The 144179-nt window shown below is 41.9% G+C and overlaps 5 protein-coding genes and 1 long non-coding RNA gene across 7 annotated transcripts in view; 2 read left to right on the top strand and 4 right to left on the bottom strand.

Annotated features, from left to right (window-relative positions):
• Positions 1–12543, bottom strand: part of mtrex (Mtr4 exosome RNA helicase) — a 27353-nt gene extending 14810 nt beyond the window's left edge. The window contains exons 1-13 of the mRNA XM_085793143.1: positions 12418–12543; positions 11134–11274; positions 10802–10868; positions 10651–10713; positions 10047–10159; positions 9755–9929; positions 8759–8849; positions 8512–8636; positions 7276–7374; positions 6955–7075; positions 6076–6207; positions 2279–2358; positions 1019–1129 (exon numbers count right to left, since the gene is read on the bottom strand). Of these exons, the coding sequence (XP_085649269.1) occupies positions 1019–1129; positions 2279–2358; positions 6076–6207; positions 6955–7075; positions 7276–7374; positions 8512–8636; positions 8759–8849; positions 9755–9929; positions 10047–10159; positions 10651–10713; positions 10802–10868; positions 11134–11274; positions 12418–12518 (1419 nt within the window). The 5' untranslated portion in view covers positions 12519–12543. The remainder of the gene's footprint in view (positions 1–1018; positions 1130–2278; positions 2359–6075; positions 6208–6954; positions 7076–7275; positions 7375–8511; positions 8637–8758; positions 8850–9754; positions 9930–10046; positions 10160–10650; positions 10714–10801; positions 10869–11133; positions 11275–12417) is intronic.
• A 276-nt stretch (positions 12544–12819) lies between these two features.
• dhx29 (DEAH (Asp-Glu-Ala-His) box polypeptide 29) lies at positions 12820–31188 on the top strand. The gene is made up of 28 exons (XM_085793141.1): positions 12820–13192; positions 13816–13889; positions 14570–14683; positions 14785–14914; positions 15905–16044; positions 16141–16284; positions 16393–16519; positions 17289–17447; positions 17560–17728; positions 18671–18791; positions 18889–19281; positions 20397–20663; positions 21431–21574; positions 22154–22330; positions 23192–23332; positions 24134–24278; positions 24380–24500; positions 24617–24701; positions 24890–24978; positions 25519–25647; positions 25756–25831; positions 27023–27247; positions 27355–27491; positions 27988–28078; positions 28184–28480; positions 29670–29801; positions 29965–30061; positions 30740–31188. Exons 1-28 carry the CDS (start codon positions 13006–13008, stop codon positions 30793–30795), a joined length of 4167 nt encoding a protein of 1388 aa, XP_085649267.1. The 5' UTR covers positions 12820–13005; the 3' UTR covers positions 30796–31188.
• A 936-nt stretch (positions 31189–32124) lies between these two features.
• On the bottom strand, positions 32125–41039 carry pstpip2 (proline-serine-threonine phosphatase interacting protein 2). Its single transcript, XM_085793142.1, has 14 exons — positions 40926–41039; positions 39654–39754; positions 37021–37095; positions 36111–36145; positions 35906–36012; positions 35754–35816; positions 35062–35160; positions 34622–34667; positions 34249–34328; positions 34060–34158; positions 33234–33330; positions 33033–33117; positions 32902–32939; positions 32125–32311 (listed from the first exon to the last, which is right to left on the bottom strand). Exons 1-14 carry the CDS (start codon positions 40956–40958, stop codon positions 32256–32258), a joined length of 1014 nt encoding a protein of 337 aa, XP_085649268.1. The 5' UTR covers positions 40959–41039; the 3' UTR covers positions 32125–32255.
• Positions 41040–47707: 6668 nt separating this feature from the next.
• LOC146977161 (uncharacterized) lies at positions 47708–48622 on the top strand. Its single transcript, XR_015037200.1, has 2 exons — positions 47708–47848; positions 47968–48622. It is a non-coding gene; the product is annotated as an uncharacterized LOC146977161 (long non-coding RNA).
• Positions 48623–49597: 975 nt separating this feature from the next.
• On the bottom strand, positions 49598–58331 carry LOC146977160 (Golgi phosphoprotein 3-like). The gene is made up of 5 exons (XM_085793140.1): positions 57831–58331; positions 57157–57288; positions 54984–55098; positions 54288–54448; positions 49598–52122 (listed from the first exon to the last, which is right to left on the bottom strand). The coding sequence occupies exons 1-5, from the start codon at positions 58053–58055 to the stop codon at positions 51859–51861; spliced, it is 897 nt and encodes a 298-aa protein (XP_085649266.1). The 5' UTR covers positions 58056–58331; the 3' UTR covers positions 49598–51858.
• A 38950-nt stretch (positions 58332–97281) lies between these two features.
• LOC146977159 (zinc finger SWIM domain-containing protein 6-like) lies at positions 97282–143723 on the bottom strand. 2 transcript variants are annotated; one of them, XM_085793139.1, is made up of 15 exons: positions 142901–143375; positions 142751–142864; positions 115525–115881; positions 114065–114213; positions 113800–113950; positions 112092–112271; positions 110803–110979; positions 110511–110657; positions 109316–109462; positions 107270–107533; positions 104963–105098; positions 102443–102600; positions 101761–101924; positions 101266–101347; positions 97951–99623 (listed from the first exon to the last, which is right to left on the bottom strand). In XM_085793139.1, the coding sequence occupies exons 1-15, from the start codon at positions 143238–143240 to the stop codon at positions 98761–98763; spliced, it is 3429 nt and encodes a 1142-aa protein (XP_085649265.1). In that variant the 5' UTR covers positions 143241–143375; the 3' UTR covers positions 97951–98760. The 2 variants fall into 2 exon arrangements, with proteins under 2 accessions (XP_085649264.1, XP_085649265.1); XM_085793138.1 differs by having other exon boundaries at positions 97282–99623; positions 142751–143723.
• Between the last annotated feature and the right edge of the window lie 456 nt (positions 143724–144179).

Here is a 144179-nt window from a genome sequence, read left to right as displayed (position 1 = left end):
AGAAAAACGTTTCCCTGAGGAGATTTGTCTTGTAAAGTTATGTTTGCGTTCTGCCGCTCTCACCAGAAAGCTTTGTGTGTTCGTCCTTGAGGTCTAATAAACTCTCTGAATGTGTTTCATTCCACATAAAACATCTGCAAAGCCAATTTGTCCGACATGATAAGTGGTGAGCTCAGACGGTAAATCTCAACACCCGCAACAAAGAAGTGTCGGCGCTTTCATAGAATTTATTAAAAGGGTTGATATCTTCAAAATGTGCAAAATGTGCCTTCACACGGGAGAGCAAGAGAGTGGGAAGCTTTAATAAAAAGCCTTTATTATCAAAACTCTGCATGTGATTGCTCCTCAATACCCAAGTGACCGCAGTTTCTATTCTGAAGTATTTTGAAAGCCGCATTGTATCCAGAATAAACCTGTCTCACCCTATGCTGCAACATTTTTTACTCTTTCTTTTATATTTCTTGACTACTTTGCTCTTTGATAGATAGATAGATAGATAGATAGATAGATAGATAGATAGATAGATAGATAGATAGATAGATAGATAGATAGATAGATAGATAGATAGATAGATAGATAGATAGATAGATAGATAGATAGATAGATAGATAGATAGATAGATAGAGATAATCTTTTATTACGGACTCAGGTCCATTATAAGGAGACAATACAAAGACACATACAATACAAGATAAAAAGTTGGAGATGTTATTGTAACAAAAAGAAATTTCCCCTTGGGTATCAATAAAGTATCCCGATTCTGATTCTGATTTTGCTTGTAAATGATCCTTTTAACTCTTCTAGTTTCATTCCAACTGGATTATTTCACTGTTACCTACAAGACCAGATCACACCAGCCCCCTGTACTGATTTAAGGTCTGAATGAACTGCACAAGAGTGGGATAACCTGAAAGTGGCAGTGCCAGAGTGAACCAGAACTCCACAGGGTTGCCTTTAGGTGCTTGTGGGAATGTGTTTGTTTGTGTATATGAGCATCTTGATGCAGGGACAGTGGCACCTTGATCAGGCCTTCAGAGAACAGGATCTCTATGGTCTCTTTCAGGATGGGCAGCAGGCCTCCGTGATGGATCCCTATTCCCCTCTTCAACAGCGGCAGCACGTGTTCCACCTGAGAAACACAAACAGGAGGGAGGAGGTGAGTGTTTGTTGTTTATTTGTTGATACACTTTTAGTGACAGTACAAAGTTCACCAGTTCATAGAAATCGCAGCGATCGTCAACAGAGAGCAGGAAAAAAAAAAAAGCTTCCAAAACCTCATAGTGGAAAAAAGAGCGACACATTGTTGTCGCTGCTCCTACCGTAGCGGTCTAACCACTAACAACTATTACCTCAGCGCGGCTGCTTCTCATAATGCGCCTGCACACAGCAGGGTCGGGTAACAGAAGCGCAGTGTTGGGAGCCTGTGTTGACGTTATGTGTGCGGCTATTTACGTTCAGACTTGTCTAAACTGTCTCGATCCTGGTAGAGAAAAAGACGACGGGGCTTTTTCTTTCTGTGGCTTTATAATAAGGTATCAAAAACAAGAAAGGACATGATGTTACACGATGCATTGTTGAAAATACTTGGATATAAGATTCCAATGTCTTGTACGGTATTATATTTGTGTAACCTATGTGAAGAAAATATAAGAACGAAGGACAGATACCTGGTAAAAATATTACTAACAGCAGCTAAGAAAGCTATCACGAAGAAATGGGGAAGGGAAGACATCCCTACACACGAACAATGGACTCACCTGGTAGAGGAAATCTACACAATGGAAAAAATGATACACCGCTTAAGGCTACAGGAAGCTCAGTTCAAAGAGAAATGGACGAGATGGACAATATTTATGACTGAACAACGACAAAACAAAAAACTTGATTGAGGAAAAGAAAATGGAATATGGACAGATTGCTTTGAAAGTGACTCCCATGTGTTTTTTATGTGTTTTTTTTTTTGTTTTTTTTACTTGTTTTAGTATTATTTTGATTGAGTTGTTGCACCTTTGTAAAGGAAAAATTCTCAATAAAAATTAAAGTGAAAAAAAAAACAAAAAAAAAAACAAGAAAGGACTCGCAACACTGTAGGAGCTCCCAAATATACAAAAATGTATTAGAGGACTATAAAAAGGACAACGTTTCGAGCGGTGCGCTCTTCGTCAGGTCAGTTTATAATAAGGTGACAGTGCTGCGTTGGAAAAAAAAAACAGGAGGCACAGTGTGGATGTTTACACAAAACATGACGGGAGCTGTGAGAGAGTCCAGCCCTCCTCACCTGAGGGAGTTTCTTGTCTTCGTCAGAGAGACAGTCCACCGCGTTGTTGAACACTTCCTCCACGAGACGTTTCTCATCATCTGGAACAAAGAGAGGAAAGAAAAAAAAAACAAAAAAAACATTAACGTCTTCTGATAGCCGAGCGCAAATCTATTTCTTCTACCCTGGATATATGCGTTTCGATGACTCAACGTTCGCTCGCACACAAACACAGACTCTTGGGTGATTTCAGAACGTTTCACATATAATTTCTGTTGACACGAGAAGTTCATGAGAGACGGCGGGTGGGGGGAAGAGGAGGAGGAGGAGGAGGAAGGGGGGTCTTATGTTTTTTAAAGAATAGCTTGCAGGAAAACTCCAACCACCCAGAGACTGAGCAAACACACGATGCTGCTATCGTCACTACGAATCTGTGCTGACTCTAGATTTTATCTCAGTTCGCTGTTTGTAAGAAAATCTACCGTAATTACACAAATCAGACAAACATTCATATTGTTCCACTGATTGCTGGTTTTTGAGGCCTCTGGTTTTCTAACTAAAACAAACACTACCTGGAAAACGGCTGCCTGCTGCTGCCGCATTTAAACCCACTAATCTATTAATAAAATCTGCTAAATATGAAATGTTCCAACTGTGCCACTGCCACCACCAGTGTCTTGTTGTTGTTATAACGTTACATTGTTTGTTGCTGGCCGTCTCTTTCCGTGTGGAAACTTAGTCACAGTCATTTATGAAACATTCTGGGAAATCTTCCTCCTCATGTGCCCGTGTTAGTCAGAAACTTGGACTTGCATGAAGTCTGTGTGCCTCTCTGTTTATTGTTAATGCCAAATGACTTCACTGTCAATAGAGGAGTTTTTTTTTTTTAATGGTTCAATAACAAAGCAATGCCACGGATAAACACACACTGAGAGCCGGCGTAAAAAAGCAAGTTGGCTCCACGGCTCCATGAAAAGAAATGTCACAGCCAGGACGCAGAGTTTATATGAAGATCACAGGGAAATGTTCATCTCATCAGTTAGTTAAAGCAGAAGTAAACGATATTTTTGTGTTAATATAAGTCTTAAATAGTTATATCTTCCGACAGCAATCACTTACATAGAGTGTTTGGACCGAAACACGGGTCTGTCAGTCACTCTGCTCTGCTCTGAGTCGAGGAGAAAACTTTTCTCGTATCCTACAAGTTTTATCCAATGAGGAGAGAGAACGGCATGCAGGGCTGTGTGTGCAGCCAAGGGATGCGCCTGAATGTGGTGACGTAAGGACGAGGACCAATAGATCCATGACGAGGGCGGGGGCTGCTAACTCCATCACAAGACGGTGCGTTCAGGGCAACCCGTAACTCGTGTTTTTCCGACCTGTGAAGTCGTACCAGTTCGATCTGGTACGAGTTCACGGGTCAGAAGTTACGAGTGGCCGTTATAGTGACTTTCACAGGTAAAACAGGTCGGAAAAACACGAGTGTGTTGCCTGGAACGCTACAAAGTCGCAAGTCGTGACTTGAAGCTGTGATTTACGGTTTCAAAAGCCTGCCTGGAACGCAGCATTACCCAAAACGGCCGGATCGCTTACTTCTGCTTTAACTCCTTGATCATCCAAACTACAAGCTGTGCACAAGTCATGCAACCACTATTAGTCTAAATATGTGGCTCTGGACCAAACTGATGGATGCAGATGCACTCTATCAACCTCAGGCTCTGCCGTTAGGGGAATAAACAAGTACAAGAGGAGAACATGGGAACAGATCTGCAGTCGGTCAGTCGTTGTGCGTCTCGGCACCAGTCGGTCCCCTGACTCCAATGTGGCTCTGCCACTGCACATACACTGCCCAGAAACTATGTGTCACAGCAGCACACAGGGGGGGGAGGGAAGGAGAGAGGAAGAGAAGGAGAGACAGAGAGAGAGAGGAGGGGGGTATTTTGTCTTTTTAGTATCAAAAAAGTGAGATGAAGATGGAAGGAAGAAAGCACAAGAAGAAAAGGTAGAAGAGAGGGAAACTACGTGGCTCCCTGTCGTCATCATAACCCACCTACACACACACAGACACACAAACAGAAGGACTCTGTAACACCAACAACCTGCCTACACGCAGCTCAGCCTGCTTCTAAACAATCTGGCTTCTCAATTGTTGGGTTCAGAGAGCTGGTTGGTGCCTGCCGGGGTTTTAAATGACAAAAAAAGAGAGAAAAACTTTCCCGATGGAAATTTCAGAGCAGCAAATGGTTATTTCAGACGTATCATGACATGTACTTTCTCCAGAGCAATCAAAAAGCACATCAATCATATTTCATGAAGGCTACTCTGTGGTTTATATAATTCTATAAAACTGAATATATGACTACTTTTACAAATGAGATTTATCACCGATTTTATTTCGACATTTTTCCTCATTCTAGAGAAATTTTCTGCAATCATATGAAATTATCCGGCTGTTATTACTGGACACAATCTGCCTCATTTCCTAAGAAAGGCAGTTCAGTTTGTTCAAGAAGATTCTCACAACACACGAGAACTGCTGGAAATTAGGAGTTATTTTTGGCAGCAGTTTTTCTGTTCGTTTTTTTTTTTTTTTTTTTGTGCAATTTTGATGAAAAAGTTGGCAGCGTTGACAAGAAGAAAAGGTTTTCAGTGTTGGACGAGCTCTGCATTAAAACAAACCTCCTCATTTATAAGAATGTCACGATGCAGGGAAAACAAACCGACGAGGGAGGAAAATGTTTCTGTGAGTAAGACTTCATAAGCATGTTTTATTTCATGAAAAAAAAAAAGCCCAGAGCAGGTGGAGAGGAGCCAAGACCCATCTACTGCTGGATCATCTCCCATGGTGCAGAGATTTGTCCTCATGAAGCAACTTCACTTATCCACTGGACCAAACAGCAGGACTGGCTGTGCTCGCACAATAAGCCATATTCATGGCTCTCGCTCAGTGGGGAGGATTCATTCAGCCCCTGCTCGCCAACTATTTCGCATTTTGGTGACTGGTTTTCTCTTGCCTAATTTCAACTCCCTCCCAAAAAATGTCTCAGCAATTTGTCACAAAAAATGTATCTGCTTTGACATTTCTGTGAGCAAAGACAGACTGCAAAAAGACTCCACACTTAACTGGAAATGTTCTCACACTGTCTAATCGTTTTGTTCCTTAGAAGAAGTGACAAACATAGTGGAAATACAGCTCACAATAAATAAAGCTGTACAGTTAAAAACAGGTTCATTATGCCAGGTTGACATTTGAGCGTTTGCTGCTGGCTGACTAAGCAGAAACCGCTGGAGTAACAGATGCCCGAGTAGAAAATGTCATTAGATCATGAGGCGTAAAATAAGTGAGCTATGAATCATGAGTCAAATCTGAAAAGAGTGTTTTCTCTCCATCGCATGTCGATCTGCAGTATTTACCCTCAGTAAACACACCAGGCCCAATCTGCTCAACACACAGTTTGACCTCATTCAGAAACGCCAACAACACATCACCTGCCATTAATTTCCTGGTTGGAGGGTGTGACGTGATCCTTTCACTATGCGTGTACAACCTCCGGGTCTTTGACATACAACACAACACAACACAACACACCCACTCACACTCAACAAGTGCAGCAGCAGGAGCATAATTTAGTACGTTCATGTCAGTTTGGGCTCGAGCAGCTGATTTACTGCTCGTGTTGTAAATCTTTCCAAAGTGACAGGCCAAGTCCACGTTTGCAAAGGAAATAAAACACACACACACACAAACACACGCTCGTTCAAGTCGTAATCAAAGCACGGTTTTCTGCTGCATCACATCCTGAGTTCACAACACGTACCTCTGTTGAAGTCCAGTTTGGCCACCTGCAGAGCGTAGGCCTCGCACTCTTTCTTGCTGAAGCTGAAGATGATGACAGGCTGGAAGTTCCTCTCCATGATCATCTTCACGATCTTAAACACACTGGATGGACCTGAGGAAGGACCACAAACAGGAAGAGTGATGTACATTTATCAACGCAAGGCATTTTAAAGGGACTATGAGAAGTTTTTTCACACTACGTTCCCCATGAGCCTCCGCGCGCACGGTGACATTCTTGGACCGGTTCAAGACGGACCAATGCGAAAACATTTGCCAAGAATGTTTTCATTGATCAAGAATGAAAGTCGTAGGTTCATAGATGATCAGATACATCGTAGTTCCGACCATAAACGATGCCAACTAGCAATCTGGCGGCGTTATTCCCATGACCCGCCGGGCAGCATCCGGGAAACCAGGAAACTAGGAAATGCTGGGCGAGTCGACCACTAAATAATAATATCAAAAATAACTATAAAGACAAAACGATATATTTATCGAAAATGGACCCATTAACAAGTGTGGGTAACGTAGATTCATCCACATTAATACGAGACTCTTTTATAACCAAAAGCAAACTCCTCTGGGTCTCTTTAAGGATTTTAACTTGTCAAACAGTCTTGTGCGCACCGAAGCGCTCTTCAGCAGGTGCGTAGGTGGAGCAGACGGCATCAGAAAAAGGAGGACAAACACCAACACACTGTCTCTATACTAAACAATGTTTTGATCTTGGACCTTCCTCAGGATTTTAACTTTGAAAGTGGACACACACACACACACACACACACACACACACACACACACACACACACACACACACACACACACACACACACACACACACACACACACACACACACACCTTTAGTGCCTCCTTTGCGTCCTCTCGGGTCCCACTTGCCACCTCCGCTGCTGCCCCCAGAATCCCCTGCGTCTCTCAGCACCTGCATAGCTGTGTTGAAATTGTCCTCTCTGAAGTCTCCCTGAAGAAAACAATGGATATAAAGGTATTAGAGGAGACTTGGCTGTCATAGGTGTCTAGGTCCTAGAAAATGCATCAAGAATAAGGAGAGAGACCGACAATCATCTTGGTTTAATGTCACACCACACACATTCAACTCATTTATCACCAATGAGCAAACTCTCATAACTCTCTATAAGTCCAGTCTGTGGATGTACTTACGTTCTCGTCAACCACCAGGTGGAGCCCGTCGCCCCCTGCTGGAAAGATGTAGTGCTGCAGCGGAGTGGGACGGTAGTCTGTGTACACCACATGGCACGGCTGCAGGAGACAAAACAGAAACACTTCATTATGTAAAACAGCACAGAAAGACACAGTGAAGTAGTACCTTGGTCTCTTTGTATAGACACACAGACACATGAGGCCTCTAACTGTTTATGCAGGAATACGCAAACTCTACTTTACTAGATTGCATTAGATCAACAAAAACTTTTCTCCCCACCTTTGTTTACACTTTGGCAAAGTGGCATCGCCATTAAAACGACATTATGTCAAATGAGCTGTTCTGTGTCTCTGCATCTGGATGTACCGACAACAATCAGTGGATTATTTAGAAACATGCCAATTCAGAGGAGTTCTGTTGTTTGCAGGTTATCAAAAAATCTATTTATGGATATTTCTTCTTATTGTCATGAAGTCCAAGTCACACTGAAACTAAAAATATGTTTATTATGCCTCTGTGTTCAGAATTAAACCAGTTATGCCTCAGAGATAATGACTTTGGTGATAAAAAGAGACAAATGAATGGTCAAAACTTCAAATCCAACTTCCAGCTGTTAAAGCAGAAGTAAGTGATATATTTGTGTTAATATAAGTCTTAAATAGTTATATCTTCCGACAGCAATCACTTACATAGAGTGTTTGGATCGAAACACGGGTCTGTCAGTCACTCTGCTCTGAGCCGAGGAGAAAACTTTTCTCGTATCCTACAAGTTTTATCCAATGAGGAGAGAGAACGGCATAAAGGGCTGTGTGTGCAGCCAAGGGATGCGCCTGAATGTGGTGACGTAGGGACGAGGACTGTTATGGTGCGTTCAAGGCAACCCGTAACTCGTGTTTTTCCGACCTGTGAAGTTGTACCAGTTAGATCTGGTACGAGTTCACGGGTCAGAAGTTACGAGTGGCCGTTATAGTGACTTTCACAGGTAAAACAGGTCGGAAAAACACGAGTGGGTTGCCTGGAACGCTACAAAGTCGTAAGTTGTGACATGAAGCTGTAATTTACGGTTTCAAAAGCCTGCCTGAAACGCAGCATTAGCCAAAACGACCGGATCGCTTACTTCTGCTTTAATCAACATCTGCTTGAACTTGTCTCTTTCACCTCACATCTCTCCTTCGGTGTCTACACTATGAAAACCCCATGCAGGAGTAGACTGTTCAGTATGTGCAACATCTCACCTGCTTGTGCAGGTGACAAATCCACTCTGCAAACTGTCTGGCGTTGGGGATGGTGGCCGACAGGAAGACATAATGTACGTTGTCGGGCAGCAGAATGATGGTCTCCTCCCACACCACGCCACGCTCTGAAAAGGAAACGACAAATTAGGTTGCATCGGGTCTCTACGCTCAGAAAGCAAAATCATATTAGCTTTCCTGTGAACAGGGAGTTTGTCATTAGTTTGTCTGTGCTGTTTGTGTCACACACCTGAGTCTCTCATGTAATGGATCTCATCAAAAACGACCCACGCCACTTCCCTCATGATCTCGGAGCCTCGGTACAGCATGCTCCTCAGGATCTGGGGGGAAATAAGTTTATTGTGTCAAGACAGCGGCGACATATAAAAGGGGATATCTGACACGTCTAATAAAACCGCCACTGGTTTTGGGACTGACTGTGGCCTTGTCCACACGAACACGGGTATTTTTGAAACCAAACTTTTATGGACCCCGGTTAAAAAAAAAATCCGTGTCCACACCACCGGTGTGATAAAAAATAACTCCATCCACATGAAACCGCAAATCCGTCTCAAACAAAGCAGTAGGTGGCGATATCACTCCTAACAGGAAAGCAGCTGTAACTTGTACAGAGAGAGTGGAGGCTCAAACAGCTCAAACTGACCGGCACCGCGAGACGAGTCCGCGCTACTAACACACCCCGCCCGTAATCTCTTGTTTATGACAGATACGAAAATACACAAATACACACATCGTAACGATAATCCATCGATCCACTGATTGATTCTGAAAAGCTTCATTGAAAACAAATGTACAGGACGGGAGGATGCAAAACAGTGGGGAAGTGACCGCAATTTACAATTTGATAAAAGCCTGTTTTCGCCATATCAGCATTATGTTTACATAGGGTGACCATGCGATTTTGTATTAGTGTCCGCATGTTTAGTGATTAGCCTATTGATATTTAGCGTCTGAGTGGTCAGCGCATGGTCAGCGTCGAGAACTTGACGTGCTAGCAACAGTAACTAGGGAGGGCGGAGATTTATGAAAAATGTGCGGTTTTCCTGTCCACACATGAAGCTGAAACCGGAGTTTTCGAAAAAGTTCACCCTGGACTCCGGTTACAAAAAACTCCGGTTTCAGGAGCCGACGACTGCGGTTACGTGTGGACGAAAGGCCAAACCGTGTAGAGAAACACACGGTTTCAAAAATACCCGGGTTCGTGTGGACGGGGCCTGTGTCTCACCTCTGTTGTCATGACGAGGCAGGAGGCGGTGGGGTTTATGGTGACATCTCCAGTCATCAGGCCCACGTCCTGAAACTCCTCGTACATCTCTCTGTATTTCTGATTGGAAAGAGCTTTGATGGGGCTGGTGAAGATCACTCTCTGCTTCTCTCTGAGGGCCAGAGCTATGGCATATCTACAGGGAGGGGGATACCAGAGAAAACCAGGTTAGATCCGTTAGATACCGTTGTTTGGCTTCACCTGAAGGATGTCGTTGCAGTAAAACTGGATGGAGATGATTGGGAACACTCACTCAGCACAGACAGTCTTGCCGGCAGAGGTGTGTGCAGACACAAGCACGGACTCATTGTTGTCGATACATAAGATGGCCTCACGCTGGAAAGGGTCAAGAACGAAAGGGTACTCCTGCAAGAAAAGCAATAGCAAAAACAAAGGGATTAAGCATCTCACAGCAAATCTCGCGCATGTGAACAAACATCAACAGAGCCACTGGGAGCTACTACTACTACTACAACAAGGCTTTTTTCCCAAACAACTTTTTCATGTGGCGGCTTCAGGACACTTGGGTCAGTACAGACGAGCAGTATGGAGGTATTTGGATGTTTCATAGTGTGTGTTTTGGACGATTCAAACGTGAGCTCTATCCGCCGCCATTATATGAAAATCCATTGCCAGCCGGACTGTTTTGATGACTCCGAAAGTTCTCCAAACCCTTCCTTGGCATGACGGTGAGTAGACAGTTGGTGAATTCTTGATTTTGGGTGAAGTATCCCTTTAACTTTTTTTTTTTTTTGTCATGCATACTGAATAAAAAAGCTACTTCAATTTTTGTATTCAGACATTTTGAACAAATTAAGTCGCACAAATAGAAAGACACAGTTAAACGCTCATCTTACCTTGGCTGCTTTCCCCACTCTCGGTTTCAATGGTTTATAATCATCGCTGGCGGGCAGAGCGACCTGTTGGGGAAAGACAAAAGCTTCAGCAAATTCAGGTTTGAGGAATTACAACAGAAGAAACACAACAGCTCTGATTTGCTTCTATTACCTCATGTGAGCATCCTTCCACAGTTTCAACTTGCTCCACCTTCACCTGGGGCATAAATTCTGCAAGACTGAAGCAAACAAAGGTTGTGTTACTTACACAGCAGCAACTCTGAAAGCATTTTCTGTAGCATCTAAAATGAATTTTACAACCAGCACCACTCAAAATCATTACTTCATGTTGTAATCTGCACATGGGTACAATTGCATTTTGTGTTTTAGTAAATAAATACTTCATATCTGGTAACCTAAATGTATATTATTGACATAGATATGTAATAGCAGCATCTATGCAACATGTACAGGCCTACAGTATTTAGCTGTAACTCATCTCACTTGAGGTCATTAGCAGAGGCCGCCTCCTGCCGGGGTTTCTTCGTAAACACCATCTCCTCTCCACCGTCACTGTCTGCCTCCCTCTTGACCCGAGCAGCCGGAGCAGCATCCTTTTCCGTGACATCTTTACCTAAAGGTTTCCTGGAAAAAAGAGGACAAACAACAAATGTTGTCAGACAAAAAGAAAGTGCAGAGTGCTCAGAAGGTTCATCTAATAATGTGACGAAGATGCTCTTAGGTGGGAATATAGACTATAGATAGATTTCCCTTTTTTTGACGATGAAACGCGTGGGCCGCCTGTAACCCACTTTCATTATGTTTTTATCTTTTCTATATGAAATAGCCATTTTTGAATAAAGGCTTTTTACACATCTAAGTTTGTTTTAAAAATCAAATGTTGTAAGCTGAAACTGTGGGTGTCACAATAACAACAACAACCAGCATGACACTCGTTACTTTGATATTCCCAGTCTCACAGAAAACGGTAGTGCAAAGTAACCAAGTATATTCAGGGCTCCAGACTGCCCCTAAATGGAGATATTTTGCTAAACTTTGAGACAGTGCAGGTACATTTTTCATCTTGCACATGTGCAACCAGTAAATTTACTGTTTTTTGTTCGGTTGTTTGTTTTTAACGCACAAAGAATCTGAAATCTGTCATTACAGGTGGCAGGTGTGTGTAAGATGTATGAAGACCATGAATGAAAAGAAAATGTGAATAATATTTGCTGTCGACTATTTGCAAGTCGATTTGTGCCCCTAAATGTTCTGTTTACGCCCCTAAAATTTTAGGTTAGGGGTCACTGTGCTCCTAGTAAAATAAGTTAGTCTGGAGCTCTGACATTTACTCAAGAACCGCACTTACGTCAAATTTATTTCCATTTCTGTTACTTCGTTCTTACACTTCTGATCAAAAATAATGCACGTTTTACTACAGTTACAATAATTTATAATGGTCAAAGCTCCTAGCTACCTGGGGTATTCATAGGTTTCTATTCGAGTATTTTTACTTGAGTACCGGCTCTACCACTTCCACCAATGCATAGAAACAATCTAAACATAATACAATCAAATCATAATAATACTGTCAGTCGCTGTTTATCAGGAATATAGTTTATATAGCGTTTTTATAACCAATTAACGAAGCTAACTAACTAGTCGTCTTACGTTAGGACCGTTTCACTATCACGGGCGCACATGATGCTGCGTTCAGGTTCCCTGTACGACCGACCCTTTGACTTCAAACACTAAAATATTGACATGCTAAAAGCCCCAAAACTTTACCCTGTAGCCGGCGGCACGGGGGCAGGTATCTTTTTGCTCGTGGTTGATTGTTGTTCATCATCAAACACGCTGAACAAGCCGTCTCCAAAAGCGTCAGCCATGATTGCTGGGGGCACCGCTTCCCACAATTCAACACGAGGTTGCGTCGCGTTCAGGACATCGCGTCAAATCAAATACGCTACCTTTCCTTTCGCCAGCAGTTATGATGGAAATATAATTTGAACACTATTATTTATGAAGCCAATCTTATATGAGATATACAATACTTGTCTATATCTAGATTCATTTGGCAACAATATGGTTCAAACACAAAAGGTAAATAATCGTTAGCTGTTTTTGTTTAGCTGTCGGTTGTTGTTTTTTTTCCTATGCTTCCCATTCTCCTTGAACGCAGCATCATACGTCCACTACGGCAGCCGGGTGGTCAGCGGTTCAACGCGTCAGGAATACGCAAGAGATGGGAAACGCACACTAGCGTAATTTTTGTTCTCTAAAACACATCCACCGGTTTCTTAGCACCTCGCCGATGACTCAGCCTTCCTTAGCCGAGATAAAGGAGCCACATTCGGGTTGTGTTTCGGTGAATTAATGGGCGGAAAGAAGAAGAAATCGGCTGCTCCGGTGGCCCCGGCGGCGGCGGCGGCGGCGGTGGCAGCGGCAGCGGCGGCGGCCAGGAGCGGCACCGCTGCAGCGGGGAACAGCGTGGCGGAGGAGGCGAAGAAACAGCCAGCCAACAACAAACCGGCTAAACCGACCAAAGAGAGCAAACCAAAAGGTGATAGTAAACCGCAGATCCTGTCCAGACTTTATTTGGCTTCACGTCGTACATTACTCATGCACCCACACTGCGACCTGCACTATTTACAAGCTCAAATGAAATCGTGTTCATAGGGTCAGTTCACAGCCTGATAATATAACATCTGTAAGTGTTTTCTACTATTGTGCATCTCCCTGCATACAGTGGCCTAACCATACTTGTATTTAAGCTGTGTTTGTCGATACATTTGCTGTCTGAACGCCAGGCTGTGCACACTCACTGCCATAACTTTTGGCACATGGGGCCTTCTTGCTGTCAGTGCTTTGACACGCAAAGATTGATCATGAACCTCTTCAGACCACACCTTCATGAAATCCATTCTGCTTCAGTGTGTTGCTCGTTCATCAGACTGGTAATCATGTAAACACAACAACAACAGTCTATAACTTGTTGTGAATCCATCAATACTGTACATTCCTTATTAACTATTCACTGTTCAGAAGAATGGCCATAATACATGACAATATGTGTCAGTATCACAAATCTGTGATTGTGCGATCTAAAAATATTTTTATTATGTGTTATGTATGTAACTGAGCACATAATAAATATCCCCCTGCTCTGCTGTGTCCTTACTCCAGCTCCAAAGACCTACAGTCTTGCCAACACCGCCCAGGTCGACACAGGAGGCGTCTCAGACAAGTCCATTCTTAAAGTAAGATTTGCCATGCAACACATTAGATGACTGACATTATCAGCTGCAAATCTCAACTGTTTTGTCTTGACATAAACATTAGAACTGTTGTTATTAAAGGGATACTAGCATTTTTTTAAAAGTGGGGTTGTATGATCTACAAATAGCCCCGAAGTACTTTAATTGCAGTAGAAGACTCTCTGCACTCCTCCCGTTAGCAACGCCAGCCCATAATAGCCCTGCCCAGAGATTTACAACATACAGTGTTGTGAACAGACCCAAAGAAACAGCCTATTTTAAAAAACACAGTTTTTATTTGGACCTAACCAACTGCTGATCGGTGGGCGCTAACCCTGGGCGGAGGGATACGTGAGTTGGTTAGGTCCAAATAAAAACTGTGTTTTTCCTGCACTTTGAGGGGCTGGAGAAAATTATATTATAGCAAACAATGGAACTGTGTATTTTTTTTCCAGGTAAAACCTCTTTTAGGCCGTGAAAATAGGCCGTTTCTTTGGGTCCATTCACAACAATGTATGTTGTAAATCTCTGGGCAGGGCTATTATGGGCTGGCGTTGCTAACGGGAGGAGTGCAGAGAGTCTTCTACTGCAATTAAAGTACTTCGGGGCTATTTGTAGATCATACAACCCCACTTTTAAAAAATGCTACTATCCCTTTAATGTGATTTGATGCATTTACACAGGTTGGTATCCAAGCGGACCTGGAGAAGAAGATCATCAAGCTGATCAATGACTTCAGACAGGAGAATGGAGACAAAGGGCCCATATCAGGCCGACTTACAAACAAGAAGCTGCTGGTGACGACAAAACCCCCCCTCTGCTTCTTGTTTTCAAATCTTAATGCACATATAGATTTGTTCTTCTGACAGGTTTTTGTGTTTATTTGGTCTGTTTGCAGGACTTGTACACAGCTCTGCAGAAGTTCAACTTCAAGAGAGAGCACATTGAGGAGGCGATGAAGAGCAGCGTGCTCTACGGAGGAGATCTGCACTCCGCCCTCGACTGGCTCTGCCTGAACCTTAGAGACGGTAACAGAGCATCAGCGGTCATTTAGATATATATAATGTACACACACTGTACACAGTTCGTTGTAATGATCTTAAAGGGATAGGGATTCACCCAAAATTCAAATTGCACTCATTATCTCCTCCCCCTCATGTGGACTAAGGGCTGGGAGAAGTTTCAGAGTCCTCCGTGGCTTCTCTGAGTTACAGGGGGTCTCGGTGTAGCAGTGCATGTCCATATAACGGTTGCAAATGGATACCAACTGTCTTCGTAACAAAAAGACACACCAAAAAACATCCAAATACCTCCATGCTGCTCGTATGTAATGCCCGTCTTGTATTGAAGCCCCGACATGCGAAATTGTTCCGAAAAAAATTAAATACAGGGTTCTTACGGATCCTTAAAAAGTCTTAAAAGGCATTGAATTCATTAATCTAAAAACAAGGCCTTAATTGGCATTAAAATGTCTCAAATCAGTTTTTCAAATGTCTTAAAAATGTTAACACTTGTTAAGTGGTATTTTATGATTGTAATTAGTCTCAAATCTCAAAATAATTGGTAACATTCCGACTAAATGTCTCACCGCCACCAGCTCCCGAGTCAGTGTTTTTTTCCCCCAGACTTTTTATGCATTTATTTTTAAAGGACAGCTGGAAAGAGACAGCGGCCGTTCTCTACCAAGTGACCCTAACCCTAACCCATCGTTCATGTAGTAGTCACTTTTTTGTGCGTTTGTTGTGAAATCGGTCTTAAATTTCATTTCAAGTGGCTTTAAAAATGTCTTAAAAAGTCTTAAATTTAACTTGGCTTACGCTGTAGGAACCCTGTAAATAAGTCTATATTTCAAGCTTGTTTGTAGGGGAAGCTCCTCTTCCTGGTCCGTCCAAATCTCGCGCGATTTGTGCCGGCATCAGTAATCGCACCGACGCCGGCGCAAATCGCGCGAGATTTGGACGGACAATTTGAATTTTGGGTGAACTATCCTTTTAATTTCTTCTTGTCTGTTTTACCAGATGAGCTACCAGAAGGTTTTACCCAGCAGATGCAGGAGGAGAGTCAGAGGAGCCGGCCCAGGTACCAGCCTCCTGCTCAGCAGAAACCGGCCGCCCCGAGCCCCAAAGCAGCCAACAACACCCGCAAAGAGCCCACTAAGGTTTGTATTGCTCATGTGACTGTAGCACACCGGCCACATACAGTAGATGTGATGATATCATAGCTTATAGGTGTATGTGTGTGTGGTTTCTGCCAGGCGACAGAGAAGGATGAAGCTGCGAGCATGAAGGACTGGATCCTGAGATATGCAGAGCAGAGCAGTGATGAAGAGGAGGAGGAGGAGGAAGAGGAAGGAGGGAAGAAAGCGCGCAATCCTGAACTGGATGAAAAGTTTGACCCAGTAATGGAAATAATAATAATAAGATTTATTATAAAAGTTCAAATAGTAAGTACACTATATGTCATGATGTAGTTGTTGTAATGTTGTGTCTTATTTCCTGTTGTATAGAACGACCGGTATTTGGTCCTCACGGCTCAGCTGTATGACGCTAAAGAAATGGCCGCTGCTGCCAAGACCAAAGGAGACAAGGGGGGTCAGAGGATGGCACAGGACAGGATACGCATCATACAGCAAGGTGTGAATGTGTGTGTGTGTGTGTGTGTATATGCTTTTACTCTTTTTTGCTGAAATAAACAAAACTCCCTTAAAGGGATAGTTCAACATTTTGGCAAATTGGCCCATTGCCATAATCCCTATAGTCATAGCAGTAGGTTTGTTACCTTTAATTGTCGGTGCAAGCTATTTTTAGAGCGGCGGAGCAGAGCCGCAAGCTGCTCAGAGCTACGCTACGGAGGCTAACGGAATTTCTTGGTTTCCCTCATCAAACTCATCAAATACAAAATCCCAAAAGCTTTCGTGGACAAGTTGTGACCTGCACATTCACCACGCTATGAGATAATAACACAACGTTACCAGACAGAGTTGTTTTAGAGGTAAATTCATGCAAAACCACTGATGTGCGCTGCGTTCAGGGACAGTTTTTCAGCAAGCAGACTCTGTATTTACTTTGAAAACGGCTCCGTTTCGTAACGTTCTGCTATTATCTCATAGCGTGGTGAATGTGCAGGTCACAACTTGTCCACCAGAGCGTTGTGGAGTTGTTGGATTTTGTATTTGATGAGTTTGATGAGGGAAACCAAGAAATCCCATGAGCCTCCGTAGCGTAGCTCTGAGCAGCTTGCCGCTCCGCTCCGCCGTTCTAAAAATAGCTTACACCGACAAATAAAGGTAACGAACCTACTGCTATGACTATAGAGATTATGGCAATGGGCCAATTTGCCAAAATGTTGAACTATCCCTTTAAGACTTACTGCACTTCAAATCTGTTTCTTTTTTGTTTCTAGAAATGAAGCAGCTGGAGTCTCACCCCGTGTTCAACCCGGCTATCAAAGTGGCGGATGAGCCTAAGAAGGAGAAGAAAGTCGTTTCTGTCAGTGAGGACAAAGACGGCATCACCTTCAGCTTATTCGAGCAGGCTGAGAAGGAACCTCCTCCAGAGAAAGGTTCACAAAACACTAAGTTAAAGTTTAAAACACACAACTCACAACTATTATGTTCTGGCTTCAGTCACCTCTGATTTTGTCGCTGATCGTTTTGTTTCCCTTTTCCTCACAGTTGTGAAGAAGAATGAGCCGAAGGACGTTCGTAATTTTGACTACACGGCTCGGAGCTGGACGGGAAAGTCACCCAAACAGTTCCTCATCGACTGGGTCAGAAAGAACCTGCCCAAGAGCCCGGCGCCGGCTTTTCACAAGGTTGCTGCCGGTAGATACTGGAGATGCAAGTAAGTATGAGTTTGTGCTCCCACACAGAGGGAGAATGTCATAAGACAGTATGTTACACTATCAGAGATTCTTCAACCCTGTTGTTTTTAATAGTTCAGAAATATATTGTATTAAAATAATATATTTTTGTTCTTGTTTTTTTAGACATATTTATTGTTTTTTGTATCTATACATTAACATCCATCACTTTGAACATAATGGCAGTAATGAAAATAATAATGATAATATTAATAATGCTGAAAAGGACTAAAAAAAAAAAAAAAAATGAAACCCCACTAGATAGTCAATAGATTACTGCACAATAACTGTATTCTAGGGATGTCACAATTACTTGTTTTCACAATTAATCGTGGTTTTAAACACCACAATTAATTGATTGTAAAGATTCCTAAATTTCCTAGATTATGTTGGAACCATATCGGCAGATGTGGCGCCAAAGTAAAGGAAGATGCACAGATACTGGTAACGTAACACTGAATTGGTGGGAATTTAAACATTTGGTATAGATGGCAATTAATGACTTAAATATTTCAAACACTTCCCCCGGGGAATTAATAACTGTCCTATTTTTAGAGATTAGTAATGTAATTATATTTTGACTATATTTGATTTTATAGTGTTGGGAAATTTATGGATGCATAACAATCGTGATAATCGTAATACCGTATTTCTCTGACAATAATCGTACCAAGAAAATCTATAATCGTGACATCCCTACCGTATTCTTAGTGTAGGTTAGAACGTACATTCCCCACAGTGAATATATTAATATAATATATATATTAATATATTCCCATTACCTCACTCTCCCAATGCTTCCTCAATATCTCTATTTCTAATCAGTTCCAGAAACATCTTGCAAATGTTATTAAATTCAGAAGTCCTCTTTCTAACAATATATTATGTCAGTTTCTCTAATATGATGGTTTTTTTTACATCAGGGTGTGCGTTCAGAGGCCAGACGATGTCCTGGAGGTTTGTCCCACCATCGTGACGGAGGACAGCATGCAGGCTCAACATCTGGCTGCCACGCTGGCTCTCTACACGCTGGTTAAAGGACAGGTGCTGCTGCATGTATTGTTAAACACAGCACAGTCCCACTCTTCTTTAATCCTGCAGTGCTTACAGTGAATTCTCTCCCTCTCTGTCTCTGTCTCAGTCAGTGCACCAGCTCCTTCCTCCGACCTACAGAGACGTGTGGCTGGAGTGGAGGGACAGCGACCAGCAGCGGCAGGAGGAGAGCCGCACCGCTGCCAACAAACCTCGAGACCAGTTCATCTCCCGCCTCCTGACCAGGCTCAAACAGCAGCAGAACCAGAGCCAAGGGCAGGGGTCCGGACCTCAGAGCCAGGACGGGCTGGGCCAGGACGGGGACGAGGAGCCCGAGGAGTCCTGGGAGAACCTGGCCGGTCTTGATATCGGAGACGGAGGAGAGGAAGTGGAGGACAAGAATGATAAAAGAGGAGGGAGGAAGGAAGGAGCAGGAGCGCTGCAGGCTTCCAGAGAACTTCTACTAAAGCTGAGGAAATCCTCACTCGCCCACAAACTGCAGGTAAAATACACTCTGACATTCCCACATAGTACAGTTTTCTTTAAATAAAACCCAATCATTCAACATGTCTCCTCACTAGGGATGTCACGATTACTTGTTTTCACAATTAATCATGGTATTAAACGCCACAATTATTTAATCGTAAAGATTCCTAAATACCGTTACTTTCACAAAAATTTGATGTTGGAACCTTATTGGCAGATGTGCGCAAAAATAAAGGTAAATGCACAGATACTGGTCGATTGAACTAACTTAGAGCAGAAGTAAGCGATCCGGTCGTTTTGGCTAATGCTGCGTTCCAGGCAGGCTTTTGAAACCGTAAATTACAGCTTCAAGTCACGACTTACGACTTTGTAGCGTTCCAGGCAACCCACTCGTGTTTTTCCGACCTGTTTTACCTGTGAAAGTCACTATAACGGCCACTCGTAACTTCCGACCCGTGAACTCGTACCAGCAGCCCCCGCCCTCGTCATGGATCTATTGGTCCTCGTCCCCTACGTCACCACATTCAGGCGCATCCCTTGGCTGCACACACAGCCCTTCATGCCGTTCTCTCTCCTCATTGGATAAAACTTGTAGGATACAAGAAAAGTTTTCTCCTCGGCTCAGAGCAGAGCAGAGTGACGGAGAGACCCGTGTTTCAGTCCAAACACTCTATGTAAGTGATTGCTGTCAGAAGATATAACTATTTAAGACTTATATTAACACAAAAATATTGCTTACTTCTGCTTTAACATTGAATTGGTAGGAATTTAAATGTTAGCATGTCATTTTTAATTTTAAAAAAAAGCAAAACAAAACAAAAAACGATTAAAATAAACGCAAACATTTGGTATAGATAACAATTCATGACCTGAATATTTCAAACATTTCCCCTGGGGATGAAGAATTGGTCATATATTATAGATACTTGAAATATTTTGTGTAAACAATGAGTAATGTAGTTATATTTTGACTGTATTTGATTTTACACATTCATAGTGTTTGTCATAGTGTGTTGAAATGAATTAATGCATAATAATCGTGATTTTCGTATTAGTACCGTGATTATTTCTCTGACAATAATTGTACCAAGAAAATGTATAATGGTGACATCCCTACTCCTCACCTTTAAGGCGGAGCGAGAGCAGCTTCCTGTCTTCCAACACCGGCACCGAGTCCTGGAGGCTCTGAAGCGCCACCCGGTGGTGGTGGTGGCGGGCGAGACGGGCAGCGGGAAGAGCACCCAGATCCCCCAGTTCCTGCTGGAGGAGCTGCTGACCGGCGGCAAGGCGGCGCAGCCCTGCAACATCGTGGTGACGCAGCCCCGCAGGATATCTGCCATGAGCCTGGCCAGCAGAGTCAGTCAGGAGCTGGGATGTGAGGACGGACCAGGGTCAAAGGTGAAAATGTGTTACTGTAATTTATTTATTCACTTATTTTTCCTCTCTTTTGTTTTCTGTTCAGTAATTATGTTACTTTTCATTTTTTTCTGCAAATATATTCAATATATTTATGGCTGTAAATTAGAATCTGTAACAGTTTTTTCTTCTTCCCACCTGTGCATCTTTCTTTAATAAATAAACTGGATAGTTCGACATTTTTGCAAATTCGCCTATTGCCATAATCCCTATAGCCATAGAGGTGGGTTCATTACCTTTAATTGTCGGTGCATGTTGTTTTGAGATCTGCGGGGCAGAGACGTGAGCTGCTCGGTGAACACAGTTGAGATGAACGGTACAGGTCCCCCGTCCCTCATCAAACTCATCAAATACACAATCCAACAACTCCAAAACGCTCCAGTGGAGAAGTTGTGACCTGCACATTCACCACGCTATGAAATAATCATGTAATATTATGAGACAGAGTTGTTTTTGAGGCAAATGCAGCAGGAACTACAGTCCAGACACGGCTGCTGGACGGATTGATTTCAAAAGCGCAAGTAGTCTAGAGTATTTGCTTCGTGGGGCGTAATGTTACATAATTATACATGACTATTTCATAGCGTGGTGAATGTGCAGGTCACAACTTGTCCACAAGTTGGTGATGGGTTTGATGAGGGAAGAGGACTATGTACTATAGGGATTATGGCAATAGGCGAATATGCCAAAATGTTGTACTTTCCCTTCAACTAAACTTAACTAATGATCTCTTTGAAATTATGTTTTAGTCGTCGCTGTGCGGATACCAGATCAGGATGGAGAATCAGTCGGGGGAGTGGACCCGTCTGCTGTACTGCACCACCGGGGTTCTGCTCAGGAAACTCCAGCATGACCGACACCTCGGCTCCCTGACGCACATCATCGTAGACGAGGTACCGACACTTTCTCTGTACGTGTGTGTTGCAAGGGGGCAGTTGTCGGTCTGAGAAGTGAAGCTCACTTCCGCGTTCAAAAAACTGCAATCCCCCCGGCTTCCTCTGGGGGCTGGTGTCAGAAGGGAGCATTCCCCATAGACCCCCATGTTAAAATCGCTGACTTTACATGCTCAATAAACATGTTAAAAGCCTGGTGTCAGAACGTTTTTTCGTCTCAATCGATAGTTTCTACCCCCGCACACACTCTGAGGGGGGTGAATTTTTTTTAAACTCTACTGTTTTACAGTTAATAGGTTAAAATTCTGGCCAATTAGGGCGCGGAAACGTTGAGTGACAGGTCCGAGCAGCTCCGTGGACAGCTGCTTCGAGGCCAGTGGGCGGGTTCTCGGCCGGCCAATCCAACATGGCGCTGTTCAGGCCGCCATATTTGAGTCACAAAAACGACTCCCCAAAACCAATGGGTGACGTCACGGATGCTACGTCCATTCTTTTTACAGTCTATGATGTGTTGCCATTTTAAGAAGAATCCTATTCACTCTTTAGGTTAATTTTTATTTCCCACCTCCATCCCGTCAGGTCCACGAGCGCAGCGTCCAGTCCGACTTCCTGCTCACCATCCTAAAAGACGTGGTCATGAGGAGATCGGACCTGCAGCTGGTCCTCATGAGCGCCACCGTGGACTGTGACAAGTTCTCCAACTACTTCAACCGCTGCCCAGTGATCTCCATCCCTGGCAGGACTTTCCCAGTGGAGGTGAGAGGAGAGGATCTGTTTTACTCAATCTCACTCAGTACGTTTACATGACACTTGAAAAAACCGAATTATTGCCTTAATCCGACTATAACTGGACAACTGAAGTGCATGTAAACACCTTAGTCCGACTGAAATCGGAGTTGAGAACTCCGATTAAGACACCCAGATAATGCGATTGGAATTCGATTTTCTCCGTCATGTATACACCTTAGTCAGAGTATAACTAGACAATGCACGTGCGCATGCTCCACAACCGTAGAGACGGCACAAAGTGGAGCAGAGAAGCCGCCCAAACCCGGCAAAGTAAAGAAAAAAACCCAACATCAGCGCCGATTCAATGCATTTCACACAGCGCAACCAGCAAGAGTGTTTTATTAAAAAAAAAAAAAAAAGAGAGAGAGAGCGAGAGAGAGAGAGAGGAAGCCCGTATCCTGTTCTCAGCGCGCATCCAGCCCAGGCTGGCGCGTCTGGTCGGGAACTGCAGTTGAGAATTTATTATTAAGCTTATAAATTGTTTATATTCAGTCTTTTACGAGTCAACAGGACAGGAGGTGAAACAACGGGTGACACCGCATGAGGGGGCGGACTCCGCGGACCCCGTCAGTTATTCGGTTTTCTCAGTTGCATGTATATTGAGACAAGGACAGAAGTCCGACTTGACGCCAAAATCGAATTTTGAGCATAGCTGGATTAAGCTCTGCATGTAAACGTACTGACTGTCTGTTGTATTTGCTTTGGAAGTTGGAGCTGCATCTGTTTTTAGCATTTAGCCGTATGATAAGTGCATTTTTGACATTGAACCAAAACCTGAACAGAAAGCAGGACGTCATGTCGCTGAGCCCCTGTGGTTCTGTGCTGCAGGTGTATCACTTAGAAGACATAGTGGAGCAGACGGGCTACGTCCTGGAGAAGGACTCGGAGTACAGCCAGAAAATCCTTGAAGAAGAGGAAGAAGTCAGCATCACCGTCACCCAAAAAGGCGGCAAGATGTTACAACACCAGGTGATGACGACGCTGGCCCTCCACGTGTGTGAGAGTGGCGTTTTATTTTGTGTGTGTGTGTCTTGTTTATTGATTTTCTCCAGCAGTGAACCCACAGTCTGAGCAGCACTAGAGGAACTATGAAAACATGGCCTCAGATCTTGATTACATTAGATATTGATAATTAAATATATAATAATGAAAACATTAGTTTGAAGAAGAAGAAAAATACTGGGAAATTGTTTTGACTTCAGCAGATTATTTTGCATCCATGTAAGAGCACGTGATTCATGGTGCGAAATTAATGAGGAAACAGGTTTAAATGCTTAATTACAGGGCATGTTGCTTAGCAGCGATTGTTATATATTAATCCTGATTAGTGGACGGTGTCTCAGACCAATAAATTAATGTCAGAGATAGAGTGGATCATTATTCTGTTGTGATCTGTAAGATACTGTAATATACAGAACCATTATAGGATGGAACACATAACCTAATAACATCAAAAATATTAACTCAAAACAAATGTTTAAAAAGGTAGTAATAGACTATTTAAATAAATTATAAATCCAATGAATAAAAAATATATAACGCAGAATAATTCACTGTAGGAATTATTTGTGAGTTGTACTGTTCTGGTAATGTAATGTGATGTTTGATGTGTTCTTTGTACCTAATAATGTATTTTAGTCACTAGACCGTTCATTGCATTGGGGACCCCAGGAAAAATAACTACAGTAATGTCATGACATCAGCTAATGGAAATCCTAGAAATAAACTAAAAAACTCTCTAATAAGTAAAGACGTCTCTGTTTGTTCCAGGAGGTGATAGTGAGGGACTCGTCCTCGGGCTGGGACCTGGGTCCGGACCTCGACCACTTCAGCAGCCGGACCCGGCAGGTGCTGCAGTACATGAACCCCAATAAGATCAACATGGACCTGCTGGTCGACCTGGTGGATTATCTAGGTAGTAAACAAACATCATCTTGCTCATTTGAGACCGTATTCATACGTGTTCTGGTCTTTTCATGGGTGTTAAATCTGCATTTTTTTTTTCTTTCTGCTCAGATAAATCTCCACAGTTTGCATGTTTGGACGGAGCTGTACTCGTCTTCCTGCCTGGTCTGGCTCACATCCAGCAGCTGTACGACCTGCTCTCCTCCGACAAGAGGTTCAGGGAAAAAAACAGGTGTGACACACATACACACACACACACGGACACACTAATCTAACCCAGTACACACTCACCACAGGAGCAGCAGCACATGAAAGCGTCACACTGTGAGTTTTGTCTCTTACTTTTAGGTACAGGATCGTTGCCCTGCACTCCACTCTGTCATCGAAAGACCAGGCTGCTGCCTTCACAGTGCCCCCTGCTGGAGTGAGGAAGGTACTGTGCAATGTGTTACACTAAAATAAAGCACTGAGAAATGAGAATACACAGTCAATTCTGTGTAATAATACTTTTTTTCACACCACCACCTGATATTACCTCATGTTTTAAATATTCCTCTTACATTAATGATTTAAAAGAGTAACTGAACTCATCCCGTCTGCTCTGCTCTGCCTCTTCTTCAGATTGTGTTGTCAACCAACATCGCTGAGACAGGTGTGACTATTCCTGACGTTGTGTTTGTCATTGACACTGGAAAGACTAAAGAAAACAAGTATGTACCCATTAACAAGGTCAGAGAAGCCTTTAATGTGATACATCTGTTACCGGTAATATATATTGTGTGTATCCTGTTCCAACATGTTGCTGAACCCAAACACTAAATTATTTAAGGTTTCATGGCTTCAAAAATATCTTATTATTATTATTTAATATATATTAATTGTGTCTGTGAATCAAGACTGTAAACAGTCATGTAAACACATTAATCAGAACATGCTCTCAATGACAGTGCAGCTTTGCAGGTAATTTGTCATTAACTAAAGTAGTAGACACATTAACACATGTGAACACAGATTAAGTAGCTGGATAAGAAGTTAAGTCATCAAAAAGTTATTTTAGTTTATTTCATGCAAAACCATCTTATAGTTGTTTACACATCTTAGTTGAAACTACAGATGTCAGCCTCATGGTGGCACCAGAGGAAAACCAGAGCGTCACCAAGATCAGTAGGATTCATTATCTGGCAGCCACGAGTGTCTCAACAAAACAAAACAAAACATCACACTTGACTCTGTTGTGTTGTGTCCATCAGGTACCACGAGAGCAGCCAGATGAGTTCTCTGGTGGAAACGTTCGTCTCCAAAGCCAGCGCCTTCCAGAGGCAGGGCAGAGCAGGACGAGTCCGAAACGGCTTCTGCTTCAGGCTTTACCCCAAATTCAGGCAAGGAGCTCATCACTCACTTTATACAGAAGAAGTAGGACATAATTATTCCTGTTTGTTTGGTCGTGTGTTGATCTGTTTTGTTGTTCCTCAAACATCTGACCTCAGGTTTGATGCCTTCATGGATTACTCCATACCGGAGATACTGCGTGTCCCGCTAGAGGAGCTCTGCCTTCACATCATGGTAAATGAAATAAACCATAGTCAAAAAATCACTTCTACCTCACATGGGAACATTATTGAAGCCTCTGTTTAAAGGGATAGTTCAACATTTTGGCAAATTGGTCCATTGCCATAATCCCTATGGTCATAGCAGTAGATTTGTCACCTTTAAAGACCCCCTCCCATGAAAATCGTGTTTTTGGTGCTTTTCACATGTTCCTGTGGCATTTTTCTTGTGTTAGAGCACATATCAGCAGAAAAGGAAGTGCAAAATCGCATTTCTGAGTTTTTCTGCCTTCAAATTGCTGTGAACCAATGGCAGACGCAAACTGGCAGTTTCAGGGAGACTGGAGCTGACGTGTCACAGCTCCAGGGGAGGGCACTAGTGCTACAAGCTCCCGCCCCGCTCTGCATCTGGCTCAGAGGTGAAAGGCTTGACAGCTCTGTGTAGCTGTCAAGGTATAACAGGTATAGCTCACCCGGTTGAGCAGCTTGCAACGTGAGCAAGGAATATGTTCCTGTCTGGGATCGAATCCCAGTGTGGAGTTTTACGCTAAACGCGCTGAATCTGTAACTGTACAATGTCCAGCTGTCAGCAAGCGGGGGGTGGGGTGCGAGGAGGTGGCTGGGCGGGTGCAGAGCAGCGCAGTCTCCGCCCACCCTCCAGAGGCGCATTGCTAATGTGCATGGCTAATGAGCTGGTTTTAAAATGACCAAAAAGGGTCGTGGGAGGGGGACTTTAATTGTCGGTGCAAGCTGTTTTTACAATGGCGCGATGATGAGATAACAACGAACTGTTACGAGAGAGTTGTTTTTCAAGGTAAATTCATGCAAAACTGCTGATGCGCGTTCTTGTCAGGGGCAGTTTTTCAGCAAGCAGTCTCTGCATTTGCCTCTAAAACAACTCCGTCTTGTAACGTTACATTATTATCTCATAGCGTGGTGAATGTGCAGGTCACAACTTGTCCATGAGAGCATTTTGGAGTTGTTGGATTGTGTATTTGATGAGGGAAACCAAGAAATCCCATGAGCCTCTGTAGCGTAGCTCTGAGCAGCTCACGGCTCTGCTCCGCCGTTCTAAAAACAGCTTGCACCGACAATTAGAGGTAAGGAACCTACTGCTATGACTATAGGGATTATGGCAATGGGCCAATTTGACAAAATGTTGAACTATCCCTTTAAGTGTCCCAACCGCTTCCCTCCCCTCTGGTAGAAATGTCAGTACGGCTCCCCGGAGGACTTCCTGAGCCGCGCCCTGGACCCCCCCCAGCCCCAGTCGGTCAGTAACGCCGTCAACCTGCTGAGGAAGATCGGCGCGTGTCAACCCACCGAGCACACCCTCACCCCTCTGGGACACCACCTGGCCAGTCTGCCCGTCAACGTGAAGATCGGCAAGATGCTGATCTACGGCGCCATCCTCGGCTGCCTGGAGCCCATAGTATGTTTGTTTTATAATTATATAGTATCTCACTACTGTTAACTTACCACCACATTATGTCATAGTTACACATTTTAAAATCCTGACTGCTTTAATTTTTGTTTCAGGCAACGATCGCAGCAGCCATCACCGAGAAGTCTCCGTTCTCCACACCAATGAATAGAAAGGACGAAGCTAATTTGGCCAAAGCTGCACTGGCATTGGCCAACTCTGATCACATCACCATATACAATGCATATCTGGGGTATGGACTCATTGAAGGCTGTGTATCATCCTAAAAGGGGATGTTTGGCAGCCTCTCCCATTGATCACACACTGATATGGATTTTATGTCACAGAGATGCTTTTAAGAAACGTCTGAGCTGTGATTCTAGTCGGACTGCAGGGAGAAGACAAATTACAAGTCATTTTTTGAAGGGTTTAGAAAACAAACTATGAGACAAACCTTCTTAGACAGTAACATAAGTTACAACAAATGTTTCTACGGGGTTACCATCTGTCAGGTGGCATTATATATCAACCAAAAGAGACTGATGTAACGATATTTTAGTGGATTTTGAGTCTGCATCCTCAGACAAAGTGGATCATCTCCTCTATATCATCTCCATCCATCAGTTTTCTTCATTATAGTAGCAGAAATTAATGTGATGTAAAGTTTGGAGCATGCCTTTGTGGCCATAAAGATCCTAAACACTGCAATCCCTAAATCTTTGATGATGTGTCTGAACTGTTTTCTCTAGGTGGAAGAACTCGCAGACAGAGGGACAGAGATCCGAGATGTCCTACTGTCGGAAACACTTCCTCAATCGAACGGCTCTCATTACTATAGAGGTATACACACACACACAAACAAACACACTGTTCAATTATTTTAACACAAATAATTTCTCTTCCTTCACCTGTCCAACAATATGTTTTTCCACGTCTTCCACCCAGGATGTGAAGTACGAGCTGATGAAGATGATGGAGCAGGCGGGTTTCTGGTCGTCTCGCTCCTCCTCTCACTCCAAGCTGCAGACGTCCTCGCTGTCCAAGCAGCAGATCTCCATCCTGAACGCGGTGCTGGTCGCTGGGCTCTACGACAGCGTGGCCCGGGTCCTGTGCACGCCGTCTGTGGATGTGTTGGAGCGGATCGCCTGCACCGTGGAGACGCCTCAGGGCAGAGCGCAGGTCCACCCCTCGTCGGTTAACCGCAACCTGCAGACACACGGCTGGCTGCTCTACCAGGAGAAGGTATGGATGAAGAGTGTGTGTATATATACACTACTCACAAAAATTTAGGGATATTTGACAAGAATATCCCTATAAAAGGTCCCTGTTACAGTGATATTCTATTATGAAAGCCTTTTAAGCAGAAGGATGCAATGGTAATTTCTTTATCTCAAACAAAAGCTAACAGCAGTGGTGGCTATACAGTAGCACAACAAAAATCTCAATGTCTCAATAACTTGATCAATTTGATCAAAGCGTTGTCTTGGTCTCATGATGTCAAAATTTGAACATCGGAGAGAGAAGAGGACTGTATACAAATTGTCATTGAACCAGAACATTTAGTGGTTCAGTGACAATTGAAACACTAAGTCAGACGGTGCTTGTGATTTTTGTGGTTAATTACCTTGTTAGAGAATAGCATGTTATTCAATAAGCACTGAAACATTGAACAATTGGACATGTGCATTCAAAAGTTTAGAGAAGGTTAAATTAAAGCAGAAGTAAGCGATATTTTTGTGTTAATATAAGTCTTAAATAGTTATATCTTCCGGCAGCAATCACTTACATAGAGTGTTTGGACCGAAACACGGGTCTGTCAGTCCCTCTGCTCTGCTCTGAGCCGAGGAGAAAACTTTTCTCGTATCCTACAAGTTTTATCCAATGAGGAGAGAGAACGGCATAAAGGGCTGTGTGTGCAGCCAAGGGATGCGCCTGAATGTGGTGACGTAGGGACGAGGACCAATAGATCCATGACGAGGGCGGGGGCTGCTAACTCCATCGGCTGACAAGACGTTATGGTGCGTTCAGGGCAGCCCGTTACTCGTGTTTTTCCGACCTGTGAAGTCGTACCAGTTCGATCTGGTACGAGTTCACGGGTCAGAAGTTACGAGTGGCCGTTATAGTGACTTTCACAGGTAAAACAGGTCGGAAAAACACGAGTGGGTTGCCTGGAACGCTACTAAGTCGTGACTTGAAGCTGTAATTTACGGTTTCAAAAGCCTGCCTGGAACGCAGCATTAGCCAAAACGACCAGATCGCTTACTTCTGCTTTAAGTTCACCTGTAAAGGTTATAGTGCATTTTAGGTGCATTCTGACATTTAATCCAAAAGCCAAACATCCCTAACTTTTTGTGAGCAGTGTATATACTGTATGTGTGTTATCTGTTTATCTCTAAGTCTCATTTGTGCCAATATGTGTGCTCATTCACAGGTGAAATACACTAAGATCTACCTGCGAGACACCACTCTGATATCTCCTTTCCCCATGCTGCTGTTTGGAGGCGACATTGACATTCAGCACAGAGAGAGACTCATCACACTCGACGGATGGATACACTTTCAGGTCAGACGTCTGTCTCTTCCTGAAGCAGCTGCAGCACCTGGGTCTTTGCAAACTTGACTTTGTCTGCCCAAAAATAAGACACTCAGAGCCGCCGTGTCTGCAACACCTAATGTGTCAGAGTGCTGCTGTATTTATTTAATTTAATCTCTGTTCCCCTTTAAAGGCTCCTGTGAGGATTGGAGTGATCTTCAAACACCTGAGGAAGCTGATGGACTCTTTGCTCGAAAAGAAACTGGAGAATCCTAGGATGAGTCTGGAAGGTAAACCCACAAATCAATTTTTTGATCTTTCTTGGATAGAGTTGAAAGCATTTCCATAGTGTTACATGGCTGCACTGAAAAATGTCCTGTTCAGACTTTATTGAGATTAATTTATAGATAGATAGGAGCTCCCTAAAGCAGGCTAAGCAGTGACTTAGAGCATCAGTGGTGATACAACCAAATCCAATACAGATTTGATGCCTACAATAATAACAAATTGTGTAGATTTAGATTTATTTTTAGGCCTCTGTGCTGTAAAGTTCAGTCTCTGTTGAGAACATCTCAGTGATTCATCATCCTTCATCATAAACACAGGCACTGTAATCTATCTTGAGTCAGTCCCACACAAACTATTTGCTGCTGTAAATAGATACCGCTGAAAACAGGAACCTCCAAGTCAGTGAGCTGAACGCCTGAAAGAGAGACTAATGCATTGTGGGTGAAGTTGTGTCACGGATTTGTTGCAGGTTGCTAAAATCTTTCAGAAAGTTGTTCCTTATAATGATCTTTTTTTAGGAGGAATTACTGAAATGAAAAATCTTTCCATCATCCATTTCTATTTTTAAAACAAACACTTTGGTTCAATATGGAACATTTTTGTATTGTAATGTACAAACATACAGATGATACACTTAATATATAGATAGATCTGATCCAGTTTCTCTCTGTCTGTTGCAGGTGAGAAGACGATCCAGATGATTCTGGATCTGATTCGATCGGAGCACGCTGCCTGATCTCAGACCAGCACGGGTGATATTTGCTACAGAAGAACCTGTAAACCAGAACCTTTTCATACACGATCAACAGGCTCTTTTGATGTCCAGCTGCCCTGCTGGCAAAGTGCTTCCCACTTCAGCTCTGTGATTCAGGATTAACGCAGCGCCCACTGGACAGACGTGGGGTGAACTCTTACTCACATTGAGGAGGACCTGTATAATATGAAATGCGAAAGGACATCCTGAAATTATGAGTCAATAATAAATCAATAATGAGATAAGAATAATAATGTTGCCAAATGTGGTGGAAATAAAGCTGTATTGGTTTTCATTTGAGCAATTCATTGCATCAGGGTTGATCGTGTGAATGTTTAAAGGTCAGCAGGTATCGTGGGGGCAGAATTAAAAGATCAAAACACCATGTGAGCTTCACAGTCAATGCAATTTAATCCCTCTTTACTGATGCAGTTTCTGTTACAACAACAATCGCACTACAAATGTCGCGTTATTTACATATTTTAAGCTAAAAGTGCAAAAAATTCCAAAGATCTCCAGAATCGAGAACATATTTCACATCCTCATCACACTGTATGCGGATTTCATTTGCTTGAATGTCAAAGCAGAACATTTAACAGTAACTTTCTTACATTGGAAACAAGCCTACTGTTCAGGACTGAATAGGTTGCAGTTAGGATGAAGGGTAAGTGACAAAGTGCTAGATCTTAAACTGTGAAACAGATGCAAAACAGGATCTGCAGGCAGTGGCGTGCAAAGACCTTTTGAAGGGCAGGGGTGAAAAGAAAAAAAGGGCACATACAGCGCGTCCTCACCACTGAAAAGGGCCCTTTAGTGCGTGTTTTGGCTCCTAAGAGGGCACTTTAGCATGTGTTTTTCAACAATTGGGCCACGAGGGGGTGCGACCACCACCCCTCCCCTCTGTGCACACCATTGTCTGCAGGAATCCATGTAGGCTACTGCAAACTAGATACAGTTATTTTAGGTGGTTCATAAAATCGCTGTCAGCTGACACTGTCTTCTCACATAAGAGGAAATGAAAATCAGTGAGCAGATGACACGCTGCCTTATTATTTCCGTTTTTAGAATCTGAAAAGTACAAAAATAAATTGAGGATAAAGTAAATTGCAACTGCTGCTACCTGGACAATAAAGAGATAAGTTAGCCATCACTGGATTATGTGGCTTTTTTTAATCAGCTCCTTACCCGATAGTAAAGGCACACAGATAAGATAAAATAATAAATGTTATGTTGATGCACTGTTTATAACACAGTGGTATGCTGTATGCTCAAAATACCATGTAAAAATACCCGCTCTACACTTTGCAAATACACAGTTATGACACTCATTTTATATATAATATGACCACATCTTTACAGAAGAACACAAAGAAACAAGTCATGAGATGTAAGTAAATCTCATGTCCATTACAAAGCTCCAGCACCGCTCCAGTCGACGTGTGTTAGTACTGGATAACACTGTAGCCTGCGTCCTGCACTGTGGAGTACACTACGTCACCTATAATCAAAGTGGAGATCAAAAACACTGTGGTTAGATATGAAAGGAGGAAGCAAACAGCAATCCCGTGGTAGATAATAAAGCCACAACCTCCACTCCCTCTACTAAGAAAGCCTTTTACATCCACTACACCACTAGTGGACTGAAGGGAAAATGTGACGATTACAGGTCCTTTCATTTACATTTTTCCTGTGTTTTATTTAATGTGTTGATATGATATCCATTTGGTTTCAGGAGCCAAAAACCATCTGAATGTAGTTTTACATGGTCTTCTCATGTTTTTCTCTGGCACTCTCATAATGACAGATTAGTGAGCCAATCAGAAGCGAGGAGCCTCTGATCCTCTGCTCTGATTGGCTTCAAAAAGAAGTGAAGTGGATTTGAGGTTAACACGCAAAGAAACCAAAACTTGCAAGACTAATAGGCAGAGTTTTGCTTTCTAACCCCTAACCTTAACCCTAACCCTTTTGATACTTTCATAGTATAAATATAGAACCTGGGCCTCTTTATATAGCATTTATAACACTCACTTTATATAACATGGGACCTTTAAATGGCACAACATATATATAAGAAAAAAGAAAACATACTTTGACTGTTGTGTGCTGGATCAGGTAATGCCCCCCTCCTGTGAACACATAAAACAAGGTACACAATAAGCACTGATAGTTAGTGAATAACTGCAAATAAATGACTAAACAGACAGGAGTCTCTTCTCTACCGGATGATTGGTGGAGGCTGGCGAGGGGGCGGACCAGTGGTTGGAGACTTCTGACCATTGTAGAAGTTTTCATACAAAACTGGAGCTGTTGGGAGAAAGAGAGAGAGAGAGCCTCACTGTTAGGAACTGATGTGTTGCCTGACAAGAACTACCATTGTTCACTAGTTAAAGTCAATGACTCATCTTTCATTCATACAGTACCTGGTGGTTTATCACCGGTTCGCCTGAGGTTTACAAAGTGCTCGATATCTTCCTGGACGTCACACTGTTCCAGTGATTTTCTCACTTCCTCGTACAGCTATGCACCCGCCCACAAGCAGACAAACAATGAAAACAAGGTCAGAGTCCAGTTAAAACACACACCTTTATAGACACACAAACACTTGCAATATGTTTGTCCAGCAAACTAATGAAAAAATAATGATAGTAATGATAGATTTATATGACAGTGTTGCTGGTACTGATTTCGTGTGTGTGTGTGTGTGTGATAATATGTAGTCGTGGAGACGCGAACAGAAGCAGGAACCACCACGGAGGCGGTTCTGTGAACTGTGGCAGGTGGTTTTTTTTGTTTATCTCAGATTTCAATAGCACAAATTCAGTGTACGTAAAACTTTATGGGCGTTCAAAGTTTGCAGATGGGTGTGTTCATGAATCATGAGGAGTCATGTTGATGGGCAATATACAGTAGCTTGTGCAGTGGGTGGCAAAATAAAGCTTTAACCACAATGCTAATACATTGTTACTCTAGTTTTCTATTCAAACATGCATCAGCATTAATTTGATTGTCTACGTCCAATATTTACTCTCAGTTTAGTCTCAACCTATCCACTCTTTACTATGTACACTGGTTAGTGTTTTTGGGGCTGGATTGTGGATTTATCAGGTGTATCAAGTTAAAGTATTCTCTGTAGAGCTGAGACAATGAGTGTGACCTTTTCACATTATGCACACTTGTTTGATCCATCGCTGATAAGAAATCATTGACTGCAGCAACTTTAACATTGATGTAAGTGTGGGTTTTTACCTCATCGCTGGTCACACACTGCTGGGAAAGCTGGTTTAAGTGGGTCCAGACTGTGTTTCTCAGGACGTTGATCCGCTCCACTGACTGTTTTTCAAACATCTATAACAGAAAACAATTCAGATTATTCACACGACGGTCGCCTTATTTAAACTAAAGAAGACTCTTAATGACGGGTTGGTATAGTCTTACCTCACAGGCCTTGACATGCTCCTTCAGCCACTCGTCTCTGATTTTTCCCATTGTGGTCACATTCTGGTGATATAACCTGTCTGCCATTCAAACACATACAGTGCATCAGTATAAATATCAAATAAATACCCAAACAGATCATTACAAATATACTATTTTCTTTTAAAATCAGCCAGGTTTTGTCTGTCAGAATCTGAGAGAGACCATTACACCTGATGGTGCCAGAAAGAAAGATCAGAAGGATTCATCCTCTGGGGAATATGAATTTTTTTTACATGTGAAAGTTATTTCACCCTGGACTGCCCGATAAATGCTTTGTGTCTTTGTGCAGGACATCAAAACCCCATTTTAGCAGAGTAGGTTGGAAACGTACCTGCTTCCTCTGCGTTCTGTTTTGCTTGCTGTGCTTTTGAGTAGAGCTGAAAGATGGGCAAAACAAAAATAACCCATGAGTTTATAAGTCTTCCTTAGTGGGTCAAAGGCAAAGTGGTGTTAAAAACTGGTGTTGTTATCAGCGTTGTCGATCTGGCACCTCCTCCCACATATAGCTCAGCTAGTCCGCCGCACAGCAGACAAAGGAAGAGATAACACTCATATATTTACTGACACCAATGTTCTCACAGGGGCGTCACACCACAAGACACTACCGTTACAGACACAATTTTACACCAGTGCTTCAAATGTTACATGGGAAATGAGCAAATTCTCAACCTGTGAATATACTATAATATAATTTTGCTGCTTATTTGTTGTTCCATCAGCTAAAAGAACTGATTTTAAATGTTTGCTGATTAAAAACACGCTCCTCTGTACCTTCTCCATGTGCTTGGTGTTGTTGGTGTTGGCGTTTCGGTTCACGTTCTGATCCGCCTCCTCTTTATCTCGACACTTCTGGTCATAAGTCTTCTTTGACTGGGAACAGCACCACATGAGAAGCTTTTTAATGCAACATCATCATCATCATCATCATCATCATCATTAGGGGTTGGATTGCTGTCCTGTAGTTGCCTCAGCCAGACTCTGTATCTATTTGAACACTTCTTCTTTTGAGTCAGGGTTTTCGTTGTGCTACATGATACATGCCTGTGGTTTACTTCCCAGACCGGTCGACACAACTTCCCCCCCGCCAAAGAGGAAGAACAGGGGGGTTGCTATCAGACTGGTATTTCACTATGGTCAAAACACAACTGAAACTCATCTGACACAAAATCTCAAGTGTCCTGTGCCGCTGTGTTTCAAACACTTCTGGTTTTCTCTGAACGCAGAGGTGGCACAGCACCAGGAAAAGCACAAGCTTGGCTCGACCATGTCTACAGAGTCATTTCACTCTGGTTTTCAGGTCAATCACTATGTATCATTAACTCTGAATGCGAGTGTGTCAGTCAGTCAGCTCAGCTTATCAATTCAGGACACATAACCATTAAAAAAGTGAGTGATGGTTTGAAAGCACCATTGTAAACATTTATTTCACACTGACTTTTAATAATTAACTTTCCTTTACTTACATCCATCGTCTTTTTGAAGTGCGTGGACCTCTGTTTGTGGAGAGCATCCATCTGCTGTTCGAGCTGAAATTGCAAAGTTACATCTAGTCACCAAACTTCTTCCGTGCAGCCCCAAAAATGCATCGGTCACCTCAGTGCACCACAGTACCGACCTTCTTCCTCACTTCCTTTTGCTTTTCTCTGAATTCTTCCAGTTTCTTGGCCTCTTCTCTCATGCTCTGAGCCAGATGTAAGTGTGACAGACTCACATGTTCCATCTCTGCAGAGAAATCAGTTGAATCATGATCTACACAGATTAAATGAACCGACGCCGTACAAGTAAATAATGCTGGTGACAGATATTCAACAAGCACTTACGTAATTTGAACACGTCCAGGGATCTTTTTAATGTGCTTAGAGAGCAAAGGGAAAATATATTATATAGAGATTCCATACATTACATAATAATCATAAAACGGGCATCTTCAATACATTAGTAAGCCCTTTTAATTCCCACTAAACCACATTCAAATAGAAGATATTAAAGGTACCCTGTGGAGTTTTTGACAAGCAATTATGCAACTTACACCTGCCACGTTAGAATGAAGAGTATAAAAAAGGGCATACAGGTATGAGGAAAAACCAGTGGGAGCTACAAGGCCTAGAAGTGTAAACAATTGTATAGTTTTCTTCCCATTTTTGTTTTTTATACCTCAGAAATATACTGTATCATGAATTCCAGTGCAGCAAAAACTATTCAAGACTTTTCAGACCTGCAGATACTTTTCCCAAGAATTCACACAATGTCTCTTGTAGCTTTTGTTTCTTTAAAAACAAAACAAACCAAAACAAAAACTCCACTAGGCACCTTTAACATAAGTTATGATTAAAGGGTCACTATGATTCATGATCAGTGCAGCCTGTCCCACCCTCCTGCAACAAATCTTCTGTCTCTCTGACAGAATCAGCAGTAACAAAGTCACAGTGACCACGTGACCATGAAAAGAATGGGAACTAGACAGAAGACCATGTCAACACTCACACATAAAAACTGGAACAACATTATATAGAAATGGTAAACTGCAAATTAATGCTGGCACATCAGTTTGCAGTTCCACATTTTAACAGTCAGGATTATCCCATGCATGGCTCTCTCTCCCTCTCTCTCACTTTCTCTGCATTGTTCTTGAATCCAAACTTAAAGGCACTATGTCAGCTCTAAGGGAGACGGATTCATTCATTAATTTCACTGGTCAGACACATAAAAACTCAGAGGTTGCTTCCTTACTTCATCTCGTTGTGTCCACACACCTTCTTGGACAAACCGAGGAGATCCTTTGCATACTTCTCTTCAATTGAGGCCCTAAAAAAACAGGGGGGAAAAAAAACAAAAGTGCATTCAGCATGTCAGCACAAAGAACACAAGGGAACAAACAACACAACCCTTTGGCTGATAAACTGAAAGGGATTTGAATGGAAAACTGCACTGATGTTGGTGATATGTAACTACTTTCCATATGCACCCAACTTGGTCTTTACTATCAGCCAGTGGACAAGATGAACATCATACATTTGTGTCGATTAGCATGTTAACTGATTATAAAAAGATATTTGGTCATGACATACATGATGCTATTAATGGAGTGTGCGTGGCTCTCTCCAGACACACTGGCTATGTTAAGTTCCACGATAGTCTCTCCCACAACACCATCAATATCTGTTTTACACCAAACTCCTGTTGAAATGATGGTAGTAAAAGTGGACTAAATATCATAATCTTTAAGCAATGCATGCATTTGTTAATAACTCTAACTCTTTTCATGTGTACCACCAAGTGAAAGCTGGTGAATCAACATATCATTCATGCCAGTGTTGTAAAACACAGCTGAACCAAAAGGTTCCCAAAGGAAAAATTACAACTGTTGATAAAACTGTAGGTTAAGAAACACTTTATCTATAATATGTTTATTTATAGGTCTTAAATGTTATCATATAGGCTTGCATTGAGCAGTTCTCACAGAGTGGAGGTCCTAATCTAGATGTACACACCATGACCCTTCTCATTGTGATCTACAATGCAGCATGTTGAACACCATGCATGCATGTATAGGAGAGTTTGAGGGCAACGAACCAGGAAGTAACTACTTGGACTAATTTTAATCTTAATGGCCTGACTTCCTCATCACTTTATTGAGTCTCCACAGAGGGAACAAGGTGGAATTCACTCAACACAGATGAAGTTTATATCCCTGGCAACTGGACTTGTGTGTTTGTGTGTTGGATAATGTGGCGGCAGAGCTAGGGCTTAATAATTATCATATGAGGAAGGAGGAATGAAAATGTCAGACACTATGTGAATGAAGGTTGATTAGTTATTTGATACAGTAGGACAGGCTCAGAGCTGCAGCACTGTGGGCTTAACACTCATTTTCTGTTCCTTTTCTGAGGAGAAGTCATTTCTGCTGGTCTAACATGATGCAGCAGCCTGCAAGGTACAGTAAACACTCACTTACCTGCACATTAAAGGCACAAGTTACATTTGTTTTTTAACACATCACATTGTTTTTTAGCATTTGCGGTGTGCATGTTGGAATTTTTTCTGTCATTTAATTGCAGCAGTATTGGTGGACTGCAGGCCAATGCTAGCAAAGCATTTCATCTTTATGCTGCTAATGTTTAAAGATGGCTTTTGGTAAACATGATGAAATAATTATTGACCCACCAAACACAACAAATAGGCTACATCAGACATGTTACATACAGTATCTGAGAAGTTTCCAGTTGAAATGAACTCATTCAACCTCATCTGATATCCAGCCGTCAACATGACACACGCTGCTTCTTGTTATGTCATATGTAGGGATGCCACGATCACTTGCTTTCACAATTAATCGTGGTATTAACCGCCACAATTACTTCATCGTAAAGATTCCTAAATACCGTCACTTTCCAAAAAAGATTATGTCGGAACCATCTTGACAAATGTGCGCCAAAGTAAAGGTAAATGCACAGATACTGGTCCATTTATCTAATGTGACATTGAATTAGTAGGAATTTAAAAGTTTGCATGTCATTTGTAATTAAAACAAACAAAAAAAAAACATTAAAATAAACTTAAACATTTGGTAAATATGACAATGAATTCCCCTGGGGAACATAACTGGTCCTTTATTAATACATACTTAAAATATTTTGTGTAAATAATTAGCTTTGTAATTATTTAGACTATATTTGATTTTACACATACATAGTGTTGGGAAATTAATTAATGCATAATAATCGTGATAATCGTAACACCGTGATTATTTCTCTGACAATAATCGTACCAAGAAAATCTATAATCGTGACATCCCTAGTTATATGTAAACTTCATCATTTCTGTGTGTGTGTGTGTGTGTGTGTGTGTGTGTGTGTGTGTGTGTGTGTGTGTGTGTGTGTGTGTGTGTGTGCACAAACCTCAGTGTTGCAAGGAGGATTGTACTTTTACTTCTTACGTCTTATTCATCTGCTCCACTTATCTCACAGTCAGACCTCGACTGCAACTTCCCACAAACACGAGAGTCTACAATTCAAGTTCCTCCTGCTTCTCGTCTTTCATTTTCACCTTCCTCTCTTCACAATGACTCTTTTGCCTCAATGATTGTCCACTCACACTGCCAGAATATTCAAATATAATATGAAAAGTTTCCGAGATAAAACGCAAATGATTATTTTTTACTGTCTGTTTTGAAGTCATCGAGCTACAACCAGACCCATCACGCTGTCTCGGTATGTTTCTGTATGCAGCAGACTCATGTTAGACCGTCATATCCATCGTCTCACAGCCGGTTATGTAACCACAGTGGTTGATACAGTTTAGAGCCAGTCAATGAGAAGGGAATATCATCCATCACTCACTCCACATGTAGATCACGGTGTTACCTTGCTTTCATGAAATCCTCCACCTCCTTGCACGTCCTCTTTCCATCATTGAGGTACTGGATGATGGCGTCATAACCGCCAGTGCAGGTCAGGTCAGAGTTCTGTCAACAAGAAGCCGAAAAGTTTTTATTCTCTTCATCCTCTTTGGTTATAGAAACCGAATTACAGCTGAGGTTTGTTGGTTTGTTTTAACACTCTATATCTAGTTCATAAGTTCACACACACACACACACTCACACACACACACACACACACAGACGTTACATTATTATTTCAAAACAGGTTCCTTTTCCATACAACTACCTCTAATATCACTTCACCTTTACAGTAAGACAGGCAGACAACACTACATACACACAGACACAAGTCAAACACTTTAGCACTAGGAGCTTTCATAGAGAGTGTCAATTGATGTTTTGAACTGCACGTCTCCATAATTTAGGTCTTAAGCTCAGTCTAACAGAACTATAATCATCTCTTTCTACTCTATAAGCCATTTGCAGACCATGTGTAACTGTGTTGCCAGTTTAATCATACAAAAGTCTATGAGGAAATTTACTTTTTTACTGTAATGTAGCCTAACGGTGCTACAGTAATTTAATCAATTTCTGTGCTGAAGTGCAAATTTACTTGATTATTTCCATTTTACAGTATTTATTCTGCACATTGAGAGGATGATGTACTTTTTACTCTATTATATTTGTCTAGCAGCTGTTATTATTTTTTAAAAAGACAAATTATAAGCAGTTTACAAATTTAAGATGTTACATAAAAAACATATAATGCATTTTCTCAAATTACTGAAAGTTGGCTCTACTTCAACTGGGCTGCTTCTTACACAAATGTCATTATTGCATATTATGCAATAATGACATTTAACAATCACGTTAGACTGTGCTTGTGCTTGTGCTTTTGCTTTTACTTTTTATAATTTAAATTAGCATTATTTTATCAAACATGGACACAATGTGAATAATATTAACTTAGTTTTGTTACAGTGGTCCTATGGTTTGTAACATGACGAAGAGATCTGGATACATTTTTCCACCACTGGATAAATTATGTATCCATTGCAAGAAAGTGGAACCGGCTTATTGTCTGATTCCCATCACACACATCGACTACAATAGAAACAGAAACTACAGTGGAGGAACAGAGAAATTATCAAACACATTTAGTGAGTTTATGATGAAAAGTGTTAGTAAAAGTAAAAAAAAATAAAAAATTTAAAAAGGTAATAAATGATCTAAAAGCACAGAAAGAAGAACTCACCCAGAAGAAGTCCTTGAAATGTAGGTTCTTCATTATTGTGAGGTGCAGCGGACTCAGCGCCTCAGCAGCTCTGACTCAAAGTCCCTGATGTTTTGTCTATTGAGCCCGAGCGCCGCCGGTCAAACTCACGCATGCGCACTGGCGATGACGATGATGATGACGAAGATGACCAACCCGGAACATTCACATCACACCTGTACCAAAGTTAGTCCATCATGTTGGTATGGAAGATTCAACATGCCACATTAAACAAAGAAATAAAGTAACAGTCAAACTCATAGTGGTAGTAGTAGTGGTAGCAGTAGTTTTATTCTAGGGCAACTAAATAACCTAATAGTCCAGGCAAAATAGCGTTTTACGACAGACTAATTGTCACAGAAGGTTTTTCACCATACATCATTTCTATGAGGTGTCTAGAACAACATACTAAAAGTCCTAAGAAATCCTAGTTGGGGAAATATGTTTAATTTGCATCATTATTTACTGTATAAAGTAATGGTGCCGACAACAATACACCCCAATGGGGCTATTTTTTTCCTTTACTCCTATCACAATGAAACTTTACACAATGAAAGTATCCATGAAATGTAACATTTTTTGTATTACAAGTTTCTTTGAAAATGAATTTGAATATGCAAATGAGCCTTACACTAATCAAATATGCCCAAAATACACCCGAATAGGCTTCTTTTCTTCCTTTACTCCTACCACAATGAAACTTTTCACAATAAAAGTATACATGAAAAGTAACATTTCTGTATTTCAAGTTTCTTGGAAAATTAATTTTAAATATGTAAATGAGCTCAACACTAATTGACTTATGGTCAAGAAGCCATAAAGCCACAAGAAGCAACAGGGGTCAAATAACTAACACATTCATGTCCATTCAATAAGTTAACCTATGCACTGAGTGCTGTCACTTGCCACACTTGACTTATGCATACACACATGTCACTTGCCACACTTAAAAGACCTATATTGACCTTAAGAATTGATTGCACAGTCTTGTCTCCAGTTGCTTTCTAAATTCTTTTTTTTTTTTTATTAGCGAACAAGCCTTACCTAACGACTTTCCTCCCAGTTTGCAGAGAACATCAGAAGAAAGTCAGAATTCATCAAAGTCGTTTCAACGACTGTGTGTGATGTTATATTAAATATGCTGTTATGTTCAACAACATATGGGCGGGACTAAGAACTAAGTTATTTGGCCCCTGTTTTTGCTGCTTGCGGCTTTATGGCTTCTTGACCATAAGTCAATTAGTGTTGAGCTCATTTACATATTTAAAATTAATTTTCCAAGAAACTTGAAATACAGAAATGTTACTTTCCATGTATACTTTTATTGTGTGAGTAAGTTTTATAAGTGTGATTGTGGTAGGAGTAAAGGAAGAAAAGAATCCTATTCGGGTGTATTTTGGGCATATTCCATTAGTGTATTGCTCATTTGCATATTCAAATTAATTTTCCAAGAAACTTGTAATACAAAAAATGTTGCTTTTAATGTCTACTTTCATAGTGTAAAGTTTCATTGTGGTAGGAGTAAAGGAAAAAAAGAAGCCTATTTGGGTGTATTTTGGGCATATTTGATTAGTGTAAGGCTCATTTGCATATTCAAATTCATTTTCAAAGAAACTTGTAATACAAAAAATGTTACATTTCATGGATACTTTCATCATGTAAAGTTTCATTGTGATAGGAGTAAAGGAAAAAAATAGCCCCATTGGGGTGTATTGTTGTCGGCACCATTACTTTATACAGTAAATAATGATGCAAATTAAACATATTTCCCCAACTAGGATTTCTTAGGACTTTTAGTATGTTGTTCTAGACACCTCATAGAAATGATGGATGGTGAAAAACCTTCTGTGACAATTAGTTCTATTTTTGGGTCCAAAATGAGCTAAATTGCCTGGACTATAAGCTTCAAATAATTAATTGATTTGATTGAGAGAACGAGAGATTGCAAGCTTAATCAAAAGTGCTAAAAAAAAAATTCTGGTGTCAGTTTCTGAAATGTGTATATTTGTTGGTTTCTTATAATATTATAATTTTCATAATATAGCAATTTTGACCTTTGGGCTCCACCGCTGTCAAAATAAAAGCCAATATTAACATTATCCTTTAAGTTATAGATGCTCCCCTCTGCACTGTTTGTTGAAATATGTTCATGTGTTATTTAAGGTGATTGTTCTCAGTGAAATAAATAAATACATTAAAAACACTGTGCCAACACTGAATATGAATGTGCTGCCATCTAGTGGCAGATTGGGGTATGTACAGGGTTTACAGGTGGCTGCTCAGTGCTCAGGTATGAAAATGGAGAAATGTGAACAATAGCAATACGAATATAGTTAGTGGTATGTAAAAATAGAAATACGAATACCATATATATATATAAATGTCAAATGGTTAAAAGAAGTCATTTTTTTGTGGTAGCAGTTGTATTCACCTAATTCCCACAGTCATGAGTACACAAGGGAGGAAGGAAAGTATGAGTTTACGCACGGGCCTTCCCTTTTTTCTATCAATAAAGAAGAACTAGTCCAAAGATATACGTATCAAAAGCAAAAGTAGTAGAGAAGTAAAAGAATGATTCATGCCTGTGTTACTGTATTTTGTGTTATCATCACTCATGTAAACAGTAATCACATATACTCGTCGTATGCTTTTAGATAAATATGTATCAGAGTTGACTGTTATGTGAAATCCTGATACCACAAGTAAACTGAGTCACTGAGAGAATTCATATAATGTAGTAAATAATATGTAAAGTATAATACAATATTGTATACATACATTGATATTTTCAGTTTTTCTCTGTGCTGTTCGAGCTTTGTGCTTTATTATACATCATCTATTCACTCAGGACCTCCCATCTCATTCTGTTAACAACTCCTAAAACCAGATCTACATCCGGCCTTGCATCTTTCCAGTCAGCTGCTGTCTCTGACTGGAATGAATTACAAAAACACCTTAAACTGGATAACTTCATCTCCATCCCGGCCTTCAAAGACGCCATCTCACACCTTTTTACAGATTCTTGCAGCTGCTTCCCTACTATTTAACTATTCAACTATTCAACTATTTAACCCTTTTCCTCAGTTTCTGCTTGTTGAATGCCCATACCTACCGCCGTCGGCCTAGGCCACTTTCTGTGACACACTGCTCTCTAAAGAATCCTGTAATATCTGTAACAGACATTCACTCTTTTTATGCTTGTAAAAATCTTGTCTTTTTATGCTTGAATATCCTTGTTATTAACTTTTATGCCTTGTTTTCTGCTGAATGTTTGTATAGTTGTGCATATTTGCTATTGTCTTTTAACCTATCTTTTCTCCCTCACAGCCCCCCTCCCCCTCCCCCTCAAGAAGCTTATGCCTCTTGTCAGGCCATCATTGTAAATAAGAACTTCTTCTTAATTGATTCTGCCTGGTTAAATAAAGGTTAAATTAAAAAAATTTTTTTTTTTAAAAAGTACTATGTAAACATGCCAGAGAAGAACAGTTCAGACCGTTTGGTTTAAACCAAGTGTAACTAGTTAATGTTTTATCTTTCTCCAAAAGTCATACAAAACACACCTTCATGTGGCCTGCTCCACTTCCAGAGCTTGAGAGTGTCATGGGGTCAATAAATCTCAGAGGCGCCTTGCATAAGATATTTTCATGATAACAACAACATGTGAAACGTCTGCTGACGTACAGAGCGCTACCTACCTGTCTAAAACATCGTGTAGGAACAGTGATTGTGATAAGCATGTTCAAAGTATATTTACGTCAACAGACCCCCCCCCACTCTGTACCACTGTACCTTCAGGATGTGGCAATAAAAGACGACACTTTACAGCACCGTTATCAGCAGCGACGCATCATGTGTCCACTGAACATCACAGATCAACAAGACTGTGAGATTCGCAGCGATGGAAAAATAATTTACAGAGATGGACAGAGTATTCGACCCCAGTACTTGAGTAAGAGTACAAATAGGTACTACTGGTCAAAATTTACTCCGTTACAAGTAAAAGTAGCTCAGTCGACATGTTACTCGAGTAAGAGTAAAAAAGTACTTGCTTCTAAAGGTACTTAAGTATCCAAAAGTACATGCTTTTAAATTAAGTAAAAGTAAGAGTAAGAGTAAATTTCTTATTTTTCACATCAATGAATTACTATAATTTTTTCTAAATGAATTTAAAGACCTTTTAACTCTTGTTTCTGAGAATTAACTATTTGAAACCAGCTGCACTGATGTGCTGCTTTTAGGGGTTAGAGTTTCCTTCTTTGACAAACACAGCTTGTGTCCAATAGGATTTTAGAAAAGAAAAAAAAAGGAGCAGACCTGAAAGCTTTTCAGCCTTTCTAGAAATTAACTCGAGTAAAAGTAAAAATATTTGTCTTCGAAATGTATTCAAGTAAGAGTAATAAGTACCAAAGAAATCTAATACTCAAGTAAAGTACAAATCCTCTGGATATGTACTTGAGTACAGTACTCAAGAAAATTTACTCCATTACTGTCCACTACTGTTTACAAAGTACATACATTTCCTTTTATTTGATTACATGATAACATGTCATAAGGAGATAAAGTGATTTTTATCACATGGGTCATTAGTTCCTTGACAGATGGAGATATCCTGCTGTATCATGTGAAGAAATCACAAAACATTGGTCAAGTCTACACCAAATGTTCACAAACTTTTTGCTGCGACACGTTGTCAAGTCACATGTTGGCCGTTGCATCAAAGTGTGATTTCCTCTCCCAGCCTCTCAGTTGGTTTCAGTTTAGGACTGTCATTTTCACTGATCGTCTGTTCCTCTTTCTCGTATGACACGTCACGTGTATTGAAATGTCATCAGTTAAGCGAATCTATAGATCTGTCACTTTCGAGAAACCTGAACCAGACTTGTTCAGAATTTCAGCATTTACAGCAGTGGTTGGTTCCCAACCTTTTTTGGCTCATGACCCCATTTTGACATCACAAATTTCTGGCGACCCCCGATCACGTGCAGTCATGTGATCGCGGCCTCAATCATGTGTCAGCTCAGATATTTTTATATGTTGCATTTTATTTGAACTCGATTTATATTCGAGAAAGTGAAAGTATAGAATACAGTTGTTGAAGATTGTGTGTGGTGTTTTTAATCATAATTTCAAAAAGAATATCAATTAGTTATCTTATCTTAATTTTTTTTTTTTTTTATCAATTACTAGACATTTCAGGCGACCCCATTTGAATTCCAGGCGACCCCACGTGGGCTCCCGACCCCAAGGTTGAAAAACACTGATTTACAGTAAAACAAGTAATAGATTGACAAAATGGATATCAATATATTTTCTTTCTATTTAAATGAATAATACAAATACGAAAAATATATGAATCATCTCACCACCCCTCAGCTTTATCCTATAACCCTTTGGAGGGGCACGAGCACGACCCTGAGGCTGGAGCCCAGTGAGTTAAAGCATCGTGACTAGTGAGGACATTATATTGCATTCCTGTATTAGCTCTTTCACTTAAGTAAAGGAGGTGAATCTGCTTGGCTCCTTTCTTCTCATTTTTGCTTCAAGAAATTACAATTGTCAAAACTTTGATCAATTTTCTTGCTAATACCAAGAAATGTATGTAAATACAGTGTGAGTGCAGGTCAGACAGTTGTGTTTGGATCATCACCTGACTTGCGGTAGTGCATGTGCAACATTATAACAATAAATCAACCCGCAGCGTTCAGATCACCTGACTGCAAACCACTGTGATTACAAAGGGGACTTCCCTTTCCTCAGCTGCAAATAAGGCAAGCCTTAACATGTCCACTGTGCCTTTTACTGTGCAGGGAACCCAGTCTTTATGAGACTGCTTTGAACCACTTGTTTTAAAAAATGGAGTGTACACATACATGCAAACAGAATATGATTTGTACGTTACAAAGCTTTCACTCAGTTCATGGTGTACTTTGGCCACTCCTCTTGGTGTGTGTGGACTCAAGTCAAAGTCGATGCCACTTGTGGCATGTGTCATTGTTGCCATCGAGGGCCGCCCTCTAATGTTGCTCATTCTCTGAAACCAGATAACACGGTTGTCTGTGAAATCCTCTATCCAAGTCACAGTGTTTATTTTGACTTCTCAGAGTTTCACAACCTGTACTGTATATCAGTGCCATTGTGGCAAAACAACCCATGTCTTATCACCATAAGCACCTGACGTTGTGAGCTGTTGTTCTGTTGAACTGTAAGCCTTACTCAACTACTAGAAATAATGACAATAATAGCTACTATGAATAATACATACAGTAAGTGCGTTCTTCTTATTCATCCTCTGACACTCAAACAACGTCATTTGGGATGATGAAATGTTCATGTGACACGCTGGAGCTGTGTACGTTTAGGTTTCACTTTCTATTATGTGAAGTTTAAGTTAACATTTCCTGCTTTTATCAAGACTTTGTAAGTGTCTGATTCGTCTATTATTATATTACCACTACATATTTATGTAATTAACTTGTTACAGTGTTTTTACTGTATATGAAAATACATGATCATGTTTATGATCAAAATTAAGAGTACAAAACAGCCCCAGGCAGAAAACAAACAATACAGGTACATGATGTGTTCTTTAAGGAGTACAAAAAGATACACATTTTATGTAATGTTGCTGATTAAAGGTGGCCATAACAATATTGTAAACTTGGTCGTCCACCTTCAAAATAGGAGGAACTTGGCTGCGAGCAGGGGATTCCTGCAGTCGTAAAACTTACGTCAGCGCCCGTATATAAGCGGAGCTGCTATCAATAGTTCAAACCTGTTCCTTCTTGTCAAGACTCAACTACACAGCTTTATAAGCGTGGAGAGAAAAGAAAAACTGAGCCTTTAAAGCTTTCTACTCTCTCTTGGACACACAGAAGAAATACGAAAAATGGCTACGGCTACCTATGGTGAGTTGTCATCTAAGATTTGACTGAACTTTAACTAGTTTTATTCAAGTTTCATCTATGAATTAGACCATGGATCCTCAGTCTAACAAACCGGTGTGTTTTTTCTTTCCCCCCCACAGAAAAAACTGTTGTTGATCTCTGTGCACACGAGCTGCGTCAGATTGGAGACAAACTCTACTGGAGATACAAACTGTTGGGGATACTGATAAAGAACTACAAGACTGTCACCAGAATCAGATGAGACATGACATCCAAGTTCATCACTATGGTTGGATATCAACTGGAAAAAGATTCCCCCCCAAAAAAAGAAGAGCTTTGGATTTGCCCTCCTCTTCGAGAAAAAAATGGTGGCTTTCCTCTGGGATGTACATATCTGTAAATCTGGTGGGGACACCTTCATGGAGTTTTCTGGGCCATGGGACTGTCGGCCGACTCCTGTCATATGCACGAGTGAGGCCCAGATGAGTGGGATGCTGATGATGCTGCTGCTGATGCTGCTGCTGCCCCTTCAACTCAGTCCTGTCGGTGACCAGAACAAAGAGGAACTAAAGGACATTAGCTGCTGTCGATGCTGATTGTCACATGTCCTCTGTGCATAATTATGTATGTGGATGTCCGTGCATAATATGCTAAAGCTGTCACATTTGTGCTTGGTGAAGAAGCTGTAAGAATTCTGACTGTGTATTTACTCGAAGAAATCTGAAGAAGAAAAAAAATGTTTCTCTATATCTAAAGTACTTCCTGATTTGCCAATAAATGGTGTATATAATTCAGTCAGTCTAGTGTGTGATCATGTGTTTTACAGTAAAGTGAATGTGAAAGTAAACAGCTTCATTCCAGCAAAAGGAATGCTAGTATAGTATATAATTAGCACTACCAGGTAACATGTAACAGGAACAGGTTATCTTAGCTTAGCATAGAGACGTATCTGTTTACACCACAGAAAAACTGAAGTGAAAAACAACAATGTTCATTTTTACGTTGGATCATGTGGCAGATTATTTTGTGGTCATTACCACTAACTATCATAGCTACATACAGCTTTGTTAACATGACACATTGTTATAATAAATAAGTTTTTCCAGTCCTTATGAACTTATAAACTAACCGGCTATTGGCTCACAGCAGGTTTGATTAAATCTCTTGGCAAAAAAAAAAAAAAGGCTACCTTTTTTAGTTGATTATTTCTCCAAATTATCATTTACTTAAGAAATGTAGGAAAATGAACATATGATCACAAGTTGCAAATCTATAAATCCAATTATCCAGATATAAAAGTACTATAATCAATTACTAAGCAAATTATGTTCTCAATTAAATTCGACTCATCTTTTGGTTTCTAAAACATCTTGACTGTTTTGCCCAATCAATAATCCAAAATGTAATCTTTATTTTTACAATAATGTTAACAAATGTGAAAACATTTAAATGTGTAACCATCAAATAGTTGTTAGAATTATGATTTCAATTATGGGATCAATTGCAAATTCATATTCTTTCAATTTAGCTATTAATCAACAAAGTGCTGCAGCAAATCGGATCCTCACATTTCATCAGTAAAAAAAAAACAACAGCCCCTTTTTTGCGTAACAAATCAATTACATAGTTTAACATTGTGTTAAATTTCTGTCAACTTACTAATCCTCTTATTGTTTAAACACCTCAACAATCATTAATGAGAGTATTTAACAAGCTGAATGGGAGAAGGCGTATATATAATATACAAAAAAGACAACAGCAAAACAGTGCTAAATTCAGGCACTTAAAGGATCCTTACTTTATTTTGTGTGGTAATACAAAAGCATACAGAACTATAGAGGATAGGAGAGAAGATCCCTTTCATTAAATTCCATTAGATCATACACATAAAATGACTAATAATTACATACAAGCCTTTTTCTCTGTAGCTACATCCACAAGTACCCAAGCCCTCCACCAATAGCATGCACGGTCTCTGCTGTAAACGGATCTCAACAGTTCTTCAAACCTACAGGTATTTTGCAGTTAGAAAAAAAAAAAAAAAAAAAAAGACAAAACTATAAGTATGGCATGAAGTGACAAATGATGTAACTTCATACATAAATCACACCGATCAGAACAGAATGATGTTTACAATCATGAGTTCATATTGAATGTTTTCTGAGACCGCTGCACTAAAGCATGATGGGAAAACCGCCTGTTCAGTCTTAATCAAGGATTCATCCGAGGCCCATCGTCCGTCTGCCTGTGTTAAACAATACAACACGCTCCGGTGAGCCTGTTAGATTGAAACATCTCATCATAATGTGACGTATAAACCGAAAAAGGAAACATGAAGACTTGGCTCGCCCCAAATTACACAATAGGTTCTCTCATTTACAGACACTGGTGTTATCTAGTGGGAAAATCCATTGAATTTACTGTTGATGAGTTTTCATAAGGGTGATTCCTTCACCAGAAAGTAGTTAACAAGGAAAACTGTTTCCAGTAAATCCTCTGGATACATCACTGGATATTCTCCACAAGATGTTGCATCATCATCCTGCTGATGAGCATCTTGGAAGGCAATACTCAGAGGCAGGTGACTCAAAATATATTCAAAACTACCTGCAGGAGTTGTGACCACTTGTGTTAGCCTGGAAAATAGATTTTTTATATATATGTAATTTGGGTGAGTTGATGCGTTTTAATATTTCTAATCTGATATTAGTCCTTTTGGCTAAAAATTCCCAGCTCTCCTAATCATCATATAGTATCTTGTGTGGGACATTTGGAGAGCCAAATCAGTTTTTACCACATTTTCCAGCTCAAGTCATACTTAAAAATAAAATGTTTTTTTTAAATATATATATATTTATATGTATATATATGTCCAGGAATGATTTTAAAAGTATTCAGCATCAATAGCTGTAGACTAAGTAAGTGAGACCTTTTTTTTGATTTTACCATGGATGCTAAGGTTCATAATTTTCAATCCCATCTTCACAAGTGGGTTATTCAACCCAAGAAAAATCCCTATAAATACTATCCTACCTACAGGGCTATTGACTGTGCAAAATACTTGATAGATGGCAGGCTAGTCCAAGCATCGATAAGCAACATAAATAGTAATGGAAGACTAGTCTCGTTTTATGAACACAGAATGGACCCTTGCAAAAACAGCAAACTAATAAGATAAAAGTTTTGTTGTTGACTCAAGGTTTAATTCTTCATTTAGGTACAGTAAGTCTGTGAGGGCCAAATTACCCAGCTCATTGTGGATGACGCAGCAAATAAACTCGAGTGTTTCTTTGGGTCCTCTCTTTCCTCCTCAAAACGCAATGAGGAGGAAAGGAGAAAGGTGAATTTAATGAGAAGACAAAGGGAACCAGAAGAAAAAACATTCAGGTAGAGTTTTCTAACAGTAACCCTAAGCAGGAGCTCCCAGCACAAGTGGGAATGAGGAGGTGGAGGCAGGATGGACCTGCGTGAGTGCAAAGAGCATCAATAGCCGTGTGACTCGCTATCCGTTATCCTTGCATAAAGCATGGGGAAGAGTGTGGAGACCAGATTTTGATTCTGGCCGGGTCTTGAAGTAATGGAGAGATGATGTTTCCATAGTATAGGAGGGGAAACTTGGCCCCAGTCAGAATCTTCATATGCACCATGACTACCTGCTTTGTTCTTTGATGCCACCTAAGATTAACAGAAGCCCATCTGTTCGTAGTGTCGATGTTAGAAGTTTATCCAGCCTCGTAGCGGCGGGTCACTTACCTCACACTGTGAAAAGCAGCCAGTCATTTTTCATTTAGAGACCTTTCCAGCCAATCAAACTGTTACTTGGTGAAGCCCACCACCAATCAGATTGCACTGGGTTAAGATGGACTACCACCATAAAATGTCATCCGGAATAGATGTACAAACAGGCTCCCCAACCAAAATAGATTGTCTCATTAAAGTGAAGTCTGTCTCATTAACTTGAAGTCCTTCAACCAATTAAATAACACAGACCATAGCCAGATCTTCCAGTCCAGACCAATCAGCTGTTTTTTTCATTTTGTGAACGCTGCCACCACCGCCCACATGAGTTCATTGGCGTTGGGCTTTGCGCTCTCTTTCTCCGGCTCCAGCTCTAGCAGAGTGTGGACTCTCTTCATGCCCAGGTCGTACTGGTCGTCTTGGAGCGGGGCGAAGGCATTCTCGAGAACGTCGGACGAGTGGGCCAGGAGGATCAGGGCCAGGACCCGCTTGTCCATGCGGTGAGGATCGTTGACCCACTTCTCCAGAACGGAGTCCTGGACCTTCTTGACGAGGCGCTGTGGGGCAACAGCAGGAAAACAAGCGTTAATAGCCGACGTATGCGTCAAACTTAAAGGACAATTCCAGGCGAATTCAACTCGGGGGTGTATTTTCCTATCATTTTAGGTCTAAAAGAAGGAATCTGAAGATTTTCAGTTTAATCGCTCCTGTTTTGCGGTAGCTGCGTCTGTCCCCGCATCGCCACGGCAGCAATGAATGGGAGTGGATGTAAGTTCCGCTGTTTAGGCTGTTTCCAGCCCTCAAAGCCGCATTTTTTTTTCCACAGACAGCGTCAGATGGAGACTCAAACATGCACCGAGAAGTTTATTTACTTCAAGCAAGCCGACATGTTTGTAAAACTAGATCTAATTCAAAGTCTCCCGGAGTCTCGCGCGAGCCCCAGTTGCCGTGCTCGGTGTGTTCAGGTGCAGTGGGAAAAGCTACCGCTTGTGTCATAAACACAGGAATATCAACTCATGACTTGCTTCAAGTAAAAAAACCTTCTCGGCGCATGTTTGAGTAGCCACCTGACGCTGTATGTGGAAAAAAATGTACACTAGAAGCAAGTCAAGAGTTGATATTCCTGTGTTTATGACACAAGTGGTAGCTCCTACTGCGCCTGAATACACCAGCACTGCAACTTCGGGCTCGCGCGAGACTCCGGGAGACTTTGAATTAGATCTAGTTTTACAAACATGTCGGCTTGCTTGAAGTAAATAAACTTCTCGGTGCATGTTTGAGTCTCCATCTGATGCTGTCTGTGGAAAAAAAATGCGGCTTTGAGGGCTCTAAACAGCCTAAACAGCGGAACTTACATCCACTCCCATTCATTGCTGCCGTGGCGATGCGGGGACAGACGCAACTACCGCAAAACAGGAGCGATTAAACTGAAAATCTTCAGATTCCTTCTTTTAGACCTAAAATGATAGGAAAATACACCCCCGAGTTGAATTCGCCTGGAATTGTCCTTTAAGTATTTAGGTCTTCACTGACTCACACTTCGCCACTTACAACGTTCAAGTTCCCCTCTCTGAGCTGCTCTCAGCACTGACAGGAAGTGTTGTGACAAATTTACTCACACACATTGAGAACATGCAACATTTTTTTGATGACCACAATTTTTTTTTTTTTTAAAGACCCACTCCCGTGAAAATCGTGTTTTTTGAGCTTTTCACATGTTCCTGTGGCATTTTTCTTGTGTTAGAGCACTTATCAGCAGAGAAGGAAGTGCAAAATTGCATTTCAGAGTTTTTCTGCCTTCAAACTGCTGTGAACCAATGGCAGACTCAAACTGGCAGTTTCAGGAAGACTGGAGTTGAGGGTGTCACAGCTCCAGGGGAGGGCACTAGTGCTACAAGCTCCCGCCCCGCTCTGCATCTGGCTCAGAGGTGAAAGCCTTCACAGCTCGGTGTAGCTGTCAAGGTATAATAGGTATAGCTCACCTGGTAGAGCAGCTTGCACTGTGAGCAAGGACTATGCACCAGTCTGGGATCGAATCCCAGTGTGGAGTTTTACGTTAAACGCGCTGAATCTGTAATTGTACAATGTCCAGCTGTCAGCAAGCGGGGGGGTGGGGTGCGAGGAGGTGGCTGGGCGGGTGCAGAGCAGCGCAGTCTCCGCCCACCCCCCAGAGGTGCATTGCTAATGTGCATGGCTAATGAGCTGGTTTTAAAATGGCCGAAAAGGGTCGCGGGAGTGGGACTTTAAACATATGAACTGTAAAAACTATTTTTTAGGTGACTCACAATTCTGCTAATAATCATCATCAATAAATACTGGTCCTCACCCCAAAGTCAGCTGCTAATAGCTCCAGCCCACTCATGACTCCATAATAATTTTCATAATTGATGTATGGATGGATAAATACTACTACTGTGATATTTAATTTGCTCCATATTCCTTTAACACTGTCTTTCAGGACTGCAGCCAATGATTATTTTCATTATCAATGGATGTCCTGGTGAATCTACTGTATGTCATAAACCAGTTGAACGAAGAAGTCGATGACTCACAGGAATTTAAGACTGTGCCCCTTACTGTCATAAAAGTTGAATGTCTCTGTTTGCAGACTGGAAATAATAAACTCCTTGTATCGTAACTAAGGTTTCCATTTTCCATTCACACAGCACTCATTTACTATCACTACATCGCACAAGAAAATGATTTGCATTTTGCACCTCACCTGTTTAATGGTGCTGTTGGTGAGCGGATGTGTGGTCATGTCAAAAAGCAGGAAGTTCTGTTTCTCTGTGGTGAGGACTCCTTTCTCTACCAGGTTTTTCGCCAGGCGTTCTCGGACATTTCTGAGCTGGTAGTGCAGCTTCAGGGGATTCCAGGTCTCTCCTTAATAAGGCAACAGAAAGACGGTGCACTTTAGGATAATAAACACTTGGTGAATGTAATTTTACCATTATTGAGTTGACCTGATGTGGATAAGTAGTGAGAAACAGATCTGCTCCCTCTGAGGTATCATTAAATGTGAGAGAGTGTTATTGATAACAAGCCAATAAAGGAATGAATGAGTAGTTCTTTAATGCAATTACACATCATTCAACTACAGGATTAAACCCAGTCACTTGTTTTAATGCTATGACTGATCAGTGTAGGTTATTATTATGTTAACTGTTAGTAAAGATGTTTAGTTTGCTGTGATGAAACAAAAAGAAGAAAGAAGATAAATAGGAATCAGAAAATAGTTGAAATATTTGGCTATTGGTTTTCTGTCTATCAGCTCAACCATACAACATCAAGCGTTATATAAGAACTACAAACAGCACGAGCTATGAATATGAAAACAGGTCACACGCACACACTCTACAAGAGAAGCGAGTAGATGATTGCAAGCTTTGGTTTGCAAACTCGGTGGGGTTTATCTCACCGCTCAGCAGCTCTATCCAGCTCTGGACAGTCTCCGGAGGCTGGGTTTCTTTAACGTGCTTCAAGGCCTCGTCCAGTAGCACGTCTCCAGTCGGGGCATCTGACTTGCATATTATCTGAGCAAACAAAAAGGACACATATTTGAACTAGCGTGACTACGAAGGTCTGTCTTACTTAACACCGTAATTCACATCCTGAATAAACAGGGATCTGGAAACTTGTAGTGCGTTAACAATACAGGCTTTTCAGTCAAAGCTTTGCTACACCGGGTGAATGTCCTGCATCCCTGTGCTCACAAGATCAAAACCACAGGGTATCGAGTGTCTTGCGCCGTACAAGAACATTTTAGCAGGGTTCACTGAACACCTGCAGACGTGAAACAAGCACTCACATCTCTGAAACTTAAGAATTTAAGCAGCAATACCACAGCACAGAAGCACTGTGATTTAAATATCTCATTATCGCATTATTACCAAAAGTAGAATTACAACTTTTATAATAATACCGCATTATATTATTCGATTATCATTCCTGATCCATTAAGTTTTATCACTTTACTGTTGCAACTATTAACGTATGTAACATCAGAGGTGGGTAGAAAAAAAATCAATGTAGCATAGTATTGTTATATTTTGTGTGGCAATATTGTATCAACACACAGATGTCATGTCAATTGCAAATTTGAAATGAACTTGTGAGTAGCAGAATACTGTGTGTGAATGTATATGAATGTTTGGTGGTGGTCAGAGGGGCTGGCAGCCACGCTTCTGTCAGTCTGCCCCAGGGCAGCTGTGGCCACAGTCGTAGTTTACCACCACTGGAGTGAATGTGGTAGAACTGAATAATGGTTTCTGTAAAGAGCTTTGAGTGCCTAGAAAAGCGCTATATGAATCCAAGCAATTATTATTATTATTATTAAGTACTTTTTGTGACTGTGTTGGTCAGTCTACCTGCTTTTACAATCCCATGCATCAAGAATAAAACAGATTTAAAGGTTAAAGTCTGGCTGAAACAAAATCAGAACTGTATGCATTTTTAATGTGTCATGACTTGGTATGATTTTAGATGTATTGTACATTTTATAGTGTTTTATGTAATTTTGATGTCTTTCTTCTTACCTTCTTTTTTTCTACTAAAAGCCTAACTAGGGACGGGAGTTGGAAACTAGCATTAGCTACAATCTCTGTATGCAGAACATCAGTCACATTGACTTGTTTGTAACGAGTGGAAGTGTCACTATGTTAACCTGCATTGTCCCTATCAAATAAACTGAATTAAATTAAATTAAATTAAAGGGATAGTTCACCCTAGAATGATATTTCGCTCATTATCTACTCACCCTCATGTTGACTAAGGGTCCGTCCAAATCTCGCGTGATTCGCAGTAACCGCACTGACGCCGGCGCAAATCACGCGAGATTTGGACGGACCAGGAAGAGGAGCTTCGAGAAGCTTCCGCTACAAACAAGCTTAAAATATAGACTTCTTTAATTTTTTTCGGGACAATTACGCAATTTGGGGCTTCAGCACAAGACGGACATTACATACGAGCATCATGGAGGTATTTGGATGTTTTTTTGTGTGTGTTTTTTTACGAAGAGCTCTAGTGTCCCTTTGCAACCGTTGCATTGAAATGCACTGCTACGCCGAGACCCCCTGTAACTCAGAGAAGGGACGGTGGACTCTGAAAATTCTTCCAGCCCTTAGTCAACATGAGGGTGAGTAAATAATGAGCGAAATATCATTCTAGGGTGAACTATCCCTTTAATGAGATGAACAGACTGAGGACTCTTTCTTATTAGATAAAACATAAGTTGGAGTCACACAAAAAAGGTCATTAATCACAGTGTGTCACAATCCTCAGGATATTATTGAAAATGTTTAAAAATACCAATAATATCATATCATGACTGAGGTATTATGATAAAATCATATTGTGGACCTCTGCTGATTCCCACCCCTGTACAGGTGGGTAAATTTGGCTTTATCTGTAATAAATTAATACTTTAGTTTAGAATATATTACTTGTTATATTTGTGTTATTGAGTGCTACAAGATACTACAACTGTAGCTGTGTAGTAAAGTGGAAAGTACTCAATGGAAACACTCATAACTGTTCACAAGTGGAAAACTGCCAGGTGAAATGTAGTGGTTGTTAACTTCCCAGGTGCTCACCTTCCTGGAGAGCAGGCTTTTCCTCCTCACCCCGCAGGCCTCCAGCTGTAGCCTGCCTCGGAGGGCCAGCTCGACGAGCATACACCCACGAAGCCCGGAAGAAATACAGTCGTTCCAGAAAGACGTGTAGCCCTAAGGTGGGGAGGAGAAAGGAGGGAGGGAAGGAGGGAGGGTGAAGGACAACAATGAGCCGAGGCGAGGTGCAGTACTACAGCGTATTAACTTAGCTGACGTGTAGTTGATAGTCAGGAATCTGCTGTCAAGAGTTGTTGAACAGGGGTCACGTCTACTGTCAATATAACTAACTTAACAATACAACACCGGAGCCACGTAGCGTAAGTTAGTTAAGTTAGTGGGAGATATAATTGGACAACTAAGTTACCTCGTCTTTACACATAAAAAAAACACAAATATGCAGCGATTTTAATATTAGATATACTGTATAAGCGAGACGTGTTTTGTGACAGGCAGCAAGCAGCTTGGTTGGTTGGCAAACAGTTGCTGCTAACTAGCTTAAAACCAATAAAGTTGCTCTTCAACTGCAAACAAAATGCAAAGAAATCGATAAAAGAAACTAAGTTAGCGTTGCGGAAACACGAATAAGTGGGGGAAAAATATAAAAATAAAAGAAAGGAAAAGATAACGAGATCATAATCAGCAGCAGCAGCCCACACCTCTCGGTCCTTGAGGCCCAGCAGCAACACTTCCTCCATCAGTGTGAGCCTGGTTTCCTTCGAGTCCGCCTTGTCCTCGTCCTCCCCCTCCTCCCCGCGGCGCGCCTCGTCCTCCTCGCCGCCCGACTCCCTCTCCTTGTCGGCGGCGGCGGCGCTGCGAATGGCCTCGGTCCTCCGCTGGACGAGGCCCGAGGTCCTCTGCGTGAGACTGCTAACGTTACTCATAGCTGCTGCCGCTGCTGCTGCTGCTGCAAAACGGGGCTTTGATCGATGCGGGGAGGGAAAGCGCCTAGTAGCTCGACCGGCAGCGGGGAAAGCCAGGCAGCATGAAACCTGGACGTGGAAGAAGCTGGGTGAACGGTGAAACGGTGAAACGGTAGTGGTGGACCACGACCATAGACCGATCGGATAAAAAAAAAAAAAAACAACCAACGGCCGTCAACGTTTAAGCCCTGCTCGGGATTCCTGCTCCGACTCTGCCCACTTCCTGATCCAACATGGCGGCAGTGAGCGTGACGTCACGGTCGGATGTGCGCTGAGCTGACTGAGCTGAGCTGAACCCTCTGCTTTATCCTACTGGTCTACATTTGTTGGAAATATTAATTGGGAAAAAGTCTGGTTACTACCTAATAAGTTTTTTTTAACCAACAAGGTCAAAGAGATTTCATTTAAAATGCTTCATAGATTTTACCCAACTAATCATTATATACAAAGGCTTAAGAAGGCCATTGATGTGAACTGTACCCACTGTGTCTCTGTCAATGAAACCTTGGTTCATTTATTTTGGTCTTGCCCACACACAAGACAACTTTGGAGCAGACTGGCACGCTTTATCAGTGATCATATTTATCCCCAGTTTAATTTATGCTGGAAAAATGTTTTGTTTGGCTACACTGAATATGATAAAAAACTAAATTCTCAGTTTTATATGATTAATTTGTTAATTATTTTATCCAAATTTTATATACATAAGTCTAAATTTTCTGGTAAGAAGCCACACTTCTTGGAACTGTCTGCATATGTTGGTCAATATATCTCCTCCCTCTGTGATTGTGAGAATAAAAAAGCTGTTAAAACGTATGATCTTTGTAAGCTTTACAAAATATTTATTTAAGTTTATGTTTTTTCTGTCTTGCTGTCATCCCATGGCGTATTTATGATGGTTTGGTTGTGTATTAATGTTGTATACACTTATTTCATCTAACTGTATTCAGTCCTGTGTATACTCTTGTTGTAAATAAAGTTGTTAAAAAAGAAAAAAAAAAAAAAAACTGAGCTGAGCTGAGCTGAACCGTGAACGCACCTCTCGCGTTGCCTTCACGGATTATCGGAGACACCGTAAAAACTGACAGTTGAACATTTAGATAGATAGATAGATAGATAGATAGATAGATAGATAGATAGATAGATAATTTTATTACAGACTCTGGGTCCAGTTAGCAATTATATTAGGTATATATATAAACTTTATTCCAGACACAGGTCCATATCACAATCAAACAATATAAATAGTACAAAAACAAAAAATAAAGTACAAAAATACATTTCATAAAATATACAGACTATTGCTCCAATGCCACCTTAGCCTAGAAGGGAATCGGTAGCAGCTTTTCAATGGGCTTACTAGAGCCTCAATTATGTGATTCTCTGATTTGTCGAGGCGACACATAAAACTAAACATCAACTGTCTTAAAAGTGCCTCACAGGTTGGCACTCTATTAGACACAACCAAATGACTGGCACTATGCCACCGAGCAGTAACCTCATTGCATCATTGTATGCTACCTTGAGCCTCTGCATGCTCTTCTGCTTATAGTTGGACCACAATTGGGAGGTGTAAAGAGGTGTTATGTAAGTTCTGAACAAAGAACACTTTATATATATATTCGTATAATTTTCCATATATTATATATGTAGGCCTATGTGTCTTGTAAATACAAACATAAAGACATAAAATAATTTACCACCATCTATTAGATCTGTCACTTCTTTCCATCTGTTCAAGACCTCACTAATGTCCTTGTTTCAGACCCCCTGCTGTTGCTATTAGTTTTTATTTTCTTTTTATTTATTTTCATGTATTTTTACCTTTTTTTTTTTTTTTTTTGCCCTTGTGATGGGGTTATGGGCTGATGGGGTATGGTGGGGTGGGCGGGAGGGATTTGGGAGCTGTTGTGAACACTTTAAGTGTATGTTTTGTGTTGTGTATATGTGATTGTATTGTATTGTATTGTATTGTCTGATTGTTTTGATGTATAGGACCCCCTGGAAGACGAGATGATGCATCTCAAGGGGTTATCCCTTAATAAATTTGAAAATAAAACATTAGCAAGGTGTTTGGTCAAATGGACTAATAATAGGAAAGATAATAAAATAATAAAAACTGGCTCGTCGTCGGGTAAGTAATATAACCCATGATAACCATGAAAATATTCTTCATTGAGATTGTGTGGCAGCCAGTGTCATATATGAAATGCAAAAACAATTTGGAGGATAAAAAAATGCGACTGAGAGCTGGATTATACAATATACAGCTGAAGAGACAACAACAACAAAAAACATGAAAACAGGATAGATAAACTCGTAGCTGTAGTGGTCACGAAATTTGATTTGATCTTCTGCTAAATTTCAAAATAGAAATTAAACACAGCGTACTTAAACTATTATGACACAGACAATAATTGTGTCCTGATAATATTCTTATTTCATGTTGCTGCTTTACCGGTAAAACCTGATCGGTGACCAGTAGCTGCTGATCATTCTTGCACATTGTTCAAGAGAAATGTTTGACAATCCCAGATGGTGTAAACACACCCTGCTATAGGTTTCAGCTGATCATTCCACATTATCCCTATTGGATTAAGTTCTTGGCTTTGACTGGGCCTCTCCAACAAGTGGATTTTCTTTCTCTGTTGTCGTTCTGCATTTACATCAATCTTTACAGTCACTGCCCCGTTGCATCACCCTGCCTCTACTGGAAATTAGCTAGTGATAATCACGCACAGAGAGAGAGAGAGAGAGAAAGAGAGAGATTGAGAAGGCGGGACATAGACAATATCTGCAAAATATAGACAAGTTTGGAAATTGGTGAAGATGCCTGGGGGGCAAACATGGGGCAAAACTGTCTAATTGTGCAAGAATTCTCAACAACAGCATACCGGGTCTGTCTGTGTGTGTGTGTGTGTGTGTGTGTGTGTCTTTGTTTAATAAATAGAGCTACTGTACAATGTCAATTATATGATGCACCATTGTACATTTAAACAGGATTTAAACAGTGTTTACATGTATCTGAAGTACTCATTGTACATGTACCATACTGGCACTGGCACCATCATATTTTCATGGTACATACTGTAGTTGCAAGCTTTTTTGATTACACTATTCACCTTGTTTTTTGCCAGAACTAGGGTGCTGCCACATTACATAATTTTATAACTCCTGTGTTTCAGAGCGGCCTATGGTGTCCTGGTGCCACGTGCACTAATGGACCTTATGCTTGAACATGGTGTTTGTTATGGACAAACTGTGACTAGCACAGAAGTCCAATAACAAAACACCACTCGGGTTCAGATCGGGGAGGCCGTTCCTCCCAATCACACTCCTCCAGGTAACACTGTCGCTGCCCTGACCCTGAGAAATGGCTCGGCTTTGATGCTTCGGTGAAGAAGTCACGTTGAGTGTTGCAGAGGTTGTTGTCAGATTCAGGTAAGAAAGCTTATTGTTGTTGTCGTTGGCTTATAAGCATAACGTTACACTTGTAAAAATCTGTGGTCAGAATATATTAAAAGATTCTTAATGAGTAATAACCTAAATGCAATGAAAAGATGATCACACAAAATTTTTAAGTATGAGGGAATAAGATATAGGCTATCATGAGCTACCTTTATGATAGCTTACATTATCTCTGCAAGATGCTAGTAAGCTAACCGGCTATAGTTTTTAATGCATCTGTCTTACACATTTTTAATGGTTGTCATGCATTATATTTATTTACATGATGACTAACCTTCAAAACAGTTGCTTGACTTGTGGGACCACTTGGTTGAAGTTCTTAGTCCCAGTTATGTTTATCGTTAAGTTTTTTCAACAGATACATCAGTGGGTGTCAGCAACGCAGCGGAGAACTGTGAGGAAACCCAATGGGAGGATGAGGATCTGTCTGTCTGACCACAGCTAGCTACTCCTGAAAAGTATTATTTCACCCGAAGCCCTGTACATCTGGACAAAGGACCACAATGTATTGAGCCGGCTGCATTGTATAACTTAACTGAGGAACAACAACCTCTGTCAGCTTTGCACAAGGTTATCTTTGGAAGTCTGTTGCTGAGCACCTCACAAAAGTATACAATGACAGCTTTCACTTACACCCGTTGGATCAGCTTCTGATGACCCTGATGAAGCTGCGTCTGAATTTATTGCAGGGAGAACTTGAGGTGTTACATACCATGGCTTCCCAGGGAGACACTCCAACAACAATGCCTCAGTCCTTCAAAGAACATTATCCAAAAACGACGTGTGTGATCGACTCTTCAGAGACACCCCTTCAAAAACCAAGTAATCTTGACTTAAAAGGTGAGTCCTATACAGCCACTACTATGGCCAGAACAGCATAAAATACTTTGTCGCAGTGGCACCATATGGACAGTCATCATGTTCATCTCACCAGCAAATTCTGGGTTCCTGGAATACCTCCATCCAGGCGATGAAGTCTGACAGAGCCTTTACCGTAAATTATCTTCTCTATTAAAGGAAGGTTAAACTTGTCATTCCAGCATTCACAAAGAAAGAAGACACGACCAACACAAGACGCATCTCCAGCGTACATGTCCATGTCCATGTTGAGTGGGTCATTTGAAGATTGAAAAACTTCAAAATACCTTCTCGCACAATTCCTATTAATCTCACCCCTAAAATTGACAATATTTTGATGATTTGTGCAGCCCTGTGCAACCTTTGAAGCAATAACATTTTTGATGTAAAAGATGAGTAAGACTGTGCAGAGTTGCTTGCTTCTAAGGTGTGTTGCACCTTTAGTGTAAATATTTGTCCATGTGTTGGGTTCATGTACTTGTATGATTTTTTTTGATACAAGCTCTGTGCACAATGGTTTTGAAATATAGAAACTGACATTGTGCTGTGATTTGCCCTAGGCCAGACTTTGGACATGTCTGTATTACCTGTTTGTAAATGTTCCATATTTTTTATAAACATAACAGATATGGATTAACTTTTAAACTTTGAGGAATCAACTTTGGATCTGATAAAATTATCGTGATTTTAATAAGGCATAACAAGTTTGCAAGGATTTCATCTTAGTTTATTTCATATTGTAGGGCTCTCTAAAAATGTAATAAAAATCATCGTTTTTATTTTACTTTTGTTTCTGTGATGGTAAAATCATTCAGTCTCCCCTACTATGCTACTTCTATAACGTGCTTTCAGGTCCGAGTCTCCATACCAGAAATGTTTGTAACAACACCGGAAAAAGTCGCGAGATTTGTCGCAGGTCGCTTTTGACCAAAAAAGTCGCCAAGTTGGCAACACTGGATAGAAAAAGTCAATGTGCCCCACATAGTCAGGTGTACTGTGAGCTGCGCAGACTCCATGCGCACTGCCCACGGACGTTTGAGGTTTTATAGTCGAGTGTGCGGTGTCACATTTAAAACAGGTCATGTGAAGATTTCCCGCCGAGCAGACTATTGTGTGACACCCATAGTCATACACCAATATAATACATCCATGAGTGACACAGAGTATGCGTATGCGGAAGTCCGCGGACTCAAGTAGCTACACCCGAGTATGTGTCAAAGAGTCAGGTGTACTGTACGCGTACTGTGAGCTGTGCGGACTCCGCGTGCACTGTCTGCGGACGTTTGAGGTTTCATAGTTGAGCGTACGGTGTCACATTTAAAATAAGTCGATGTGAAGATTTCAGTCTATTGTGTGACACCGAGTTTGCATACGCATGCTTTGGGTCCGCAGTGAGTCCGCAGAGTCAAGTACACCCGAGTATGTGGGGGGCGCATGACGTCTGTCCGACTACCCATTTCTCCGACCATACATTTCTTTATTTTTGCGTCCATTAGTCCGACCTCCCACTTCTCCGACTTAAGTAGCCCTAACCCTTAACCTTACCCTAAACCTAACCTTAACACTGTAGAATGGGTAGTCGGAGAAATGAGCCGTCGGACTTTTGGGCAGTCGGACTGACGTATGCTCCCCGTATGTGGGGGCCTTTAAACTTAATGTATTGTACGGCCGAGAGGGACTTCAGACAACTTTTTCCATGTGTCTCAGTCCACCCTGTTTGGTTTACACAACAGTGAAGTTATTTTCTGCATTTTCTCCACTACTAGCTTTAACATTAACATTATTAGTTAGCTCAGCAGCGGAGAACTAGCCTGCTTCACACCAGGAACACAAGCTGGTCATTCATGTGGGTTGTGAGGACAGAGAAGACGACGAACAAGAGACCAGCAGATGGCGAGAATGTGCCACTGCCGCCGGTAGCCTGGGCTACGGGAATCGTCGCAAGGGCTGTCTGGACATCACTACTGCCTGGTTGGCTACACCATATTGCAACAGGAGATTGTGTGAGTACTTGACAGGGGAGCATACGTCAGTCCGACTGCCCAAAAGTCTGACAGCTCATTTCTCCGACTACCCATTCTACAGTGTTAAGGTTAGGTTTAGGGTAAGGTTAAGGGGCTACTTAAGTCGGAGAAGTGGGAGGTCAGACTAATGGACGCAAAAATAAAGAAATGTATGGTCGGAGAAATGGGTAGTCGGACAGACGTCATGCGCCCTACTTGACATTGAACGGGGAATGAGTGCAGGATAGCGGCATAGTACAGCAGACTGTGAACTGTTCTGGTTTCAAAGTTTAATTTATTACTATTAAGAAACCACTTCCACCACTCTGTAAAAAGGTTGGCATTGATCCAGCCGTTATCTGACATCATCAAAAGGGTATTTTGGGGAACCTTGAAGAACCACTCTGGCTTCACCTGCTTTCCTTTGAAAATGATCATTGTGGGTCCATACCACCAGCAGCATTTAGGCTGGCCAGGCAGGTTGTTGTCCCACCCTTTTCTCCACTACTGAGCTCGAAACAGGGTGTTCCGACTTCGGCAACCACAGCGGTGGAGAGAAAGTGGTCCTGGTGTCCTGTTTCATCACAGTTCCAGATATGATCTGGAACGTTTTCTAAACCAGGTGCCTCAATTAGCCTACTTCATGATCAAACCAAGCCCTTACACGAGTGGGGTTGAATTCAGTTGAGAGCCCCTCTGGTTTGCGGGTGCTGAGGTTGGGATTTCGCTTCAGACATCCCCGAAACCATTTGTAACCTGCCTTTTTTTTCAATTCACTGAAACCTTTAATCCCTTTTTTCTCAGCAAACTGGTATGCCAAAGCTTGTACGTCGTTCATCCTCTTTGTCTTCTCAAAAATGCCCACCAGTTTTCGATCCACTGATTGTAATTATTGGAACCAGAGATATAACAGTTGCTGACGAGGCGCTTATGTGTACTCCATCGTAAGAACCTATGCATTTCTGCAATTGTGACATTTTCTGTTCCAAAGTCTGCATGAATTCTCTCAACTTCCTTACCCAGCGATTGTTGAATAGGCATGTAGCCATATCCTGAGAAAAGTCACCCATTGCTCCATTTACACACACCAAATGGCTTCAATGGAGTCAACATGCCACATAAAATTAGGCCAAGGGTTAAAGTACATGCACCGCATCAGGCAATTTCTCAGTCTCTGTTCAACACCACGGGTGTTGAGAAACTTAAACAAATGCCTCACCGTACTTTGGGTGACAACATATCCAGCTTGAGATGATGGAGCTTGAATCCATGAAGCCTCCCGTACCCCTTCCAGTTGATCAATGAGGAACGACGCTACCTCAAGAAGGTCGGATTCGATCTTCCTTCGGTATAACCCCATGCATTTCAAAATCCTTCTTATGCCCTGTTCACAAGGGATTAGTATTACCTGGGGACGTCTGGTAATTTGTAAATTAAAAACTTTTCACAATTATTTTTTTCCTCGGTGTGGCACGCTTACATAATAATTCAAAATGTACAGAATATTAAAGGAATAGTTAACCAAAAAATGAAATTCAGTCATGACTCACCCTCATGCTGATGAATACTCCGGAGTAGTTTTTTATTCCTCAAAGTGCATCTGGAGACCCGGGAGGCCAGTTCATATTCCAACGAAAGCTTTATAGACCTTTTCAGAGAGTATAAACAAAGACAGGTGTGGCTCATTAGAAAACGCTCTGGTACACTAAATGGAATGGAGCCTTAATTAGTATCCTTGGTAACACCTGTCTTTGTTTATACTCTCTGAAAAGGTCTATATGAGATAATAGGGACCGACACAAAAACGTCCATAAAACTACACAAAAACCTTGAGATATTCCTCCACGCCACCCGTCCGCAGCAATCCAAGTGTCCTGAAGGGAATTTACTCGAAACTATGTCATCTCGGACATTTTTACAGCCTAAATAGTCCTGTATTGAATTTGCCTGGGGCGCGTTCACACGACGCACGCGGACGTGAGCGGACTTGCCACAATTACATCGTTTCGGGTAAACTCTGGACTATATCCCTTCGGGACACTTGGATTGCCGCGGACGAGCAGCGTGGAGGAATAGTTCAAGGTTTTTGTGTAGTTCTATGAACCTGTTTGTGTCGGGCACGATGCATGCGTGCGTCGCATGAACGCAAGAGCGCGCCCCAGGGAAATTCAATACAGGACTGTTTAGGCAGTAAAAAATTCCTAAATGACGTTGTTTCAAGTAAACTCTGGCCTCAGTCCCCAGTAATTTTCTACCATCTACCACAAATACCGCGTATACCGCGCAGCCCTAGTTTGGAGGTGAACTGATCATTATTTTACTTGTAATGACCAAAGTTAAATTGATTCTCTCCAGGAAATCTATGAGGTTATATGGAAATAAATAATCTTGAGGACCCATACAAACTAATTCATCATCACACAATACCATTGAATTGACTTCCTGTTACTTCAGGGCAGGGGGATGTAAAGGATGTGACTTGATAGTTTTAGTCTCTGCGTCATTGACATGTGAATGATTCAGTAGATCCATTTTCACATTTTATGGTTACAGCTGTTCATGTACTGAGGTAATTCCTCCCATTGAACACAGGATGGCAGCAGAGACCAGCCCAGAGATTAGATGGTGCCATTGTGACTGTATTACAGAAGAACTCTACATAAATAAGTTTAAGGCTGATGTCATCCTACATTTTTTGTAACTGACTAAAACCAATATCTTGATTCATGTAATACAGAAAGTCTCAGTCATTTCCTGAAACAATTGGACACTGTAGTTTTTGTTTTTTTTAGCCAAGTTTCCCAGGCAATGGAGACAGTGAAGCTACATGAAGATGCAGGTAAAGTTCATACCAGGACTATGGACCCAATATTTTCTATTGGGGGTCTTTTCTGTAAACACTAGAGCTGCGTCATTCAAAGAGCCACTTCTGGATTTGGTCTTTCATCCTCCATACTATAGTTCATTTGCAGCAGCTCGTACCAGCTGCTTGTCCTCATCTTCTAGCTCCTGTGTACAGGGCAGGCTTCATTGCTTCATGATTCATCCTGTGCGGTCAAGTTACATCATCTGAATGTAGACCACTACCAACTCACTGTTAGCCACAGTCCTGTCTGTGACTCTTATTTCTCTCTAAAAGAATCAAACACCTTTTTGAAATCCATTTTTTCTGTATTTCTTTGTTCATTAAGGAGTTTATCCCACGTCTGTTCAAAGTAACACATTGACCGATGATGACCCCAAAGTTTCCGGTCGTGCACTAAGTTGTACCTTTTCAAATGTCCATGTGACGAAGCCGGTGCATATTCTATGTGTTTGTTGCATGTGTTTGATTATAGTTGTGCGTCGACTCGGCCTGGCTGTAACTTCGACAACATCTGAGGAGCTGCCACGCGCACGTAACGTAGCGCATTCAGTTTGTTCCCTGTGAAGTCCAACATGAAAACATTCGTTAGCTGCAGCCCGACTTGAGTTTGAGATGTTCTCCCAGAGGTTCACCCACACCACCCGCACAAAGTCTGCCCTAAGCTGTAGCTGTCACCCCCCCCCCCCCCCCCCCACCGACTGACGACTGCCTCCTCAGCTTATTAACCCCCCTCCTCCTCTTCGTCCTCCTCCCCCTCCGTTCCCTCTTTCATTAACAACACATGCTCCCTCCTCGTCTGCCTCCACACAGACCGACAGACACACAGATACTGACACTACCCCTCGCTATACCCGTCAGTCCGTCCAGTCCCCAAGGTGTCGGCCATCACCATCTCTCGTTTCCACAGCAACCACTGCCTCCCCTGTCAAGACTTCAGAGAGTGCTGCTCTGTTTGCTTTGATTTCTAAAGGATTAATGGACACATGCATTATAGTTGTGGTGTTGTGGACATCACACTGAAGCATGTTAGACAATGAAAACACACCACACCGTATCAGAGCAGCAATAAACTTAAAGTCAAATATCTAATATTTATTGATAAAGAAGATGACATGGTTTATCAAAATAGTTAAAATTTAATCGGTCGATCATATAATCGTTTGCACATCCCATTTGGATACCTGATAAATGATCTGAGTTACTTTTAAAGCAAATCTTCTTTTCCCAAATTATATAGACAAAACAATGAGATAGATATATATGTATGTATGTGTATGTGTGTGTATGTCTCTAAAAGGAGGCAAACTCTTTGGAAACATGTTCTTTAACTAATTCATCGGGTGCAAAATATCATCTGAACCCAGACTGACTATTGATGCATATTTCTGGGGACCATTCGCATTATTTTACATACCAATATTACATGTGGTGCAGCTACTGCAAAGGATCTATTTTGCAGTCATGGATAATTCATGATCTGCACAGACGCTGCATATGAAAATCCTTTTGAAGGTGGTTCGGGACCGGGGAAATTCCCTTTTCATTCACTTGCCTTCGCTTTGTAAAGGCCTTGATTCTTGTGTTTCAGTGGCTGTAAATTCTCACAGTGAAGTAATGATCATTTCATTCAGATGATACGACTCACCTGTGGTGAAGAAGTTAATATCATCCGTCTGTTAAAGCTGGAGTTTCATTTGAGCTTCACATGAACCATGTTGACAGCTTTACCAGACAGAATGAGAGGGGCTGGTGGGTGATATGGAGAGAAGTGTGTGGGTGTAATGGTCAGGAGTTTACTGGTTTATGTCCAGTATTGGATGAAGTACTAATAATCACTTACTTAAAGTAAAGCTTTATCCACACAACTACATTTTCAGTTTTAAAACAGCGTTTGTTTTCAGCACTGATGGTTGATGCTGATACGACCCAATCAGGGAGCGACTGGTCTCCATCTCTCCACCTATTAAGATTTCAATTAGGAACAAAAATCAGTGATCTCTTTTCATTATTTGCTCAATTTCTAAGAGTTTTTAACCCTTTACAGTATCAAGTGCAGCAGGAATGAGTCTTATAGTATTTTAGCACGTCTCTTTTCCTTATCTCAAAGGCGACTGGTTCCTCAAATGGGCTTTTAGTTAGATGGCTGAAATAAGGTCTGTGGTTACATTTTCACGTTTTATTCTAGAGCAAAAATACACGTAGAAATACCTTAATTCTGACTTCTTTGGCCATTGCTAAGAAATGGCTAAAAGTGACTTAGAGGAGCGGCTTTTGCAGAAGAGGTAAGCCTGTGTTGACCATGTCAGCGGTCAGCAGCACGTTGTTGACTCCAGGATGACCCAATGCAGACACATGTCATCTACTGAATGCACCGTAATGGCACCAATTCCACTGCTAATTAATAATCACTGTCAAACCTGAAGATCCACGCTGAAGAATCAGGACTGAAAGGTCTGAGGACAAAGGAGACAATCGAATTACCGTCCATTTTACTGATTTCATTTCCATGGTGGAGGCCATGGCTCGCGGAGCGGCTTCAGCGCTTAATGGTTTCTGGCAACGATGGGGCCCTTAGTCCTGTTCACTGGAGCTGCAACATCCCCCCGGGGTTTCATTGGCAGTTAGAGCTATCATTTCTCTTCTCTCTGTCATTTAATGGAGAAAAAAAATAAAAAAAAGTTATGCTTGTCATTAACCCACCGGTTTGCTCTTTTATGCATATAAGAAAGAAAAAAAACAAGCTATTGTCCCAGCTAAACAACGACCTTGTGTAACTGTGTAGGTCAATTGAACGTGCAATGAGATCATTTAGGGACATACTATATGAGAGCTGCAAATAAACTGAAAAGCTGCACCGTATTACAGAGCTTGTCAGGGAAGAGGCCAGAGACCTTTAATTGGAGGAAGAGGAGGAAGAAGGGGCAGGATGCTGTGGCAGTATTTAAAGGCTGAGATGGAGAAAGAGAGAGACTTCTTCAAGGATGGGGTGCTTTACTTTGAAGTGTGTGGTGGGACTGTGTGCAGCGCAGAATCCCCCAATCCTTCGTCTATCAGGCTTTTCTTTACTGCCATGTTTGCTCATTATGTTTTCATGGGCTGATTCTAGACGCCTGAGTCGAATCTTCAGGCCCAGGAGAGAGAACTCCAGGGGAATAGGAATGAGGGGGAGACGCTCATGTATTTTCAGGTTGGCTGTCAACATCGATTGATGCCACTGACATCAGAAACACTCCTTTGAATCCAGTTGATACCTCGACATGTAAAGAATATGTTATTGTGATTCGGAGATTGACAAGTCATAGTGAGTTGTCTCAGACGAACAAAGCTGCTTCTGGATGTTTCCTTTTAAGACCAGATAATGACCTTGAACCATTAACATCACACAATATTTCCTAGTGCGCGCTCGTTTCCCCACATTAAATCTTTTCCTCTTTGGTCTTGACAGAGAGCTTCTGCTTTCTTATCCAGCCCTGGTTTTTTTTTGTTTTGTTTTGTTTTTTTTGTTTGTTCAAATTATGTCACACAAATATGTATAAATAATGATGCTTTGTGGAAATATGACGTTCTCTAACAATGTTTGTTAAGGTCCTGAGTTCGCTTTGATGTCCATCACAGGCATTTTTAAGAAGACACATTATAGATGATGTAACGAGACACAAAAATGTCAAAGATACATGAGTCATTACGAAAAAGACAATAATTACCTAAACTAATTCTGGGTGCACGTTGCATGACGGCTGCATCTCTGCTACTGCCGCTACTAACTGTCTCTCTACGTGGAGTTAAATTTATTTATTTTTAATTTTTGACTAAAGTGCCACGATTTGCACATTTTTTTTCATGGCTGTGAGTGACTTCAGACTAGACATAGACAACTATAGTCGAAGGTGTCAGTTTGATCTAATGTCACTGCACTGGTATGATGAATATGACATCAACAAGTCTTTTCTCAGTCTATTTTTGATGGGAGATGTCACATCTGTAAACGTAGCAGGACGCTGAATATCGCAGGAAAGAGAACCAAGACAGCCATCATGCACACACCAGGCTAATAAATATAAACCTGTGATGAATTTTAACTTTCAGACAAACCAATTAGACAGAAACAAATATCACACATCCACTCTGAGACCAATAAACCCATAGATCAGACATTATGGAGACATATGATGTCAAGTAAACAGCAAGTTTCATTCATCTGTTAAATTACGAAATTAAAAAGTAGTTTTACTTGACCTATTGTGATAATTATGCTGATATACAAGCATACTTTGACAATAAATAAGCAAAACTCTGTAGTATATGGATTTAGCAGAAATACAAATATAACCTGGAGATGAAAGAAGTATTTCAACTATGAAATGTAAACCAGTTACACAAACTAACATTAAGTGGCGCTTATTGTTTTGTAACTCAACTAGACTGCAGGAATCAGGAGTTGAGTTTGTATTCAACTTGAATTGATTGAAAAAAATGTCATGTTTGCTTTGGGAAACCATACTTAGCTGGATTTGGACTTAACATAAAGGCAGGAATACTGAATATAATGCACATTGAGAGAGACTTTGTATTGCAATATGTAAATGAATGTACTATTTTGTTGAGTATTCAATACAGAATTTACAAAATGAGTCTATTTGAGTTTAGATCCAGTTGTTGCAAGAGGCTGTTGTCGTCGATGGGCGAGTTTATTTTGAAAGCAGACACTCAGGCAGCTGATGGAGTCCATCTAATGCATTTCTTTCTGACCTGATATTCACTCTGAACCAAATCTGTGTGGACTAGCTCTGTAATGAGATGCATTAGAGTCGTGTGGCACAGAAATCTAATACCCCCAGCAATCCTCTCTCCACCAGCCAACCCACCATCAAGCAGCCCATAAACCGAGCTAAATTTAGTGGAGTCTTTTGTCTCTGGCAGCTATGAAATCTTATCTTTTTTACTTCTGAGACTTGTCAACATGCTGAAAATTGATGCCTCGTCAGATGATGTTCGCGCTGTTTTAAACCTGATTTCATCGATCCCCTCCCTGCCAGCCCCTCCGTTATCCACGGCTCTCGTGCCCTTCCTGTTGCACTGCTGCTTGTCACTTATTTCACTATGACTGTTTCATGGCGAGATGATAAAGCCATTATCCAGCCCATTCAAAACCTGTCACACCCCGTCGCTGAGCGGGTAACAATTAATTTTCTCCAGTGACAATGCCTCAGCCGCTCCCCGAGTTGAGATTAAATTTCTTTGTCAATTTTTATTTGAAAATGTATGTTTCACAACCGGGTGTGTGCCGTTCAATTTGGCACACATCGCTGTGCTCACAATCCATTTGATGCCTCTCAGTGGGGCCCCAGAGCTGTCAGCCGGTGAGTCAGTGGGATGCTATGGATTGTGACAAACTGCAGCAGATGACAGTTGAAAGATGATGGGGAGTGATTGTGCCGCACTGCTGGCAGAAGGGAATGTACCGTTATATAAGGACTGCATCGCATTTCACATACATGTAAATGTGTGCATACAATCAGGCCGCCTTTCAACATCAAAGCACAGTTAGCCTAGGCCTATGCTACTATATTTAGGCTAGGTAAAACTGGGTTCAATTTAATTTTTCATAGTAATTTGTCAACATTAGTACTATGCAATGTTTACAACACGCTCTAATGCTGCATAGATACATTAATAAACACTTCTGTACACATAGGATTAAATGGATAGCCTACTTCACCCAAAATCGAAAGGGAATTCAACAATTTTCTACTCACTGTCATGCCAGGGAAGGGTTTGGAGAACTTTCGGAGTTATGAAAATGCTTTTGGAGTTCCAGGGGGGGTCCGGCTGGCAACGGATTTTCATATAACGGCGGCATATTGTGCTCACTTTTGAACCATCCAAAACACACACTATGAAACATCCAAATACCTTCATACTGCTCGTCCATACTGACAACAAATGTCCTGAAGCCGCAACATGAAAAAGTTGTTTGGAAAAAATTAATTTGATCTGTTTTTAGCCTTGTTGTAGCAGTAGCTCCCAATGGCTGCGCGAGATACAAACTTACATACAGCAAATCTCGCGCAGCCTATAAAAATTATAAACATTTTATGCTAACATGAAAAAAATGTATAGCCTACGCACTTCAGACAACGCTAGCTTGTAACAATATTGTTTTAGACCTAGCGTTATTTGTAAAATTACCAAATATACAGTAACAAACTCAGCAACATTATTAAAAAAAAAGAGCAAAGTTCCCCTATTTTCCATTAGTTAAAGATAATAACAATATCAGTAATCAAAAACACCATGTTAATGTGATTCAGTATCTAAAATGATGCAGCAGCTTGATTGAATCGTAAAAGAGCAAGAACTAATCTAAGCTAAAGTAGGTAGTAATGCTAAAGCTAACTAGCCTTGTGTCAGAGTAGCTTAAGCTGCTGCGTCTCTGAGTGACATTCATCAGATTTAGGTTTGAAAATATATTGTAGGCTATATTTATCAGATATTTATCATTTACCTATACAGTGCATGTTTGACTTTGTTAAAAAAGTAAATTGATCATTTATTGTTGATAGGCTAATCAGCTTTATAAGTCATTACATTTTGGTCTATAGGCTACTTCTTTGCTGCTCTGGCATTGTAGTGTTCTTGCTAAATTAAATTCAATGGCCATTTTTTAAATAACACATGTAAAATAAGCTATAGTGGAAAAATACTGCAGTTTTGTTTCTGGCCAAGTGATATAAGATGTCTAAGATTCAAAGTTATGATTTATGTACAAAAACAAATGCTTAACAATCGGGTCTCAGATGAGTACCTCCACTTTCTCACATTTCTTGGTGGATGAACAACACTGGATCCCTCTTGAGTCTGTGCATTGACAAAGCTGGTGGAGAGAAAACATTTTTCTGCCATGAAATATGCATGGTGTGTTCAGCACAAAAAATATGTCACCGCTATCCCGCTCCGAAACTGCTTTCCATGATCTGTCGTTTATGAAAAATGCATGTGTTTTTGTGCCTGAGAAATTTTTTGTGAATCCAAACTTCAGTTCGATTAGGGAGAAATCAAAGCTCGGTTCCTGGGTGACTTATAATTCATCCTCATTGAGATGCGTTTTGGTTTCCCCCTCCAAAAAAACAAAAACAAACAAACAAACAAAAAAAACGTACATGACATTGAATAAAATGGAGACTGGAGGATTCCTCTCTAAGTGTGAGCGGCACAAGGAAACACAAAACAAAGCCACAAGCTACAATAAATCTCCCTCTGTGTGGATGTCAGTGGCACTGATCCTGAAAATACACTAATAAATCAATAATTACAGCACGTCTGAGGGATAAAAAAGTTTGAAAAGGGCCTCATGAAATAAAAACACATACTTTGGAGTGTGATTGATCGATATAGGTTTAGACAGAGATGCATCTGAATGCTGTGTTTGTCCGTCTCTCCTTGAGAAGTCTAGATTTATAACAGTGTTAGACTCTCTGAAGGCCTCGTCCTCTGCCTCCCAGACTACTATTAATCACCTACACCTGGATCAGAGCTGCCTCAGTCGCTTTAATTAATAACCATAAAGCTGTGTGAGTTTTTAGCAGCCTGTGTTTTGGACGCTGATTCACAGCCACACCTGTGAGAAACCCCCCCCCGAGCCAGTCGCTTGGTTCCTATAATAAACAATGAAATACTGATGCTTTCCCTTTTCTGAGGCAGTTTTTCCTCGTCTCTTTCTTAGTGGTGGCTGCATTTACAGTTTTGAACCTGTGAGTGGCGCTGTCAGCCACTGAACTTGCATGAACTGTGCGTGTTTGTGTGTTTTATGTGCAGCTTCTTCCTTCAGCGATCACAGGACACACGATGCTGTGACAATTAAGACAATGGACCAGACAGGATGAAGCCACATAAACTGTGACCTCCTCTCACAGCTTCACCACAATCCATCAGTCTTATTCATTAACTTCTACTGTTGCACTGTGTTTTGTTACAGCTCCATGCAAACTGGTTTAAAATGTGTGGTTACGGTTGTAAAGCTATGACCGATTGCTGCTTGAGGAGGGTCTTATTTAAAAAGATATGCACAGAAAAGTAGTTTTGGTGCTCGGAGATTCCAGTTGGAGTCATGTGGTTGCAGCTTTGTGTTGTTTTGCCGACTGTGAACACTGTATCTGCATGTGGTGGCACCCTGTCTCCTACTTCACACTCATTTTCGTCCGCTGGCAGCTTTGGTAGCAATCACAGGGATGACCTGGCCTAATGTAGCGAGGAGATCAGCAGACCACGGATGAAAACCATCCAGCGCACTCACTCCCCTCCCCTCCACACACACACACACACACACACACACACACATGCGCACAGTGGCAGAAAACATCTGCGACAGTCTAAACAAAGGACCAGAGAGCCGAGAGTCAAAACTGGATCATCAGCGCACTGAGCCAACACCTGCATGTTTGCTTTCAGCTGAGCAGCAGCTACTGTATTTCCAAATATTAGCTGTACGCTTCTTCTGTTGCTCTGATATATCTGGCCTTTTCATACGTACAAACCCCCCCCCACCCCTTCAGAAGCAGCTTTGATTTGATGGTAGTTGAGTAATGCTGCAAAAAGAGCCCGGGGCAGTGCTCTTGTAAGCATTAAAATGCGTGTTTCATCATGACAGCACTCTCACAGATGAATATTGCAGGCAGAAGGTGGGAAGGCGGCGGGATCGGGTGTTAGAAACAGGAGGCATGGCGTGAATAGGAAAGGCAAGAAACAAAAACATACAGACGAAAGTGGCTCGAGGAGTTATTTACTTCACGATTTAGCTAAGATTGGCTGTTAAATGTGATTTTCAAAGCTGTCCAGCAAATATATGCAGTTATAGTTGAATCTTTTGAAAGACATTGTTAGATATAAGACTAGAAATCGCCAAAAACACTCATGCTTGCATCATTAGTTAGCCATGCTAATGCAGCACATCAACGAAACGTAGCTAATGATCTGTTAATGTTGAGCATTATAAGCTGTGTCTGCAGATTCACAGACAGGCCTTCAGATGCGGTTGAACGTTCATGGCCTAACATGCTTTGGGCAGACGCGGTTGGTGAAGCAAAGAGAAAAATCTCCATAGACCAGATTGTCTCATTTCAGTTTGGCTTCAGCAGTCTACAGGAGCAACACCTCCTCCACAGGATGCAGCGTCTGACTTGGCTTTATAGCCATTCTGAATACGACATACTTTCTTTTCTTTTTTTTCAGGATTTTTTTTTTTTTTTGCAAGTATGCAAATTTCTCACCTTGCAGCAAAATTTAAAACTAAAGTGGTTTGTGTTTCGTGGAGATTTGATAAAACATGTTTTTCCTTGTTGACAGATATCTGGTGACCTGCTGTGGCCGCAGCAGATGCTGACGGAGGTTAACAGGTTTTCCAACAAGCAGTTTGTCTTTTGGGCGCGTTCACATGCCAACCTCATTTGGTTGGGACTTTAGGATTTTTCCGGACCAAAGACCCAAAATTTGGTCCGACCAAAAGAGATGGTCTCAGCCTGGACTTTTGTACATTTAACAGGAAGTACTTGACTCTGCGAACGTCCGCGTGCACTCGAGGCAGACTCAATGCGGACCAAAGCTCAATTTTTCCAACCACGCGGACTCCACGACGCGTACTCGGTGTCACACAACAGACTGCTCGGCGGGAAATTCTCACATTACGCGCACAGTCCGCCCGACTATGTAGGAGCCTTAAGCCACATACTATATTACGCGGGACTGCGGATGGAAATTACCTTTAGAGCTAAATCTGGCGTATTTACATTTTGTATGTCCGTGAATATGCAGAGTCCCGTTACAAATAAAGAAATAAAAATTCATTTTGTGTAATTCTGTAGATGGTGGGCATTCAAAAAGTCATTAGAAATTACATTTTCTTATTTTCAGTTTTTCTCAGGCATGCAAACTGGTGAGGGATGAAAAAGGTTCAATAGTTTTTGTGTGGCTTGGCTAACAAGTGATCCTATACTCTGTTAATGATTCCACACTAAACATGTTTTGGTTGGTCCGTCACACTTTGTGGTGATATCAGAGGACAGTGGCGGTTTTGTATCTGTTTGTTTACCGTATCATGTTATAATGTCCTTCAGATCGAAATCTGGAATAAAAGGTGTAAAAAGAGGGAATATTAACAAAGTAAAATGACCGTGCGAGGTGTTGTTATTTCACGGTACAGAGCGACCTTTCTGAGAAGCTTTACAATATTGAATTAGGGGATCAAGAGTTCTTTACACAATTCATATCCACTGACATTTTGTGGGCTCACGGGTTGCACATTGTGCCCCTGTGGAGAAAGCAATCGATGGCCTCAGCATTTCTCTGTGGACCGGCCGCTGTTCCGCAGCACAGGGAGTGTGTTTGCCGCACGTCCACTTCCTGTAGCGGCCCATGGGAGATCTGTGCACACACACTCACACACACACACACACACAACTCTGTGGATTCACACAAGGTGAAAAAGGTGGTGGGGATGCTGCGTGCTCCTCTATTCTGCTCACGTTTTGGACCAAGAAGTGCAGACAAGTCGACGAAAAGGAGGAGGAGGAGGAGGGGAAGTGGTGGTGGTGGTGGGCATCTTCCCCTCACAGCTGAACCCCCAAATGTCACGGAGGGGGCAGCATGTTATCGCCATGGAAACCCAGCCTCAGTAATATTTGATTTTGATCAGAAGCAATGCCCTGATGAGATCCCTCTCGCCCGCCCCCCCCCCCCGCTCTCCAGGTGACTGGATTGAGAGGGAAACCTGGAACAGATTGTAGTCGCCGAGCTCTCGCTGCCGCTGGGATTAGTTTTAACTCTGGTGATAATTGGACTGGGGAAAAGCCGACTCCATCTTCATGATTTCTTCTTCCCTTTCCATACTGCGTTCTTCACAGTCCATAGGTTTGTCCCAACCATCTCCCCCTCTCTCCCTCTCCCTCTCTCTCTGTCTCTCTCTGCTGACTGAGGCACCACAGCTCACCGGAGGCTCCAACTCTCCGCTCATAAGTGTGTATAGCTACTATATGCTGCTAAATTACATCATTTTCAAAACTGACCCGAAATACACAAAACGCACACACCCGAATCACGAAACGACATGAAGATTACAGTATCTAATGCTGCACGGGCCGCACCGCCTGCAATATGAACCCCTCTGTCTAGACGCCCATTACCCGCCTGCACCTAAAACAGTGGAATCAATACCATCGCTGGGAGTTATAATGGCCCAATTACTGTTTGTAGGTTTGTCAATGCCACGTCTCTGAGGACGCCTGCGAAAGGCCACACGAACATACTGTGTGCAGGAGTAATGCCATACATTTGTAATAGTGTGGCCATGTGTGTGTGTGTGTGTGTGTGTGTGTGTGTTGGATTGTTTTTCCTATAGCCTGCACTGCACTGCTGTGACATTTAAGAGAAAAAGGTGAGCGGGCTCCTGTGTGTTCATATTGTGGCACAAAAAACAACAGCTCGGTTCACACACGTTCGCACTTTAGTGTAATGTAATCAGATGTATAGACGTCCAGAGTTTAGCATTTAGTCGATAGCGTCTGTTGTTACAGTTATTTAATGTTCTGCTCAGCACTTTATCGTGTGTTTTATGTATTTATTAATGGCAGGAGCTCAACTTGTACACGCTTTTATATCCTTAATGTCCTTGTTCTTTAATGTGTTTTTTTTATTTTATTATTCTTGATTTGTTTTTCCTGTATTGACGTGTGAGTGAAGGATAAAGGTCTAGCAATAGGACCCAGGTGAGGAGAGTTTATAAGAAAAAAGGGGAGGGGCTTACCTGGGCCTTCCCCCCCTGTTCTGAAGCACACCTGTGCTAGCAGCTGAGGCTACTTTCTTTAACTTGATGAACTGTAACACCGTGATTTATCATGTTTTAACAACAGATTTAATATTTGTAACTAAACTTTTAAAAGAAATCTGTGGTTTGCCGAGATTCATCGAGTTCGCTGAGGGATAAAAACTTGGAGTTAAAACTCCTGAGGCTCATCAGCAAGAAAACCAGGTATGCACAAACATTACTGTATATAAATGTTTATGAATCAGTTTTTGATTATTTATGCAATATAAGATCTTCTTCTTTATTAATTCAGATTCTAGTTAAACTGTATGTCTCTAACTGGGGGAAGTTACTGTGCCCCAGTAAAGCATGGTGTAGTATTTACTTTGCATATGTTGTTTTGTTTTTTTGTGGATAGTTGTATGTATAATTATAGCCTTTTTTATGTATTTGAGCTTTACTTCTGTCTCAACATATTATTATTGCTATTTGTATTTATTGACTTGATTGAAGTTTACTTTTCCACTGTCTTGTTTGGTAAATCTGTTACTACTATTACCAAGACTTTAAGGGTTTCTTATCAAACAAATGTGGTTATGTTGTTTGCTATTGCGAGAAATAATATTGGCCAACACATTTTAGATTTACTGTCTGTTTTGATTTTTTATTTATAAAACTCTGGATCTCGGCATCAAAGTTCCCACATCAGTCAGGCTCTGCTACGATAGATACAACTCACTTGACTTCAATTGACTTGACATATTGATTGTAAGACACACACACACACACACACACACACACGCACACTGCTGCACACTTCAAGTAAAAGCACATGCTGTTGAGCTGCAGTCACAGTTTTCATACCTTCTTATCACAGTTCGGTAACATAGCATCGTCTCTGGAGGTCAGTGTGAATGTCATTGTTCTAATGTATGAATGGGAGTCATTTCATTTTATACAATGCAATTAATTAACATGTGTGCGTATGTGTGTGTGTGTGTGTGTGTGTATGTCCCTGTGTGTGTGTTTGCTTTCTTTGTATTAGCAGTTTTCTCTGCCCTCGTCAGAGCCTCCACCTCCTCCTGTCTGTGAAAAATGGCTTCATATCAAACACATAAATCAACAGCCACAGAACAGGAACCCGCCTCCAAACAAAGGACGTCGCTTTGGATTCACAAGCAGGAGGTTCCTTTAAATATTTCCTGCGTTGGTATATTTCCAGCAATCTGACAAATAACATAATGGAAACTGGTAAATCACTGAATTCCCCCCCTTTCTTTTTTCTTTTTTCTGTTGTTGTTAAATTTTTAGTTGCTAAATCAAACTTAAACTTGAGACAAATATTTAATTTGGAAAAATAAACCAAGAGTCTTTACTCATTATTTGCATTATGCTCTATTCTACTTTAAATCCACTAAATTCTGAGAGAAAAATTGCACTTTTTTTGCAACAATACATTGCTTTTATAGTCATAGTTGCTGCCCAGATTATTAAAAACATATACAATTGTAAGTATTTAAAGATTAAATCTTGGATTGTTGCCATTTTTCAGATGAAAATACAGGCTTCTGTGGTATCTTACCTGTCTTTGAGGGGCTGATGTAAAAGGTTCGACCTGAGCCGCCCTTGTTGACCTCTCTCCGGTGGTCTGCATGCGACACAATTGAAGAGGCGATCTGTAAGAGGCTTCCTTTTTGGGAGGGCCATTAGTCAGAGATGGGGACACTATCACGGCTTTGATTACAGTGGTGTGGAGGACTATCCCCTCAGGGTCCTCTCCTCTTCATTCATATTCTGCTCTTTAAACATCCCATTCATCAATTACCACCAGCACCGCTGCAGCCACATGGTCGCTATTGTTCCTGTGGACGTAGACTCACACACACACACACACACACACACACACACACACACACACACACACAGTATGCAAGAATACACATTACCATCACCAAACATATAGTCCATTATCATCCACATGCAAACAAATGTTGAATGCAACGATTCACAGCAGGATTTGATCTGTTTGTGCTCATTTTGTTGATATTTTTCTGGTCTCAGTTGGACGATGTGAACATGTTTAACCCTTTGTAGGTTAGCTAACAACACGGCTCTATAGGATTGTTGGTTTTCTTCACTACTGCAACTGTAATATCCCAACAGCAAAAGGTGCAATCCTTTTTTTTGCTGCACAAACTTTTACATTTGATTCCTAAAAGTACATTTATGCCATTTATTTTAAAAGCATAATAACAAAATGCATCTGTTGAGCTGTAATTAGATGTAGGCTATTAGCAAGTCGACATTTGATTTGTTCTCCTGGTGTTTTCTTGATCAGTTGCACAAAATGTTACATTTAAGATGTCTGCAGTGTTAAGATTCAGGATTTAACTCCACAACATCTCGCAGCGAAAAAAAACAAACAAAAAACACATGATCAGTAAAGTCTCATACTGCGTGTCAAAGGCATTAGTCACCAGCTCAGACACATAATGGAGCATTTGGGAAACACTGCTGACTCCGGTTTTTGTTTCAAAAACTCTGGAGGTACTGAAAGTCTGGATGGGCAAAAACTGAGACAGAAAACAATGACATAGATACGCACAGTCACAGCTTGATTGGGTTTTACCTGATCTATTAGTGAAATTAAAGAGGAGCTATGCAGAATTTTTAGCCTAACTATGCTACATTTTTACCTTAATTAGCTCCCAGCTCTCGTCTCTGTGGCATTGCGACACAAATGTGCCTCGTAACCCGTAAATCTCTTGTTTATGACGGGTAAGACTACACAAATATACAAATCCTTACATGTATATGCTATTAGGGCTAGGACGATAGGCTTTTCTCCCGATTCGATTCTTCTACGATTTTTTGGATGGTGACCCTATATGCTATATAGCCTAGCGTTATCCTCTGCTCTTTTAAGTGTTACTGTCCTTGTCGTCTTTGCTTGTAGCTGTTGTCCAGTCTAACAGATCTGCATTGAAACACTGCAGATCTTTTTATTGTTCCTTGTTTGTAACGTTATCTGCAGCTATAGGCTACAAATGCAAAGAGTAGATAATCTACTTCCTGTTTACAGCAGCCGGCACATGCTTAGTGTAGGTAGGTGATTGCTTAGGTATGTACTGTATGCATTTGAGGTGTGGTAGTCTGGGTGCAGGTCTTTTGTGTGTTTAAAATGAAAATGGAGTCATGTTGACGTGGCCTCAGTTTTGAAAACATGAAAACGTAGAAGTGTGGAAACACAGCCACAGGATACTAATCTTCTTCTTCTGGTGTCATGTGTGTGAGTTTCATGTAGGCCAGTTAAAGCAAACAATATCACAACTGACAACAACAAAATGAGACGAGCTGTTTCATTTTCATGCAACTATACAGCATCTTCACAGCTTTGTAAAAACCTTTATTGACACAGACAAAGACAGCATCCACAGTGTCTTCACCATCATCCTCTATCTCTTCCTTCCTTTGCATCTCACTCTCCTCTACTGTGTGTCTACGGCAGGTTGCAGCAGCTGGCTAATGCTTTTCATTTGGACGTGTTTAATTCGCAGCAGAGAGGATATACACATGACGCCTCGTCGTGTTCATTACAGTCACCAGCCGCCCAACACAACACAACACAACTCACCTGCTACATTACTAATGAGTGGATGTAAACAGAGCGGAGAGCGGCACAGTCAGTGTGATGCCGAGCTGGAGCCTGCTGCCCCCTCTGAGGCGGACGGCTTCACAGCCCATTTGTCACTTTACAGATCACTAGCTCGTCTAAAAGACACAGAGGCCCTGAAAACCAAATACACAGCACAGTGAGACGTCAGACTGGGACTGTGTGTGTGTGTGTATGTGTGGAGGAGGTAGAAGAGGGAGGAAGTATGGATGTGTGCACTGGAAGAAGAGCCAAAATTATTATGTAAAGTGGAAGCAGATAGATAGATAGATAGATAGATAGATAGATAGATAGATAGATAGATAGATAGATAGATAGATAGATAGATCTGTGTCAGTATCTGTATTCACATTTTATCCAAAAATGGGAGGGGCCTATATCAGAAGTGGGCGTGGCTTCTATCTTAAATTGGGTTTTTGTTTTTTTTGCAACAATTATTGTTTGTAGATGAGCACGGATGTAATCAGATTACAAAGGAACATTAGATTAAAGGATGTTGGCAGTGCAGAAGTATTCAAAGCATCAGTGTTACATTACATTTCAAACTGTTTTTTTTTCTTCAGTTTTGTCTCTATTTCTTGATTCAACTCGATTAATTTCAATTATGTGTTTTTAAATGAAACCACTTTTGTTTTTTTTCTAAATGAACACATCAGCTAAAGTGAAAGGTTTGACGCCATAGTTTGATTTATGTGTTGCCAAGCCACACCTCTACCTGCACCATTAGAGTATATTAATGTAATAAATAATCCTGAAGCAGCACATTAAGGTGATCAGGTGATCGTTCTCTGTAGCTTCGTCGCTGCAACACACACACACACACACACACACACCTTTGGCCACCTGCTCTGTTTCAGGTCGGTTGTGGCCTCCTCCTCCTCCTCCTCCTCCTCCTGCTGCTGCTGCTCCTCAGCCTTTCATCCTCTCTCTCTCCTTCATCCTTCTTTTTTTGGTCCCCCGGTGCCTCATTTGCCCTCTGCTCTGTTTGTTTGCTCTCTGAGACGTTCAGGTGGGCCGGACCTCGGCGAGTCTCCTCCTGCTCTCTGGAGGTCTGCCTGTGGAGCAGAGATAAGTTTAGGGTCAGAACTAATTTAGAGTAATAACACAGAGGCTACCTTTACCTTCAAATAGAGTGAGTGAGGGGGAACGTCAGTGTGTGTGTGTGTGCTCAAACCTATGGCACGCACGTGCAAATATATATCTATTATTACTACAGGGCCACACAGTTCAGCCGCGGCTCATTCGGCTCTTCTTTGTTTGGCTCTAGTCTTTGTGGAGCTCCTATAGGATGCAGAAACAGCTTAACAAGTGAGAAAAATAAATAATATAGACACAGAATTCACATTATAGTTAGAAAACACCGTCAGGAAATCCTCCTAATTTATTCTAGTTATGTAGTTTGTTTTTCCACAGCAATCTGTGTATTTACATTCAGTAATTATCATTAAATAATATATAAAAAGCTAGTCCAAGGCTGGATTAAAAATGCATGCATCTCTCCCATTGCTACTTGATTTGACCTCATTGACATCAGTAGATCAATCTCCCTTTCCTCCTACCACTCCTTCACATTAAAAGCCTTCCAGCAAAACAGAGGATGACTTTTACTGTGAAGCCATCGCAGGAAACAATGTATTTGTCGCCATGGTCGTCGTCGACCATCATGATTATTCATCAGTGATTCATCTGCAGGTGACAGGCCGCACACCTGAGTCCAATCAACCCCGAACCTGAGGGATTATAACTCTGCTCAACATCATTAGAAATGCATCACTGCTGTGGTCACACTGTGAATTAAACATTAAAAATCAATGCCGTAAAAGATTCAAAATCAATGTAAATATGCAGGCGAGACATAAAAATGATTGAATAAGCAATTTGAATGTAAAAAAAAAAAAAATCATAACTAAATAAAATTGCATGGTTAATTATAAATAAGTATATTTATACATGGGCTAATCAATTCCTAAATCCAATTCCATTTCATTCTCGTTCCTGCATTACAGAGCAAACACCTTCATACTAATGCACTATAATAAATATACAGAGAGTACATTATAATGAACCAAACACAGCTGTCTTCAGTGTGATGTGCTCCACTGAGCGTCTAATTAATCAGGTTGGGATAAAACTATAAACTATTATTTGTTACAATTTCTGGTTTGTGTCTATAAATAGAAAAGATGGTGGTTTTAAAATGATGAAACTTGTAGTAGATTTATACTTAAAAGAGCCAGAGCCAGGTTTGTGCTGAATAATGGATATCAAGCATGTACAGGTTTAGATGAATGTCTGTGAAAATGAACCAAAATAAACCTGGATCTGGAGCGTTTTTTAAAGAATGTATCACACGTGTGACACATCCGTGCTCCAGTCCACCATATTTCTCTTTCATGTCACAGCTCCAGCCCCCGGGTTCACGTGGAGTGTCCGACTCCGAGACGCTCTGAGGGGGTTTGAATCACTCGGGAGGCAGAGTTTCATCTTTTGTCTTCTCTCCCCTGTCACCTTTGTCTCTGCCTCAGTCCTCCGCCGCTGACAGGCTGACACCAAAGCCTCGTTTCATCCCCGCTCCTCGAGCCGAGATATGACACGTCATTCAGGTAGAGAAACACGCAGCGAGTGACACTTAACTCCTGATGAACAGAGGGGAGCGCTGCTACATACATGAAATCACATCCTCAGGCTTTAGTTGGGAGATGGAAAAAGATCAGGACGGGGCGTCATGCGAGATCCTCCAGCGATGGAGATTATTGTCACGGTATCTTGTCTCATCTTCCTACACTTACAGGCGATTACGGTGCTAGGCCTCAAACAGTCGTTCTGAGATTCTGCCCCATCAACATCCATTTCTGCACATCTGTCAGCTGCACATTCAAGCTGCCAATCTCCCGCTCCACCACGTCCCAGAGGTTCAGATCTTAGGAGACTGAGGACGAGGCCTCTGAAGCTCACTGTCATCTTCACTAAAGCAGACTTTTCCACATGATGCCGGAATTAGTCTTTAGAGCGTGGTAAACTGGGATGGCACATGGAAACATTCCTACACCGTGACACCACCACCTTCAGCCTGGACTGGTGGGTCAACTACACTACCATCTGGTTCTTCAGCAGAAGTCCAGATCCATCAGATCAGGCTAATGGTCCAGTCCAGCTTCAGATTTCTGTGGAGGGGAAAAGCTGACGTTGTCTTCAGCTGTTGTAGTTCATCCACCTCTGCTAACGTCTCTGTCAGCCAAGTCTGCTCTATACTCTCCATCAAGGAAGCTGTACAGTAGTAGAGCAGAGGTTGTGAACCCTGTTGGTCTGCTGGTAGATCTTTAAAGGTGTACAGAAATGGCCGTTTGTCCTGTTTGTCGCGCCGAGTTGTCACGAGCTGCAACACGAGTTTACCCGAGTAAGGAAAACGAACTTGATTGGTTGTTATCGAGCGGGCGGGATATTCAAGCTTGGGGCGAGACCGAGCTCCGTGTGTGTGTGTGTTGTCTCAGACATTTGAATGACGGATTACGGATCCAATATCAGTGGCTGATGAATCGTGTACAGGCTGACGTATAATCCGTGCGCCTGCATTATCCAATGTGAAAAAAAAAATACACACTTTCATCCCGGATTTACTCAAAAATAGAATTTTGCACAAAGTTTGGCCTACATCGTCTGATAGATGAGTTATTACACTCATTTTATGACCCAGAGTGGGCTCAAATTCCATTTTCTTTTCTGTACACCTTTAAGGTAGATCTTGCAAACTACACGCAGACTTTCTGGCCCAACGTTTTCTATGCAACCATAATGGACATTCATCCTTAACTGCAATGAGAATTTTGTTGTTGTTTGCAACATTATGGTTGCACATTGGATAAAAAATGTAAATGTAATTACGAGTTTGACTTTACAAGTGTCATTAGAAGCAAAGAGGACCTTTTCGTCATCAAGATGCAATCATCAACCTGCCATATGCCTTTATTTTTTTGTTTGAATGAAATTCAGCGTTTGAAAGTGTAATTTATTGTGCAATTCTTTGTTGCATCCAATTCAAAGCTGCACTCAATTATAACCCTGTAGTTATAGCCCACATGAAGAGGCATCAAGTTGGAAAAACAATCTGGGTCGTCTTTTTCTCTTGATATTACAATAAGTCTTTGCTTTGGCTGAAAAAGCTTGAGGATGACCAGATCGTATGTGAAACATCTCCATGGACTTCAGTGGCTTCTCGACTGGTTTATTTCACAGCCAAGCACTCAGACTCAGTTTGTAGTTTTTTTCAGACTGTAAATGAACAGGACGGATAAAAAACTTGCAAGTGAAATTTTCTTTGCAGATGAACGGGGGGAGGGGAGGAAAGGCGTGGTCTGGTCACACCAGAGCGTGCCGCTGCGCACTTAGCAGATAATTACACGGTCAAACATTAACACCAATCTTTGAAACAGCCCACTAAGCTTGAGATAGCAGATATAGTCTGGTAAAGCACATTAATTAACTGCCCCTCACACTTTAATACAGTACAAAGGTAATAGATACCCTCAGGTGAAATTCCTCAGCTTTAACAAAGGCACATAAATTAACTGTAATGCATTAATTCCTTTTTATTTTTTTCTTTATCGTAAATCTGGCAGGGGAAGTTGGGGGGATTACATTACACATTTACATCGGAAGGCAAAGAATTATTGCGGGGAGGTCGGACATTATCAAGAGGGGCAATTTTGATGTTAAACGCAGGCTGCTTCTTTTCAGGTGGTAATGGCTGTAAGTGAAATGATCTCTTAATTCTATTAAAAGCTGAGTTCACAGGCTTGTTAGGTGAGTGAATAAATGGCAACTATTAATCACCTGATATAGGGACGATGTGGAAGACACCACCAGGGCATATTAATTAATATTTAATTATAAACAGTGGTCATAAATATCAATTAAAAATAAAAAACGGTCACGTATTGGGGACAGAGACCTCTAGGGGAAACTCTGTGGTAGTTCAGGAAGGGACAGAAGCTGTAAAATCAAACCAAGACGATGCAACGAAGGTGAAAAGCTTCTCCAACCAAAACGTCTCCGTCTTTGTCACATCTTCGCATTTGTACCACTTTATCTGTTGTTTCATATTTAAGCTAATGGAAAGGAGATATATCTGTGAGTTCACTCTGCTGCTAAATGTCATTTCGTTCCACTTACAGTAGCCTAATGGGTAATAAAAATATATTTTTAGTCTGCAGGACAGATTGTGGAGGCTGCAATGTGGAAGTTAGCAGCCTAGTTAGGTTAGCATGCTAACTTAAGTAGAAGAAAACACATAATTTACATAATTTCTGCTGCTTCTACACAGCTCTTGGTGGGTAAATGAATCAAATTCGATGCTTAAAGCAACTACAAAGAACTTTCATTTTGTGTTGATTTTGGCGACCCCTGTGGTCAAAAGCGGTAGTGTTTTGCCGGAATGAAGACTGCATTTCCCATAGCGCGTATTGTCGTAAAGACGCTTATCTAGCTTACCGTAAATCATTTTGTCCGGTGGACCAACCCAACCAAAGGTATAGCGAGAGTTACACTATTAAAGAAATAGCTTATCTTCCCACCGATGGCCTCATTTGCTCTTGTAGGTTATACAGAGACAGAAATGAAAGACTTGCATATCCAGTTAAAAGTTCTTTGTAGTTGCTTTAACTTGAAATTTGAGGTATAACAACTGACTCAATGTATGGACTTTCTTTTAATTAGCTGATTTTATAGTAGTTTTGCAACATTAAGCATCTGTTTCTAGTTAGTTGCGTCTCTTTAAGACTGTCTTTTTGCAGTTTTCTGCCTCTTTTTGCATCTTTTCCTGCTTTTTTTTGTTTCTCTTTGTTCCTCATGGCTCTTTGGAACCATATTGCACCTCTTTGCGCTTATTTTGCAAGTATTTGTGGTGACTTTGCGTCTTCTTCTGAGGTGTCTGTCTCATTTTTGTTTCTTTGAGGATGTTTTTTTGATAAAGACATTCAGTATGCAGGTAACCTTTGTAATTATATCTGTTACCTGTATCTATAAGATGATGATGTGTTTTAAAGCCTGTCCTGTTTACAGTATACTGCATGTAAAGCTGAGCTAAAGTAAAGTGTTTGCCAGGCGCCCTCTCTGCAAAAAATAGATTTGATTACAATAATTGACCACACTTGGGTGTCAATGAGGTATTTCTTCTTTTTCTACCATGTCATTGTTCAGATGTTTTTCTTTTCCCCAGCACCTTTCAGATTTGAAAAGGCTCCCAGTGAAGAGATGATACTTAATACAGGGTCCAGAGAGCCGCGCTATCAGCAGCACTTGTTACTGCCAATCAACAGGCGGAAAGGACCTCTCTGTTGCTAAGAGACTGGAGAGGATATTTTCATTGGTCCGGCGAGACTCTGAATGAGCAGCCATTACTGGCTCCTGATGTAACTGACCAGCAGTGTAATTACTCAAGTTTTGTCTTGAGATTAATCTTTTTTTTTTTTTTTAATCAAGCAACATTTACAAATTGAGCCAAAATACCTGTTGCACTTTTCTCATCAGATCAAACGTGTAGGCTAACCACTGTTTGGAGAGCAATTCATAAAGCACAGAGAGACATAAACAACAGCTCCTTTGTCCTCCATAAAACATCAAACAAATGAAGAAACTGAATCAATTAATAGCTGCACATCAGGAAAAAAAGATCTTGACATAATTACGCTGCTTATTGAAATGGAAATCGCCAAAAAATAATTAGACTAAAATTGTGCCGGCTGTTTTCACCATACTCTCCCTCTCTCTCTCTCTCGCTGTGCTTCAGTAAGAAGGATTTTGTTGTGAAGAGGTGGCCTTTCAGGAAATATCTAATTGCTATTGGCTCTTTCATTCGCCGTGACATTTATGAAAACTTAATGGACAGCAATCGCTTCTGCTTGTGACATTTTGGATTCCCTTTAAAGCTGTGAATATGAAGCTTTTCTACTTTACGGGCCACAGGACTCAAAATGAAAAAAAAAAAAACCCCACAACAGCTTCCAGATGAAAGAGGAAGCAGAGTCACGTTGTTTTCATCCTTTTTTTTTCCAGAAAAGGTCATAAATATGATGCATCCTGATGGAGACAAAAGGTCTCGTACGGTTTTAACGCAGAAATCTTTTCACAGGTTGCCGAACTGTGCCGGTAATAGAAATGATGAAATAATAAGCTGAGTCGTGTGACACACCTCAGCATCAGCTTGTACAGTACTGTACATGAAAACACGTCAGCTCCTCTGAACAGGCTCCAATTTACTGGGACGGCTTCAACACAAAAAGATAATCACTCTGCACCAAACAGGAGATTATAACTGTAGGTTGTAAATGCTGGAAATGTGGATTTGTGCTTCTCTGGGATGCATGTAAGCAAAAAAGTACACAAGGTGTTTGGAAATAATGTTGTTTTCGTTAAAGCAAACTCAATTCTCACTCTGGTGACAGTTCAAACAAACCACCAGATCTCATCCGAACAGTGTTTCCAGAACGATTCCTCAGTGTCTCTGCCTCTAAACTCAAACAAGAAGTCACATTTTAAACTTTATCTAATATTTATCACAAACTGTCACGGGCAGATTAATGTTTGCTGTTGTGATGGGAAGGAAAAGGGAATCAAGACAAAATGGCTTCTAAACATCTCTCATCCTCTCCCTCTCCCCCGCCCCGCCCCGACGGCATCAACAACATCTCTGCTGCACGCGTGTGTTCACATGGTCTTAGCAGCGCCAGACAGCGCGTATAATTACCTAAGTTGGTGTGACAGTCATGGTGCATTAGCGGTTGTGCATGCACCAACTGTGATGTGGATCAGAAACAGAGCAGCTGGAATCTGTGTGCTGTCAGGAAGGCTGATGTTAACACATGTTGGAATCACCTTTAAGCTCATAAAGAGACTGAATCGCATCCCAGGCCATACACCTACCTACCTACCTGCAAGCAGCACTGTTGGTAAACTAATTTGTTTAAAAAAAGAAAAAAAAGAAAAAAACAGAGTGAGGAAGAGCCTTTTGAAGTGAATTGCTCTAGTTTGCATCCTCCTCTGCCTTGAAGCCACTGCAGGCTGTAATCTGACAGCAGATCAGTACTTAGGGGCCACTTGTGTTGCGGCGGGGCAGGTGGACTGTTCTCCCTGCAGTCACCCCACCGTGCCTTCATTTGCATAGCGGATCAGATTATCATTACATTATATATTCCAAGGACAGGCCTGAGCGTGATGGATGATTGGTGCAGTGTAGTAATCTTCACCAAGGTGCTTTGTCCAACCTCATATTTCTGCCTCTAAACCGAGCAGCAGTGATCTACTGCTACGCTGATCCAGGGTCAGACTCTCCGGTTTACAGCTCCATCCAGGGACACCTTTAATTAATCTAAGACATCATGCACTGTTTTACATTTCTGTATATGTTTGTTGTTGTTGAAGCAGCAGCAGCAGCAGCAGCAGCAGCAGAGAGGTGCTTGAGTCTGGGCTTAAACTTTTCCTATCAATGAATGCGCTCTCATCTAATTATGTCATCTTGTCGCACCCTGTTCTGCAGTGGTTTAGTGGCATTCAAGTGGAGCACTGGTGCTGACAGCTATGTTTTCTTGATCTCTTAATATTCACACAGCGGTGGCGAATGGAAAGGTGCATTAATTTGCATTTTCTTTTCGCTGACCCTCTGAAATTTTGCTTTAAATTACTGTTAAATTTGGATGCTTGAAGATGCACTGCAAAAACATTTGGTAACTTAAAGTAGGCCTACATTTCTGTACAAATACTTTAGTCATTAAAAGAAAAAGTTGGCTGTCGTTTTTGTAGTTTTTAGCAAAGCATTTGTTGAACATTACTTTTTTTTTTTTTAACTGAGCAGAGATTTTAAAGGGACAACGAGGAGTTTTGGAAAAGCGAAGCGTTTTCACACTACATTTATGAGCCTCCGCACGCACCGTAAAATTCTTTGACCGGCGCAAGACAGACTCATGTTTTCATTCATCAATAATTAAAGTCAGAGGTTCAAAGACGTTCAGTTACCGTCGTAGTTCCGACCATAAACGGCCATTCAGCTGCGTTATTCTCATTAAGGAAACGCTGGTCGGCTCGACCAGCATTTCCGCCACCACTAATAATAACAAAATAACGATAGAGACAGAATGATATATTTATCGAAAATGGGCCCATTAACAACTGTGGGTAGCGGAGATTCATCCACATTAACGTGAGACTTTTTTATAACCGAATAGAAACTCCTCGTTGTCCCTTTAAAAATGAAGTCAACACCGAAGAACTGCAGTTCCTCAAATGGCCACTAGAGTGTGGCTCCAAAAGTGAATCGGTTTCCATAGACTCTCATGTTAAAATATTCAATTTTACAACAGGAAAAAACATGTTTACAGGTACTCATCTGTTTGGTCTACAGCTAATTTCCTCCTTCATGATGTTTTTTAATAAAAGTCACTTATTCAAATTTTTACTAAGGCTTAAAGTTCTGCTTTATTGAGGATGTGGCCACTTTGAGTTACAGGATGCTTGCGAATGTGAGTCACGGCTCTGAACATGCTTCCTCTTCTTTGACAACTTTCTGACTCGTATATAGGTTGTGAAGAGGATGGCGACAGCATGGAGCTTCAAATCTGCTCTTCAGACAATGTTACAGAAGCTATATCCATCTTTGTTTACAATCTATGCACAGTGTGTAGAGGCTGGGTCAAAATAAACTACATGGGTGTTTTGGTTGGATGAATTCATTGTTGGTTTTGGTCTTTAATTTGTTGACAGAAGGAAAATATAGCACATTTTCAGGTTTTTTGGTTCAGTATTAGTGGGATATGTAGGCTAATAGACTATAAATACATAGCCAAAGGAGTGAAAGAGGGAAGTGTCACACCAAGTTTCTGTTTGGTTAAGTGGTTAGTGAAGCAAAAAGATCTCTTAAAACTGTTAAATTAGAAAATGTCACCTTATCTCGCTGCTCCAATCTCCTGGGACAAACCCTTTTTTTAGTTCCCATCACGGATAGATAATACGCAGTGGATGGCTTCACTGTGATGGCAGCAGGAGTGGAATAACAGGCTGGTCCACACAGGATATGTGTGATTAAGGGTGATAAGATTTATCTGTGGTGCCAGTTACACAGATGGGGTTACAGAAATAAGCTGCTGCTTGGTTTACAGGATGTGCTCTGATTGACGTTTGGGTGTGCGAGCTCCAAAAAAAAAATAAAAAATAGCCTGAAGTGGCAATAATGGCATCAGATGCAACATGATGTGAACATATATGTGCATGTGTGTGGGTGTGAGAATGACAGAGAGATGATGGTGACATTTTGGAGATGATCCATTTGTTGGAGGCCATTTTTAAAACACGAACACAAGTGGTTATTTTTATTCATGAACGTCGCAAACACATTGATGTTTGGAGAAAAAGACATTCTGGACTAAAGACTAAATGGTGCTGACATAAACATACATAAAAAAAAAAATGGGTGTGAGTCCTGGTAAAACTTTAGGCCTGTAAAATTGATTGATGGTTGGTTGATTAAAGCAGAAGTAAGTGGTCCGGTCGTTTTCACTAATGCTGCGTTCCAGGCAGGCTTTTGAAATCGTAAATTACAGCTTCAAGTCACAACTTACGACTTTGTAGCGTTCCAGGCAACCCACTCGTGTTTTTTCCGACCTGTTTTACCGGTGAAAGTCACTATAACGGCCACTCGTAACTTCCGACCGTGAAGTCGTACCAGATCGAACTGGTACGACTTCACAGGTCGGAAAAATACAAGTTTCCTTGAACGCACCATAACAGTCCTCGTCGCTACGTCGCCACATTCACGGCGTCCCTTGGCTGCACACACAGCCCTGCATGCCGATCTCTCTCCTCATTGGATAAAAACTGTAGGATACGATAAATGTTTTCTCCTCGGCTCAGAGCAGAGCAGAGTGACTGACAGACCCATGATTCAGTCCAAACACTCTATGTAAGTGATTGCTGTCGGAAGATATAACTATTTAAGACTCATATTAACACAAATATATCACTTACTTCTGCTTTAATGAATGTTGAGTTGACCTTTCTACCAGTTAGATTGTTTAATTACTACTCTTAACTTGAGTTCAGTTGCCCAGTTTTAATTCAGACAGTTCAAATGTAAGACACTTCAGCAAAAGTGAAAAAAGCCTATACCTATATTTCAGAGGTTTTGTGGCTGTAGGCATAAAGTTTGGCACATAATAATAACATGAAACAGGAATCCCACTTTGTATTAACTCTGAATTTCAAAGTCTGAACCCAATAATAAGTTTAATTGTGGTTTGCTGCTTTGAAATTGCATTGTTATTGTGACAGTTACTGTTATCAATACAGAAATCATGAGTTTTTTATTTAGCTTATCGTAGTAAGATGTGCTAAGATAAGCTCAAAGCCAGCCAGCTAGTGACAATGTTATAGCCTACTGTTATGCTAACTCTATTTTTTTTTTATGTGTTTGCTGAAGGTTTCAAAACATTTCTAAACCTAAATGAGCTCCTTTTACATAGTAAATAGTGGTTTATACATGTTTCCTCAATGTTAGCAGGCTGAAATGTCTGTAGTCTACAGTTTTTATACACTAATATTGACCTAGAGTAGCCTAAGTAGGTGTTTTGAGCACTCTTCTCATCAATACTTAAGTCTTGGTTATGAGAAAATATAGTGCGGGTTTCAAAATGACTGTAATTAATCTGCAGTTTACTGATTAACTCATTGATATGGAGTAGCCTATATACTTGTCCTCGGTTTAGACCACGTACGTCCATCTTTTAATGGTCCTTTGTTTCCGTAACAAAACTTCCTTTTTTTTAAGAGCTTCCTGTCCATACAGGTTCGCTGTTGACAAGAGACGGGAAGTAGATAAGGAAAGCTTAAAATTCCCAAATTATCTTTGCAGGAAGTGAAATGAGCACTAAGAGAAATTATGACTTCCTCTCTGTGGCCATTATTCAAGTGCAACTGTTCACACAAAATCCAACATTAACACTTTTTGAAAAGCCTATACTTTAAAAAAACAACAACGTTTTGTAATGTTTTCATTTGATAGAAATGGACCAGATCAATGTCCAGGAGCAGAATAATGTAACGACAAAGAAAACTTTGCTCATTTAATTAGTCAACAAGAGAAACGAGCAGAAACAAACCAACCGACCAAATAATCCATTCACTTCAGCAGAGTCTCTGTCTTCACACATGAATAAATAAAAACTCCTGCAGTCGTCCTCTCACAGTCATCAATGTATTTCCTTGTTTTTTTGAATTTGAATCAATAGATATTTATGATTTACATTATGAGACACAAACCAACTCTACTGACAACAAAGTTATGCGACTGTGTTGTAATGTTCCTGAACGTTTGTTATTTAGAAAACAAAGTAACTGTGCCTTCCACGGTAAAATTTGATTTGTTCAGGACATTCAGCTGTAGTCAATACCTCCATAGCCTAATTAACTTTTATAATGAAGTATGATAAGCTTTAATATACTTAACTAAACCATTTTCTTACACTTCAGTTTTTAAATGTGCAATTATACTTCATTTCATTGCTTTCCAGATGATATAAACTTCATAAAATGACTTTTTAGACTTTAAAGTAAGAGTTGTTTTGGCACCTATTTCATCTTTGATTCATTATTCCAAATTTATTAGTGGAACTTGGCAAATTCTCGCACAGATTAAAGAGAAATGTCAGAATGAGCTCTGATAATAAAGAAGACGGACGTCGCGCTGCTGTCAAAAAACTAATTTAATCAAAACAAAATGTTGATTCATCAACAAGTTTATAAAACAGTGATTTAGTTACATAAATAAATCAGTGTATCAAATCTTAGTTTCAACTTCATGAGCATGTTGACATGGTTGTACAATCATTTACCTAACGCAATAAATAAAAAGGGGGAGTAAAATCTGGTTTCCTAAACAAAAAAGAAGCTACTGACAGACCTTTTTTAAAGAGACGACACTGAAGAACAGATGAAATGAGCTTTTAAAGCACAGAAACACAGAGCCAAGTTCAAAAAAACTAAAACAAAACAAAAGACACAAACAGGTTTTAACCAAAGTCGGCTGGCGTATGAAAAAGGTTTGGTAGTTCGAACTCCCATTTGGTTATTTTAAAGCATTAAGACAAGGCAAGAAAGAAGGCTGTTCTCGTGTGAGGAATTCTAGAGAAATAACAACAATAAACGACACAGAAAAACAAGTGTAAAGAAAAGTGGAACAGTCAAAACCTTCAGTATAGACCAACTTCCTGTAACGGGTTTTTTATTTTTTTATTATTGAGCTCTTCATTTTCCATCTTTAATCTCCTGGGAACTTTCCTCTGTTATTTACCAAAAATAAGTCGGATATTTCCAGGAAAGGTTGAAACAATTCAGAATAACTTTGTAAAGGAAATGGCGAAAGAGTCAGTTTCAACAGTTATTTAGTATTCGCTCGAAATATTCAACTTTTAGCAAAATGAAAAATTGACATTTCAGATCCGAGCTGAAACCAGTAAACACTCAAGTAACTGAAAAAGTTTTAAACTGGTCAACAACAAACTCCATCCTGCACTTATGTAAAATAAAGCTAATTTGTACTACTAATATTACATCATTTCTCTTTTTCCCCCAGTTATAATCTCAAAATTCAAGAGCAGGTACTTAATAACTGCAGAAACCAACAATAACACTTATTTTTCAGATTCACCGCTTCCTCACGTCCTTAAAGTTTCCTGAAAAATTATCATATTTTTGTTTCAGCTTTTTTTTTTTTAAACTTTGCTCATTATTAACTTGAGATACATTTTCATGAAAGAAAGTGCTCATTTAAACTTTTGTGAATACTTATGTTAGCTTAGCATTTAGAAATAACTTTAAAACTCCATATTTCACCTAGAATTACTTCATATTATTTGCTTTTCCCCACAGGAAACTTCAAAGAAGATCATTTTGAAATGGTACCGAACTGTGTAAACCTTTCCATTTTAATTTACAGCTTCGGAAAACAACACAAAATTTGTGAGGAAAATTTCCAGGAAATTAGCTGAAAAATGAAAGAGCTCCCAAAAACAAAACCACAGCCAACTGTCTCGTGCGGAGGAGGCGTGGACACCGAGCGTCGGACAGCTTCGTTTTGTGAACGAGTCGCTGCAGGAGGAGACGTGAGGGCAGGTTTGTGTCGTCGCTCTCTGACCTCCACCGTCCTCAACGCTCTCAAGTACAGTTCTCACTCTGAGCGTCCTCTTGTCCCCGTCCCGTCTTCTGAGCAGACACTTTCTGCAGTTCATTACATGTCTGCAGAGCCAAACCTTGCCAGCGTTGTACTCTTGTGTGTACTTAACAGCTTGAACTGGCCCCTGATGCAAGGCGAACGTGTTGAAGTCCTTCTGATATGTTTTTTTTTTTTTCTTGTTTCAAAAACCAAAAGTACTGCAGCTTCAAGTATTGTGCCTTACATAGAATATTCTGTCATAAATTAGTTAACATATACATTTTTTTTTCAATATTCAGACATATACTTTCATATATACAAGACAATAAAATGCTTTTCTCTTTCTTTTTTTGTCTCTTTTTTCTTTTCTTTTTTTTCAGTTTTTTTAGAGAAATCCCTGAGAATGTATGTTGACAGTTGCAAAGTTTCCACAAGAGCGAGCACTGTGACCGTTTGCCGTCGCGTTTCAGTGACAAATGCGTCTGTAAAATAAGCATATTGAACGTCTGAGACAACACCGCAAAGCCAAAAACAATCAGCCTGAAGATGGCAGGACCAGTAAAAGAATTCTGATCATGGATTTGTTGTTTGGAGTTGTTTCTTTTTGTTTCTTGATTTGTTTTGTTTTTGTTAACTTTCACTCCGTTGAGCAGGCGGGGAGGTGAGGAGAGGACTGGGTGAGGCGGGGTGGGGGGGTTGAGGGTTTGAGTAAAGCTGGATCCTTTAAAAAGAGGTACTCGTCGCTTCAGATGGAGTTGCTCCGTTTGGTTTAAAGCCGTTTTGTTTTTTCTCTTTGAGGCTGTGAACGTTAGCTGAGGGACGTAGGAGGAGTGCAAGGTGGACATTTTGCCACTGGACAAAACAGGATATTATACTCAGTGTAAAAACTCTTACTCTCCTGCTTTCATACATACTATAAAGGGAGAAAACACACAAACTTCCATGAATTGACAGTTCTCTGCTTTCACAAATGTAATGGTTTTATACACATCAAGACCAGGTGTCTATTTTTTTTTCTTCTTTTTTTTGTTTTTTTTGCTTTCTCCAATTACAAACTTGTCAATTTCAGGAGAAAATTCGACCCAGAAGCAGGTTTTATATCTCATTACTATAAACTTGGGCTGTCTAATTAGTTTTTCCAACCCAGGATCTGTTTGTGACACTGGTGCAGCTCCAATTCAGACGGAAAAAAGTCTAATTATCTTGTTTATTATCACGTTAGCTGAATAAACGCCTGCACACTGACTCCCAAGTAAATTTGTCTTCAAACTTTAGACTTCATAATTAGGAAGTTATTGAGGTATGAAAACATAGAAGCCACCCAAGTCTAATATTCACTTTAAGCTTATGGATTTTGTATATTTATTGATTATTCATGTTCATTTTTTTTGGATGTATTGTTGATATTTTGATGCATTTCCTCTTGCATTTTTAATTGTTTTGAGATGTTTTATCATGTGATATTATCATATATACGTTATCACATACTGTGGGTGTCATATTGTGACCTGCTGCAGATCCGACTGGAATCCAAAACTTTTGTTTTTGGACATGTGCAGGCAGAACTTTTTTTTTTTTTCTCCCATTGATGCTGCTTTTTGAAAATGGTCTCACACCTATACATGATGTGCATATAATTACATCCCTTCAGTTCATCATCAGATTAGACCCAGCAGTCCCAAATCATAGCAATAAGATTTGTGTGATCGTTGTTTTAAGTGGATTTTCACTTCAAGTTAGAAAGGATAAAAAAAGGAGACTCAAGTAAAAAAAAAGAAAAAAGAAAAGGGCAGTTTGGTCTTTTGATCCTTTTTCAACCAAATCGTTCTCTAACGAGCATCATGAGTTTCTTCTTGCCCTTGTATATCTGTTTCAGGTTGTCTATGAACTGTGTGAACTGGATGTGTCCGTCGTGCGCCATGAGAAACGTCTCTCTGGCTTTGCTGAGGAACTCGATGAACTCGCTGTAGTGGCGTGGGCTGATGTGCGTCAGCCGAGAGTGCGTGGTGTTGATGTAGGCCCCGATCGTGGCGTCCAGTAGCTGCCTGAGTGGGGCCTTGTCCAGGGACATCAGCTTCCCAGAGTTCCTGCGACTGTGCAGCGCCACCATGCCCGGCGTCGTGAGCGTGCACCGCCGCAGAATGTCCGACAAGACGGTGGCGCACTTCACGCTCTTCACCACCAGGGGGATGACGGCCGCCAGTTCGTTTTTCCCCAGCGAGTGGCTGAGCGCGCACGCCCAGAGCACGTCGTTGATGGCCGGGTGCGTGTCTTGGTTGTAGCTGAGGTTCAGGTGAGTCATGGCTAACGTCGCCAGTTTGTACGCCCTCATGGGGTAACCGCGGTGCTCCATGTAGCGCGCTATTGTAAACAGCTGTGTGTAGTTCATTCCCGTGGCGGCCGCGTCCAGTACAATCTGATAAGCTGTCTCGAAGGCAATGTGGTCCTTCTCGCAGAGCGTCAGGGCTGACAGGGCACAGTTTTGGGGGTCCTTCATGGCACACTGCAGGGCCAGGGTGCGGGCAGAGTTGGCCAGGTTCTCCTGCTGGTGGCAGTCCAGATGCAGCCGGACGATGGTGCTGTTGGACATGACTGTGCTCGCCACCACGCTGGTGGCCTCGGTGGGGGTGAAGAGTGTGAACCAGCTCTGCATGATGCTGTCCAGTGCAAACACACCTAGAGAGACAGAGAGAAAAGAAATCTTAGTAAAGATTAAAAAAAAAAAAAAGTCTGGATGAAAAGTCTTGTCTTCTCTTTCTGCCCGTTTATCATGGTGTTCCCCAGGGCTCAATCTTAGGTCCTCTACTTTTTTATTTTATTTTATTTTATATGCTTTGTGCTACTTTCCCAAATCTTTTACGCTGTTTATTACATGGCCTAAACAAAAAGGAAACAAATAGTCCAGTGATGATCTGTTCTTTTCTTTGTTAACAAATCCCATGAAAAGACCGAAACCAACAATCGGCTGGTGTTTCCAGCATCACCGTCATGCTGCCCCTGATACTTACCACCAAATGTGTATTAATCTGCCACTAAAAATAGTCCCCAGCAAATACATACTTTCCGGTCCACTTGAAAATTGAATTATATATCAGTGAGCTGTATTTTTTAAAGGTTGGGAGCTTGTAGCTGAGTGCCACTTTTGGAAAGAAATGATTAAAAGTTGGACTAACACGTCATTGTCTTTGGCATTTTCATGAAACTTGTTGACAAGAAAGGAAATATAAAATGTCACCAGCCTTGTCCTTTAAAGAATTTTGAGGGGTTTATATTATCTAGATGACAGGACTTTATGTCTTTAAAAGATTAAAACCCAGCCACTATGAACATACAGGTCATATTACTGTGAATCCCTACTTTCAACATTATATCTCCAGGATCTGTCTTCTCTGACTTTATTTTATTCCCACAAACAAAATGTGCCACTATACTTCCACAAAGACCTTTTACCTTTAATTCAATATTCTATTTCTAATGCTGTGACATTATATGGCCTGGCCCCACTCTACATCACCAACTGGCAAGTTCTCAATGAATCCATTCAAACCCTGCTCACAGAAACAGGGAGTCCTTTTCACTCCCCTTACATTCACAAGGAATCATCAGGGAGGAGGGTTTTCCCCTCCGGACCAGGCTTCCTGTCCACTTCAGGGAAATCAGCCGCTGGGTTTCAGTATTCAGGTCCAAACATAAGGCCCACTTAATCAGCCCCAAACCTACAATCTTCCATAATTACTGCTCTGCCAGTCATTCCCCTCCGTCCTGCTGAGTGGCCTCCCGAATCCACTTCCAAGGCCTTGTGAAGACTGACCTGGTATTTCTCAAAAAATCTCCCACATCTCAAGGCGTCCGCGGGGACACGTCACATCGCGGACAAGTACGTTTCTCCAAAGTTATTTGTAGCTATAATACGCTAACATTTGCTAATCCCCTCCCTCCTTCGACCGCAGCTGCTGCTACACACACACACACACACACACACACACACAGCAGCCTATGAAGCTTTGGATTTCCCCGCATGTTGAAGCCGAATACATGGAGCTGCTGAAAGACAGTTATTCAGAAACTCAGGAGCGTGGAAGGCAAATGTGTAAACTAATGCGAGCTGCAACCATTAACAACACCAGCTAACTTTCTCTGTATGTACCATGTATGAAGCCATCACTTGCACATCTTGGACTCTGTTGCTTGAAAACATTCAAAGTTCAGCTTTTTATTCCAGATACATGTGACAATCATTGATTATAAAGAAAACGTAGGAAATTCAAGCAGTAAAATCTGCCTCTGTTTCTTTTTCAAAGGGAAAAAACAAACTCACCAACTTCAGTAGCACAGGTGACGAGCCACCGCACCATCTCCCTCCTCCGCCAGTTCAAGGTCGACAGGGTCATTCTCATCACCTGTAGGGAACATCGGGTTAGCGCCGAGTCTGCATGATACCAAGTAGGGCTGGGATGATAGGCTTTTCTCCCGATTCGATTCTTCTACGATTTTTTGGATGGCGATTCGATTTAAATTGCGATTCTACGATATTGCCGATTCTCTCGATTTTTAGTCTGCATTTTTAACATTTATCTGCACACAAACACTGTAGGAGCCTATAAATTAACATATTCCATTATAAAGTGAACTTAAACCCTTTTCAAAACCTGGACTCTCTGTATGTAAATAAAAAGGTTAACAAATGCACATTGCACAATATTTAAAAAAATAAAAAATCGTCAAAAAAGATATCACGATATTTATGTGAATTGATTTTTTCTCCCACCCCTAATACCAAGTGTGTGTGTGTGTGTGTGTGTGTGTCGCTCACCTGGAGGCCCAGCTCCAGGGAGACTTTGAGCAGTGTGATGTCCGGCAGGCTGTCCATGAGAGTGGCGATCTTGAAGGCATCCTGGGCCAGTTTGAAGATGTGGGATGAGGAGTGGATGTTCTTCTGGATGGACTCTAACACTGTTTGTAGTTTACGGGCATCACCTGAAAACACAGCAAACAAACAAACAATATTACATCGATACAAATATTATACAAAGTGTAGGGATGAGCATCATTTTTACATAACAGGATTGTTTTACTTCCACACACACACAACATGGAATCCGAAATATAAGAGCTTACTTTCATGCAATGTTATGAAACTGCTCTCATTTTCAACGGATCTTTGACACATTACAATAAAAGATATATTTGTTTTAATAAAGAAGGGACATTTTTTTTCTTTTGTCACATGTTTCTGCATCTGATAAGAGTTTTCCTTTCAGACGTTTATGAAACCCATGACCAAAATAGTCACACTTAACAGTCATTGCGTGATTTAGAGATAGAAATAATATTGTGGGAAATAAATTATTCTCTTTGCGCTATAGGGCCCCCAGGAACCTTCTCAAGGACCCCACTTTGAGTCACTGGTCTAACACAACAGTAGCAGGAAATCCTCCGCCCCATTTCTGGTAAATAATAATTACGTGTAGGTGTGTGTGTGTGTGTGTGTGTACCTTTAGCAGCAGTGAGCATGGTGGAGGCCAGTTCACACTGTTGGGTCTCTATGTGGCTGAGCGTGAACCAGCGAGGGTAACGGTTGGGCACCACCGACACTATGTGGTGAGGCCGGGACAAGTCGCCGGAGGGGGCCGTGGACTCCAGGACCGGCAACCTGAGAGACCACAGAGAGGAGGAGGGGAAAAAAGAAGAAAAAAAAAACTTTATTAGATGTGGAGAGATAAGGCGAAAACACACAGGAGCTGATCCGTCGACTCAGAGGAAGATCTCATGGAGGTGAAGTTAAGTTATTAGAGAGCAATGCTCCTGTTATAGAATCGATCAATACTTTTCCTTTGCGCGTCTGCCCACATAAACTCAGGTGGAGCTTCGCCTCAGGCCACAATAAAGACAGGTTTAAAAATAACAGCTCAGCTCCTTTTTTTTCCCCCTCCACATATATCCAGTAAAAGCTGCCGTGATACCAACAGTTTCCTATTCCTCTTTTGTAATTCAAGTTGGGAATTTAAAAAAAAAAAAGTAAAGATTTACATATTATGAAAAAAAAATATATCAAAGGGGTCTAATTTGGGCAGGAGGAAATAAATTTTCCTGTGGCGGTCAGAGAGGAAAGCAACAGCATGTATTTATTATTCACACATATTTTAAAACTCGTTTTCAGCGGCGTTGAATTATTTAGTGAATATTCCAGCAAAAGGAGGTTTTGTCATTAAACAGTGGCCCAGATAGCTCCCACACTGACTGCCTCCTGCTCCGAGGCAGAGAGCACAGAGAGGAGGAGGAGGAGGAGGAGGAGAACAACTTTCTATCGTCTCCAAATTTCCCACTGATCAATCAATTTAAACATCAATGCGGCTGATTCCAGAGAAAGAACATGAATCTCATCTTAGCAGATTTGGGACAAAGGATAAAATAAGATCGGTCTGCGGTGCTGCAGAGCTGCACAACATTACGACTGCACCGAGCAGCGTTTCACTGTATATCAGTGTGTGGGAGTGTGTGTGTGTGTGTGTGTGTGTGTGTGTGTGTGTGAGACTATTTGGTCACACTAGAGACTCGGTTCAGACACTGAGGTTGGCAAAATGCATGTGTTTGCAAAGCTACGATGCTAATTATCATTAGGAGAGAGGAGCATGTAAAACATTCTGGTAGCAGCTGCGTCTCCTCTCAGTAACTTGATCACAGGCCAAAATAAAACTTGTCTGTGTCGCCGTCTCCACTCTGTGACAACACTTACAGCCAAATTCATTTATCAAATCAAATCATTTTCAGCTGTTTTTAAGCACAACAGTATCTTATTTAGATATTAATACCTGAGGAGTAAAAATCAATACTTTTGAACCAGGAGCTCAAATATTTGGATCAAGTGGCTGATGCTGCAGCTGCTGTTTCACCATCAACTGTCACCTCCAGTCAGGTTCATATTTAGGTAAATGTAAACATCAGATCAGGTTTGGATTTTGGCAGATCACCAATATTAAAGAGGACATCTGTTGGCAGACGTCTATGCTAAAACAACATGGAAACTACGGTGGCCCTGAGGGCTCGATGTAGTGCAACGTACGAAAACACAACAACTAAAAAAAAACAAAACAGAAGTGTTTCTAGGGACGGAAACAAATAGTGGGCGCAAATATTGCACGATTCAAATATTATTGCAGGTGTATACGGTTAGCTTAGCTTTGGCTTTTAGCCAGGTCTGTGGCTTTTTTGTGTCTCTGAAAAACACTTCTATTGTGTAAACCGAAGAAGACGTATTTGTGTTAGCACTTGTTTTCTTATGTTGCAGTGTTTTGAGCTGTCAGGGCCACCGTAGAAAACATAACTGTGGACACTCATAGAGAGTCTAAGCGGAAGTGGAAGTAACGCTCGTCATTGGACCTCAATTCCGAAAAAATCTCCATCTAAGTGAATGGGAGTCAAAATTTTATTTGTGATCTGATTGAATTGTGTCATGAGAAAAATATATGACCGTTAGCTGTTTAAAACATCATGTTTCATGGTAAATGGTCTGTATTTATATAGCGCTTTACTATACCTGAACGATACCCAAAGCGCTTTACAGTACATTGCATTCACCCATTCACACACACATTCACACACTGAAGAGAAATCAGCAGTTTATCGTAAAACGGCAACAGAAGAATTAATTTCACCTACGCGACCTGTAGTCTTTCTGGTTACGGATTTTTCAGAATTTTATTTTACAGTAGTTTTACAACAAACTGCTGATTTGTTGGCATGAAACGCTTTGTTTTAAATAGACAGAGGTCATATATTTTTCTCATGGCACAATTCAATCGGATCACGAAATAAAATTTTGACTCCTGTTCACTTGCATGGAGTTTTTTCCCGAATTGAGATCCCATGGCGAGCTTTACTTCCTGCTTCCACTTAGGCTCTCTATTGAGAATTAACAGGTGAAATATTGACATTATGTATTTTTCATGGACAGACAACAGCTTTAAGTGATGGCAGTGTGTTGGGGTGTGTTGTTGGGGTTGTGTTTTACTCACCTCATGGCCCTCAGTGCAATTTTGTACGCCAGCTCGGCGTCGTGAGGTAGCAGTGAGGTGAAGAGATACTTGGCAAATGTGTGCATTGGGACGCTCTCTCTGTAGAGTAACTCTCCCAGACCACTGTAAGGACCAGCTGCAGGACACAACACACACAGACACACACAGACACACACACAGAGATCAGTTATGACACATGTGAGCGGCCCCGTGGCCTTGTGCTGCAGATATTTCGCCGACTGGTACGTCAACAGGTTGTGATAGCGCTGATCAAACACACAGAGCGACCCCAGCTGAATGACTCAGCTGCGTATCAGAATGAGGACGACTTCTGTTCGTCAAACACCAAAGGACTTTTGTCTCTCACACACACACACACACACACACACTCACACAAGAGCTCATGAAATAACATGAACTCAAACAGTGCAGAGGGAGATTACAAGAAGTGAAGGTCGACAGATTCTAAGAAAGCGCATCACGATGGATCCACCCTTTATTTCTGTGTGCAGTTTATTTGACTTTGTGGGTGGAGGAACTCAGAGAAGAATGAAAAGATACAATAACTTATATTAGTTTCTAATTGCTTTTCTTTTTGTATGTGAAGAGTTCATCTCTCTCTTTCTCTTTCTCTCTGGCTGCAGCTTTAATATAGGATTAGTTTTGTCTGTCAGTTCGCAAACCAGCCAATAATAATTGCGAGCCAGAATTATCATATAACAAAGAAATGACAATGTGAAATGTAAAAAAAAAAAAAAAAAAAAAAAAAAGGGTGTGTTTCTGTATGTGTAACTGTTGTCTTAGTCTGGTTTCACTTTGTGTAACAGCTGGTTACACCACTGGTTACTACTTTCAGATGTATTTTATACATATTGTATATACAGTATGTGAATATGTCTAAATATATATAATATATATATACACATATATAAATGATGAGCATGTTGAGCGTTAGCAGACGCCACATGTGAGAGGCCGACCAGCTCTGTCATTGGCAGCACTATGATGAGCCACATCACACACACACACACAAACACACACACAATCACACAAGGGTTCATTGTACCCTTCACTCTACACACACACACGCACGCGCATTCATTCCCACAACGTCAGCAAACAGACCGACACTGCAAACAAAACAATCAGACAATTGCGAGTATAGAAGTACAAACAGTCAGAGTGTAAACACAGAACACACACTCGGGTACACAGAGTTCAAACAGCACACACACACACTCACACACGCATACAGTAAAGAGCTTGCCTTGTTGTGGTTCGGGGTGTGAAAATTTGTCGTGTTACTGTGTTCGCTGAGGGTGGAGTGATGGACGACACGTTGATTTATTATCTTGTGTATTTACAGTAAATATGAAGCAAGAGCCTGTTAGCTTAGCTTAGCTTAGCATAAAGACTGGAAACAGAGGGAAACAGCTAGCCTGGTTTTGTGAAAGTAGAAAATTTGTATTTTGATAATCATTTTAGTTACTGAAATCATTTTCTAAGCAAAAAAATAACAAATATTCGATGATTTCAACATTTCAGGTGTCAGAATCTTTCATTTTTGTTGCTGTTTGTGAGAAAAATGCTTTTCTACACTCAAGGGAATAGTCAAAGGTGACGTCTTCAAATTTGTTAATTGTAAAAAAAATAAAGAAAATATTCAGTTTAAAGCAGAAGTAAGCGATCCGGTCGTTTTGGCTAATGCTGCGTTCCAGGCAGGCTTTTGAAACCGTAAATTACAGCTTCAAGTCACGACTTAGGACTTTGTAGCGTTCCAGGCAACACACTTGTGTTTTTCCGACCTGTTTTACCTGTGAAAGTCACTATAACGGCCACTCGTAACTTCCAACCCGTGAACTTGTACCAGATCGAACTGGTACGACTTCACAGGTCGGAAAAACACGAGTTACCAGTTGCCTTGAACGCACCATAGCTTCTTGTCAGCCGATGGAGTTAGCAGCCCCCGCCCTCGTCATGGATCTATTGGTCCTCGTCCCTACGTCACCACATTCAGGCGCATCCCTTGGCTGCACACACAGAGAGGACCGCCCCTTTATGCCGTTCTCTCTCCTCATTGGATAAAAATTGTAGGATACGAGAAAAGTTTTCTCCTGGGCTCAGAGCAGAGCAGAGTGACTGACAGACCCGTGTTTCGGTCCAAACACTCTATGTAAGTGATTGCTGTCGGAAGATACAACTATTTAAGACTTATATTAACACAAAAATATCGCTTACTTCTGCTTTAATATTATGTACCAGACAAAAAGGAGCAGTGAAGCATCACCATGTCTGAGTCCGACTCACCCTCTAGCAGGAAAAGCGCTTGCTTCCGGAAGATCTTCACCAGCGAGTCGTTCAGATCGACCTCTTGGAGCTTGGCCAGCAGCTGCTCTTCGTTGCGACACACCTTCTCCTGGGCGTAGAGGCCGTCGGGCATCACCCGCTGCTGGCCCAGGCCGATCAGCGCCGTCTCCACCGCCATCGACACGAACGACTCTCCGTCCTCCAGGAAACGGTGACAGGCGGGCGACACGGGATGCTCCGCCTTCCTACCTGCAGCCAGCGAGCCTGGAGGAAGAGGGGGGAGGGGCAGGGTGAGATGACTGTTAAAGGGATAGTTCAACATTTTGGCAAATTGGCCCATTGCCAAGTTCATGCATTCTTCAGGGGCAGTTTTTCATCAAGCAGTCTCTGTATTTCCCTCTAAAACAACTCTGTCTGGTAACGTTCTGTTATTATCTCATAGCGTGGTGAATGTGCAGGTCACAACTTGTCCACCAGAGCGTTTTGGAGTTGTTGGATTGTGTATTTGATGAGTTTGATGAGGGAAACCAAGAAATCCCAGCTCGCGGCTCTGCTCCGCCGTTCTAAAAATAGCTTGCACCGACAAATAAAGGTAACGAACCTACTGCTATGACTATAGGGATTATGGCAATGGCCCAATTTGCCAAAATGTTGAACTATCCCTTTAAGTGTCGTTCTTTGTAGTTTAATTTTATATAAGTGGATACAACTTTTTGGTTTTTTTTCTATTTCTTTTGGGGGGGGGGGTATTGTGAATCTATATTTGTTTGCCTACCCTTCTTATAATTGAAGTTTTTTTGTGTGTTTTTTGTTGTTTTTGCTGTTGTTGTTTGTGTTTTGTTTTTTTTTGGCATTTGCTTTGCTTGTTTTGTTTTTTTTTCTTTCTGCGTTATGCCCTGTCAGGTGTACTTTTGTTACATTTCTGTTTTGTTTTTGTTTGTCTCTTTTTGTTTTGCTAAAAAAATGAAATGGAAATTTCAATAAAAAAAAATTGATCACAAAAAAAAGTGTCGTTCTTCTGACTGCACAGGCGTCAGCTAAGAAACCAAGAAGACTGATGACCGGGGTGAAGCTCGATGGCATTTTATTGAATCTGAATCCTTCAATAAATCTTTTAAAATAGTTTGTTTGAGGTGAAAAAAAACAAGCGTCCCCAAACAAACTACCTAAAAAAGGCTCTGATCGAAGACTCCAAGTGATTTGGATTTGATAAATCGATTCAGAATCGGATCGAGATCTGATAAAATGCTGTTGAACCCCGGCTCCAGCGTGAGCGATGACTCTAGAGGAGAACGCTCCCTATGGGATGTTGACTGAGCCCGGTATTGATAGATCTATTGATCTATTTGTTCATTCTGCTGTTCCTTTTTTTCCAGAGTGTGTGTTCTCCTGAGGATGGTAATCATGTGTTTTAATGGCTTAATGATGTCTTGGCAGACCTCACAGTTCATCCCAGGGGGGTTACCAGTCCCTAATGAACACACACACACACACACACACACACACACACACACACACATACACAGAGATATAAATAGCAGTAGTCTTAAGTGAAAACTTTGACTTTTTTCCCGTCCAGTGGCTTCGAGGTGTCGCCGCTCGCTCCGCCTCCTCTCCAGCAGAAACAAACAGTGAGTGAGAGCTGACGCGTCCTCTCAGGCTGCACTGGGCTCAGATTCGTCTTGCTGAGCTCCCTGCATAATTAATACATTTTAATTGGAGTGTTTTTCCTGCCGCATTTCTTATTCATGAGCTGTTATTGGAGGATGACTGCAGGCCAATCACCACGCTCGTGTCATCACTGCTGATTGCGAGCCGAAGGCCCCGCAGCTCCGACAGGAAGACGCAATCACTGCAGTGTAAATGTGTGAGGCAGGAGGAGGACGTGCGATTGTGTTTGTGTTTGTATGCTCTGGGTCTGCAGCACTGGACTGTGTCTTTGTGCGTTTGCTTGTGTCAATCGCTCGCTGCTTCTTTATAACTTTCTCCTGCGCCACATTAAACCCTGACGGCTTTGTTTACTTTTTCAAATTCAGATTTGTGTACCTGAGAAGTCGAGCAGGACGGCCGCTCCGTCCTCGGTGCCCTGACCCGTCTCCATCAGGGTGCTGAACAACGTGCCGATGGGGTCCAGGGGGTGGCCCACCCAGCCCTCCAGGTTCGTCACTGATGTCATACCTTTATGGAGCAGCTCTGCAATAACACACACACACACACACACAGACTGTTAATGAGCTGTGGTGTTGCACTGAAACAGTCAGGAGACAACACAGACTATAATAAGAATAATGATTTAAAGCCCCTAAAAGTTCAGTTGGAGACATGTTTGCACAGTTTCTCATCTGTAAAGTTGAAGTCGTGGACGCAGCAGCAACATTTTGTGAGATCACAAATCATTTGGAAGCCAAATCGAGGTCCAACGTTCAACTTCTAAAGGAGAAACATGAAACCTGAAGTTTTCATGCTTCAACACCGAGAACAGACTTTTCATCCTGTGTCCAGCTGTAAAACTTTTCAGAGTAAGTAGATTCTTGATTTTGAGGGAGAGGAGGAAGATTTCATTTTAGGATATTTTTAAGAGCACAGATTATTCTTCTGAGCAGAGAGGTCTTAAAAGTCAGAGCCACTGAAACACATAAAAATGCAGAAATGGTGAATGAAGGTTTTATGAATCAAACAATATAGTTGTGGTATTGTATAATAAAACACTTTTAGTAGTACAGTAGTGTTGATTGCTCTGCAGCTTTTATCACTTTATAAACTATTGTTGTTTTTCCGCATTTATGAGCCTAAATACCAGTCTTCATCAAAGAACACAGTCAGTTTAAGCTGAAGGTGTAAATTATAACTTTACTTTTTCATTTCTTGGACGGTTTGATTGTATCATGATTGACAGCGCTCCGGCAGAACTCTGATAGAGCGCATATTAAATATGAAATCATGAATATATGAGCGTTTATAGGCCAATATTAAATGTTCTGACACATCTGTGATGGCTGGCTTCTCTCTGATGGATCACTGGAGTTGTTTCTGAGCAGATTTGAATAAGGTGTGAGAAGAAAACAGCGAGAAATGACTGGTATTATACACAGGCTGCATCCTTTATATTCTCCATCATTAAAATGTTTGAGATACATAACTATAGCAACTAAATTGCATCAATTCAGTCAAGTTAAGTCCTTCAAAAGAAAAATGAAAATGTTTTTAAAAGAATAAAAGGCTTAATGGAGGATGAACCGACCTTTTTTATGAGTGCGGAAGAACTCCAGCTGTTTCTGCTGTTGCCTCCTCAGTGTGTTGACTATGGCGATGGCCAGCCGCAGCGCTTCTTTGGGGTAGCCGTGCGATCTCAGGGCGTCCACGCGGGCGCAGGCCGTGGGGACGTGCTCTGTGGGACGGAGCGAAGATAAAGAACCAGACGTTTCATTTCGTTTCCTGCCTCGATGTGTGATCTCTCTGTTAATCTGACCTGTCTCGCCACCACGTCAAAAAACCCACATGAGCCTCACACACACACAGACACTCTCTCTTACCGTGCCACATGGGCCACCCTCGGGCGTCAAAGAGGGAGCTGTCCAGGTTGTCATGGTAACAGTAGTTGGCGTAGTGGTCCACGGCGATGATGTGCTGCAGGTGGGGGTCCTGCCAGTGCAGGTCGCAGGCCTCGATCGCCCGCGTGAACACGGTCCGGTGAGGCCGAGTGAGGGAGTCTGAGAGAGTCGGATAAAGCTTTTTTTTAATACAGGTGTTTTCAAAGTGTGTGTGTGTGTGTGTGTGTGTGTGTGTGTGTGTGTGTGCGCGTGCTGTGGAGGCTGATTTGCCCGCTCTATCAGCACATCAGCGGTCGGAGCTGCAGTTGCTGTGACAAACAGCTCATGGAGGCAATTAAGCTACTTAAAAAACCTCCTCAGTGCCCCATTTCTGCAATTAGCGTCAAAAACCATTCTCAGTCTCTGAGTCATAACCCTGTCAAACACGACACGCCGGCGTTATACGTGTATTTTTAAATTCCGTGTGACATGCGCTTTCTGAGGAGATCATTATCCTCCTTGTCCAATTAGAATAAAACGTCCTTAAAGATGCTTCGAATGAGAATCATTGTGTTTTTTTGCTTCTCTTCAGTTACACAGTTGTATTCGTGCCAATGTCTATATCCATATCTATGGGCACACTGCAAACAGGAGCAGCTAACAGCTAATGCAGCTATTCATTTGCAAAAAAATCAAAACACATATAGATATTTCCCTATTTCCCTATACATGTACTATATAATATATAAAAACATATAAAAAAAACAGCTTAAATCTGCACCATTATGCTTCCTGTTTACATTTAAGGAAACCTTTATGGCTCAGAATGACTTGAAAACCACCAGCCTACCAGAACAAATGTAGGCCAGTTAGATCAAACAGGAGCAGTGGCGGCGGCGGTAACAGAGCTCGTCCTCTCATTGAAAACATCTTTATTATCATCATCTAATAGAAACGTTGTTGTGTGTCTGTATTTCTCTCTGCTTCAGTGGAAGCTCGCAGGAAACAGAGGCCACAGAAATCTCTGGGACCTCAACTGTGTTATGAGGCTCATTCTATTAGCTGCACTAAAGAGGTAATAAGGCTCGCAGGCACGAGATTGAAAGAGGGAGACTTGATTAAAAGAGAAGGGGGAGGGTGAGAAGAGAAGAGAAGGACGACATAAGTGTTAATACAGCAGCAGAAACAGGAGGAGAAAGAGGAGGAGGAAGAAATGTTCAGACACGATGTGTGAGGGAGGATTTGGGAATAAAGCGGTGTGATGTCTGTGTTTCGGCCAGGTGTCATCTCACCTGGGTTGCCGGGAGGGCCCTGGGGCAGAGCGTTGGTCAGATTGGTCAGCTCGCTGCCATGGTTACCGTCCTCCAAGGGGCAGACGTCCACGCTGTTCCACCTGCGAAGCTGTCGAAGCCAGAAGCCTTTCTGCTCGGGTTTACAGTGGGGGTTCAGCACGATGCACATCCACAGGGCCCCTGCAACACACACACACACACACACACCCCATATTACACACCGTTAGACACAACACAACAACACAGACTCACACACATTACTTTCTATTGTGTTCCAGTTTTAGTGGCATTTATCAGTCTGTGTATATGAGGCGAACTCTCTTCTCTTTGTTCCACAACCTGCTATTTTTAGTTCAGTTTCCAGCTTCACCACAGCTCTTTGTGTTTGAACAGTAATTTCAGAATTAAGGTGAACGCAGGAAACTAAAATAGCCCCCCCCCCCCAAAAAAATAAAATAAAAGGGAAAAACATCACAATTTTCTGATACTGGATCGCTAAATTTCAATCAAACAGAACAATTGATGGGACTGATTAGTTCATGATTGCAGGAAATGTTTAAATCAGAGAAACCGGAGGCAGAAAATAAGGTTTTCTTTTTTTCCTAGTGAACAAAGACAGGACACAGATTGGAGGACAAAGGCACGGTGAGTATGTTGATGGATAAATAAAAGGACGACAGGTGACAAAATGAAACGGGAGAAGCAAAGAAAAGGGGGTGAAGTGAGGGGAAAGGGAAAAGGGGGGAGGACACGGAAGAGAGGTGAGGAGGAAGTGAATGAAGCAGGGGAGGGAAGAATGAGGGTGGGGGGAGGGGACGGGAGGAGGGAGAGAGGCTTTATCCTCTGTCTCTTTGTTAAGGGCTGCGCCAAGGACAACAACGAGCGGAGTGACGAAACGCAGAGCAACAACCTCCAGCAGCGGAGGAATAAAACCAGACCAAATAAAGGAGAAAAAAAGAGCGAAAAGGGGCAGAATTTGAACCTGGGGGCTAATTTATGATTTATTAAGAAGAAGGTTTGTGATTAAACATTAAAACACAACAGTTTTTTTTATATGGACTTAAATGCAGCATGTGACCGCCTCCTCCAGCGCTGCATCTAAGTGCGATTTTTAAAGTACCACCATGTTACGCTACATTACCGGGTCACAGGTTTGAGATCGTCACATGGTTCAAATTAAATCATCACCTGAGGCCTGTGGTGGAAACGGTGTGAATATCATTAATAATAATAAACACACAGACAGAAGGCAAAGGTGGAGGAGTATGGGAATGTATACTGTACCACATAGAGGAATGTTTAACTTACACAAGCAGAGATTCTCCCTCAACTACCAGGAAACTCCCCTTTTTACGCCATGAAAAAAGGGAACAAAGAATCCCTGTTGTCCTACTGCCACTCTATCTGATGATAACCCATGACAGATTTATAGCCAATATCTGGATGGACTCACATATAGTATATGTCAGAGCTGTGGAGCAACACCAGTACTGGAGAAAACAGACCAGCACATAATATGTTGCAAAATACTGGAAATGAGTAAGTCGTTATTGACGTCTGTTGTGCGCAAAATCCCAAAATACCCATGCAATTAACGGACACTGAATGCATCATTGCAAACAAAAGAGCACCAGCAGACAAATGTTGTTCTGGGTTTGATGTTGTGTTGTGTGATTGTGTCAGACTTTGTGTGTGTTTTGACGGTTACCTAGTTCGTCCCACAGCTGCCTGTACTTGTCAGTCATGGTGGTTCCCTGTTGCCTCCACAGCACCAGTCTGGGGTCGCCCATGAACTGCTCTGTGATCAGCGTTAACATGCGAGCTCCGTTGGAGTCCCTCATCCTCAGCATCTCTCTCACCTGCGGAGACGGGAAGGAGAGGCGGGGGGGGTTAGTGGGGTTAAGATAAACGCTGACGAACGGCCGCCTCGTTTGCAGCGCGTGATGTTTTGTTGACTGAGGATCTTTTATTACCTTGCTGAACAGCAGGTTGAGCTGCTTTCCCGAGCCATGGTACCCGCCCTGGGAGAGAAAGAGCTTCACCTGCTCCTGGACCTGCTCCTCGTCCAGATGCCAACAGTTCTCGTCGTCCACGCTGGCCCCCGCCGTCGGATCTGGGGCTCCTGGGGCCAACGATGAGGAATCATCAGCAAAATCATACACAGCTTTTATTTATTAGTACACTAGTACACATTCAAGCGTGTGTGCAGAGATAAATATGTGTGTGTGTGTCTTCCCCCAGGACGGCTGCCTGCAGCTGGACAGAGGAAATCTAACTCTTGTACCTGCATTTGCTTGTGTGTGTTTTCCAGGGATGAGAATAACGCCGGTATAAATGAACAGTGTTACTAACTGCTACTTTTTTCAGTAACGAGTGATCAAAGACGTTATTTATAACGCCACTACCGTTGCTGACAATGAAATGTGCAGTTATCCGCCGTTACTTGACTCAAGAAGTCCCGTCACATAATAATACACTCGTGCTTTATATACACATTTTTTTTCAATCATCAACTAGTCGGTTACTTCCAGATAAACAGCTTTTTTCCCAACTCACTCAGTATTTTTTTTCTGCAACGCGCTGTATCACTCCGCCTATCAGCTGTTTGGATCAGCTGTGTGGAAGAGGCGGAGTGATACAGTGCGTTGCAGAGCCTGTCTGTGCAGAAGAATACTGATTGAGTTGGTTAGTTTCAGATAAATGGGGGGTTAGGGTGGCAAGTCCAAGTAATTTGAGATATTTGAGCAATTTATTAGAAAAGGTAACGCAATAGTTACTTTTCCTGGTAATTAGTTACTTTGGTAACACTTTATGCGATGCCTATCTCTATAACGCATTATAACCATACTTATAATGAGTTATAATGCAGTAATAGCACTGTATGACTATAGTTATAAACACTCATAAATTGTCATAAGGCTTTATAACAATAAGCATAACACATCATAGAGCATTTTATAATGGCTTATAAGGTCAAGTATTATAATAGAGTTATAATGCTCTATAATGTGTTATGCTTATTGTTATAAAGCCTTATGATAATTTATGAGTGTTTACAATGATAGTTATACACGTTTATAAGCCAATAATTACACCTTATAACTATATTTATAATGCACTATCAATGTGGGCATTGTCAGTGAGTTACTAACAATTTTAACGTATTATAATACCTGACCTTATAAGTCAAGATAAAATGCTTTATAGTGTGTTATGATTATAGTTATACAGTGCTATAACTGCATTATAACTCATTATAAGTATGGTTATAATGCGTTATAGAGAGAGGCGTCAAATAAAGTGTTTTTATAATGTATTAACTAACTATTAACATTTGGGGAAAGTAACGAGCAACTATAACTAATTACTTTTTAAAAGTAACGTGCCGAACACTGTCGTTTTCCTGCCCACACGTCCTTCACGCCACACTCACCATGAACCTGGTTGATCTCTGAGTTCTGCGACAGTATCTCGTCGGCCAGCTTCTGCGCCGTGGGCAGCACCTCGGTGTGATGCACCGTGATCAGGTACTGCACGAACTTCTGCAGCTGATCTCTGTTCATTTGGAAAAGTGTCTCTGAGATGGGCAGGCGCAGTTTGACCTGCTCGGGCTTCCGTACCCGGTACAGCGAGAGCGCCACCACGTGGGCGCAGTAGAAGATGTCCTTGTTGCCGCAGCTGCACGTCACCGCGGTGATCTTGCAGCGGTCGAAGCTGACGCTCACGTTGCAGACCAGCTCGGGCTCCGAGGACGTGGCCGGTTCCCTGACGGTGCCGCTGAGGTGAAACCCTGAGGAGACACAAAGGACACGGTCAGCGTTCACACTCTGGCCCGGCCTGGTAACACAACTGGGAGTGTGTTTGGCCCCGTACTGGACTCTGTCTTCACACAACCTTCACAAACCATACACTGTTTGAGAGCTCCAACTCCTCGTATCACTGAAAGAGCTCAATTCAAGTACAGTTAAGTGTCTCTATTGACAAAGCAGCTAATTATAAAGAGATAGAAATAGTGAACAGATAAAATGAGTAATGACCCTGAGCTGGTTCAGATGTGTGGCTGAGTTTCAGTGTTTTTTTAACACAAACCGCCCAAAAAACATACATTTCTACCATGTTTGTGTTTCTATCAAGTTTTTTTAATCATTCTCATATTATTTTGGGGACATCACAACACCACACCACACATTATCAATCTTTCCTGCAGATACAGAGTAATACGGCTCTTTATTTATGTCTTCATCTGATAAATCTGGTCCTTTAGCTCTGATTTTGGTCTCCACCACCTCCTGAAGGGAAACATCTGACCCTTGTTTCTGCTCCTGAACAGTGGGGCCCTCTGCCTCTGTATGTGAGGATGGCAGCATCAGCCCGAGGCCTTTAAGTCAACGACTTTAAAACTCTCTTTTGAAGAAGGCCGGGAGGCGAAGAGCCAAATATCCTCATTTCCTTTTCATTTCCCTTCCACAACACCTCCGGTGCTTACCTTCCCCTGAACACTCCCTCCTGCTCTCTGGACCGACACGGTCGTCTCACCACAGCCAGAGGCCTGCTATTGTACCATGAACCTAAAACCTATACGTCTGTGTGTGTGTGTGTGTGTGTGTGTGTGTGTGTGTGTGTGTGTGTGTGTGTGTGTGTGTGTGTGTGTGTGTGTGTGTTTGTGAGGGTCAGAGGAGCTGAACGTAACCTTACACCTACTTACTCAAAGCCTCTGTATTTGTGTTTCTGATATGAAAACAAAACGTTATACTAAACACGACCAGGTGAGTGTGGTCAAGAGAAATAAATTGATACATATGCAGAAAAATGGCCCATTTGAGTGTTGTATACATTATTATTACTCATATTTCAATGTTTACGCCGGATTTATGCCAATTTATGCATTTTTTATGCAACCGATAATTATTCGCATGACACATTCATCTCAAGATTTGTTTTCTTGTTTATAAAAGTTTGGAAAAAACAGAGAAATCTTATAGCCTTTGTTTTGTCCAACTAATAGTCCGTTATTACAACTATTAGAAGAAAAGCTGATAATTCCCACATGTCGTGTCGGTAAAAGATGAGTGTGCTGCGACCTCCTTGTGACCAGAAGTGTTGTGTGATTACCAGAATCCGAGTGTGTGAAAAAAGTATCTGAGAGAGTTAGTGGGTTACGAGTTATAACAGATGGTGTAACGGTTTAGTCAGAACAACACTGACGCAGTGAGTCACCGTTTATCACGTCTGTGTACATTTAACAGTTTAAATGTCTGTGCTTTTCTCGGTCTCACTGTGGCGAACACTGAGTTCTTGATGTACGTATATATATATATAAAAAAAATAATGTTAATTATTTCAGAGAAACTTGTTCTGACTGAAAAACCTCAAAGATCTCAAACAAACACATTTCTACGTTCACAGCTCATCATACACAGAGGACGTTATGATAGAGAACTGATTATGGGCTGTGTGGGAGGCTAAATCAAGTCCAGTAATTTCTTTTTTTAAAGGTCAAATAGGGGAACTCAGAGTAAAGTGTCAACATCGGGGCGTAGTGTTTCCTGTCTTTATTTAAAAGTCATTAAACCCAACACTAGATGACATTCCCTTCATCTAATGACTCTGCCTGAGTTACACTGAATCAGCGACAGAGGTTAAGCTGGGAAAAAAAAGACAGACTTGCATGGGGCCACATATTTTTTTTCCTCCTGCAGCTGTTGCACGACAACAGCTGGATGTCTACAGTGTGAAGTTTTGGATTTAACTTTGTGATGGTTGGCAGGACATCGGCTGTGGCGCTGGCGACCCGCGAGGCCGTTGTTGTTTCATCTAGTCGTCCCTGACCACGATGATGGACGCCACATTTTGATTATTATGATATGTTGTATAGCCTAAATCTGACATGTGGGAAACAAATAAACACACACACACACACACACACATACATACATATGTGTCCACAACACATAAACAGCGGTATTCACCCTTGGAACATCAGCTGGGAGATTTAATTTCCACTTTGCCCAAATGTTTTCACACATGTGACACACAACGCACAGCTGACACATATCACCCCTGCCGGGTGGAAGAAAAACAGAGTGGGTGTTTGTCTGCATATGTGGTGGAGCCGAGCGCCGAGCGATGCAGAACTGAACTGAGCAAAAAAAAAAAAAAACAACAGAGGCGGAAGGACTGGGAGTCAATATCCGAGAGTGAAACCCGTGTAGGAATAGACAAAAACCGGCGTTTCACTTCTTACTGCCGCCTTTCCTGCTGAGCAGACACACACACACACACACACACATACTGAATCACACTTCACACAACAAAAACGCACAACCGCCGGTCCACATCCTGTCTTTTAAATACAAAAACAAACACAGTACAGAAGTGCACGGTGCTCTCCGTTACGCAGCCCTGCCCCAGTCACGCCTGGCCCACAGCTGAACTACTGACGTAACAGAAAGAGAGAGGCTGAATCGAGGAGGAGGAGGAGGAGGAGGAGGAGGAGGAGGAGGAGGAGGAGGAGGCTGGAAAAATCGGTATGCCCTCAGCTGAGTGTGAGTGCGTGTGCACATGCAGCAGTGTATACTTGGCGGCGAGCCAAAGCCCTGAGCTCAGCATTCTGTAATGTACTTCCTCTCCGTGTGTGTGTGTGTCTGCGCTTCACAGCTTGCATAATACAGCTCCGCGCACTGCATAGCAACCAAACTTAACTCCTTCACCCCCGGAGCGCCGTCGTTTCCACCGGGTCGCCACCGCTGGAGGAAAAGTAACGGTAACACTTTATAATAAGTTCACAATATTAAGCAATAAGCATTAATAAATACTGAATTCTTCATTTAGAAAGCATGAACTCATACTCATTAGTATGTAGTTTATAAATACAGGGAATAACCCTGACCCTATGAGTAACATTAACTGTGTTTATAAACTACATACTAACTAGTATTCATGTGTTATAAATGAATGATAATAAATAATAAAATTAATTTAGTATTTATTAATGCTTAACTAACTTATTGTCTACTTATTATAAATTGTTACCAAAGTAACTAAATATATTTGCTTACAAATATACTTAAATACAAAAGGGAGTCCAATAAATTCAGTGTTTACTGCTCTGCAGGTTTTAAAACTCTTGGTTGGTTTTATTTATACACACTAGTGCATCAATAATTGTGATATAACATAATGAAAAGGGCCAGTGCGGATACTTTTGCACCGGTGATATAAGCTCACGCACATGCACGCTCTCATGCGCACACCGAATGACAGGCACAACAGTCCAACTATTAATGGTTTTTGCTGTATCTGGGTGTTGCGTGCGTGAGCGTAATACGCCGGCAGCTGCAGTGAATATCAATAGATAATAAAAATCTATAATAATGAGAGCTACTAAAAATCCGCCTCTCTCTCTCCATCTCTCTCTCCACGTGCTCCACATTTCAAATTAAAAGCCCCTGACAGAGTCGTGGCAAATTGTGACTTCCACCACGAGACTGCAGCAGCGGCTGTAAATGTTTCTAAGGGAAACACTGAGGTATATATACAGTAAGGCCTCGTGACAACCTGCCATCAGACACAAAAACATTTTAATAACTGACATTACTGCGCTGCCCAGCAGGCAGAGGGGAAAATGTTGAGGACTCTCTTGAATTAAATCCAACACCTCCCTCCATTCGGTGCTTCTTTTTTTTTTGTTTTTTTCCCCAGACTTTTTCGAGGACCTGCAGATACCGATTACACGCTCGCCTGGAAACCGAGGGTTTAACACTTCACTCCAATTAAAGCCCGAGGTAGTCGACTTAACACGTCTCTATAGGATTCAGCAAAGATGGTGACTCTGTGAGCAGGAGGAGGAGGAGGAGGAGGAGGAGGAGGAGGAGGGGGCAACAACAACAGGGGTGTTTTTGTGGCTGAAAACAAGGCCCAGGACGTTAGCCTGTGAAAGAGCAGTGGCTCGGGTCCCTGCGGGGTTCAGACCTTCTCGCCAGAGGCCGTGACGCAACATCGCCCACAGAAACGGCGGCTACAGGGGGTCTTTTCTCAGCTATGTGGCCACGGCCTTCATTTAACAGGACTACCGGCACACAAAAGCCAGAAAGAGCTTCTTCCCCACCCCAAAGCCCAACTCCTCCTCCTCCTCCTCCTCCTCCTCCTCCTCCTCCTCCTCTACCTCCACTACATGACTCACAAGCAACCACACCGGTCTGCCATTCAGTCAGCTCGGCCACTCAGGCGTAAGTGAGAGCCTCTCAGCCAAGGTGTGCTTTGTGTATGCGAGTGTTGTGTTGTGTTGTGGTGTGTGTGCTTTTGATGACAATGGAGAACCTAATCTCTCACCCGTGGAGATGCAGCAGAGGCACCTCTGGGGCTGTAGGGAGGAGAAGTAAACAACCAATCAATAGTCGCTGCTCGCTGATTACCATCTGTCCTTAATGACTGGTTCCAGATCAGCACTAAAAGTAGAACTAGTTGAACTGATTTGCTTGATCCCAGGCACAGCAACCATCAAGATCAAAAGAGAAACAGTGTACCAAACCCAAACATATTTGTGTCCGACTGCTCCGATCATCCATCACCATGGAAACTAATAGCAATGATGTCAAACTGGGTTTCTACAGTCTTTGTCAAATTGAATTAAAAGACTTTTTAAGACCTTTTCAGTATCACACTGAATACAGTTCAATACCTTTAAGGGGGTCCGTGACTGTGGCTGTTAATGCAGCTTGTGTCAAAGTCAAACACCTTAAAGAGAGAGCGAGAGAGACGCAAAAAGACGAAGACAACTGTGTCAAAGAAACACAAAGTGAGGCAGAGCGGCTCCACACAGCTGTCCACCGGGGGTTCAGCGGCGTGAGCCGGAGGATTCACCTCCACGGGAGCTCAGAGCAACGAGGTCAACGAGGATTTGAAGTTAACTGGGTCAATCTGTGTCTCTTAAGCTCCTCACACTACGACCACACCAATCAATGCTCTCTATTTGTTCTCTGTTCTTTCTTATTTGATAATTCATTTCATTGTGTTTGTTCACCCTTTAATATTTTGGTGCCGTATAAATAAAGTTTGATTTGTTGATGTGTAGGCTCAGTATCTAGTTAGTCACTGGTTTTATGTGTAATTAGCAAAAGTAAAACCAGACTACAATATTTTTCCACACCAGTCAGTTGTTCATTTGCTTCTTCCTCCGATTTCGTCCTCTGCTTTTGAGACCAAACTCTAGAAATAGCAAACTGAGCTGAAATACTACAGGGAGGAAGGACTCCTCTCCGACCGAGTGGACAGAAATTCCTCAGCTCTGTCAGAAAAACAAGAGCGCTGCCTTTACAACGCATGAGAAATTGCAAACGGTCTTGTCACTCAGACAAGAAAACAGAAGGAGGAGGAGGAGTCCTGCAGCCAACTGCAACCACTGAAGCCGCTGTTTTATGGCGTCCATCCCACCGTCCAATAAAGACGACGGGGATATAAAAAAAAAACCTTCTAATTGCTGCCGTTCAGGCTCCATGATCGCGGCCCGTCTGGCCTGGCCTGGCCTGGCCTGGCCTGCAGCGAGCACTGGGAGGAAACTGGTCCCGGCTCTCAGAGAATGACTCAATCTGCACAGTGAGTGGAGAGCGAGATGGGCCTCTTAACAGAAAGTACACCAGTAGAAACCTCAGCGGTGGAATCGATTACTAAAACAGCTATCAAAGCACTCAGAGAAGCTGCACTCGTTGCTACTTGTGAGTTATATAATTGGAGCATTACGGAGGCAGGTGAAGTGAGAGTCAGAGGTAAATTATAACTATAATAGAAGTCCTGAACTCAGAAAGTTTTGCCAATTTTGAGTTTTTCCATTGGCAAAACAACGAAATGATTAACAAAAAAGACGGTTTTCAGTTCAATTATGGAAGAGAAGCACAAAAACTAAAATAATTTCAACACAGGAAGTGACATAAAAAACCTTCATCGTGTCTGTCTGTTGTAACGGACACGACTGTGGGTTTTGGGGCCCACCGGGAGTTTGTGGGGGCCAAGGGGAAGTTGGTCTTGGTGAATCAGCCTTGGCTTTAATGGACAAACAGACACAGAACATACGTGTGACCACATTGTGTTGACATGTGGATTAACAGACAGACGTCACACACACACACACAGGGGCCCCGGTCTAACTGACGACTCACACAGCAGCACGAGGGCTGGGTTTTAAAAATCGATTTTCCGATTTATATTATATTCCGATCTTCATTTGAAAGATCCGATATCGATTCATGAAATCCTAAGATCGATCTTTTAATGTAGCTACGTCGTTGCACTATTGCACTGTTTACTTCTGGAGTGGGTCATTATAAATAAATGTGCATTAATGTAACTGCTTTAGGTTAGAGAGGTCCATCTTTGTACAATTTGCAACATTAGTTTTGTGAAAATCTCTTTCATAACAAAGCAAATTGATATTAAAACTGAAATATCTCCAAATGAATCAATATCGAATCAAATCGGGATCTTATGAATCGGAATCAAATCGATTCAGTAAATCAGTAGCGATACCCAGCCCTAAGCAGCACCGATGGAAAGTAACTGGCCTACTTTGGCATTTTATGTTACTTTGAGAAATACTTTAATTACTGATACAGATATGGATGTGTAGGCCTAGTGTTTTTTGAATAAGACTACACAGATTTCAAGTTCAAGCTAAAAGACAATCTCACAACATTTCTACGAATGTTTGTATCTTTCCTCGGAGTAACGACGGCCTTCAGAGGTTTGACAACAAGCTTCTAAAGGGACTGAAGAGGATTTTTTTTCTCCCCTCCTCGTCTTTCCTCCCATTTAAAAGCATTTGTTTGAGTGCCGTCTGTTCCCGATGAGCTCAGAGAAAGTCATTTGTTTAGACTCTGAGGACCATCAGCAGGCCAGACAGTGCCTCTCCTCTCCAAATGCATTTGTTCCCACTCCTGAGATCCACCGCAGAGAGTCTCCACAGAGAGCCTGAGCTGCAGCGCTGCTGCTAATGAACCCAGGAATCCCATGAAGACATAATTAAAATCAAATAAAAGCTTTTAGTGTTTGCTTACATGTTGATCTGATTGGGCTTTATTAAATCTCTTTCAAGGTAAAAGCACTGTTTGTGATTTTTTTTTCTTTTCTGAATCACCCATGTAAGGAATAGAGGGTTAAACATGAAGCTGAAACCTGAGCGCTGTTAGCTTAGCTTAAAAATACAAGACTGGAGGTGGCTGAACAGCCTGGTTATGTCGAAATAACAAAACCCACACACACCAGCACATCTGAAGCTCATTATTCAACATAAAACATCTGATTTATTTCATTCAAGCAATAACTTAAGTGTAAAAATAACTAGAGCAGAGCTAGCATTTCCAGATTTCATGCTAACCTAAGATTAGCTACTTGCTAGCTACAATTCATGGGAGTATGGAGCGTCATACAGGTAGTTGAAACTAAAAAAGAGGAAATGAAAACCTAAAAGAGAGACTGGCTAAATAAATTCATATTTTGAAGCTGCATCCAACTGCTGGTTAGCTTAGCTTAGCATAAAGCCTGTAAACAACTGTGCAATGTTTTTTATGCTACAGCTATGCTAACTATCCCACAGTTTCAGCCTCAAATTGAACCTCAGACAAGAAGGGGCATCAATCACTGTCACTCCCAAAGAGAAAGCAAGAGAGTGTATTTCACAAAATGTTCTGTGGGATCGTGATGAACTGAAGATCACACCAGCAGCTAAAGTCAGAAACAACAGGATCAGAATAAAAAAGGAAACAAAGATGAAGGTAAGCTCGGTCCTCTAAATTATTTACATCTCGTCTTTGATCACATCAGCTAAGATACTGACCAAAATAACCAGAAAGGGAAAAAGCTAAAAAAAAAAGAAAAAAGAAAAAAAACCTCTTTGTGGGAACAGGCAGCACGTCAGTGAAGGAGGCCGAGGGGAGAAGCTCTCTGTGGGAACACATGCGTTGGGAAGCGTCGGGTCTGTGAGTGGATGAAGTTAACCTGAATGTTTCTTCAGCTCCGTTGGGAGTGTGGTGGTGCAACTCCAGCTGTTTTCTGCATTTTCTTTGAATGTCACCATTTTTCCTCCGCTGAATCATCATCATCATCTCCTGAGATTACAGCGTGTACTCTGCCACAGTCTCACTGCGCCAGTTTAATACCCTTTAGTCCTACAGATTATACATTTGTATCGACAGGTTTGGGTCAACGCGCTTTCATCTACTCCCAGTAATGGGAGGAAGCGCTCCGGCCTGTAATATTTCTTAGAATAACATGACCTATAGTGACATTTGTTTTTTTTAATCTCGAAAGTCAAAAATGAACTTTCACACACAGCTGCTTTATATTTTCACCCATCATCATGTAGTCTACTTGCCAGCCCATAGGGCCCCATTGTGAACCCGGAAATGTTGAGTACCCCAAAGTTTTATGTTAGAAATATATAGTATGGGTCCCCAGTATTCAGAAACTGCCGGATGCTAACTTATATATATTGGGCAATTAGCACAATTGACATAATTAGCATAAATTACCATAGTTTCCTATATGGGCAATATTTCCGCAAAATTGACTTGGCTGATCTGGGCAATATTGGAGTGGTTTTAGGGGTTATTGATGATGCTGAATCCATTTCTGACATTTTCAAAATTCTAAATGGCTGTCTAAACCGGAAGTGACCAGATTTTAACCACCAGTGGGCCGATTTTGATGGATTTCAATCTGGTCCCTTCCGGTTTAGACAGCCATTTTGAATTTTGAAAATGTCAGAAATGGATTCAGCCAGGGCTGTAAACTAACGGTCGCCACTCGCCAAATGCGACTAAAATATTCCCCTGGCGACTTAAATTTGGAGGGCTACACGCCACGGGGGCGGGTACATGTTTGTCCTGCTTGTCCCGTGTTGTTGTTGTTGTGTCGCACTGAAGTAGCTCCCCCGACGACCCCGCTGTAGAAAACAGTTTCCCTCAGAAGCAACGTAGCCTCAAGCCTGGTTTATGCTCGACGCAGTCGCGAGTGCGCGAGGCTCGCGCGCCACAAATGACGTAAACGCGCACCTCGCGACGGCGTCGCGCGCTGGCGCGTCGCGCTGTCGCGCACCTCCAGGATTTTGAAACTTGGCGCGCGCCGCGCGAGTGTCGCTCGGTTCAAAATGGATGAATTTGAGGGAAGACTGGCTGAGCTGGTACGCTCTAGCATTTGTACAACTCGTAATTAAGTTATAAACACCATCAAATGACCCAGAACTCGAGGAACTATGCAAATCCGGTCCCTCCTCTCCTCCATGTGCATCTGTTTACAACAAGCCGGCGAAAAATCAATACATGGAGCGATCGATAACGTTATATAACTACTACACTGATGTTGCAAGGACGGTTGGTTTTCAAATCATGTAGTTAACTATCACAATTACACCGGAGCTTTTTAATTAAGGTAAATAGTAGAGCTATAGGAGAAATCCTGCTTACTTCTTCTCTGTTTTTAGTTGCTTCTGCTACTTCCTATTGTATTTTTTTTATCTACCGCCCCCTGTCTTTGCTACGAATATTGCAACGGTGAATGCGGCAAGTATAAACGCCTGTGCGCTCTGCCGAGGTGCGCGCGCCAACTGCCAACGGAGCCAGGCGAAAGTATAACCTAGGCTTCACGCCAGTGTCACACGCGGACACCGCGGAAGCGCTACAGCGCCGCGCTCCGCGTGAGCCGGAGCCCTCCCTTCCACACCAGACGTGCATTTCTCCGCGCCGGTTGACAGCGCTTTTGCCCCGCAGCTGTGTGTGTGCGACGCCTATCTCTCTCGCGCTCACGGAGCTATAGACCAGAGATGAGGACTCAGTTTGCGACTCGAACTCGAGTTGCATACACAGAGACTTCAGACTTGACTAGTTGGACTCGTGTTTTGGGACTCGTGAACAATCATTATTATTATTTTTGGCTCGTGCCAGAGTGCAGCCAAACACAAGAGAGAGGGACAGAGCTCCTCTGACAGCTCAGTCAGCTGCGAGTGAGTGGCAGGTGACTGTGAATCGGCTTTTTTTTTTTTTTTTTTTTTTTAATAGCCTATAGCCGCACCGTCCGTACAGGTGAGGCACAACGTCTGTTGTCTGGCCCTCCTTCACGGGGACTAGCTGCTGCATAACTGGTCTGGCACATATCAGGCTACTGTAGGATAAGTTGTTGTTGTTTTTTTGCTGCGAAATATGACTGAAGGCCCGTATGGAAGTCTGCACGGGTCGACACGCCCCCACGAGTTGACTGAGCTAATTAAAAAATAATAATAACAGCAGTTCATCTGTCAGACACATGCAGAGGGGCAGAGCAGCCTTGATTCTAGATACAGTTTTTCTTTAAAGGAAAATTCATTGTGTGTTTTCTTCATATTGCATTGCAATAGCCTATTTAAAGTGATCATAAACAACTAATAAATAGGTACTGTATGCTAATAAAGGAGTGATAATAATACAGTAAATGCTTTAAATTTCTTAGATTTAGCTGTGCAGTATTCTTAATAGACCGGATAGCAGCAGTTGATAGAAGGGTCATTAACCAGAAGAGACAGGAGACTTTTATATTTTGGAGACTTGAGACTTGACTTGAACTTGTGACCAAAGACTTGAGACTTGATGAAGTCTCACCCCACAAAGACTTGAGACTTGACTTGGACTTGCAAAAAAAGACTTGTGAACATCTCTGAGTAACAGAATAGAATAGAATAGAATAGAATAGAAGTGTTTCGTTTGTTAGTTTTGCATTGTTAAGGTTTCCCAATTTGGAATGTTTGGATTATTCAATAAGATTACAATTTATTTGGCTTTGGCTTCTTTTCTAAGCTTGTATTGCTATAAAATACTGTTATCTCAATGAAAAGTGCTGAAACTGATGTACTGTAAATGTAACGAAAAGAGGCAATTTATTATTTGGCCGGTAAAAAATGTCCTTGGCCGGTAGATTTTTTCATCTACCGGTCCCCTTGGCAGGTGAGTCAAAAAGTTAGTTTACAGCCCTGGATTCAGCATCATCAATAACCCCTAAAACCACTCCAATATTGTCCAGATCAGCCAAGTCAATTTTGCTGAAATATTGCCCATATAGGAAACTATGGTAATTTATGCTAATTATGTCAATTGTGCTAATTGCCCAATATATATAAGTTAGCATCCGGCAGTTTCTGAATACTGGAGACCCATACTATATATTTCTAACATAAAACATTGGGGTACTCAACATTTCCGGGTACTCATTTTTGGCAAGTAGACTAATGTGGCAGGCAGGCACTGATAATTTGACGGTGCATTTAAGGACACTCCGACACCTGGATGTCATCGTCGGTAGAGCTTTTCCATTAGCACAGCAATAAATGATCACTGTCAGTATCGGTTAAAACTGATGGTTATCTAATCAATTAATGGTTCGGATAACAACATGTCTGAAATGTATGGATGCATGGTTGGTGTTCAGCTATTTAGTCCACACACACACGCACATACATACACACACCTGCTGCAGCCTGCAGGGCAATCCAACAAGAGCTACTCCTGATGAGCACCATAGTGTGTGACCTTTCACCTCCAGCCAACTGCGCTTCGTTGAGGTCACAAACAGCCTGAAGAAAACACCAGGGTGTGTGTGTGTGTGTGTGTGTTACATGAGAGTGCGGGCACGGGCATGTGGTAAAACCGCTGCTGCCTGTGGCTACGATGGCAGATAGCAGAAAACCCAAATTATATTTACATGTTGTCAAACTTGGAATAAAAACTAGTGAATTAATCCATAATTTTTTCACTATTTTGAACTATTTGTCGCCTCACAACACAAAGAAAGAGAAAAAAACAAATGCCTCTACAGCAGTTACGATATTAAAAACCTAATCGATCTCACAGGGACAACCCTTTCCAGTAAGTGTATTTTCATATCTCACCATTCACACGCCATGTTTGCATAAGTATAAATACAAGCGTGACACCAGATATATGATAAGGAGAACGGTACACTTCCTTAATATTGTTGTGTTAATGTAAATGACCCAGAATTCAAATAGTTTTTTTACAATGTATTGTTGAGTTTGGACCATACAATGTCAGAAAAAAACGACAATCATATTTAAAAAAAAAAAAAAAAAAAAGCAGCAAATGGGAGGCTGGAAAATTCTCATTCTCATGCTCTTATTTTGAAATAAAGTTCGACTTCCTCTTTTTATTTACTGCAGTTATTAATACATCTACTTAGCTGCCTTCCAGGACTGAGATATATCATTTTTATTTACTGTACCTAAGCTGTGAGCGAGGAGTCTGATGATGATCTGAACTCTGTGTTTAGTGTGTGTCTGTGTGTGTGTGTGTGTATCTGTGTGTGTGTGTGTGAAACGCTCAGTCACAGCAAGGACGGACAGATACTGCAGGATGACATGACGAGTCACATCACAGCTGCACAGGAAAACACCTCCAGCTGGTGAAGGAGATGCAGAGCGGAGCCGAGTCGGTTGTTTCAACAGGAACGGATGGAAAAGGAAAAAAAAATGTGAGGAGGCAGAAAGTGAAATAACTGTGTTGCCCCAATAGACACACTGAGCGGATCGATCAGGAGGAGGAAAAGGAGGAGGAGGAGGAGGAGGATTTAACGCCACCGTACAACTGTTTATCTTCCTCTCCAGTCAGACCTGCTGTTGAAGCACAGCCATTCCTTCCCCCAAAACCCCAGAAATGTTGAGCAAGCTGTGTTGTCTGTTTAGCCTAAATAGAAAAAAGGAGGTTCAGGGAGTGTAAATCTGGTTTGATGCACTGCCATGATAAGGTGTGACCTGCATCCTGTTTTAACAGTGAGGGGGCCCCTCCTCCTCCTCCTCCTCCTCCTCCTCCTCCTCCTCCTCCTCCTCCTCCTCCTCCTCTGTGACGCCGTAGGAAAGTATTCTTCTTCCTCCCTCTCCAGGCACAATGTTATGACGTTACGCCGACAGTTAAACGGCCGCTCTCGACAAGCCCTGGGTATGTTGTTGGATTAGTTGTCCCAACATGCACACACACACACACACACACACACACACACACGTACACAAACACATAGATAAAAACCATAGAAGCAGAACATACAGTTCACACAGACAGGCTCAACTTGACTCAGCTTGACTCGGATTGTTGATGAGCTGCATAACTGCAACAAGTCCTCACATCACATCCACCTAAACCTCCAGAGCTGCACCTCACTCACATGAAGCCGATGTGGCTGCATGGAGCTGCCAAGATCAATTCATTTATCGATCGGTCGGCTGGAAGAATAGACAATTGATCATTTCAGATGAGATAATCTGGAGCTTTTTCTTTCTCCACCTTCTTTTTTTAGAGCAAATTAATGAAACGACATCATCCTCAACTTCTTTAAGGATGACGCGATGGACTATTTTTCCTCATAATCTGGCAGATTAATCAATAAAGAAAATAAACAGCCACCGCCCTGATATTGAGGTTAATATTTCAACACATAATCAGCTCGTTAAACACACTCAAGATGTTAAACATTAAACCCTCTCACCCTCTCAGATGCTGATAGATGATGACCTAGATGTAGGCCCTACTTACATTACATTACATCAGTAGTTACCATCCAATAATGTCATGTATAATAAAATATCTGATTATGCAGAAGAGTACTTTTACTTTGAAACAGGGCTTGAAACTCGCTCCTCAGCATTTTCTATTCCTCAGCTGCACTTGTTCACTTTTGTCTGATCCTCCTCCCTCCCTCCCTCCCTCCTCCCTCCTCCCTCCCTCTCTCTCCATCTTTGCCCCTCCCTGCTTTAAACTGCATTAAAGTCCAGTCGATACAGTTCTCAAGTGCACCGCATACCCGTGCATTACTCATCGTTAACAGATGACAACAATGACTCAACCTGTAGGCGCATGCCAGGCATAACCCCACGTGTGCGGAAACAGACCGCATGAGTTTGCAGGGCTTGTGAGAGCTTGTGGCATCTTTCAGGTGTGTGTGTACGTGTGTTTGTTTGCTGCTGCTTGTCCTTTGAGAGAAACTGACAGTTGAGCAGAATCATACTTGGCTATTATTATCCCCATTATCTGATTATTACCGGCTGATTATGATCTTAATTTTTGTTTTAAAAAGAGGCACTCCATTGATTTCACTGGTAATAAAATAAGTCATGTTCGCTCTGCGTGGAGAGTTTGAGTCAGAGACATAATGGTTTGTGGAGGTCCTGTTCAATCTGACCATAGGACAGTGTTCACAGCTGAAGCTCCTCTGTGCATCCAGACAGTGCGAAACTCTCGGGACATTAAAAATGTCAGGTAAACAACCAACCAAGTATCTGCTTCTCTAAAAGGTCTGAGAACATAAACTCAGACAGGAAATTCTGGTCTATCGGATTATAAGATGTAGAATAACAAAATAAATGGCCTAAAATCCAAACATATTCAATTAGTTATGGCAGAAGACAGACAAGGAAAAACAAGAGATTTGCATAATTGGGGGGGATGGGAAATGTAAAAAATTTGTCATTTTGCTTGAAAGCGAACCTCAATGGTTATTTGATCGTTAAAGACGTGACAGATTTATCGTGTGGTTTGGCTCCGGGGGACGATTAGTAATGAGATTGCGCCGTCACAGAAAAGTAAGAGGAATTTTTCACACGAAGAAAACAAAGTTGTGCAACAGTTTGCCTGGAAGACTTTGAGCAGTGGAAACATAATCAAATAGTTTGAGGATGTGTGTAAGACGACCTGGTTTTACTTGTCTAAATTTCACCTTCGTGCTGCTGCACCTTTTGAAAGCTTTCGAGAAGTGGCGACGAAAACTATCTATGAGTCAGGGAGCGAGAGCTGGAGGGCTGTGAGGAAAGGAAAGGCCTGCAGCGACAGTTGGACCAGGAGAACGAGATCATTTGCTTGTTGTTACAGATACAGATGTCAGCGCGGGAGGTGGAGCGATGCAAAGAGGCAGAATAATAAACCGAAACCAGACGGGAGATCCCTGAGTATAAAGCGCCGAGGCGGCAGGCAGGCAGGCAGGAAGTGAGTGGTTGTGGGTCTCGTGACAACAACAAGGAGGAGGGGAGGGAGATCTGCATGTGTTGGCTCGCAGTCGTTGTGTTTATGTTACGTGCCACACACAAGTCTGGGTACTTTGTGAATTTGGCTACGCAAACACAGAGGCTGAAGAAGTAGAAGGAGAGAGGCCGGGCGTGTAGAGATGCTGAGGGCAGATGGCTGCAGCCTCATCCTGCTCAACAGGTTCACATGCAGCAGGGAAACCACTCGTGAACTCCTCAGACCTCTGCGGGGCGTTTCCCATAGCACAGGTTCACTGACATTTGAGGATAACGCTGTGAACACACGGGTTGTTTTCCCCCTTTAGAATAAAGCTATAACGTTAAAGCAGAAGTAAGCAATCCAGTCGTTTTGGCTAATGCTGCGTTCCAGGCAGGCTTTTGAAACCGTAAATTACAGCTTCAAGTCACGACTTACGACTTTGTAGCGTTCCAGGCAACCCACTCGTGTTTTTCCGACCTGTTTTACCTGTGAAAGTCACTATAACGGCCACTCGTAACTTCCGCCCCGTGAACTCGTACCGGATCGAACTGATATGACTTCACAGGTCCGAAATACACGAGTTACGAGTTGCCTTGAACGCACCATAATGTCTTGCCAGCCGATGGAGTTAGCAGTCCCCGCCCTCGTCATGGATCTATTGGTCCTCGTCCCTACGTCACCACATTCAGGCGCATCCCTTGGCTGCACACACAGCCCTTCATGCCGTTCTCTCTCCTCATTGGATAAAACTTGTAGGATACGAGAAAAGTTTTCTCCTCGGCTCAGAGCAGAGCAGAGGGACTGACAGACCCGTGTTTCGGTCCAAACACTCTATGTAAGTGATTGCTGTCGGAAGATATAACTATTTAAGACTTATATTAACACAAAAATATCGCTTACTTCTGCTTTAATATAAGTCTTAAATAGTTATATCTTCCGACAGCAATCACTTACATAGAGTGTTTGGTCCGAAACACGGGTCTGTCAGTCACTCTGCTCTGCTGTAAGCCGAGGAGAAAACTTCTTGTATACTTCCTTGTATCCTACAACCTTTATCCAATGAGGAGAGAGAACGGCATGAAGGGCTGTGTGTGCAGCCAAGGGATGCGCCTGAATGTGGTGACGTAGGGATGAGGACCAATAGATCCATGACGAGGGCGGGGGCTGCTAACTCCATCGGCTGACAAGAAGTTAGCCAAAACGAACGGGTCGCTTACTTCTGCTTTAACATCTCCAGATCTTGTCGTTGTTTACATCATAATTTACTTTAAAAGTCCAGGACCGGGTTCTTATTCAATGGGGAAACTGGACTTCCAGGTCCCGTACTCTGTAAATATATATGCAGATCTCTCTAACCGCTGTAATGAATGTGTTTCTGTTGTCCGAGGAGGACGGAGGTGAGCCATCCGTCTTCATTAAACACACTCAGGCTGTGAGCTGTGAGGAAACAGCCGCTGATGGATGACACCTTTAAGTTCCCATTAAAAGGAAAAGCATTGCGCTCATAAGCAGCAACTGCTTAACCATCTGAGTGGCTGCAGCTTCTTTTTCATGAGAATCAAAAATTAAAAAAAAAAAAAAAAAGTACCAAATCAAAGGAACGGGAGATTTTAGAGGCAACGACCTCAGAGAATGGTGAGCGGTGCTAATACGCTGCGTTTCTGCAGCGCTAAGCTTGCAGCAGCTCACCTGTTAACTGAAGCGCTCTGTTTGCGGAGCAGCGGAGGTCCGCGGGGCGCTGCTCTTCAGAGACCACCCCATGAGGCCTCAGGGGGTCCCATGAGGTGAGGACAGCGGCAGGCTTTGACTTGCTCAGACAGTGCAGGCTTTAATAAAAAAATAAAAAAACCTCCCACGCCACACACACACACACACGTCGGAGAAGAGAGACTGTTTCTACGAGCTCCGAGAGGCGAAGGCCTATCTGGAACTGAGACGATTAGCCAATTATTAAATTCAAGTCGTTCAACAGGCAAATAATGAGCTAATGAGCAATTTTTGATTAATAATTTAATTAATTTTTCAAGGAAAAGAAAACACTGAACTTTCCCCAACTCCAGCTTTTCTTTATCTTTTGTGATAATAAACCCGAGTACAGCTCAATCAATGTATCTGCCAATTATATTCTTGCTTTGGCTCCAATAATTAATCATCTGGAGAAAAATTCACATGATAATGCCCCTCACCTCTCTTGTTTTTATTTGCCCAACCACCCTGAACCCACGGAGATTCAGATTAATTTGATTCAAGGTAGCAAAATGCTATCTGGTAGTAACTTTCTATTGATCATCTAATCAAATAAAACAACTTATCGCTGCTGCTCTAAACCTAATTTGTGTGGAATTTGAGGTTTTTTTGATCACATTTCATGGATCACATTAAAATACTGATTAATTTAACATACTACGAACTGAAGCCAGTAAGTAATTAGCAGATTAATCGATAATGAGGGGCTCAGGTGTCTCCACGGTAGCTGTTCAGACTATCAGCGGCGTTAACGTGGACAGGTGGACGTGTCGGACAAGCTGCGTGCCACTGAGAACAAAACGGGATTTATCGAGTCGATTAAGGGCAGGCGGAGGTAAACTAGTTCCTCCCCCTCCTCCACCCGCCTCTCTGCTCCGCCGCCTCTCTCCTTTCCCTTTCAGTTGAAGGTTAATGATGAAGGGACACGGCAGAGGAATACAGATCAGGGAGACGTGGATGGATGTGGAAAGTGTGCTAAAGCATTCGGGAGCAGCTGTGGCGGGAGACCGTGAGCAAATTTTAACTACGACCCAACCGAGACCTTTAAAGAATAAGGTCGGAGATATTCAAGGTTGTTTATTGAACCACAGAACCCATGAAAAACCAACAATAAATGGATCTGACTAACAAGACTACTGTGTCTCGTGTGTCTTATTCCTCTGTGCCACAGAGCTCCAGTGTTACTAACATTACTAACAATCATTTTGATTATCAATTCATCTGCAGGCTGTTTCTCTGAAATGATCGATTTATTATCTGCCCACGAAACGCACTGAGAAAAAATGAAAATATCAATTTTGACTTCTCAGAGCCCAACAACAACTCATTCAAATTGTTCTGGGCCAATAAACAGTCCAAAATCCAGCGTTAGTCACTATATTATCATATATAATGGAGGAGATTCATATAATCCTCATATTTTAGGACCTGGAAACAATATATTTCCTTTAAAAAATGAAGAATCTGCTACTCAAAAGGAGCTAAATGTGGATTAATCCACCAATGAAAATGGTCTTTACTCATGTTAACGTTTGTTAAAGGGATAATTCAACATTTTGGCAAATTTACCTCGAAAACAACTACATCTCGTAACGTTCTGTTATTATCTCATAGCGTGGTGAATGTGCAGGTCACAACTTGTCCACCAGAGCGTTTTGGAGTTGTTGGATTGTGTATTTGATGAGTTTGAAACCAAGAAATCCCATGAGCCTCCGTAGCGTAGCTCTGAGCAGCTCGCGGCTCTGCTCCGCCGTTCTAAAAATAGCTTGCACCGACAAATAAAGGTAACGAACCTACTGCTATGACTATAGCGATTATGGCAATGGGCCAGTTTGCCAAAAATGTTGAACTATCCCTTTAAGCTACAAATGAGCCTCTTTTAAAAAGTCTATTTTTCCACAAACTTGACCCATTTGTACATTTTTTAGAGAAGGGAAAAAATGTGGTTGTGTTATAAAGAGCTGGAGCCAAAATGTGTGCAATGCCGTCCATCTATGTGTCTCTTTTTCGATGTGGAAGCAGAATTGAAAAATTCTGGCCACACTGACACTGACCTGGAAAATACCTGGGCACAACTCCAAGCCTTTAACCAGCAACAACAACAGGAAAACGGAGGCTGGCGTTACCATGTCCTCCCTCTGCTACAGTCAGCGTGGCTCTGTCTTTCCACTTTCCTCTATACAAGTGTGGTCATATATTAAAAAAGAAAAAAACATGTCTAAAGCATCAGGGTTGACCAGGAGCTGGGCGTTCGTTTGAAAAGTGTGTGTGTGTGTGTGTGCGCCTGATGTTGCTCCAGCAGAAATCGATCTTCTGGAGCAGAAGCATATTGAGGTGCGATTGCATGCACCGTTAATGCTGATCAACAAACCTAGAAGCCCGAGCACGCTGTGTGTGTGTGTGTATGTGTGTGTGTATGTATGTGTGTCTGTGTCTGTGTGTGTGTGTGTGTGTGTGTATGTGCACACGCTCCCTCAGCATATTTACATGCAGCGACTCATCGATTCTTCATAAAATTGCAGATGAGAGAGCGAGCAGCGAGTGATCAGTGTACACAAGACGCCTGAGGCTGCATGTAAGCATCAGTGTGTGTGTGTGTGTGTGTGTGTGAAAGAAACATTAGCGCTTTGATATGCTGAGCTCCAGTTTGATTCAGTGGAGTTTGCTGACTTCAGCCGTTAGAAGCATAAATATTTACAGAATCACACCATCGGAGATTTAATACAAATCACCCAGACGGACGTTTGGAGGAGGAGGACGGAGGATGCTGCTGATGTTTGTTTCTCACTGAACTGGGATCAGTCCTCTCATCAGCATCATCTCCATTAATCTGCTAATTAGGCTCTTAATCATTTGGTTTGTAAAATGTTAGAAAACAGAGACAAATGCCTGGTTAAATGCCAGATTTCCAGGACATTTTCAGAGTGAAGTAGCTTCTATGACAAACAGGAAATCCTCACACCCACATCTGATGTCATACCGTGATCCGATTTACTTGATTTGACTTTGACGTGGCGCTAACGAAGATGCTAGCTAAGTAAAGTGAGCCCTAGCCCTCCAACTCTCAGGCGGCGACGACGAGCCGACACACGTTTGAAATCTTTGCTTTTACAGACTTGCATCAAACAAACCTTAAAGTTTTAGCTCACGGCAAAACAAGCTACAACTCAAGCAAACATGATGCGAACACGTTCTCCAACAAGAAGGGAAGAATACGTTCACCTGTAAACCTAATTAAAGGTCGCACCGTTGGCAGCCCTCAGCGACACGTGTGACGTGACTTCAGGGTGCGTTCACAGCAAACAAACAAAAACTAGACAACTGTTTGAACACCAACATGATCCTTTTTTCTCTCATTTTCTAATTCCGGGTTTTCCCCGAGATACCCTGATATCAGGGTATTATTAGATGGTCGGTGTTTTAAGAGAAATATCCGAGCTCTTCTTCCACCGCTGCAAATCAGGAGGACGTAATAATGAGCGCAGGGGGAGTGAACGTTTGTCTCGGGACGCCGCACCTCATCAGACGATCGCCGAGCCAAAACGTCCTTTACAGGGCAGAACAGGTAAAGTTTTCGCCCCGAACTCCGGTTGGTCTCATTCCACTCATGACAAAAGTGCACCGCAGAGACCCGGCTGGATTTCACTGTGTGTGTGGTGACGCTATGCGAAGCTCCCCAACCCTTTAAAATCAACATTCAACACACACAGAGAGAGACAGAGACAGGGACAGAGCGAACGGCAGCGCTTCTTAAGATATCACACCATGAAATGTGAGGAAAACTACAGATACATAAGATCCTGGCGGAGGACGCGCTGCCAGACTCCACAGACTGCAGCGACAGCAGGCGACCACTCCCTCGCAGCCCTCCGTCGACCAAGCAACAGGCCCGTGACAGACTTGAGGACCGAGCTTCAAATTCTGCACTAAAGTGAACAGAAATTACAGAAAGGCTGACGCAAACTACAGCCTAGACCGTGACAAGAGGCGAGCAGAGGTTTAGATTGGAAGAGCAAACAAATCAGATCTCAGATAGAAAAGGACAAAAAGCACCTGAAAGAACAGGATTTTGTGTTTTTACCTTTCCAAAAAATGAAAAGTCTGAAGTCTGACAGGTTTATTATGACATTTACTGGTTGATAATATCCTCCACTGCAAATCTACAGATGTATACATCATGTGTGCATTCAGATATAAGTGAGTTACGACTCCATGAACTATGATACTGTTTGATAATGTGGATAATTATTCAGAGCTGAAACTCTCAGTTGACTAATGAGCAACTGATTTGATATGAATGAATCATTTCTGTTATTTTTCATGTAAAAAAGGAAAAGGGAAGATATTCTCTAGTTTCACAACAGGATTGACTGTTTTTCTCTGTTTAATCACTGCTGTTTGACTTCGTCCTGAAGATGCCACCTTTAGCTCGGGGAAATTATAATGGACATTTTTCAAAAATAATCACCTGATTAATCTATAATGAAACTAACTGGTGCGTTGCGGCCAATTAATGGATTTCCTGTGTGATAAAATCACGAGTGAAAATAAAAACGTTATCATAAACTGCTGTGTTGTGACACTGTCCCTTTAAATTACAGCTGAGATGATAAGTCAATTACTCAATTAGCGGATCAAAATGAAATTATTTGGTAACTTTTTTTTTTCTTTAATTAACTGATAATAAAAAATAATCCCGGACGTCCTTCATCATCTGTGGAGTTGATTTCAGAGAAGAACGAGCCGTGTTCCTGATTTCCCTTCGACAGCAAACGCTTCATACCGACGTCTCAATGACCTCTGACCTCATACAGCAGACGGAGGACCTCTGAGCTGTGTGAACTTGACCTCATGTAAAGTGCGCACTGATTGAATGCGACCTAATAACCAGGTAGCATGGGTAACAAACACATTACAGCGTGTGTTTTCCCACCGCCGTATATATAGAAACCATGAATTTCTTTGCTCTCGGTTCACGTGATGCCTGTGTACGTACGTTATAGTTTACATCTTTGATTATTTTCCCACGCCAACTGTTCTGGAGTTGTTTTGACTGAGCGAACGCAGCTTCTCCGACTGAAATAACCACATAAACACTGCAGCCTATACTTCAACACAGTCACTGAAGCCTATATTCAGCTCCAGCCTATACATCAACATGTGTCTGCGCCGTCCACGTCATGTTTCAAGCTGAAAACTTCATTCTCTTCAGCCTCTTTAGCAAGGAAATATTCTGACATTCTCATGAATAGACAGTAAAGCCTCTGACCATGAAGCTAAAATCTTGTCTTCCATCCAGGAAATCTTATTATGAAAGGCCATTTTTAGCCATTTGCTGGAAAGATGGCTCTAAGTCTGGATCAGCTGCTCCAATCCAACGCATTAGATCCAGACTGAAATATTTCTAATCATTTGTACTCAACTCAATATTCATGTTCCCCACAGGATGAACCCAGGCGGATGACTCTGGTAAGTCCCTGACTTTTTCCTGCAGTGCCACTATGAGGTTCAGCATGAGTGGTCATGACTCAGGAATATCAACAACAGCTGGATGAAATAATGACCAGAGGGGCTGACTGTAAATGCTCTGACTAACACAACAGTATCATCATCATCATTAATACAATCATCTCTTTTTTACAGGAGAGACCCGGTCCAAATGTTATGAAGACATTACTGAGGAAACATCATTCATTTAAAGCAAGTACAACAAAAGACGAACTGAGATAGATTTGAAAGCAACGACTGATTTGTGCTGATTAGCTGATGTTACTGTTGAATGAACATTTACGTCACCTCTAAAGCAAAACTATCAAACCATCCTGAACGCCTGCTTCTTCATTGTGAGGATTCGTTGTAGAATATGTGCTGGTAAATCAATAATTTTGGAGCGCTCTGGACAAAACAAGTTATTATCACTTATTATAACCTGAAGCTAAAACTGTCATTATCAAATGACAGTTTTAGCTTCAGGCTCAACTGTCTTTTCAGAATATAATAGTGGGTTTATCTACATCTGCAGGGTGGGAGTTGCATGTTTTTCTTTTTCTTTTTAGCTGGACATTTACAGCTACAATGTTAAGACTCTGTTTTGGCGCCCTGTAGATAATTTCCCTCGAAGCGTCATTGTAGTTTTATTTGTCTCGGCATCAGAGTTGTGCACACAGGATGTATTTGTGTTTTCTGACCCGAGTGCAGTACGATGAAAGCTGCTGCTTTTCTTGCATGAAAGTCACTTCACACCAGAAGAGCTGGTCTTCCTCTGTGGGTTTGAAAAGCTGTTGAATCGGTTTCAATAAGGTGCCGTCTCTCTCTCTCTCTCTGTGCTGTGTTTTGCGTATACAGCGAAGCTCAAGTTTGACTTGGACAGTGTAGAAACACTTCCTCTGCACTGATGCACTCTCGTTTTGACCTCAGAGTTCACACATCTGTCTTCAGCTTGGTGTTTTATCGGCCGCATCGGCCTCTAAACAGCTCATTTTCCTTTCACTTTATGCATTAATCTGGGTAAGTCTTTAATTTTTATGACTCAGGGCCTTGACTGTGACTTTCCCACTTTCAATTTAGAAGCTCGTGGAATTTTAAAGCCAATTAGACCTCTGATGGAAACCATAGCAACAATTAATGACCAGTTATAAAGGAATAATTACTGTTTAAGCCTCTACTGTGGCTGTTAAAACTGCAAAACAAATTAAATGTTAAATGTTGGTGCACTTTAACAAAGGCTTTTAGACCGCTGTTTGGGCTGCAACTAATCACTGTATTCATTTACTATAAAGATGATGATTATTTTCATGATTTACTAATTATAGGTGGGACTATAAAACAGAAAATAGTGTCAAATCTTTATCCTCCAATAGTATAAGTTGAAAAAAGTTGGTTTGTTTTCACATTTGAGACACCGCAAACATCAAATTATCTGGATTTTTGGTGTAAAAGTCACTTAAAAGTCAACTAGTAATCAACTGATTTCGGCAGCTCTGGATACTTCTGCTATTGTCTGGTGTTAAATCGCCTGCAGCCAACATCGGTGTCTTTGGAGCAGCAGCAGCACACTTTAGTTATTTCTTCGGTGCCGGTGGAGGAGCTCGGTCCGGCTCGCAGCTCAATAACATCACTACAAACTACGATATTGGCTTCAACCTGGGGAATAAAGAAGCCCTCAAGTCTAAACTCAAGAAGCTGCGGTATTTTTCTCTTGTAAGTTAAAAAAAAAAATGGCTTCCTTTATCTGTGCACTGATTAACAGTGAGGGTTTGTTGTGGTGGAGGGTCCGACTCTGCACACAGCAAATGTGTGCCAATTCATTTCCTCCAGGTCTGCAGCGAAAAACCTCCCTGCTCTGGTACGGCCCACACGTGGGGAGATTACATCTTTTATTTATCACTTCTTGGCTCTATTTTTCCAGCAAATTCCAGGCTGGGGTGCAATCAGCCAAGAAACCCTCCCTATGTGTGTGTATATATGTGTGAGTGAGTGTGTGTGCACTACTGTTATTCTTCTTTGTGAGCATGCATATCAAGAGCCACCGCCCCCCCTCCTCCCTCCCTCACTGTGTGGAATAACAACCCAGATTCAGTTTCTTCCCTATAGAAACATTTCCAAATATGTGGGAATATGTAGGCCTCTCGCTTTGGCAGGACAGAGGCTGGTGTGTGTGTGTGTGTTAGTGTGTGATGTGAGTGTGTATTCCCTTCAGTTGAGGACACAAAGCCCACATGAACCTCCTGCATTTAAAAGTGAGAGGGGACGGTTCACGCAGAAAGAAACTCAAGTGTTCAGATTGCATTACAATTCAAATTAACCATGCAGAGTAATGGGATTACAGTCCTCTCTCTCTCTCTCTCTCCGGGAAGAAGAAGGTGTCCCGGCTTGAGGCTGCTGGACTCTGTAGGTGACAGACTGCAACACTATCAAAGAGACTCCCAGCTGACCACTGCAATGATAAAGGCTGTAAAAAATAAAATAAACAACCCAAAGACTGGCTTCATTAAAGTGAGCTATCTCTCCAATCTGCTTCTCTCTCACGAGCCAATCGCGCTCTTCGTCTTCTGTTTTCTTTCCCAATTATTGATACACAAACACACATAGAGGAGAAAAAAAAACCCTGAACCAATTGGCTGTGGACTGGTGTGAATCGTGGCCCATTTAAAACAGAATCGTTGTGGCTCAATACGCTTCCTCCTTCCAAATCTCCTCTACTTAACAAGGGAGTGAAAAGCTGCTTTTGTTTGCCTTTCCTTTCGGAGGCAACAGGAAGCTTGAAAGACACAAATGAACATGAAAATAGGAACAAAGTGCCAAGCTCACAATAGGAATGCTGGGGTATTTGATATGTGTGCTGCTGGGTGATTAAATCTCAAAGAAGGGGCCTGTGCTGCTCTGCTGTTGTTTTTTTTTTAGCATGTAAAATATAAAAAATAAAAAAAAATAAGAAGGAAAAGCTGAACTGAATGACATTAAATCTAAAATGTTGCAGAGTCACCGATGCACGCTGCTGCTGCTGCTGCTGCTGCTGCTGCTGGTGGGGAAAAGTTTGTCATGCACAAGCGACTTGTCAAGTTAGTGCGCATGCAGGTGTCTGTTCCTGTTTCACTCACTCAAACACACACACACACACACATATACACACGGTGGGTTAGAAGCAAGCAAGATACGGTAACCCTGATGCTCTGGTCTCATCTTTGCCCACATTCACTTCTCTGAGGGTTTTTTTTCTGCTCTAAAAACACACCGTGGCTCCACTAGATCTAAATATACAATGACTATAATGTGAGGCTTGCACGTTAACCCGCCCCCCTCCCCTCCCTTCCACACACACATACTTCTCGCTGCAGAACAGTGAGGCACAATGCGTCTGCTGATCTCACACACACACACACACACACACACAGACACAATTATTACTCATCAGCATCTCAACTGTGCCACACTGAACAACTCATTCAGATGTAATGTGTGTCAGTTGAGACCCAACCCAACACCGAGTACTTCCCTTATTACTCAACAGTTCTGTGCGAGCATTTAAAAAAAAAAAAAGAAACTGGTTTTAAAAGCTCTTGCTGTGGATTATTGAAGTATTGAACGTGACAAATCCAGCGAGAAGTTGCAAGATTTAGTACAAAAACACAGCTTTATGCCTCTAAATGCTCATTTTATGTCACAGGAGATCAATCAGCGAAGTAGGTTTGGGTGATTTCTGATGATACAGCATGTCTGATCTGACCCTAAAACCTGCTTCAGAAAAATCTTTGGGGCTTTTGTGTCACAAATCCCCATAGCAAAGGTTTTACATTATTTCCCCTGAACCAGCAGAAGTAGAAATGTGGGTATATACCCTACTTATGTTTTATTCTGTTAACGTTTCTCACTGGTGGGGATGAGATGTGGGGATTCCTGTTTTTTCTTTTCTTTTTTGTTAAAGCCACAGCTTGATTTTCACCGCAATTAGTGGATTTTGAGGCTTTGTCGTTACCCTGCATTTCACATTCAAACTGCCCCCGAGCAAAACAGGATTTAAATGCCCCAGTCACACATTCCCATTCATGCAGCCAACAGATTTAAAGCCCCATTGTAGCCCCTCTGTGTGTGTGTGTGTGTGTGTGTGTGTGTGTGTGTGTGTGTGTGTGTGTGTGTGTGTGTGTGTGTGTGTGTGTGTGTGTGTGTGTGTGTGTGTCGTCTGACCGCTTCACCCTTTGTTGTCAAAGCCTGTCACGTTATCTCCCTTCGTTTTTCAGCGAGATGGTATTAAATACAGGCTGAGTTGTTGTTGTTTTTTTATTGCTGGCTGATTATTATTATTATTATTATTAACTGCTTGTGTTTGTGCTCGGTGTCGGTGTGTCCGGTCCGGTCCCATCCCATCATCATCATCACATCACCACCACTCACCGACTTGCAGTACGTTGTCCACGCAGCCGCTCTCCAGCAGACCGATGCCCCGTCGGAATGGCAGCCGCGTGTCGTCGCTGCTCTCCGCGCTGCTACTCCCGATCTCCTCCCCGCTGCCGCCGCCGCCGCCGGTGGTGGTGGTGGTGGTGGCGGTGTTGAACGACGAGTACATACAGATCTCCCGTTCGCTCCTCGGGAAAGACCAGTACACGATCCGTCTCTGAACGGGCTCCGGGATCCGCTCGAAACGCTCCTCGACCCGCTGAAACGGCCACTTCTCCGCGACTTTCCTCGCCGCGATGTCCAGGAGAGTCTCCGGGCTCTGGGTTTTGCCCGACTCGCCCTGGGAGGCTGCCGAGCCGCTGCCGCCGCCGCCGCCGCCGCCGCCACACGTCGCCCACACGGCCCGCTGGCCTTGCCTACATGTTGCATTGTATCCCGGTCTACAGCAGAGCCGCTTGGCCGGGGGCTGCTGCATGCGCTCCGCCATGATAGCTCCGCTTTAACGGCGACGGAGGAAGTCAACGCACCATATGAACGGGATGGGGAAGGGAAAACGGTTACTCACGGCTTGATTGTTGGCCGTGTATGACCAAATCATCCTTTTAAGGGAACATGGGGGCGGGGCTTCGTCGAGCTTGTCAAACCCCTTTGTTGACAAATTAAGCGGGGGGGCGGAGCTTGTCCGGGCGGAATTCCCGCACGGCCGTTGGTCCTTTGTGAGTCGCCTAGAAACCGAATAAAAAAATCCGTTCTAAAACATGGCGTCGCCGTGATAACCGCACTACTTCTTCCACACGGTGCCCTTTTCCTCCACCAGCGGCTGTTAACGGGTATTATTACAGCCGAAGAGACGAGCCCTTTTGTCCGCTGTTGTGAGTTGTGAAGCCGGGCAGAACGCTGGCTGCCTGCTGGCTGCCTGTGGGGGCGGTGATTGGCCTGTCAACACCGGAGCCTCGTGGTTTTGGGGGAGGGGGCAAGTGAACGCAGCGCCGCCCCGTGTGTGTGTGTGTGTGTGTGTATGTGTGTGTGACGTTTAAAGTCCGCTGGAATGTGGGGCCGTTTAAAGGAAACACAACTCATTGTCGAGAATGACAGAGAACCACTGTGTATATGAAAATGAGCAAATTTACAGGAAAGATACGGTGGAAAGATTGAAAATGTCGAGTGTCTCATTTACTTAACATGAGAAAAACAAGATTACAAAAGTTCAGCTGAGTAAAACAGTAAATATGTACTTTTCCCCCCCTATATTTATCATACATTGGCATCAGATGAACCTCTAAAAACTACTTGAAATAGTTTCCTTGACCCTGACCATTACTCCCCTGAGGCCAACTGGACAAAACCAAAACCCTCCATGGACAATAGTCGTGTTGTGCTTTCCCCAGTTGCCCCCAGGGGCACAACTGCTCAGCTTCTGTGTTAT

The sequence above is a fragment of the Trachurus japonicus genome, chromosome 12 (assembly GCF_045865225.1).
Source record: "Trachurus japonicus isolate A0001 chromosome 12, Traja_1.0".
NCBI classification, from domain to species: Eukaryota; Metazoa; Chordata; class Actinopteri; order Carangiformes; family Carangidae; genus Trachurus; species Trachurus japonicus.
Note: the sequence above shows the minus strand (reverse complement) of the source record. Positions and strands in the feature narration are given on the sequence as shown.

Bases quoted from the DNA above. Each gene is read 5' to 3' on its own strand.
- LOC146977160 (XM_085793140.1), bottom strand. From the start codon at position 58,055: ATGAGTAACGTTAGCAGTCTCACGCAGAGGACCTCGGGCCTCGTCCAG. The intron at 55,099-57,156 runs GTGAGCACCTGG...TTGTTTGCTCAG, and splicing joins AAAGCCTGCTCTCCAGGAAG to ATAATATGCAAGTCAGATGC. The intron at 52,123-54,287 runs GTGAGGTGCAAA...GTTGCCCCACAG, and splicing joins CCAACAGCACCATTAAACAG to CGCCTCGTCAAGAAGGTCCA.
- LOC146977159 (XM_085793138.1), bottom strand. From the start codon at position 143,240: ATGGCGGAGCGCATGCAGCAGCCCCCGGCCAAGCGGCTCTGCTGTAGA. The intron at 114,214-115,524 runs GTGAGTGTGGCG...CGTTGGCCCCAG, and splicing joins AGAGATCAACCAGGTTCATG to GAGCCCCAGATCCGACGGCG. The intron at 110,658-110,802 runs GTAAGAGAGAGT...TCCGTCCCACAG, and splicing joins AGGGTGGCCCATGTGGCACG to AGCACGTCCCCACGGCCTGC.
- dhx29 (XM_085793141.1), top strand. From the start codon at position 13,006: ATGGGCGGAAAGAAGAAGAAATCGGCTGCTCCGGTGGCCCCGGCGGCG. The intron at 17,448-17,559 runs GTTCACAAAACA...TTTTCCTCACAG, and splicing joins GGAACCTCCTCCAGAGAAAG to TTGTGAAGAAGAATGAGCCG. The intron at 24,979-25,518 runs GTATGTACCCAT...TGTGTCCATCAG, and splicing joins GGAAAGACTAAAGAAAACAA to GTACCACGAGAGCAGCCAGA.
- pstpip2 (XM_085793142.1), bottom strand. From the start codon at position 40,958: ATGAAGAACCTACATTTCAAGGACTTCTTCTGG. The intron at 35,817-35,905 runs GTCGGTACTGTG...TTGCAATTTCAG, and splicing joins AAAAGGAAGTGAGGAAGAAG to CTCGAACAGCAGATGGATGC. The intron at 32,940-33,032 runs GTAGAGAAGAGA...ATGTGTTCACAG, and splicing joins CAGCCTCCACCAATCATCCG to GAGGGGGGCATTACCTGATC.